We start from the raw sequence: 138,641 nt of genomic DNA on the forward strand, positions 1-138,641 counted from the left end.
AAGTACAGAGTCTCAGTGGCCTCCAAGTCCCTACTCCACACACTGTGTCACCACTGACCACCTGTTGAGGGGAATTGTGAGGAAGGAGTTCAGATTCTGCCATCCCCAGGAAGCCCAGGCCCAGGATGATGGAAAAGGAAGAGCTCTAATCTGATACCTGAAAGCCTTGGGCTCCAGCTAAGTCCTACCGTAAACTCACCCCGAGACCTCTGGAAAACCTGCTAACTCCTCACAAGTTCCTTCAGGTGGAAAGTGGGGGTGATGTCTCTCCCCCTTAAGTAATATGCAAGTATAGTGGGAGAAAGTGATGAAGGCATTGTGTCATTTAGGCTATTAAGTGTGCTGTGATTGGAATATATAGTATCTGCCAGAATTTATTCTCTGCTCATGAATTTTCGTTAAAAGGCTTGGTGTATGACTCAAGTGGCAGAGTGCCTGTCTAGCAAGGACAAGGTCCTGAGTTGACCACCACTCCCCCACCCATACCAAAGGAAAAGGAAAACTATAGACTAAAATAAATGTATTTTCAACAAGACACAGAATGCCCCAAATTACGATAGTATTTCCTAATCTTCCATGTAGCTAGATAGTAGCACACAAGTTCAGAGCAATTGAATGTTAGTGTCATGTCATGTGACATTCAATTGGCAGAAAATGTTCGCTGAAATGTAGAAGCAATGCCTGGAGTTTGAGCAACTGTCTTAAATAAAACCTGCATAAATGATACAGCAGCAAGGTAAAAGTAGATTAAAAAAATTAAAATTTTTTGAATCCACCCTGTCAGTCTTGCTCTTTCCATCTCAACCTTAACATGAAAAAGCAGCTATAGGGGCTGGGAATGTGGCTTAGTGGTAGAGTGCTTGCCTTGCATGCATGAAGCCCTGGGGTCCATTCCTCAGCACCACATAACAGAAAAGGCGGGAAGTGCTATGGCTCAAGTGGTAGAGCGTTAGCCTTGAGCAAAAAGGAAGCCAGGGACAGTGCTCAGGCCCTGAATCTAAGCCCCAGGCTGGCAAAAAAAGAAAAGAAAAAACAGCTACAACAAACAAACAAATTCTGCTTAAGGCACTTTTAACTTGGGTATTCCTATCAAACTTAATCCCAAAAGAAAGGAACAAGCTGGAGGTTGAGTGACATTACCCAGCATCCCCATCCCTAACACCCCTAATTGAACTGCTATGTACACTGCAAACTCCCCCGTGGAAATGCAGAAGAAATTTGAGTTGCACAGTGGTATCTGACCCCCAAAATCAATAGTGTCAGTACACAGCTAGACAGAGTGTGAACTGGTGGAGGGCTGGGAGAAGGAGGAATGCCACACACTGAGTGGGAAGTGAGTGGGATTGAGAGCCCAGACCTAGAAAGCTGCCATTGGAGATTATAATCAGAGCTCCATGTCCCCAAGCCACACTGGGAAAACAGCTAAAGGCCGCAACTATGACCCCCTGAGTTAACCCTCCGACTACTCTGCCGCCTGCTGGCCTGAATGATACAGACTTGTAGAGAGAAGGCAGAAAAAAATTGGTCTGGAGAGCAACTGAGAACTCTAAAGTTGAACTGTATGTTAACTGTTACTCCAAGACTTTCACTCATGTCTAACTGTGACACCTGTGTGTGAGCACTGTGGCTCAAGGCCAGGACCTTCTTCTAAGCTTCAACTATTCTGAGTTCCTGTGTTCCTATCAACCATCCCGGACCTCCTCCTCCTCCTCCTCCTGTCTGTTTATGTGTATGCATGATATCATTTTATGCTCTGAGCTTTGTGAATGCACTATGAACATGTGAAAATCATGAATAGCTCAAAGAGGAAAGTTTGAGATAAGGATCATATGTTGTAAAGTAATTTCTTCGATCAAATTAATCAATAGGTCCATGTCTTTGCATAGTTACCAATGTGTGTGTGTGTGTGTGTGTGAGAGAGAGAGAGAGAGAGAGAGACAGACAGACAGACAGACTCAGACACACAGAGAGAGGGGGAGAATGGGGGAAGGGAGAGAGAATACTTTGGCTCTCCTGTACAATATGGTTTTGTTAAGCATAATCAGCACACTGCACTTTAGAGCACCAGACTTCATCTTGTAACTGAAAGCCTGTGGACTCCACCAGTCTTGAGAAACCTGTTTACCCAGGTGTGTGGGAGCAAGGCTATGGCCACAGGAACAGCACATTGAGCCGCCTCCCTCCCCACCTGACCAGGAAGCCTAAAGAACTCACAGGCCAAAGAAAATACTCCTTCCTCCAGAGCAACATGTGGAAGCCCTGATAGAGCGGCCCCTCAGAACCCCAAGTCCAGCAGGTTAGAGTGAGGTACCAGGTCTCTCCTGGCCCCTCAGCCAGGACTCATCCACAGCCTTACCTGACTGTCAGAGCCGCTGCCAGGCCAGACCAGAGCTTCACCATGCCTCAGAGCTGCTGCCCAGGAGCCCGAGGCTGAGACAAAGGAACTTAAATGATTTTGTCCAGGTGGAACACACAGGTAGGAGCTGACCAGTTCTGACAAGGATTGGTTTTTAGTGACTGGAGCATGTAACTCCGCACTGGTCTTCCTGTCTTTTCTCTATCCCTTCTTTTCTGTCACTATCTTCCTGCATAATCCTCCTTTCTATGGGAATTAAGCATGCAGCCTGTGCAAACTGGAGTGTCCTTCTTTCCCCCAAGTATGATCTGCATGTAAGAGCCCCTAGATGCTTGGCAGTCTGGTAGTTGGGAAGAGGACACTATGAGGAAGACATCAGGTGCCTGTCCTGGCTCTTTAAATAGTGCATTTTCCCTTGCATGACCTGGCCGCCGCCGCCGCCGCCTCCTCCTCCTCCTCCTCCTCCTCCTCCTCCTCCTCCTCCTCCTTCTCCTCCTCCCCCTCCCCCTCCTCCCCCTTCTCCCTCTCCCCCTCCCCTCCCCCTCCCCCTCCTCCCCCCTAGTGGGAGAGCCTTCAACAAAGTGGGTGTGTGGCTTGTACTCTGGGGAGTGGTGACCCTGGAACTGTGCAATTCCATAGCCTGGAAGCCTGGCACCGATGGTGCTTAGCAAGTAGCTAAGGAGAAACTGTCTTGGGATTTGAACAGAGCTGAGCACAGACATGTGACAATTTAGCATCCCCAGGGACTGAGATCTGCAGGTTGAAGTAGGGTAGGGGTAGGGCAGGGAACAGGGGAAGGGCTGTGAGTGAGGGCTGGAGGGGCAGGAGAGGGTGGAGCTCACATTCAGGGGCCTCTTGTTCTCAGTCCAGCCATCTCCGAGCCCTGCTCAGGTCTCCTGTGCTCAGAAGGGAAGAAACCATGGAGTAAAGTGGCTTTAGAAAGAGCTTAGCCCAAACTCAAAACACAAACAAGGCACACACACGATAATGAATTTTTCTTACCCCAAAATGAGGAGATTCAAACCACTTCGCATGCTGTATCTGTGATGCAATCTAGCCAGTACTTCTGGCACACATTCATCAACACATTAGTCTCCTTGCTTCTTGTTGTTGTGCATGTGGAAGCTCCGGGTGGAAGCTCGGCTGGGAGTGGTTTTTCAGGAAGAACTTGACTTGTAGGTAGCCCAGGTGGAGGCCTGTGGGAGGCACACAGGATTATCCTTGGGCTGATGGGTGCTCGAAAGAGGCAGAGGAGCAGACAGGCAGCAGCATGAAAGAGGCTTCCCCCTTCTCGGGGGACAGGAAAGGCTGGCTCTTCCCGTGGCAGCTCCCACGGGTTTCTCAGCCTGGGGATGGCTCCTGTGCACCCTGGGCTCAGTACTGCATCCCTAATACATCGGCCACTTTGATACTTCCGCAGCTTCTGGAATTTGGTGTTTGCTGCCCGATTCTACTGCCCAAGGTCCAATCCCACTGGAAGTGGCCTGTGAAACAGGACCTGCAATGATCCCCACATTCTTCTCTCTGGACACAGTCCACATGCAGTCGATACACACACTCACAGGCACAGGCTTTGCCCAACTCCAGAATGTAGGCCAGCCACAGAGCAACAACTCCCAATCTCACCATCGCCAAAGCCCCAGTCAGCCACAGACTCACACCCTTCCCAGGGCTCAGGTTTCAGTCAGACCATGACCCACAATGAGTCCAACTGCATGGGACACAACCAAGCTCTCCATCTTTCCCTGCTGAGATCCATGGAGCTAAAACTCCACATGGGGGCAGACACTTGCAGCCCCACGCCCATCTCCTTTTTGTTCAGAAAACACAACCAAAACGTGCCTAAAGAAATATGTACAAAATCTTTCATCTTCCCCTTATAGCGTCTTAGGCGCTGAAAAAAAAAATAAGAGTTTTTAGTATTTCCTTTGCACATCTGTGCCGGGGTCCTTCGCCCCCAGTGCTCTCCTGGCCAGCAGGAGAGGCGGGAAGAGGGGCAGGAAGGGGAGGGGGTGTAGCTCACCTAGCTAGGGGCTATGAGTGGTGGCCTGAGCTGTCTGTCAAGGGTGGAGGGCAGAGGGACCTCCCTAAGGGGCAGCCTAGATCTATGTCTCAGCCCACAGGACCGCCTCTGGGTTCACCACCAGCCGCCATCTTGACTACACGTGGTCCCATGGCTGGGAGGCGGGGCCAGTTAGAACCGCCTTTCCGCTTCCGGACCCAGAAGGCAGGCAGGGCTAACAGCCAAGAGGCCCCAGGGCTGGGAAAACAGGCGGGCCAGCTGATTGCCTCTTAATGCTGCAAGGCATGCCCCACACATCTGCCCCTTGCTTTGTCATTTCCATGCTGTTTTCTATATTTCCCTGTACTTTTTAATTGTAGAAAAATATGATATAGAAGCCAACAGAATGAGATATATTTATTATGTTGTGCAACCGACCATTCATCCCCGTAACTTCCCAAACTGAAAATTCTGCATCCACTCAGCATAGAGCCCTAATTCCTCTTTCTCCAGGTTCTCCAAACCACCATTCTGCTTCTGTCTTGTCACTGTGACCTTGACCCCTCTAGGTACTTTATATGAGTTGAATTAGATGACATTTATCTTTTTGTGACAGTATTTAGAGCGAAGTCTTCAAAGTTCATCCATGGATAGTATATGTAAGAGTCTCTTTAAAGCTGAATAATAATTAGTTCCATGCATGCATTCCCTTTCAGCTCTCCATTCACCCACTAATAGACACTTCAGTAGCCTCCTCTTTTGACTATAATCAATAGTGCTGCTACAAACATGAATGTAAAAATATCTCAAGACCCTACCTTTAGTTCTTTAGACCAAAGTGAGACTTTTGGGGCACAGTAATTGGAATTTAAAAAAAAAATTTGAGACCCTGCATGCTGTGGTTTTTATTTTTTCATAATAGCTGCACCATTTCATAATCTCTATGCACAAGGGTTCTAATTTCTCCATATCATCACAACTTACTTCCTAAATTTTATAATGGACATCCTGAGCTTCTACACTGAAAACTGATCATGACCAAGTCATCTTTCCCTGGCAATTCTGGGTCCTTGGTGTGTATGGATGATTGGCTGCTATTCAAGAATGTCCTTGGCTGAGAACGGATCTGCTCTACGTTCCAGGTCTACTTGCCCCAAGGTGGCCATTGAAGCATCATCTTCTCATCTTCCCCTGGTTTGGATGACATTCCTTCACTGTCAACCCATCAGTGCTATCTTCCTGAACCTGTGTATCCTTGCCCACCCATTTCCTGTGGCTTATTGTCTCTTATTCATAGTGAGCTGAGACACAAATAACGAAGTATTGAGTAAAGCAAAAATGGAATAAATCCTGCAAAGGAAGGCAAGGGAAGGCAGGGCTCACTGAGGTGTCAGAGATGCGAGCTTTTGAAGATCTCCCTGGCTATTTCAAAGCCTCTTTGTTTCTTTCCTGATACTGTGGGGCTCTGGGTGGCTAAGTCAGATGGAAAGCTGACAGATATGTCTTAGATGAGCCTGGAAAGTGGCTGCTGTGTGCCTAAACCTGCTGGTTTGGGATTAGGAAAAATATGCATGGTTTGAACTGAGCCCCAGTCACCTGTGAGAAGGTGATTGGGGACCAGAGTGGGGAGTACAGGTGGAAGGATCCTGAGAGTCCCTATGGCCTTCCTGGTGAGGAGGGCGGGAAGGGTTGAAGAACTCAGCTCTTCTCTTTGACACATTCCAGTTCCCTTCTTTGGAATGGTAATGTTGTGGCTTTCTCAGTGGCCCAAGCTCAGATCTGTGTCTGGCCCCTCCTTGATTAACACAAATCCACCAGCCTCATCCCCCCCACTGCCCCTCCTCTACCCCCAGGTCCTCTCAGAAGGACCTTATGGCCCTGGTCCTTTCCATTTTCTTGATGTGGCTAACACAGGTTTTGGTCCCATTACTCCTTTCATTTATCAGATAAACTGTTGTTTACTTTCAAATGTATGTGAAAGACACCTTCCTCTACAAAACTACCTCTCTGTCTTTCTGATATCTAACCTTAATGAGTGCTAGATTCTGCTAAGCCCTGTCCCAGGTGGCCCTGCTCTGCTCCTTGGAATTACCTTTGGTCTCTCCAAGGCCTCACTGTCTTCTACTGTATTAAAGAGAAAGGAGCCCAGGGGAGGGGCTGAGGAGGGGGGAGGAGAACCATGACACCACACGGGGTTAGAAGTGGGATCATGTGAAGCTGCAGCTGCAGGCATTTACTCTTCCTGTCTCTTCCCCTCTCTTCCATCCACTGGGTGAAGGAAAATCTCAGGGATTAAGACACTTGGGTTCCAGTCTCAGATCCACCTATACTTTTCTGGGCCTCAGTTTCCCCTGCACACAGCAAGGGAGCCTGAGACCCTTGATTTCTGAAGTCTTCCCCACTCTGGGTTGCTAGAATTCTTCTCCATTCCTCCTCTGCTTTTCTGAGGATAAGACAGGTGTGTCTTCATGCACAAATGTGTGTGTTTGTGTGTATGTATGGAGGTAGGTATGTGTGTATATGTGTGCATCCGTGTGCATTGCCAGCAGTGAAAGAGAGGGAGTCATGAGGGGATAGGGTGCTGTTGTATTCAGAAAACAAAAGTGGCAGAGATCTTACATGCCAGCTTTCTCAAAGGCTAATGGCATTTGGGGCTGTTTAATCATTAAAGGAAAGCACCTCAAAGTCCAGCCTGCCAAGGGCCCACACAGATGAGAAAGGAGATGGCAGCAATGGATCCTGAAGTCCCAGATTATGGAGTCAGACCTGAGACAACCCTACGCTCGGCACTGGGCTCTGAAGCGAGTCTACACGCCTACGACATCGTGGTGGTGGCCATCTACTTTGTCTTTGTCATTGTTGTGGGGATTTGGGTAAGTGAGGCCTGATCCTGGGCCTTCCAGGGAGGCAGCAGCCAACTTTTGTCTTGAACTATCACATGGGTGAGGGCAGAAGAAGGAAGCAAACCACAGAACCACAGGGAAGAAGGGCAGACTGAGAGGCCCAGAGATGTTTGCCAGAGATTGGGCAATGAACCTTGACTCCCCTCTATCGGTGCCATTCTCTACATCTGCCACCTTGGACCTCAACCATCCAAAACTACCCCTGTGCCTCACTTTCAAGGCTACATCTTTACCTCAAGATCCGAACTTGGAGGATATTCCCCAGTCCTGTTAGTGTCTTGGCCTAGGAGCTATGGCTCATGTGTTAATCTAGGAAGGCCACCATGCAAGCTCCCAGAGCCCTCTGCTTCTCATTGCCTCAAGAGCAGTAGTGCTGTCAGTAGGTGACCAATTTCAAGGTCAGGAGGGTCTGAGCCCAGACATCTACCGCAGCAGTCAGAACCACATGGGCCTAGGATGCAGAAATCCCGTAGTTTTCTCCTATGGGCATCGAAGGTAAGGTTGACGCTGCAGAAAGTTGTGATCGCTCTGTGACAGAACACATACACACCTGGCACTGTGCCTGGCATGCAGGAGATAGGTAATAAACAGCTTCTGCCATCAGTATACCATCAGCAGAGGGTGTCATCTGAGAGGCAAGCACTTTGAGACTGTTGAGAGGCAGCCTGCGTCCCAGCCTGAACTGGTCACTTTCTGAGTTGTAGGGAGATCAGGCACTCTCTCTGGGCTCCAGTTCCCTTCTCTGTAAGAAGTGACATCTCCTGAGCAGGCAGGTGCTCAGCAGCTTCTAAGAGACAGCCAGTGTGAGGAGCCCTGGGGGAAAACCTTCCTCATCCTTGAAATAAGTTTGTGTTGTTTGTATGGCCTCCAAGAGGATCACAGACGACACAGGGAAGTCCAAGCAAAAACTCCACAGATGCTCGTCACCCCTTAGTGACTATGACTTTCCTTTTCTCCCCTTCTCCTTTAAGGATCTCTCCTATCCCAGACCCAATCAGAGACCTTTGCCTTCCAGTTATCAGCATACTGTAACCGCTTCCAGTTCATTTTCACTACTCAGCACCACTCACTCTTCTTCATTCCTCTGAGTTTGGGGCCATGGGCGGAGCTCAGTGCTGGGCTCTTACTCAGGACCAAGCAAAGCCCAGAGCTGTACAGTCAGAACAACCAACACTTCCACCATGGAAACCCAGTTAGGAGGAAGAGAGAGGCCAACCCAGGGAGCACCTGTCACTATGCCCTTAGATTGAGATTCTAAGCCAGCTCCTAAGAGCAGACATGGAGGCTGGGGTGTGTGTGTGTGTGTGTGTGTGTGTGTGTGTGTGTGTGTGTAAAGGGCACTAGTGTGTGTGTGTATGTATGTAAAGGGGACTGTAATTGCCATCTGAAATACCTAAATGATACTTTGCCATTTGTGAAGACTTTTAACATACTTTTTTTTTTAATTTTTCATTATCCTTTATCACACCACCTCTGGGAGATGGACATCAAGTCCATTTGTGAAGACTTTTGGCATACTTTATTCTTTTTATTTTTCATCATCCTTTATCACACCAACCCCGGGAGACAGGCATCAAGGCTCACAGAGTCAATGTGACTTCCCCAAAACACAACTTAAAAGAGGTGAAGCTGTCAGCACTTGAGGGGCAGCTCTGTTCTGTCAGTCCTCATCTTCTGAGTCCCCACATTGCCTGTTCTAATAGGCAAGGACTCTAGGGTCAAAAGCAAAGAGCTAGAGAGAACAACAAATTCTGACCTCTTGCTATTTCCTTTCTAGTCATCCATCCGCGCAAGCCGAGGGACTGTTGGTGGCTATTTCCTGGCAGGGAGGTCCATGAGCTGGTGGCCAGTGAGTTGACCTTTCTCTCATCTTCCAATGTGGGGACTCCCAGGCCCCCCTTCCCCCAACCCCTTCTTATTTTCTCTTGCTTTGGCTGAGGACAGCCTCCCAGTGGGTCCCCCAATGCTGGAGTCCTCTCCAGCCACAGTCACCCAGGAACCCCAGTGGCCTGGCTCACACTCAAGCCCCCCCTAGGCACCTCCCAGGGTGGGGCACCCCCATGCTAGGCACTGGACACACAGACATGGATCTGGAATTTCCTTGTCCTAGAGAAGCTCAGAGTTAACTGCAAGATAGGACAACATGGCCCAAGTTGAGCTGGGGAACTTCGGAGAGTTTGGAAGAAGCCCCCAAGATTCAGGTTGTGGCAGTAGGAGGCTAAGAAAGATTTCCTCAAAAAGCAACTTGGAAGCTTAGTGCTGGGGAGATGTGAGAAGTAAATCTCTGTGAACCCCAGTCTCTCCCATCATACCATCCTATCATCCTAGAATGGAATGAGGGAAGTGGGTTCTGCCCTGCCTGGAACAATAATAGTGACAGCATCATCCCAGCTGTAACTGAAGCTGGATATATACACACCAAACTCACATCCTCACACATACCCCACTTTCACATGTGCATTAATTATCACAACCACACACTCATATGCTCACATGCAATCCCTCACACTCACATGCTCACACTCATACAATTACACACTCACATTCACCCATGAACACTCACAATCACACACCCACTTGGTCACAGAGCATATGCATTCTCAGTTTTCACACACCTGTGCTCTCTCTTTCACACATCCATTCCCATGTTCAAGCTCTCTCACAATCCAGTACTATACAGGTCACATTCTCACATACACACAGCACATGCTTACACACTCACACTGCAAGCACCCACTCCTATTCACATATGGTGGCTCTGTTCAGCCACTATATCATAATCGTAGCTCTGGAAATAAGCCAAGGTGAAGAGAAAGAAGCTCAAGAGAAAGCAGACTCCTCTGGCCAGGTCGAGAATGCCCAGGAGTCAGGCTGAACAGCCCACCCCTCTCACAGAGGAAAGAACTCTGGGTCCTATTGAGGGTTTGAGGAAGCCTCAGGCAGGTAAGCAGGAAGAGGGTGCAGAAGGAGGAAACCTAGGTAAATGTCCTCAGGTTCCCAAGCATCCCAAACCCAGTACAGACACCTGTGGAGAAGCAAGGACGAGCTGCCTGCCCTCAGGTGGGCCAGGCTGTGTGCTGGGCTTCCTGCATCTAAAATCTGGGCCAATGTACGGCCAGGCTCAGAAGCAGCTCTGGCACAGGAAGCTCAGTGGAGCCGTGCTGGGGATGGATGTCTGGGTGTCCTCCAGTCCTGGGACTGTGCCCTGAAGGGAGTGTGTGACTGGGAAACTGAGGTTAAAGGAAGCAGCAGTCACTCCTGGCTCAAGAGAGCGCAGAGGGGTCCTTCTCCTGGACTTTTCCTCTGACCTTGCCCATCTTGTCTAGCTAAGAGCCAGGAGTCCCGGGCAGAGCTGGGAACACAGAGCCCTGGGTGGCTGGGTGGGTGGGCATATCACACTGCTCCAGGGAGAAGCAAGAGGCCCAAGCTCTCAGCTGTGGCAAGTGGTTCATCTAGCTCCCTTTGCACACCTGGGCCACCTGAGAGTGTGGGGGTGAGGGTGGGAGTGAGTGCCTTTAGGTGTATGTCTATGTTCAAGGTGTGTGTGTGCATGCATGTGAATGGGTGTGAATGCATGTATCAGCAGGTGCATGTAAGTGTGTGTGTGCATGTGACTATGAATGCATGCATACTGGGGTCGGGGTAGCACAAGGGCTGGGGTAATTTGGGAAGATTCCTGGCCCTTCCTCAGATACTGATGGAGATTAAATATATCCAGCATATGGAATTCCTCATACAATGGCCAATAAACATTAGCCTCTTGCTTCCTCCTCATTGCTTGTGGTCCTGATCTCCAAATTGATACAACCCTGGCCCCTGATCTACAACCTCCACTGTGCCTTGCAGATTGGAGCATCTCTGATGTCCAGCAATGTGGGCAGCGGCTTGTTCATCGGTCTGGCGGGGACAGGGGCTGCCGGAGGCCTGGCCGTGGGAGGCTTCGAGTGGAATGTAAGGGAACAGACCTGGCTGCCCTTGGATAAGGTGGATCTGAGTCGGGTCTCACCCTGGGGTGGAGAGAAACTTTAGCAATCCATGGGAGGCTGCACGGTGAATGGAGAACCAATTTAAGAGATGAGGTAAACAGGGCCTGGAAGAGCCAGGCTTGCCTGAAGTCAGCAAGCAGGACCCGGATCAGGCTCCAGGCCTCCTACCTCTCTGCTCAGGGCTCTCTCTTGCACAGTAGAAGATTCTTTCTCCAAGTTCCTTTACAACAATCGAGATATCTTATTCTCTCTGCTCTCCCAGGCATCCTGCCTGCTCTTGGCCCTAGGCTGGATCTTTGTTCCAGTGTACATCGCAGCTGGTGTGGTCACAATGCCACAGTACCTGAAGAAGCGATTTGGGGGCCAGCGGATCCAGGTGTATATGTCTGTCCTGTCTCTCATCCTTTACATCTTCACCAAGATATCGGTGCGTACCACACTCCAAGGAGGCTAGCTTCTCATAGGCTTAACACTGAGAGGAAGCTGACAGTCATAGATTGGGTAGAAGAAAGTGGGGGAGAAAGGAAGGAAGGAAGGAAGGGAGGGAGGGAGGGAGGGAGGGAGGGAGGGAGGGAGGGAGGGAGGGAGGAAGAAAGGGAAAGGGAAGGCAGGGAAGAGAATAGTAAAAGGGAAGGAGGAGGAAAGAAGAAAGGAAGGAAGAAAGATGAATGGAGGGAGAGAAGAAATAAAAGGAGAAGGATAGAAGAAAGGAGGGATGGATTTGTGTGCTTTCAATGCATGCAATGGGGCAGTCAAAAATTAATGACAAGTGTTTAAGAGAATGGCAGTCCTTAAGTAAATGACAGAATTTTTAGTCCTGGGGTTGTTCATTCCATTTATATTTTTATGGATTCTTTTTCAGCAACTGTTCCTTAATTGCTTAGAATGGTAGATTTCAGATTGGGGGAAGGTTTCACTTCTAAGTCCTCTAAGGCTTCTGTCACATTGGGTCAGCTGTGGGATTACCAAGTGGTGACTGAGCCTCTGCTGTGTCAGGAAGCAACCTGCTGAGTTCTTCCTCTCAACTCCCAAACACCCTCTTCTCCACCCCAGCTCTACCTTCACCTCCCTGGTCTTCCACTGTATTTCTCTCCATGCCTTCCTGGACAGCCTACAGGCACTGGTTTTCTTAGTTTCAAAATATTCTCAAGCACTTCTTTGCTTTAATGTATCAATGGCTCTTTAGTATCTGCAGGGTCAACCCCTGACTCCTCAGTAGGGCACTTCAGGCTCCTAGTCATTGGGTGATGAAGGCTGAGGGCACCTGGTTTATTGAGCAGGTAAGTGAGGCACCTACAGCAGCCATGCTGAGGACCTGGGGTGGCCTGGACGTTTGGGTCCTGGCTCTTTACAGACTGACATCTTCTCTGGAGCCCTCTTCATCCAAATGGCTTTGGGCTGGAACCTCTATCTCTCCACAGTAATCCTGCTGGTGGTGACAGCCATCTATACCATCACAGGTAAGACAGAAGAAGGTCACATTGGGATGGAGAGACAAAGAAGGGAAAAGAGAAATATTGACTGGAAGAAACACAGAGGGAAAGACAGAAGGGCAGAAGCAGAAAAAGGGACATAGAGACACAGATCCTGACAAAGTAGGGGAGACAGAGGCCAAGAAGGACTAAAAGAGAAAGGCACAAAAAGAGAAAAACACAAAGGAACAAACCCAAAGACACAGTGAGATAGAGAAGAGGGGATTGAAAAGGAGAAACATGGGAACAGAGCCAGGTAGAGGCAGGGATAGAGAGATGGTAAGAGGCACTACCAAAGGCCAGGCACATCAGGGAGGATGGCAGGGGAGAGATTAGGGAACTGTTGTTGGGATGAGACCCAGCCTTTCCTGCTTAAAGTATCTCATATAAGGCTGAAAACCTGGGGAAACAGCCCTGGACAGATTTTCTTATGGCTATGCTGGATTTGAAAGATGGGAGGCATTAGATAGGTCTGGGGAAAGGTACTGAAGATAACATTCCTGGTGGAGCCCACAGAACAGTTCAAAGAATGAGCATGAGATACGACCAGTAGCAAGCTTCAGCACCATGCCTCTGGGCAGATGCTGTAGGCACAGAAAGTTGCATCTAAGTAAACTGGATGGTATCAGCCTCGACTCCCCCAGAGTGGGCCAGAGTGGGAAAAAACAGTGCCACAGACCACTGCTAAGAAGGCTCTGTGTCTTCTTTGATCTCCCCAGAATGTCCAAATATAAGGTAGGCTGCTAGAAAAGACCCCTCGTTGATGCTGACTGGAGTGTCCTCTCCTTGAGTCCTCAGGGGGCCTCACTGCTGTGATCTACACAGACACTCTGCAGACAGTGATTATGGTGGGCGGAGCCCTAGTCCTCATGTTTCTGGGTAGGAAAGAGACCTAAGTATACCCCAGCCTCACCCCTAATTTCCTCTCTGATCTGTCTTCACCACCTCCACTGCATGCCTGGAACTTTCTAGAGCACAGTGCTATGTCTCTTCTCTGGACAGGGGTTCCTTAAAGCAGAGCTTTCTCTACATGGGTCTTAAGCTTAAGTCCCCATTTCCCTTCCTCATTCTCAGTCTTCCCATCAGTTCCCCCACAGAGCCCAGTGGGGTTCCCAGGCTTTTCTCTCATGGAGTCTTTCCCACAGGCTTTCAGGAAGTAGGCTGGTACCCAGGCTTGCAGCAGCGATACAACCAGGCCATCCCTAATGCCACAGTTCCCAACACCACTTGTCACCTCCCACGGCCTGATGCCTTCCACATGCTCCGGGACCCTGTGAATGGGGATATCCCTTGGCCTGGTCTCATTTTTGGCCTGACAGTGCTGGCCACTTGGTGTTGGTGTACAGACCAGGTAATGTTCCTAGCTAGGCTTGGCCTGGCACACCAGAAAGTAGAGTGGTTGTCAGGCTGGACTTGGTTTAAATTTACCGTGATCCAGTCTCAACTGAGTGGCAGCCTTCATCACTATGGTTTCAGGTTATTGTGCAGAGGTCTCTCTCTGCCAAGAATCTGTCACATGCGAAGGGAGGCTCAGTGCTGGGGGGCTACCTGAAGATCCTCCCCATGTTCTTCATCGTCATGCCTGGCATGATCAGCAGGGCTCTATACCCAGGTAAGTCTTACTCTTTGGGCACTGGGATGCAGGCCTTGTGTGGGATTTCCAGAGAAGGTGTTTATGGGTAAGATGGCTCAGTACAGGGATCAATAAGCCTTTGCCTTAAGATCACATATGAAGGGCTGGACACATGTCAGTGGAGATGGAAGGATTGCAGTTCCAGGTGAGACCAGACAAAATGATGAGAGGTCCCAAAATACTACTTGATCTGGTGCCATTTGTTATCCAAGATACTTGGGGGGGGGGTGGAAATAGGGAGGAGTACAGTTTGAGGTCAGAAAGGATAGCAAGACCTTCTTCCAGAAAACAATCTGGATGTGGTGGGCCATGTCTATAATCCCAGCTACTCAGGAGGTCTAGATCAGCCCAGGAAAATAGTCCCAAGACCCACCTGAAAAACAAACAAAAGCATAAAACAAAAAGGCTCAAGGTATGGCTCAAGTGGTAGGGTGCCTGCCTGGCGACCATAAGGCCCTGAGTTCAAAAACCCACTTCTACTGGAAGAAAGGAAGGAAGGAAGGGAGGGAGGGAGGGAGGGAGGGAGGAGGGAGGGAGGGAGGGAGGGAGGGAGGAAGTTATATAAGTAAGGCATTGTTGGCTGAACCTTTATGAAGTATTTAAGTAGAAAACAAATTGTATGTGAATACCCTTTTCAAATCCCTTTATCGCTTCTTTATATGGAAAAAGATAAAGGGTTTTTAAACCCCATCTGAGAATATTTATCTTTACCAAAATCCAAGTCCTAAAACCCCAAAGACTCCATCAAGCTTTGCAGTGTAGTACATAAGCAAGAACTTGCAAGAGCCCTTGCCCCTTGACCTTCTAAATTATGTCAAGTGTCTCCAGTGAACATTTTCCTAAGTGTCAGAAGGCAAATGCCAGCACAGGATCCCACAGCTCAGATTGCCTTCCCTTTTCCTGCAGACGAAGTGGGCTGTGTGGACCCTGATGTCTGTCAAAGAGTCTGTGGGACCCGAGTGGGATGTTCCAACATCGCCTACCCCAAGCTGATCATGGCTCTCATGCCTGTGGGTGAGTCTCTCCCTCCACTCTCCTGCCTGCCTCCTTCCATCCCCTGACTCAAAAGGGATTGCAGCGCAAAGAGAGGGGAAGTGGGAAGAGAAAGATGACCTCTGGACTAGTCCCCCCAACATACACACACACACACACACACACACACACACACACACACACAGAGTCACACTCCCACAAGCATTTGTAAAGCGCTGCTGCTGTGTCCTGGTGTTGGTGATGCAGAGATAAGAGTCAGGTCTCTGCTCCCAGGTTTGTGCATCCTCCAGAGACCTAGAAAGCAGTGGAAAGTCACCCACGTAGAAACACAGTGGGAACTAAGGGAGCCCCAAGTAGGCACAGCCTGAGGATTGTCAGGAAGAGAAGAAGCGGAGTTGAGTCCCAAGGAACGTAGAGCAAAAAGTAGAGCAAAAGGTCATGGAAAACACATTCTCAGGGAGAAGTCGTGTGTGCAGACACTCGGGGAGGGGAGATCATGCTGTGTGAGCTGAGAGGAGCCCAGGGCACACTCAGCAGCAAAGTAGAATATCTCCATGCTGGAAGCTAGCAATGGAGGGCAGTGGGCAAGTTCAAGCCAGAGTGATTGGTGATTAGATTTGTGCTTTGGGAGTTCAAGGGAGTTAAATGAGGAAGAGGCTTGAGGTGAGGACAAGGAGATACAACGGTAAGTGACATGAGTGACCTGACCAAGTCAGTAGCTTTAGAATTGAAAAGAAGGCATTGAAAGGTATTTGTGAGGTAGCACTGGAGGGATTCAATGACTGCATTTTGGGGACAAAAAAGATCACCTAGGCGCACACACTATGAGGAAACTGAGGCTCAGGGAGGATAGATGAATTATTTAAGTCCACAAGGTGAGGCAAAGGCAGAAGCAGGCCTAGCTTTATGAAACTTCCCCAATGCCTTCTTCATTCTATCCATATCCCACACTTCTGGCTCTGTATGCTGTGGCTGCATTCTTTATGGTCTGAGCAGGACCCTTAATAGCTGTTCACTCAGGCCTTGTGTCTCCCCAGGACTACGGGGCCTGATGATAGCCGTGATTATGGCAGCTCTCATGAGCTCCCTCACCTCCATCTTCAACAGCAGCAGCACCCTGTTTGCCATTGACATTTGGCATCGCTTCCGCAAGACAGCGACAGAGCAGGAGCTGATGGTGGTGGGCAGGTGTGTTGGCCTATCCTTCCATCCTCCAGGGTGTACCTTCCTTGTAGGGCCCTTACCTCTGCCTTGGGTTCCCTGGAGGCAATCAGCCTGGTCTGTGCTCCAGCCTGGAAGTCAGAGCACCAGGTCATTCTACAAATGACTTTCTGTATGACCCACACCTCCTCCTCAGCTCTAGACTACCCCTCCAGAATGATGGAGAGAAAAATCTCTTTCCTGCCTGTTTAACTTCCTCTCAGAATGGGTCATTGGAGATGACACAATAGGAAGTAAAAATGTGTAGGAAAATGTGAGTTTATAGCTTCTTATGATGGAGTTTTGGATCAGCTTGGGGAATGCCTCTAATCTAGTCCATCCATGCGCCATACCCTTGTGGTAGGGACACAGGTTGAGTCACATGCCCTTCCCACGGGATTTTCCCAGCACCTGAGAGAAAGCTGAAAACCTGATGAGTATTGCCTCAAGTGACCTGTGTAAAAGAATGTCTTCTCCAAATGATGCAGAGCCTTGAACACCAAGATGTAGATTTTAAACATCACTTTGCCATTATAAACTTATGCTTTTAAAGGCATAACGTGATAGACACCTTTCCTTGTTCTCCATAGGCCAGGGTTTATAGATTATATAAGATTAAGGGTTAAGGGGCCCTTTCTGAAATCTCTATTTCATAATTTAAGGCCACCCACTTACTTTAATTTCTGGCATGAAGGTCATATTCTCCCCCTGGTGGAAAGATATCTCATTTATTGCCATGCTGTATCCTCAGTGTTCCTTCCGCCTGAGTGCCTTCTGCACTCATGAAGTTCTATTGCCTGTGCACCTGTGTGTCTCTGGCACAGGAAGTGGTCATCACAGGATATGAGCAGGACAAGGGTGGGGAGACGACTCTCACTTGGGAAGCCCGAGAGAAGGAAAATGGCAGGAGAAAAAGAGAGGGGAGGACAAGTACTGATAGAACTTCCAAAGGAAGAGCCCCTTATTTCTGCACACCATCTGCCTGACGTTGCTGCCAATTATTTTAATCAATCAGTGGGATTGTGGTGGCCTCTGCTGGATACCTACATTATTACACCCAACACATCCAAGATGTGTTGTTTCGTCAATTCTGTACATTTAGAAACTCATACATCAAGAGTGCTTTGCAGAGTTAGTTTTGAGTGAGGATCAGTTGAAGGGGACTCAGGAGAAAAGGTGGAGACAAAGCTTAAACTTGGTGTCAGGGAAAGGCTAGAACCATTCTGTAGAAGGGAGCTGTCCTGCACAGGGCTGGGAGACAGAAGAGGAAAGGCATCCCAGGCAGAGTCCAGAGATCTTTCAGTGGCTAGATGATGAACAGAAGGTATGGGTTATCCCTTGAAAAGTAGGTAGGAAGCACAACCCTTCTCTCTCTTCCTGGCTTTTCTGCGTGGCCTTCATTCCATGCTGCACCAGACCCAGCAGAGTGAGCCTCACAGTGATCTGTGCCGTCCCCATAGGGTGTTCATCGTGGTCCTGGTTGTCATCAGCATCCTCTGGATCCCCATCATCCAGAGCTCCAACAGTGGACAGCTCTTCGACTACATCCAGTCTGTCACCAGCTACCTGGCCCCGCCCATCACCGCCCTCTTCCTGCTGGCCATCTTCTGTAAGAGGGTCACAGAGCCCGTGAGTACCTGGCTTCTGACTCTCCCCACACAGCAGGGGTAGGGGGTGCTGATCTATCAGTCACCTGGTCTGCAGGTCCTTGGACAAGCCTACAGCTTCTCTGGGCTTCCAGACTTTAACCACTAAATTCCTATCTAATGTCCTTCTTTTCTGAACAAAAGTTTATCAATCCCATTATGGCAGCAGTGGTTAAGAAGGTTCATGAAGGGGGCTGGGGATATAGCCTAGTGGCAAGAGTGCCTGCCTCGGATACACGAGGCCCTAGGTTCAATTCCCCAGCACCACATATACAGAAAACGGCCAGAAGCGGCGCTGTGGCTCAAGTGGCAGAGTGCTAGCCTTGAGCGGGAAGAAGCCAGGGACAGTGCTCAGGCCCTGAGTCCAAGGCCCAGGACTGGCCAAAAAAAAAAAAAAAAAAAAGAAGGTTCATGAAGGTCATCATCAAGAAGCAAGCTGAGAGGAGAGTTGATTAAATAAGTAATTTCATAAAGGACAATGGCTGTTGTTCAGAGTACAGAGCACACAGCTAAGGGAACCCAGGAAGGAAAGTAGGGAAGACTTCCTGGAGGAAGTGACATCTGATCTGAGATTTGAAGGGGAGAGTGTGCTGGATGGAAGGAATTGTATGTGGAAATTCTAGGCACTTTGAGGAACTCTAGGTTCTGTTCCACCTTTAACACTACAGTGTTCTCTATGTAAGCCAAGTCATACCATGGCAGTGGTGATGGTGATGTGTAAACTTACAAAAGTGCTAACTGTCCATCTTTTGTGTAACTGCATTGAAACCTAACAGATATATCTTGGAGGTTGCCAGAGGTACCAGAACCGGAACCAGGGTTACTCCCCAGGGTATCAGGCAGAGCCGGGCCTAAATTGGCTGGCTGTACGTTAAGGGGCATTGTAGACATGACTTCACACACACAATGTGAGAGCTCAAGGTCATACCAAAGGACATCATGGTGGTGTACTTCCTTGAGGGACCGCCTAAGAGAGGTGTCATTGCTTGCAGAGGTCTGATCTCACTGATAATCATGGCACACAACAGGACCCAGATGCATTCTGCATGTTACTACTTATTTCAGAGTCTTAAAGCCAGGCTCAGTGTCTCACTTTTAAAATATAATTGTCTGATCCACTTATGCTAGGAACAGGTAAAGGTTAGGGATAAATGGAACTATAACAAATGGAAGAAGAAAGTCTGTATTTTGATTTCTGACCTACCAGAGAAAGCTGGAAAGAAGATCCTAGCATGTCTTGCTTATTACAAAAGTGTATCTCATTCTATCTGGATGTTAAGTACCTAACTACTTGCATTTATCCAATTCTCATTTCATTGCATGTAAAAAAAACCAAAACACTCCAGCCATGTTGATGCATTGGAGCCAGAATTTCAATCCTAGTGAAGTTCTAAAGCCCACACTCTTTCAGCACACAACTCTGCCTTTTTTTTTTCTTTGTTTGTTTTTTGGCCAGTCCTGGGCCTTGGACTCAGGGCCTGAGCACTGTCCCTGGCTTCTTCCCGCTCAAGGCTAGCACTCTGCCACTTGAGCCACAGCGCCGCTTCCTGTATATGTGGTGCTGGGGAATTGAACCTAGGGCCTCGTGTATCCGAGGCAGGCACTCTTGCCACTAGGCTATATCCCCAGCCCCTCTGCCTTTCTTTTAAGTCAGACACAGACTCTACATTAATGAGAAGCACTCTGAGATAGACTTGCCAGAGAGTGTCATAAGCCAGTAGGAAGGAGATTTAGGGGCAGAGTCTCCTTTAGCTTCCTAGGACTTCCCCATTGTGTGTCTCACCCCTGCCTCTATGTACCCTCTTTTTACAGGGAGCTTTCTGGGGCCTCATGTTTGGTCTGGCAGCAGGAGTTCTGCGCATGATCCTGGAGTTCTCATACCCGGCCCCAGCCTGTGGGGAGGTGGACAAGAGGCCAGCTGTTCTGAAGGACTTCCATTACCTGTACTTTGCCCTCTTCCTCTGTGGGCTCACTGCCACGGTCATTGTCACCATCAGCCTCTGCACAACACCCATTCCTGAAGAAAAGGCAAGTGGTGCACTCATACCTGGAATTCCACCTCCGGGTTTTACCCCGCTGGGATCTCCTCTCTACTGATGCTACATAAATGACCTTGGCAGGGGGTGCTCATGGGGCCATGAATCCCCAAGTGCCAGGAAACTCAAGGGGGAGGCATGTGGCTTAGGTAGTAGAGTTCCTGTCTAGCAAGTCAGATTCTGAGTTCAAACACCAGTAGCACTCAAGAAAAAAGAAAAGGAACTCACTCAAATTCAAAAATTACTCTATGAGTTCCTATTGCCTGTCTGTGCTGGACTTAAAAAGATGAATGGTTCCTGCTAGTGACTGTCCACCGTGAGGACAGGTGTTAGCACAATCTTATTACACAAAGAGGAAATGCAGAGGACCAGGCCCAAGGGGGAGGCCCCAGGCACAGCAGGACAGGCAGTTTCTTTGTGGGGACCAGGTGTGGGCACAGCAAAAAAATCACTCTGAGTTGGACCTCAGAAGAGTAGAGACATTTTTTAATGATAAATGAGAAAAGAAAGAGTTGCCTAAATGAAGATCAAACCCACCTCTTTCAATCTTATTGAATTCCAGCTCCTTGAACACTGACTTAGGGATGCAGGTGTATTTTCTCTCATTCTGCCCCTCTCTCCCCACTTCACCCCACCCATGTCCCCTAACTCTCTCACTAGCACCTTCAGCCCTGGGAGGGCCACCACTACCTGTGAGCCTTCCTTCTCTCCCACACTTGGCTCCTTCAGTCACTTACTAGCATCCATAAAGACTCCTTCCTGAACTGAGGAGGTAGCTCAGTGGTGGAGCACTCGCCTGATATGCGTGAGGTCTTGAGTATGACTCTATTCATTAAGAAAAAGAAAAACGAGTTCCTTTCTACCCATTAGCTCAAGCACTAAGTATTTCTTGCTTCACTTTTCCAACAGCCTCCAGACTAGATCTGTTTAATCCACCCTGAGAAACCTGGGAAATCCAAGAATTATTTACTTCAGTCTGTAGTGATTCTCCTTGGCTTATGAGGAGCTTTGTCTTTGTTGTTGTTTTACTATCAGTTCCTCCGCCTAACTTTCAAAGATTCTCATGAGAAGGCAGCTACATCTCTATCCAGCCTCATTCTGTGAGTTTCCAGGTCTCTATTCCACCCTCTGGCACAGGCCTGGTGGAGATAGGACCTCAGGAAAAGGGTCCTAGTAGAAGAAAAGGGTAGACAGATAAGGACAAGATCTGGTGCCTGACTCCCAGCCCCGGCCTTGTTCCTTGCTGCGGCTCTGATGGCCTCCTGTGAGCAGGCCCCTCTTTCTATGTCAAAACATTCTCTAGAGACACTGACTCCAGCCAGCATTTCCTCTCCCTCCAGCTTGCTCGCCTGACCTGGTGGACACGGAAATGCCTCTCATCTGAGGTGGAGAAAGAGGCCTGTGTGACCGAGAGGGAGAGCATCACCACACTGGCAGAAAGGCCATCTAGAGTGAGCTCTGAAGCAGGAGGAGAGGTGAGGAGCTCCACTCAGGACCAGGAGCAGCATGGAGGTATGCTGAGGGCATGCCTGGGAGAGGGGTTCTCAGGGGAGCAATGGGGAAAGACACATGTGTTAGGCCTCCGAAGGTTTCATGTTGGGCTGGTGTTGGAAGAGGTGTCTCCAGAAACCCAATGAAAATCACCCTTCCTTCATTTCTACATGACTATTGAGCTCTTTGATATGACAGATGAGTAAAGCAGATGAGTGACAACCAAAGTACTGCCTTCAAGTGTAAGCTGGGCACTGGTGCTCATGCGTGTAATCCTTGCTATGAAGGAGGCTGAGATCCAAGGATCATAGTTCAAAGCCAGTGTGGCCAAAAAAGTCTATGCTACTCTTATCTCTAATTAACCAGGAAAAAAAAAAGCCAGAAGAGGAGGTGTGACTTAAGTGCTAGAGTATCAGACTAAAGCCAAAACTGAGAGTGCAAGGTCCTATTATAGGTGCACATGTGACACACTCACTCACAAACACACTTACAAATACATGTGCATATCTAACTAATAAAGCATAAGTAGGAAGTGCACTTCCTCATACTGAGCCCCAGCATTAGACAGAGTTGGAATCAGGCCATCAGACCCCATCAACAGCCTGTAAAAGATGGAGGGGCTAAGCCCAGCAGTCACTCTTTACCCTTCTGCTTCTCAAACCTATCCATGGGGAAATCTCATCACCTGGCAGGGGTGAATGAACCTATCACAAAGACCATCGCTTTTACTGAGTTCCCTTGGCCTGGGAACATCACAATTAGCAAAGAAACATGGGCCCTGAGTCCCCACTGCCGCTTCCTTTATTCTAAGAAGCTTAACAAATCGAGCTACAGTCACACAGAAGCATGGTTGTCCCTCTTGTGTCCACACACAGCTCAACGCAATGACAGTTCCTCTGCAGGTGTCCTTGCTGATGGTCATGTTCAGTGTGCACCTTGGAGGTTCTCAAGTGTGCTCACATAGGACATATATTAAACTTTAGGACCTAATGTGGCCCCTGTATACATCATGGAGCTGTAACTTCCTATCATGAGATTAAACACCAACATGCAGCTATTTGAGTGCCAGGATGACATTATGGGATTTCCCTATTGTTTCATCCAGACAGTGGTATCCATTTACAAATTGAAACCCAAAGTCAATTTCTCCTGCCCTTCTGAATTGGAAAAGTCAGTGAAATTCAAGTTCTATGTTTATTTCCTGTTTCAGTTGGAGAGGATTTGTGTTCCTAGATGGTTGTACTGGGTGCTTGGCATCAAGTCTGACAAAGCTCTACTGGGCCTCAAAACAATAAAAGAATTCTCTCCTAGCCCTGGGATGAGTGGCCTTCTATAACTTCCGTGGTCAAGAATTAAGAATATAGGCCAGAGAATCTCAGCCTTGTTTGCAGGACTTTCTACCACTCAGTTCTGCCTTTGCTGGGTCCTGTGTTGTTCTTGAAGCCTGAGAAGGCTACCACATTTTTCAGACTCCTTGCCTTTTCCCAAGGCCCTCACTGTCTACATCCACTGGCCTAGAGATTGTAAACTCCAGAATTCCATCAAGGTCTAAGGCACAGAGCTTCTTGCTCAAACGACATTAAGGCCCATGGATCACTATAGGAAGCTGTCTACAAAGCAGTTGTACGCCCCCATAAACTTCCACAGTCTCACACACATGCAGCCTCACTCCAGAAAGCACTGTCTCAAAGACCAAAGTTCCCTTCCCTACTCTTATCAGTTGTCCATCCATTCAGGTACATTTTGCAACTTTTTCAAGTTTAGCCCTTGCCGAAGACACTGGCATCTCAAAATTGTTTCTTCCTCTCAAAATGCAGGCAAGGATCACGTCCAAGCCTCTATAAAGCTGATGGCCTGGGATCATAAGCTCTGTGTAGGTGAGACAGTCACCAAGAAAGAGAGGATAAAGGAAAGAAGGATGCTGGAAAGTGTCTCCCTGAGGGAAAGGGAAGGAAGGAGGGACTGCAATGGCTGGACTCCAGAGCTGGACAGACTTATGCAGTTACAAAGACAAACCTGCTCCCTGCTGATCTTCATACCCAGGATAGAGCTACCCCTGGAGCAGTAGAGAGTAAATTGCTGCTTATAGGTGGCTGCTCACGAAAGAGGTAAAGAAAGCATCAGGTTAAGCGAGACTCCAAATGACAGAAATACCCACCCACCTCAGTCCTTTCCAAGAAAGACAGAGATGCTAGCCCTTCTGCAAAGGCTCCTTCCTGATGAAAGAAACACCAGGACCAGGGAAGAAGTAGCCCCCTTAAGGAGGGGGAAGGCAGATATAGGTCATACAGTAGAAATTTGAATGCTTAAAGTTTTAAAAAGTTAAAATAGAGCAAACCTGAAAGAAGTACATACATTCCAGATCTAATGTTTAGACGATAATGAGTTACTGAATTCTTCTTCATAACTATTTAGATGATGTGGGCCCTGCTAAGCATGCCTCTCCCTTTTCTTTTACTCTACCTTTCTTCCTCCCTTTCTCCCTTCCTCCCTACTTTCTTTTCCCTCTTCCCATCTTCCTTCCCTCTCTCCTTCCTTCTTTCCCTCCCTCCCTTTTCCCTTCCCTTCCTCCCTTTCTTCCTTCCTTCTCTTCTTTTCTTTTTGTGCCACATTTGGTACTTGAGCTCAGTAACATTCACTCTCACTTGGCTTTTTCCCCTCAAAGCTAGAGTGCTACCAGATGAGCCATGCCTATACTTCTGGCTTGTTCCTGGTTAATTGTAGCTAAGAGTCTCACTGACATTTCTGCTAGGGCTAGCTTCAAACTATGATCCTCAAATCTTGGCCTACTCAGTAGCTAGCATTACAAGCATGAACTACCAGTGCCCAGCTGGTCTCTCCTGTTTCTGAGCCATTTTTCCTCCTCCACAATGGGGAAGCCAAGTCGCATGGACACTAAAACTCCTGGACTCTCTGATGCTCTGGTGTACTAAACTCACCAGGTACCTACCGCATCCCTAAGCCAACCATTTGATAACAAAGCACTCCATCCCAGTGCAGTCTTGCTGGTCTCCATGAATGGATTTTCAAAGAAATATTTACTTTATTATTAATGTTCTATCTGCTAACTTTAAACACTGAAAACATTTAATTCCTAAATTATTACTTGAAACTTTGCTTTTGTAAAGTGTGCTCTTTTCATCCTTTGATTTGGGCCCTCTGCCCATCTCGAGGAGCCTTGTTTGGGCTCAGGCACCTTTGCTTTGTGGGACCAACTTATCCCCAGAGTGGCTCTCCTGGTCCAGCACTGGGTACTTCTTACAGTGCTGACCAACCTCCATTCTCCCTTGATGCTTAATACAAGTGTTAGAAACACAGAGCTGTGTCACAGAAGCACTTGAGGGAGGCAGCCCTGGTTGTTCAGAGGAGTCGCATGACCTGCATATGGCCTCACACTCAGCTGAAGCCCTAGCTGGCCCCGGAGTCCAGTTCCTGGCCTCCAGCACTGGGCCCTACACCATAGCAGAGGCAAACATCTGCCTGGTCAAACGCTTCCCCATTCCTGTGTGAGTGAAAGGTCTCTCTGTCTGTCCTCTTTCTGAACTTGTGCTCCAAATTGGGATAATTGCCATGTCCTCCACATTCACACATCATCCGTCTGAAGCAAGAAGCTTCTACTGTGTTGTGACTGTTTTGATTCTGTGACCACAGTCAGAACGCAGCCTGGAGTCCCCAATTGAGCACCCAGCCTGTGGTTTTTCTCAAAGCCCCCCATCACGTGTACCCCACCCCTTTTGTCAGCTACTCATCATCTTCCTCCATTTTGTCTCATCCCTTTTCCAATCTTTCCTCTCCCCCCAACCCCATGCTCCACTTCCCCTTCTGGCTTTATCCCCAGCCCCATGCAGGTTCTGGGGAAGGCAGCTCTGGGCCTGGCTCTGTGGGCTCTCTGAGACCTCACAGCAGACTCTGAGCTCAGCAGAGAAGGCCGAACTAGAGAAGAAACTGACTAGCATTGAGGAGAAGCCGCTCTGGAGAAGTGTCTGCAACATCAATGCCATCCTCTTGCTGGCCGTCAACATCTTTCTCTGGGGCTATTTTGCTTAACTTCATAGACCCGGCCCAGGCAGATGACAAACAACCCAAACCCCACCAGCCACCAAAACAGGCTCTCTTCCTCACCTTGCTGTCTAGCCTGGAGACTATGTAGGTCACAAATGCCAGAGCTCCTGAGGAGCATCTAACCCAACATACTTAACACGTGGAGAAATGGAGGGACAAAGAGGGCACTAGATTTGTCCAGCACTACACAGCAGTATTCACATTGTGGTTTTCAACATTCCTACCTCCAAAACACTATTTCCACAGTCTTGGTGAGTCTGCTCAAGAATCCACCCTGCCTCCATATTTTCAGATAAGTAATAAAATTTTGTGAAACTCCAATTGTATCTTTGCCCCCTCCCCACTTCCCTTGTCTTCTTTTCCCTTCCCATTCCCTTACACCTCTCTGTATGTATTCTCAACTCCAGAAATTTATCGCCAGTAATGACCTTATAGTTTCTTTGTTCTGTAGTCATGGCTGTTGAATCCAAGAGTTGAGTGATGGAATTTGTGATAGCAGATGGTATTTGGGGAAGGGAGCACTTGGACCTTGTGACTAATTAAATTCCACTTCTTCCTATTCTCCAACCCAACATATGCAAAATTTCCATGGGCCTCAAGCTTAGATTCCAGTTGGCGAGACAAGGCTTGTTGAAAGCAAGAGGAACAAAAATGTTCTTGTCTGTGCTTGTGGAAGGTCTTGCCTAGGAGCCATTGTGTGAAGGCCTTTGCTGCTTTCTCTTTGCCTGCCACAAATCCATGTGCCATAGAATGTGCATTGATGGGCTTAAGTGGCTGACTCCAGGAAGCTAAGTTGCCCCAAACTAGCCCAAGGCCTCATACTCCCCTGTAATATCATCTTGCTCCTACATGGCATGCTCCAAGGAGGCACAGCTACCAGCAACCATGACCGAAATGACTTTGTACCCAGTACTATCAAGTACCAATTTGATAATGCTGAATTAATAAATTCTCCCAAGCCCTGTGGACTTTGCACTGACTCCTCAAAAGGGATCTGAACCAATAGAGAAATATTTAGAACAAGATGGTAGCCTCAGTCTAGCGATAAAGACCCAGGTAAGGCTGGTCCCTCCTCCCTCCTGCTGCATGTGCTACTCCTGCTCTTCTCTGATCCTCATTAACCCTCATGGCCTTGGATTATCTTTGCTAACTATTCATTCATTGCGACTGCAGACAGAATATTCTAGTCCTCTGAGGCATAGACACAGCTCTGTCTCTGAATACTGCCTGTTGTTGCTGCTACCTCCAGATACTGGTTTCCATTGACCTTTGGGTCTCACCTGTGCCTCACCTCCATTGTTTACTTGACCCAGAATTCAGCTCCCCCGCTGACCAAACTAGTTGTACAACCATTTGTCAGCCACAAACTATAATGAAGGGTTGAAACCACAGACGCATGATCTAAAATTGAATACAGTCATTCTACTTCTAAGTGGTCCTCAGCAGCCTGCTATGAGGTTTCTTTATGGGTTTCTTCCTCTTTTTCCAGCCTGGTAGGGACTCTCCTCCTCCCCCACCACTGTGGATATTCTCTGTCTCTTCATTCCGCTACTTCTGGACCCCATACTCAGGTGACCTTCTTTACCATGCGGAGTCCCTGCTGGGTCCCCTGGCCTATCTCATCTGACCCAAAGCTTCATGAGCTATTTGCTGAGTAGAGTTGGACTGCAGAAAGGACAGCCTTCTTTGCCCTTTTTATCTGGTGCATTCCTACATATTCCTCACATCTCAGCTTTTATGTCCTAAGAGAGACCATAGCGTCTCAGGCATGTATCTCAGAGCAGATGAGTTTCCAACACCTAACATACCATCTTGTGGTCCCCTGACTACTTTCAAAGTCTGTGTCAGAGTATGAAAAGCTGGTTTTGTATCATTTCATTGACATGAATCTCATCTCCTAAATTGTGAGCTCCCCACAGAAGGTACCTGGTACATGGTGGGTGCTAAAATAATATGTGCTATATTATTAATAAGTAATGAGAAGAGAGGGTGGGAGAGAGGGGAGGAGGAATGGAGAGAAAAACAGCCAAAGCACAAACGTGGAACCTCCTGACATACTAGGGAAAAAGAAAAGAGTTGGTAATGTCTGAAGAGTGCACTTGGACAAAGCCACTCCCCATCTTTATGGCTTCTTTGTGTCAGTGAGCAAAGGTTTCTTTCCTTCATGTCAGATATACTTCTTGGCTATAGGGTTATAGGTATCAACTAGAGATTAGGTTCATTTCTCTCTCTCTCTCTCTCTCTCTCTCTCTCTCTCTCTCTGTCTTTGTCTCTTTCTCTCTCGGTCTCTATCTCTTCTCTCTGTCACACACACACACACACACACACACACACACACACACACACACAACACACACACACCCCCTACCTCATGGGTTTATGGTCAGGTATGTCATTGCTATAGTCCTGCACAGTGGAGGCCTAGTGTTTAAGAGGCTTTGGCTCAAGTACCAGGTTCTTTGCTGAACTTGGATCTTCATAATCATTTACCAGATAATCTCATCTTGTGTATGGTCCAATTAAGATTCTCTATAGATGAAGTTTTCTATCTGGACATGAGGATTCCCCAAAACAACTACAAGTATCTCCATGGATTTGGGTCCCCCTTTCCACTCCAAATAGAGTGGCTGTGCCACACAGTGGTTAAGAAGACTAAAAGACTAGCCTTTTGGAACAAAGTCGTGGCTCTGCCATTTGCTAACCTCATGAAATTGGGGGAAGTTGCTCAAAGGTCCTGCCCTAGTTTTCTCATCCACAAAATGGAGATAATAATTACAACTATTTCTTAGGGCTGTGGTGAGGATTGGATGATTTAATGCAAATAAAAAGTATGTTAAAAGGTGCCTGGCATGTAACTGAAGCACTTAATACACATTAATGATTATTCCTGCATTAGGAGCAGGTGAGAGGAAGATACAGGGAAGCATGACACTACAGAGTAATACCATTTTGGAGCAGATATAATGTGCTGTCAGAGCAAAGAGCTGTAGCAATGAATGCTACTAGGGGAATTAGGAAAGGGAATTTCTGGATTTGGACTTTGGAGGATAGGAGTTTTCTTGAAGAAATCAAGCAAGGTGTTGGACTAGTATATGCCAAAATATTAAGGAATAAAAATTGGCCACAGTTTTCCCCCAAAATAGGACGGTTCACTAATTTGCAAACTTCAACTCTATGTATTTAATTCCCTTTCAAGTCTTGTTTTCTTTTAGTCTCCTCTCTATTAAAACAGAGCCATGAGATTGGTGAGGGATAGGAAAGCATGGGCACTTGACCACTGGGGCAGAGGCCATTAGTGCCTTGCACTGCATCCACTAGGCACACACAGTTGATTTGCTTTGATTTCTTTTTTTTAAAATTAATTAAATTTTGTTGACAAGGTGTTGTGCAAAGGGTTATATAATAGGGCAGCTACATAATAGGGCAGTGAGTACATTTCTTGTGATATCTTACACTCTTGTTTTTCTTTCCCTTCCCTGGGTCGAGTAGGCATATATACAATACCCAGTGTACCAAAATCATATACAGTAGCCACATGGCATACGCCAAAGGAAATTCACCTAGAACTTTAAATATAACGTCAACAATAGAGTTTGCTTATCCTTGTCTTATATGATCATACATACATAGCTGTTGAGCTATTGTGATCCACTGAGAGGTCTATTTTAGACCTTTTCATGTTTAGTAGTTGTTTGGTTTTAGATACATAATGTAAGGTCGCTGACCCAAACCTGTGGAAATAGCATTTGACAAGAAATTTTGTTTCACAGACCTGGTCTCTACTGTTTCCCTCCCCCACCACTCTTAACAACCATATACCTTGATTTCCTCTTGAAAGCATTTGCGACACTACTGAGGGTTTTCTCTGGTTGTTGAGTGATGCTCAACTTCCAGAATAAAACAGGTTGTTAAGGGCTGGGAGGTCACACAGCTAGGTACTGTTCTGAAACAATGGTGAATGAGGTTGGTGGAGAAGCCTGGCTGGTTCCTTGTCCTCAGAAGGGATAATTCAGAGGCCTGAATCCAGCACCTTGCAGAGCCTTTGCTCATAGCTTTGTTTTATAGCAGTGGCTCATAAGAACATTCATTTGGAAGGAGATATAAGGACAGTGCTCGCTAAATGTCTAAGGAGGGAGTAAATTTAATTTACCCTATATTCTGACCCTTAATCCTCTAGTTCTTGTCACCAAAGTAAATAATAATGGGCAGGATCTGCATAGACTTTAGAGTTACAAAGAATTGCTGGCTAATTAGAGACAGAACCTTGGAGACTTTTCTACCCAGGCTGGCTTAGAACCTTCATCCTGCAGGTCTCAGCTTCCAGAGTCTGTACAATCACAGGCATGTGCAATGGCGCCCAGCCCTAATTTTGATACTACTTGTTTTGTGATGCTCCTCAGTCCTTCATTCTTTCATCCTCAATGACAGGGTGGATGTAAAGTTTTACTTCAAAGCAAGGCATCATATGCTTCTGGTTTGACTCCTCAGTGATTTGAAGGCAACAAGAGGGAAGGTGGGCTGGTGGCAGTTGATATGTAGCAGAAAGTGAGTCAGGTGTCAGCTTGAGTGGCAACAGCATCAACAGAAAAACATTGCAAAGTTGTTTTTCAGAGAATTGAAATGGATTTGCCATGAGCAATAAAAACATTAAACAGCAGCCTTGGCTTGCGAAAGGAAGGTGTTTAAAAACAAATAGTGCTCTTAAAAATACCACAAAGGAATGTTTTTTAAAGTGATTTGCAATTGAGCTTGGGCCACAAAAGCATTCAGTTTAACACAAGAGACCTACAGCTATGTCCCTGGGTGTGAGAGTTCCATCAGTCAGGAGCAGGCAGAAAGTGCTGGAAACCCAGTCAAAAGCAGTGCTGGCTTTCCATTAACCTCAGAGGAGTGTCATTGTACACTTCTGCCTGTAAGATGACTGTAATTTCTTTCTTTCTCCAGGGTGAAAAGTTGAGAACTTTAAAGGTTATATATAAATATAAATCCTAGAGACTTAAATTGAGGTAGTTACAGTTGACTTTCATATTTCAAAAATCAAATCTCAGCTTTAGCCCAGATTCACAAAGTAGAAATGTCAGACTTTTATTGTGGTCTTATATTAAATCTGCAACTTTCACTTAAAGAGAGAAAGATTCCCCCCCACACACTTTTATATCACACCTCCTGAATAGAATATAAAATCTGTGGGCCATCTCTCAGTCTGATTTGTATGTAAATTTCAGTTACAGATGTTCAAAATAGGAGGAGGCCCAGAAGTGGTTAGGGTAGCCCTCATTTCCTGCCAGCTCTGATCAGAACTTCTCTGAATAGACTCTCCCACAGGGCAGGTTCTAGCCCTGCCTCCATTACTTATCTCCTGGGATGGGGAGCTGATGACCTTCTGAGATAGAGCATCTATCACTGGACCACACTGGCAATTAGAAAGTTCTTTCTTTGTCAGCTAAACTAGACATCCCTGCACCTTCCAACTACTTGTACAAACCAAATGCTAGGAAAAGAACACAAGTGAATTATCTGCTTCAAAATTACACCCCCAGTATTTGTGACTTCTTTCTAGAGGAATATAATTCATGAAACTGGAAGCTTGTTCTAGACTAATAAAACTGACAATTTAAAAACTTGTATTTTACATAAAAGAGTACACCAGCCATCTTGTTTCGTTATCAACCTTATTGAGGGATGTGGAGTCATTTACAAAGGAAGAAACAAACTTAGAGAAATAAACAGCTGTTCTCAACTCCTGTCACTTAGCAGCTAGATGATCCTTGAACTCAGATTTCTGATATCACACTTGACACCACCACCACTAAGCTATTCGCTTACCCAGCATTCTTTTTTGATATTCCTTTTTAGGTTTATGGAATGAAGACCATTCCTACTTTCACCCCCCCCCCCAAAAAGAAACCATCACAAACAAAAAATGAAACAAAACGAAACCTACAGTCCAAACATTTCGGCCAAATAAGAAAGGCAGACAAAAAGTGATTACTACAAAGCACTGCATAAAAGGAAAGGAAAAAGCAAAATGCTTTAGGAAATCAGAAAGAGCAAACACCTGGGAGAATTGAGGAAGGTTACATAGGAGAGGATAGTTACCTTGGATTTTAACACTTAATTCAACTCTGCAAATAGAGATTTCTGTGTAGAATAAATTATATTCTATGTCAAAAAGTTGTAAACTAAGACAAGTGCACGAGTAGGATGCAACATCTGTGGTGGGGGGCAGAATGAAGTAGCAGGTGTAGCTGATGCATAACCAGCTTTGGTGTATAAAACAGGTGCTCAAAGAGAAAGTGGCAGTACTAAGGACCCTGAAAGCCACAATAAACTGGGTGCCATTATGTAGCAAGAAGAGGACAATGTGGAAGGAGGCTAGAGCAACAGCATCTGATTTGTCGTTTTATTAATGTCCTTCTTAATGTCATTCATGTAGAATAAATTATAGAATGAGAGATTGCAAAGAGATGTACATGTAGGAGTGATGTTGCAAAGGTGGTAAACACACATAGGAGAGTACCAACCAGCCATGGAAAGGAATGAAATTTTGTCAAATGTATTACATATATTAGACACAAGAGGACACATATCAATGTATGTAGTTATATGAGGTACCTAGAATGAGTAAATTCAGAGAAACAGAAAGTATAAGTTTCCAGAGAGTCAGGAGAGTGGAAAGTGGGAGGTATTGAGTTGGTAGAATCTATAGTAAGGCTGATGAGTGGGTTTAGGTATAGAGAGGAATGGTGGGTATACCTGCAGCTGGGAATAAGGAGAGGTACATGATTTTTATCATAAGCTCTTCCACACTGTTACCAAAAGAATACATTCATTTGTTTTTTAAATTAGTGCAATTATGGGGACACCTATTAATACATAACCTTCTACCTTAATGACTCCATTAAAAATAAACTTCATAAAAATGGAACATTAAGAACAGTTATAAAAAGTTAACTTCCTTTGAACAAGAGCCTGAATTAGGACAGTAGTAGTGAAGGAAGGGAGAGAACTAAATTTAAAAGGCCTTTGTGAAATAAAAATCTGTGGACATAGCAAATCCAGAGGAGCTGAGAGAATCAAGGAGTTCCCAGGCTTCAGACCTTGGAGAGTAGACACTTTCATGCATTACGATGCAGCAAAATAGAGACGGTCTTAAGAAAGAAAAAAAAACAGAAAGTGGTGAGGTCTGATTTGAGAACACTGATTTGGAGATAGCTTTGGGATATCCTGACTGTCACTGCCAAATTGCTATTTGGGTCTGCGCATTTGTAACATTGGACCTACAGTTTTGTGTTGCCAGTGGCTGTGGCTGTGTTGCTCAGTGCTGTAGTGTAAGTAATGTGGGAAATAGATACTTGACGCTTTATTTTATGAAGGGGAAAAGTGGGAGAGGAAGAGGATGAAACCTCCTTCCAGTCATGTTTCTGAGAATGGGTTTGGATCACATTATTATAACTGCATTTGATGGTGAAGCAGAGGCAATGAGCAGGAGGAAATGATGTGACACAGGTTCTTCAGGAAGTGACATGGTGCCTATAGCTGCTGGCAGTCCTGTGGGGAGGTGGCCTTTACCTGTCCATTTTGGCAGAGATGGCCTTGGCTCCTCTTTGGAAGGTGTTCAAAACCCTAGTGACTAGCTGGACATTGGTGGTTCATGCCTATAATCCTAGCTACTCAGGAGGCTGAGATCTGAGGATCACAGTTCAAAGTTCTCAGGAAAGTCCATGAGACTCTTATCTCCAATTAAGCACACACACACACACACACACACACACACACACACATTGGAAGTGGAGTTGTGGCTCAAGTGGTAGAGTACTAGCCTTGAGCACAAAAGATCAGGGCCAGGGCTGGGAATGTGGCTTAGTGGTAGAGTGCTTACCTAGCATGCATGAAGCCCTGGGTTTGCTTTCTCACTGCTACATAAACAGAAAAAGCCGAGGGTGGCATTGGGGTGGAAGTGGAGTTGTGGCTCAAGTGGTAGAGTGCTAGCCTTGAGCAAAAAGAAGCTCAGAGATAGCACCCAGGTCCCGAGTTCAAGCCCCAGGACTGGCAAAAACAAACAAACAAACAAAAAATATTCAGGGATAGTGCTAGGCCCTGAATTTAAGCCTCAGGATCAGCTGCTTTTTTTTAAATCTATTGATTAAAAGCCATTGACTATTTCAATCTCACATGAGACAACTAATGGACCATATTCGCATCAGCGCACCCTAGAGATTCCCAAGCCACCATCAGGCCTGAATTTCAACCGCTTCCTCAGCTCTGTCCTTCTGCCTTAACTTCCCTCCCACTGAACCCAAGGCAGTCTCTGAGCAGCACCCTGTACTCCAGATTCCAGTCTCCATCTGGGATGAGGTTGAAACAGCGAACCAAGCTTCTTCAACTTTGCCTGTTTGTAATACTTGCTATAATCCCAAACTATGCTTACTAGATCTTTAAAGACAGACTTGAAACCACAAACTTGTCCATTTTTTCCCCCACATATACTGGGGAATAGCTAATGGCTATTTTTGGTTTTACAAGATAGAGTGGAAACAGACTTCATTTAATCCAGTTGGACAAATAACAAAAAGACATTCATGTGTTCAGCAAATAACTCCATCCAACCTGCCCCAAAGACTCCCATCGCAGAAGCCATTAAGCCTTATGTGTTTTATTTTCTCTTTGCTGCAACCCTGAAGTGTTTGCTGACATTTGAAGTCTGGTAATAATCATTGTCCCCTAGCCATGTTTCTGAATCTTCAGCCAAATTCATGGCTATCCCATTTTCTGGGTCAGATGTTCTAATCAACTAACTTTCTCTAAATTGCCTTGCTCCTGGATATAAAAAGGGAAGAAATAAAAACAAGCATCTTCAAGTTCGAGGGTTACAAATCTAAGAAAAAAAAAAGAAATTCCTGGTGGAAGACCTGGATGGTTACAGAAGGAAGTATCTTGCTAAGGAAAAAAGTATGTATTTGTGGCTTTTATACAATTGTCTGAATCAAATGGACCAAGATCGGAGAAAACTGTTCACTCAAAATACATTAGGAGACTAATTCTTTTGTTTTTCTTTGGTTTGTTTTTGTCTTTGTAGGCATCCCACACAAAATTTGGAGGTTGGTAAATTAAGCAAAGGATACTTTGCATTCTACTTAATCTCAGAAACACACACAGCTTCGCAAAGGTAGAGATGCACCAGATTTTATAGATGTCAGTTCAAGTGAATAATTGCTTATAATTATAGTCATCTGATTATTGGTAGCTAATGTTCATTGGGCACCTACTTACTACATGCCAGCCACTGTGCTAAATATTTCTATGTTTTTTCAATCTTCCTAATCAATCTGAAGCTCAGTGTAAACCATGCCTTCTATTACAGTGCAGCATGAAAGCCCTGAGGTGAGGTGTTATTTTCCTTTTCAGGTAGGATAAAGGAGGCATGATTCACAGTTGTAGCATAATGCTGACAGCACTCAAATTGGGCTGACTTGACAAAGTCCAGGGCTTTTCCAACATGATATGGTTCCTCCTCATCTGCCATCAAATGTAAGAATTAATTGAAGGAGGTTAGATAACATCAACTTGGTAACTTGGCCCAAAGACTGCATTACACTATTATAGAAAGTGTGAAGAGGAATTACCAACCAGTGTGGGGTGGGTGAGAATCAAATTACAAAGGAGAATCATATGAGGAAAGGCCCTGGGTTCCAATTTTCCAGTACTGTGAAATAACTTTTTTTAAAAAAAAACTATAAAACAAAACTAAGGCATATTAGCATGCAGTAGGCATTCCTTAGAGATGAGGTTTTCACACACTCACCAGGCCTTCATCTGTACTGGCTGATACAGTAACTGGTGTTTATATTGTCAAGCCAGAGCTGTCAACACAAGCATGTATCAAAACATCACATTATGGACCTTGTGTATATACAATTTTCTTTTTCCAATTCTCTTTCAAAATATCTGAAATAAAATATATTCAGTATGTTTAAGGAGAGTAGGAAATAGGTGACAAGTAGGAGATATTCCAGTTAAATACAACAACAAATTAAAAAGTAACTCAGAACATATTCAAAATTCATCCATTTAGTTCATCTAGAGTAGGTTTTACTGTTTTAGGATTTTTATAATGTAGAGAAAGAAGCCTATTTTTTTTACTAACAATTTTCTTTCTACTCCATTACACATTAATAGCAATTCAGATTCAAGTCAACATCATTACTTTATAAAGTAGCCTGTCTCTGACTAGACCTAACTTGATTAAAAAAAAAAAATGAAACTTTTCTCAAAACAACTTGCATGGGGCGAATAATTCTGGAAAAAACATTTTCAGATGCTGAAAATTAAGAGACAACCTGATTTTTGTGTTTCTTTCTCCTAGTCAGAGTCTTTCCCACTTGGCTTAATAGTAAAGAATTACAATTTCTATAATGTGTATTGTTGCCAAATATCACCAATAGCACCTCAATTATAATTACATCTAGCAAATATCACCAGAGACATTTTTTCCTCAGAACTTGCAAACATTAGGAATGTAAGAAAGGCTATGTCCTTTATAATCATGTATAACCTAGCCAGCTTTAGTGTTAGTGTATCCAGGTAGCAATTCTACCTTCTGACAAGTTTTGTGAAAGAGAAGGAAATAAAGCAAACTTGCATTGCTTATGAGACGCTAATCTCTAAATGCCAGAAAAGGAAGCAAAATGAACAGCAGGGACATATGGCAGTGAGCTGACAGCAGAAAGAAACTTGCTCTGCACAAACAACAAGGAACATCTTGAAACGCTCAGGACATATGTGTTTGAGGAAAGAGACTGGAGTGTTTCATAATAAAATCAGGACAAAGTGAACTGTGAGTGCTGAATAAAGTTTTAATTAAAAATGGGTTTTTAGCCTTCAATGTGAATATACAATATGTTTCACAGATGGAATTTATATTTAAGCTTTATCCAAACCCAAAAAGAAAGTGAGGCAAAAAAAAAATCACAAAGCTTCTCAAAATGGCATTGAAGCTAAAATGTATGCCAACAAATGTATGGTACAAACAAACAAGAAAGGAAGAACCACCCTTCTGCGGTCCAGCGTTTTCTGTGCTACTGGATGAGTAGGTTGTGTGATCTACCTTAGGTGCAAACATGCTACTGCCTGTTTAAATGTAAACACACAAAACGAGGAAACAGCCTGACTATCCAATCATGGGAATAGCTAATTATCTTATGGTATGCCGATGTGATATTAAATATTAGCTAGCCAGTAAGAAACATATGCATGCATCATTTTAGAAAATTGAATGTGTAGAAATGAATATGAACTTTAAAATAGTGAGATGTGAAAATACTTTAAAAAATGAACTTCATAAAATTGTCTGGAATACCGCAGTAAAACATACAAAAATATTACCCAGTAATATTTCAGCCTTTTTACTCTCATCGAACCCCTTTCTGAGTCTACCAATTTTTATACAATCTTATTTTTGAAATAAATAATTTTCTTTGAAAGTTCAATTAAGGTTGAAATATTTGCCTGGAAAATCTGATACAAAATGATAATGGTTCTAAGTTTATAAAAATATTTTCTATTGATCTTTGATGTCTAAAAAGTGGTAGCCTTTGTCTTTATAGCTTTTTTTCTTCATGTATAGCTTCTTCAAGGCAAGAAGAAACTGTCTCTAAAGCAGTGAATAACTTTTCTTCAATAAAAATCACAGGCATCAAGAAGACTATGACGTGATGTGTTATGCTTTTTGGAAACACAGACCAGTGGCTAAACTTTCCCATTTTTCTCCTTAAAAAAAGACTACATAAACCAAATATAAAAATCTATCTGAAGTCCTTTCCAATGCATTTAAACAGCATGGGTTTAAGCTAGAAAAACTCTGGCAATGAGTTCAGTGTTTGAAAGTATCTTGCTGCCAGGAAATACGTTTATATTACCAAATATTTATGTTTGAAAGAGTTCAGCTGAGGTTTGAGTTTTCCTGTGAGTTCTTGAAGATGGATGAAAAGTCAACTGAGGAGCAGCATTTCTTGCAAGGTTTACTAAAGGTTCCATTTCGTGTAGAAGCCATGTTTATTTGTTGTCAAAACCTACTAATGTGTTCTCCGACATGAAAGTGAAGTCCCAGGCAAGAGATCAGCTTGCTTCCCCAGTGCATTTCATTGACCTTTGTTTGTATGTCATGCCAACACTTCTGTGTTATTCATTAAAAGTACTTTTCTCATTAGTTACCTATTCCATCCACCCCATCCTTTAGGCTGTTCATGGTCCATATACTCTGTTCTTTTTCAGCTAAATGACTGTAGTTTTCTCCCCATTCTTTGAGCTCATGCTATTCATTGGCTCCTCAGCAGATACAAACTCCTTTGTAATATCTCTCACTGTAAACTAAACATGAAGAAGTCCTGTGAGAACATTTAAGATGTTGGTGTTTCCTATGAAACTTACAGTACTCAATGCACAAATTCTCAATAAGTTCGTTGTATTTTCAATGCACACACAATGATGAAAAGTGGCTGGAAAATCAGACTACAGAATTCTTGCCATTTCCCTTAATATGACCGTTGACATATCAGGTACATCTGCTGATACGGAGAATGTGACATCACAAGAAAGATCTTGATGGTATTTAACACACATTTCAATCTCATTTCAGAATCCAGTTTTACCATATGCCTTTATATACGCCATAATGCTTCTGTTTCCCAGAATATGTGTCTTACCTCTCCTCTTCTTATAATACCATCCCTTAAGAACAAGATGAAGGGCTGGTATCTTCTGTGATATATTTCTTCACTTATTAAAGAAGTGGTAGCTTCATATTCACCCACCTAAATATTTCTTTTATGTGTTTACTAATTTATATCCAAATATTCTAACTTCATAAAAGACTTTCCTTCTTATTTTATGTTTGTCAAGTGCTAGTTATACTTATTCATAGTAGATACTCAATATTGCTTAATGAATGAGTAAGTAAATGACTGGCTTTGCTAACTGCTTAGATAAAGGAAAAGCCTAGGGTTTAAAGGATAGAATTGAATTATCTGATAGGTAAACATTTTGCATGGAAATCAAAGGCCAAACATTTCCCTCCTTGGGATTCAAGACATTTTGTTACTTTTCCTTTTCTTTCTTTTGTCTTTTTTTTTATGTGCCAATACTAGGGCTTAAACTCAGGGCCTGGGTGCTCTCCCTTAGCTTCTTGTCACACTACGACTTGAGCCATAGCTTTACTCTGGTTTTATGGTGGTTAAGTGGAGATAAGATTCTCATAGACTCTTTTGCCCTTGTTAACTTCAAACTGTGATTGTTAGTCTCCTGAATAGCTTTGATTATAGTTGTGAGCCACCTATACCTGGCTTCAATTTCTTTAATAAAATTTTTTTAAAGAATCAATTCAGAGACTGACTAGGGTTAAGGCATCTTAAAAGATGGAGGAATTAAAATCAGAAAAAGTCCCAAGATCTCCTTACTACATAGGTGCTAGGCTCATGGTTTTCAAGCCTGGGCAAGCATTACAATCACTTAGATTCTCAGATTTACTGCTTCCAGGTCTCCAGAGGTTGGGTTTTTTCACACTTCCTGAATGATTCTGACCAGCTGTGATCTGAAACCACTGACTTTGAACATAAATAACCCACACCTTCCCAGCTTTAAGCCCAGATGTTATATAGTCATTCACAATTTAGTACTGAGGTGAATATTAGTCATGTCTCAGTTATTACAGCTCTGGATCACATCCCGAGGAAAAGTGATTTCCAAATCATAATTTCCTATTATTTGTGATACCTATATGATCGGATGTTGTAAAGTCACATTTATTCTTCATGAGTAAAACTTCCTAGGAAAAATGCTAGTGTGTTACAAAATTATTATTTACCTCACTGTTCAACACAGTAGAGATGGATTTATAAATAGGTGAATTGGCCAGAGGAATAGAATGTGAGCAAATATTTGGAGCTACTCACAAGCATAAAAAATGTTCTGAGTAATAGAAAACAAGCCTTCTCCATTAAAGAAATGGATAAATCATAGAGAATTGTGTCACTTCTTCAAATCCAGTATTAAATTCAATACCTAAAGAAAATCAATTGTTGAAATCAATTGTTGTGTGAACAAAATAAGAACATTTGAATTTAACTCTTCAGTCTCTGATATTCTTGCCATTGGGCCTACACATAACCCAACCTTGAATTTTCTCACTTGTAGGAAATGTAAAATATAATCTCTGCCCCTACTTAATTCACAAATAGGTTATGGAAGAATGCAATGAAATATGTGAACCTGCCAGAAAACTGTTGACTATACAAAGTTCATGCTATTAAGTATTATAAAAGTTTAGCACAAGTACCCTCTCGAAGGCTTGTAATGTTAGATAAAAATTCACTGGTCAAATAAAATCTTCTGTTTCTCCCATGTCCCCAATAGCAACACTTGAAAATACTTCCCAACTCAGATGCCAGCATCTCTTCTTTCCTTTGGCAAGAAAAAAAAATCCCTGTGTTTTTTTCCAGTGGAACTGAAATGATTTTGACTGTTTTTGTTTGATTATCATCAACAACAACACTTCTCCAGATTATTCAGCATCTATGCCAAATCACATTTTGTATGCAGCACAGCTGTAGAACTGCACCCTGTGTGCGTAGTTGCGTGCCACAAAGGAGAGCCAGAGAGCAAGATGTGCTCTGCCCCTTTAGGGAAATGCTCACATCAAGTAGAGTGGCAAATTCCTTTTTAATGTAACTTCCTAATTTTAACAGCAGCAAGTATCAAAATAGAAGGGAGAAAGCCACACCAAGCCATTACTCTAAAACATTAAGTTTAGTAGCTTATCAGCTATATAAGAACAACAATAATTATCTTTCCCATAGCTCTTTCTATATGTTGAGCATTGTCGTTGTTGTTTTTAATAATTAGCCATCATCCACTAATCTTCAGACTAACCACATGCACATGGTATTGGTTAATAGCTTCATTTTGCAGATAAGCAAGTGGAGGTGCAAAGAATTAAGCAGTCTAAGGTCACATAACTAAGTGGTTCCATAAGGATTTGAATCACAGCATATGAGTATAGCCACTAGACTGCTTTTCTAGACAGTGGTCATTCATATGTAGTAAGACGTAATAGCTCAAATATAATACACATAGGTGTGTACACACACACATACTCTGACAGGCCACTTCACTAAAACTTCCTTTGTGTTGTAGAAATGTTGATCTAGAGATGATCTTGGATCACTTCAGCTTAACCAAGGTGACTAACTCTAACTTCTTTCTCCAACATTTTCCAAATGAGTGACAGTATTAGTTTTATAATATGTAATTGTGCTAAACAAAAAACAATGACAAAATGAACTTCCTAAAGATCAAACTGGTGTCAACAGAACATACTCTCCAATTTAGTTTGGCTTCTGTTGTAAAACTCTGTGCAGAACCAACCTCTCTACTAAAATACAGTGTACACAAGGTTAACAGAATGCCTTATAAACAGAAATCATGGTGAGACAGCTGTTGATGTTTGTGTAGATTTGGGGACATAACAATTAAAATTATTAATAGGAACATAAGAACTTATTTTTTAAAAGCATCTACTGTTTCTTAGATACAATATCAATCATTTTGCATCTTTTACCACAAATACTCATTATAGCAACCATCCTAGACAGATATTATTCCACTCTATAGTTAATGGAATGGCTCTTCAAGATCTCCTGGTATTATCATAGTACAGAATTAAGCTCCAATACATACTGTTATTAACACTGTATTATATGATCTACATAAATGAACTAGCAAATTTAAGGACCATACAAAAAAACCTGCTCACCTCTTAAATCATTTAAAAATATTTTTCTACATTTATTCATGTAGCTCATCATATCCATCTTCTCAAACTAAGCTCTTCCAAAATATCAGTTCTGCTAACTTGGAATTTTAATCATCACGAATCTCTACTGAGTATTACACTTTGTATTAGGGATTGCATGTTTATTGACTCAACATTCACAACCCTGTGAAAATATCTTCTACATTCCAGAAGACACGTTCGTAAAGGTTAACACACACAGAAGTGATTAATTCAGAGCAGGAAATCAAGGGTCTACTCAACTCTGGAAGCAACAGTATCATTACTAGGCAAGGATGGAACACTTTTCAGACTGTAGCTTCCATATCCCAAGTCATCTGTGAAGACAGGTTTTAAGTACGATGGTGCCTAATAATATATGTTAGAGACCATCCACATGTATTTTCCTCATTAAATTCTGAAACTTCTCTGTAAATTAAGGGAAATGATATATATGAAAGTCGTCTACAAATACAGCAAAATTTACTTGCCTTTTTAAAACAACTTTACTGAGATATAATTGAAATATAAAATCACATATATTTAACACATACAACTTGAAGTTCTTTTATATTGGTACACACTACATAAAATGATGTCAACCAAGCAAACTTATAATTGTCACTTCTTTTTTTTTGACAATGTGTTGTGAAAAGGGGTACAGTTACATAATAAGGCAGTGACTACATTTCTTGTGATATCTTACACCCTCATTTTTCTTTCCCTTCCCTAGATCAGGTAGGCATATATATATATCATCTAGTGTGCCCAAATCATATACAGTAACCATATAGGGTACGCCATAGGAAATTCATCTAGAACTTTAAAGATAATGTCAATAATAGAATCCTCCTGTGTCCTTCTCTTGGAGTAATTTTTGCTTGTCCTCACCTTATATGATCACGTGTACATAGCTGTTGAGCTATTGTGATCCACTGATAGGTTTATTCTAGACCTTTTCATGTTTAGTAGTTGTTTGGTTTTAGATAAATAATGTAGTGTCGCTGACCCATACATGTGGAAATACCATTTGAAAAGAAGTTTGTTGTTTTGCAGACCTGGTCTCTACGGTCCTCCTCCCTCCCTAACAGTCATATATCAAGGAGACCATGCCCCTTTGTTCTCTGTGTTCTAAGCTTGTCTCACTCAACATTATTTGTTCATGTTCTGACCATTTCCCTGTGAATATCAATATTTTATCATTTCTAATCGCTATGTAGCATTCCATTGTGTATAGGTACCACATTTTTTGGATTCATTCTTCTGTAGTGGGGCATCTGGGTTGTTCCCATATTTTGGCTATTGTGAATTGTGCAGCAATAAACATAGATATGCAAATGTCTTTATGATATCTTGAGACCTGTTGTTCAGGATAGATGCCTAAGAGTGGTATGGCTGGGTCATAGGGTATGTCTATATGCTAAACTTTTAGAGGAACTTCCATACTGTTCTCCAAAGTGGTTGTACTAATTTGCACTCCCACCAACAGTGGAGAAGGGTTCCTCTTTCCCCACACCCCCTCCAGCATTTTTTGTTGCCTGAGTTCAGAGTATAGGCCATTCTAACTGGGGTGAGATGGTATCTCAGGGTTTTTATTTGCATTTCCTTTACTGCCAGGGATGTTGAACATTTCCTCATATGTTTCTTTGCCATTTTTATCTCTTCTCCTGTGATTGGTTCACTGGGTTTGGAGGGGGTTAGTTTTTTGAGTTCTTTGTAGATGACGGATATGGGCCTTTGTTGCTGTGCTGGTGGAGATCCTTTCCCATATGGTTAGCTATCTTTCTAGTTTAGTGGCTATGTCTTTAGCTGTGCAGAAACTTTTTATTTTTGTAGTAGTCCCATTTGTCGAGTCTCTCCCCTATTTGTTGTGCCCCTGGGACTCTGTGGCACTTGTGCCTATAAGTTCTAGTGTCTCTCCTACTCTGTCCTTCAGTAGTTTCAAGGATTCAGGTCTGATGTTGAGGTCCTTAATCCATTTTGAGTTGATCTTGGTGCATGGTGTTAGGCAAGGGTCCACTTTGAGTTTTCTCCATGCGGCTGCCAAGTTTTCTCAGCACCAGTAGTTGAAGAGGCTATGTTTTTCCATTGTACATCTTTAGCTCCTTTGTCGAATATCAGCTGACTATAAGAATGCGGCTTTATTTCTGGGTCTTCTATTCTATTCCATTGGTCTTTAGGTCTGTTTTTATGCCAGTACCAGGCTGTTTTTGTTATGATGGCTCTATAGTAGAGCTTAAAGTCTGGTATTGATTCCTCCTGCACTGCTTCTTTGCCTAGATTTGCTTTAGCTATTCTAGGTCTTTTGCTGTTCCATACGAATTTATGGGTTGTTTTCTCTATTTCATGAAGAATGTAGCTGGGATCTTGATGGGGATTGCATTGAATTTGTATAACATTTTGGGCAATGTGGCCATTTTCACTATATTGATTCTGCCTACCCATGAGCATAGGAGGTCTTTCCATCGCCTGGTGTCCTTTGATTTTCCTTTTTAGGTTTTTATAGTTCTCATTAAATAGGTCATTCATGTCTTTAGTTAGGTTATCCCTAGGTAATTTATTCTTTTTTTAGCTATTGCAAATGATATTATTCCTGTAATTTCCTTTTCTGCTTGTACATTGCTGGTGTACAGAAAAGCTGCTGATTCTTGTGGGTTGATTTTGTATCCTGCTACTTTGCCAAAATGGTTTATTAGTTCTAGGAGGGGACTGAGTTCTTTGGGGTCCTTCAGATATAAGATCATGTCATCTGCGAATAGGGATAGTTTGATTTCTTCTTTACCAATGTGGATCCCTTTGATGTCCTCTTCCTGCCTTATTGCTGTGGCTAGGGATTCCAGCATTATGTTGAATAGAAGCAGGGAGAGTGGGCATCCTTGTCTTGTTCCTGAGTTTAGGGGAAATGGTTTTAGTTTCTCCCCATTTAATATGATATTAGCGATTGGTCTGTTGTATATGGCTTTTATTGTTTTAAAGAATGCTCCCTCTATTCCTGTTCTCTCCAGGGCTTTTAACATGTACGGGTGTTGTCTTTTGTCAAAGGCTTTGTCACTTCTACAGTGTTAACATTTGTGTTTCTTGAGATTTAAGATTTACCCTTTCATCAAATATAAAATACATTTCATTAACTATTAACATTAGATTTCTAGGTAGTTTTTTCATTTTGCAGAGGTGAAACTGCACCATTTGATTAATCCCATCCCATTTCCCTCTTTAGTCCCTGGCAATCATCACCCTAGTCTCTGTGAGTCTGACTACTGTGGATTCTCATGTGAGATCATGTAGCATTTTTCTATGTCTTGGTATGCTTTTAACATGTCCTCCAGCTCCATCAATGTGACCATGAATGTTATCACAAATACTGAATAGTATTTCATTGTACAGATATACCACATTTCCCTTATTCATTCACCTGTTGGCAGGCAGGTTATCTTTACTATTGTGAATATTGCTAAAATGAACATAGTTCACGTATCTTTATGTGATCTTGATTTCAAATTCTTTGGATATACATATCCCAAGGTAAGAAGATGGGAACACATGATTTTTTATTATTTTTTTGCCAGCCCCGGTGCTTGGACTCAGGGCCTGAGCACTGTCCCTGGCTTCTTTTTGCTGAAGGCAAGCACTCTACCTCTTGAGCCACAATGACACTTCCAGCTTTTTGTGTTTATGTGGTGCTGAGGAATCGAACCCAGGGCTTTGTGCATTCTGGGCTACCGCTAAGTCACAATCCCAATGCTTTTTAATTTTTAAAGAAACTTTCAAATAGATTTCTCTGCTGGCTAGAACATAGATTATTCTCACCAACAGTGTATAAAGGCTACTTTTTCTCATGCTGTTTCATCACCACCACCAACTTGGTGCTGCTTGTTATTCCAGTACTGGGCCTAGGTATTGTTCCTAATGTTTTTGTTTAATTGGAAATAAGATTCTCAAGAACTTTCCTGCACCAGCTGTCTTGAACCCTGATCTCGAGATCTAAGGTTCCTGAGTAACTAAGATTACAGTTATGAGCCACCAGTGCCTGGCTCATTATTTTTAATAGCCATTCTAAAATGTGTGAAGTGATTGTTTTTTGGTTTGCATTAAAATGCAAAAGATATTGAGCATCTTTTCATATCCTTATTTTCCACTTGATTTCTTTTGAGAAGTGTATATTCACATCCTTTGCCAGAGTTCCTTTTGTATTTAAGGTATTAACCATTATGGAAATAATTTGCAAATCTTTTCTCAATATGATTCCTAGTGGAGGAAGTGGGCATCTTGACTTGTTTTACATCTTAAAGGAAATGTTTTCAATATTTTCCTATTGAGGATGGTGCTATAGTTTGTGTCATTTCCCCATAAAATGTTATGTTCAAGATTGATTCTCATATTGAAATGGGGTGGGCCAAGCAGGTCTGATGTCATTTTAGGGGTGTGCCTTTGAAGTGCATTCTTTTTAGACACCATACTCATGAGCTAGATTGTTTTTTGGCCACTGCATGTTCTCCACCACAATATGGTGCCTCCGCAAAAATAATGATCCAGTCAATCATGGCTTGTAACCTCCAAAGCAGAGTCCAAATACATACTCTCACATATCTTGTGAAAGAGTAATGGAAGGCAGTCAGCACAGATGTTAGCTGGGAGGTTTTCATGCATGGCCTTCATTGTGTTGAAATAGATCCTGTGTATACTTTTAATGATGAAAGGTTAATGACACTTTTTTTTTTTTACAAATATTGAGATCATAATATGTATTTCATGAAATATTTGTATTTCATCCTTTAACTATGATGTATCCCATTGATTTTTGTATGTTAAACTATCATGGGATGAAGCTCAGGGATAAATATTATTTAGATGTGGTGTATAATCCTTTTAATGTGCTGTTGAAGTCACTTGCTAATACATTGTCCTAAGAATTTCTGCATTTTCCTTATCAGAGATTTGAATTGCTTTCATATAGTCTGAGTGTGGAATCAGGATGATGCTAGTTTTACAAAATGATGTTGAGAGTTGGTATTATTTATTCTTTAACGATTTGGTATCATTTACCCATGAAGCCATTGGGCCACAGTTTGGTTGGAAGGATGATGACAGTGAGTATTTCCTTGTCTACTCATCCATGCATGCTTGAGTGTGGTATGCACAGCCATGAGAGTTGGTCACAGGCATACAAGCTCGGTAGGACTAGGACTAGTGTTGGGGTCAGTGCCAGTTGCAGGCATCCATGTAGAGACTACACTGAAAACCAGTACCAGGGTGCTCACAGTGGAACCAGGAGGAGGCCAGGAAGCCTAGACCTGGGGTCCATGATGGTGTAACACAAGGCCATGGGGAGTCACAGCAGCCAGAGGAGTGCCTTTGAAGCCCTGTCCATTAACTGAATGAATAAACAAAAAGTGGTACAGTTGTATAATACTCCTAAAAAGGAATAATGTATTGAACCATAATGTGAGATAGATGAACCTTGACAATTTTATACTAAATGAAACAGGTCACATAATGTATAATTCCAATTATCTGGAATTCCAGAATAGGCACAGCCACTAAGTAGATAGGTATTTCCCAGAAACATTTATTTATTTGTGCAGTCCATGATTTGTTTTGGGGTGATGAAATACTCCATAGTGGTATGGTTGCGCCATGCTGTGAATATACTAAAAGCCAGTTAACTCTATATTTTTAAGGAGTTAATTATATCTCAATAAAAACAATGATGAGAACTATTTGTTCCTGATTTTTGTTTTCATTGAGTTTAATGTTTGAAGTCAGATTAAAGTCTTCTTGATCATCTACTTAATCAACTATTCAATTATAAAAATATTGAAATGTAAAAAAAGATCATTTTGAATTAATTCTTTCATTACTTTATATGTGAGGAAACCAAGTTCCAAGAAAAATCAATGACAAGGTTGTGTAACCAGTTAGACACGAATAAGACTTCCAGTACAACAGCATGTTTATTGCTTTGTTGAATTTAACAGTATTTCTCCTAAATTTTATGTTTTTAGAAAAGAAAATACATGAGAAGAAAAGCCTACCTATTTTCATGTTAAGACCAATATTATTACCAGGTTGGTGGGGAATATAGCATAAGAATGAGGTGATAAACAATTTTTCCATTCTGCTTCCATCTTAAAATTTTTACCCTTTCAAAACAATACAGCATAAAGACTCACAGTGATGGCAAAACAAAGACTAGACCTTCCATATGGAATGGAAGATAATCATTTATCCAAGATGCTACATATTTGTGAATTTGTCCCCATATTGCCAAATTTAATCCAGAGGAAAACGGATCTTCAGGATATCAGTTCCTCAAGTTTTATTTTTGCCAGTCCTGGGGCTTGAACTCAGGGCCTAGACACTGTCCCTGAGCTTCTTTTGCTCAAGGTTAGCACTCTACCACTTTTGCTGTTTATGTGGTGCTGAGGAATCAGACCCAGGGCTTCATGCATGCTAGGTAAGCCACATTCCCTGCCCAGTTCCTCAAGTTTTGAGTGCTACTATATAGCTCAAGGAGACATAGGAGCAATGGAGATTTTCTGTGGTAAGACATTTTCTTTGATAGTGTTCTTTTCACCTAACAGAAAATTCTAAATGCCAAGTAACTTTCATTTTTGTTTCTGTTTTTTTTTACCACAACAAAATATACTGCTGCCCCATGGTATGTCTAGTCAATGTTGACCTTCAAAAGCTTGTGGTATATAACGCATCATCACATACTTACACCAGAGGGTAACTCAGTGCTCATGGGGTCTGGCTTTTGTCAGTCAGTGCCTTTGGGGAACTAGAGCAACCAGGAGTGAAGGCTACAATAAGAAATACTGTTACATGGTCAATTTAGGCTAGAAAATTCTGGATTAGTGCAATAAATATTTAAGGAGCATTAGTGCCAGACTACTAAATACTAGTAAATACTAGCAAATGTCTATACCATGATTTAATTTTCCTTTTTTTCATTTTTGTTTTGGTGGGGTTGGGATCTAAATCTTAGAGTCATATGCTTGCCAGATAGGTGGTCTTAATGCTGAGCCATGCATCCAGCTCTATTTTTTGATGGCTGTTTTGGGGATGATATTTTGCTTCTTGCAAAGGCTTATGGTTAGGTTTCCTAATTTTCTGTTCAGAGGGGGTTTTCTTGAACTTTTCTGCCTAGCTGGCATGGACCACAATCCTCCCAGTCTCAACCTTCCAAGTAGCTAGAATTATAGACGTGAGTCTCTCCAGGGCCCAGTTTACAGAGATTTCTAATAGCTTCTTGCATTCGCTAGTCCTATGATTATGGGACCCTATGCCCTAATTTGCCAGACAATTCTAGCTTATAAACAATTGCTCCAACATTAATAGTATCCTTTTCCTTACTTATATGATTAATAAAAAAAAAAACAATTACAGCTAGCTGAGCACCAGCAGGCTCATGCCCATAATCATAGCCACTAAGGAGGCTGAGATGCAGACGATCTCAGTTTTAAGTCAGCCTGGGTAGAAAAGTCCAAAAGAATCCACCTCCCAAAATAACCAGCAAAATCCATGGCTGGAGGCATGGCTCAAGTGGTATGTCATCAGCTGAATGAGCAAGATGATTGAACATAAGGCCTTGAGTTCAAACTCTGATAACAAACAAAAATGATGTTTATATTCCTACAACAACCTTATAGCACTGTGATTCTGGTTCACAGAACTCCATTTGTTTTACATCATTCTCTTCATTTGATATCTGGGGAAGTAAGGACCACAAAACTAAAGAGACAAAACTAAAAGGAAACTAAAGCCTAGGACTCTAGCTCCTATCTTTGACGCCCTTTGTGATCTAACAAATATATATGTGTATATATATATATATTATATATTTTTTTTTCTTAACAAAATTAAGTCAACTAGAGTCACATTCCAATTTAAATGTGTAAGTGTAAGTAATGCTCTTTTTTTGTCTTTTGAAATGATTAATAACAGAATCAATGAGAGGATATTTTACAGTCAACTCTTCAAGCTTGTGCACAAAAGTTACCTATTTCCTATTCCTCCTTTCAGTAAATACATTAGAGTTCCTGATACTTTCCAACGGTCACTTGCTTCAAGGGTGTTTGCTGGGGTCAAGGATGAGTACCTAATTTTATTAACCAGCCAAAAGATTTCTGAGTGCCTCTTAAAAAGTACTCTGCTACATTACTTTATTCTCTGTGGTTGAAAAGGTCCTTTTAAAAAATGTTGGGTTATAATTATTCTTTAGGAGATAGTACTGGTGTTTTAACTCAGGACAATGTACTTTCAGGCAAGGTATAGTCCACCTGAGATAAATCTCCAGTCGTTTTTGCGTGTGTGTGTGTGTGTGTGTGTGTGTGTGTGTGTGTGTGTTTGGTAGATAAGTATTAGACTACATTTTTCCTTACTGGCCTTGAACTGTGTTTCTCCTCCCTCTACCTCCTAATCAGGTGGAATTATGAATCATGTTCTATGCCATGCTCTACTACTTGTTTTTGAGACTGTCTTTCATTAGCTTTGCCTGGGTGACCTCACACAATGATCCTGGCTCTGCCTCCCAAATAGGTGCAATTATAGGTGAGCACCACCAAATCCTGCCATGTCTTTTAAAGTGTGAGTGCTACTGGCTCAGGACCTAACTATGAAAATGTCAATAAAATTCTTCATTCTTTTTGAGTTCCTGCTCACTTACTAGCAAGGAAATGTATGGCCCCAGAAGAAAATCATCATAAAAATCATTTACTCATATTTTGGATCATATATAAGGCATTGTTTTTCCTGGCTAATCATTAGATACTTAGGATAACTCAGCAGTTCTTCCAGAGGAGGAAGAGCTAAGTGATTAGGTGAGTTTGAAAAAAAGAAACCTATTTTTATGGGCTAAAAGCATAAAAATGGCTTTTCTGGGAGAGAAAAGTGAATAAACAGGGTTCCAGCTTAGAAAATTCATTTCTATAGAGCATGCCCTTTTGCATATTGACTAGAATTGAGTTTGTATTAATTAAATCTTACCCTTACAAGATAATCAGTCAAGCAGATGAAAGGAAAATTACAAGGTGATAAAGGCAGAACATTTCTGGAGAGGATTTATTCCTCATCAGTAGCTGGCGGTGTCAGATGCAGGCTGTGGAGAATCCTTGCCAGAGACTGCAAGCTGGGATGCTCTGCCAGCTGTGACATCTAGACACAGCACCATCTTCTGTCATAGAAAGGCTTGCCTAAGGTAACTTACCACCTGAAGTAATGAATTTGATTCAAGTCTAACTACTTTATCAGTGAATCACCTGTTTTCAAAGAAAGGAGTACAGATATACTGATCACATGAAATTTTTCATTAAGAGGCTAACATGGACACTCATACAGTTTATGGTGGGAAGTTCTCTCAGAAGCTTTCTTGTGTATGAGAAACGGAGCTACAGGCCTTTTTGTATAAGTTCCTGTACATCTTGTCCATGCTGTTCTCAAACATGGGTCGGTGGGATTTTCCCTTGTAAGAGGCTGCCCTGTTGGACCAGTACTCGCCGTCTTCTAAATGGAGGTTGCCACGTGGCCGCTGAAACGAGCTGTGGGAAAGGGTAAGAAAGGATTAGAATACTGCTTTTTTTTTTTTTTTTTTTTTTGGCCAGTCCTGGGCCTTGGACTCAGGGCCTGAGCACTGTCCCTGGCTTCCTTTTGCTCAAGGCTAGCACTCTGCCACTTGAGCCACAGCGCCACTTCTGGCCATTTTCTGTATATGTGGTGCTGGGGAATCGAACCCAGGGCCTCATGTATACGAGGCAAGCACTCTTGCCACTAGGCCATATCCCCAGCCCCAGAATACTGCTTTTATATAGGGAGAGAGAGAGATGGTTGTTTAGAGGCATACGGTGGGATGGTGACTAAATGGCCTTTCAACATGACTGCCTTAGTAAAATTTTTGTGCTATGGAGCAGTCCACTGAGGGATGGAGATGGATGCTGCAGGTTGCCATCGACTCCCATTGTTCTGAGGTTTTCTAGCTGAATGTTTCTCAACTTGTTATAGGTCTTTTGTCAAAACCTACCGTTCTAGCTGGGTACTGGTGGCTCACACCTGTAATCTTAGATATGCAGAAGGCTGAGATTTGAGGATTGTGGTTCAAAGCCAGCCCAGGCAAAGAAAGTTAAAAAAAAAAAAAGCCAGAAGTGGAGCTATGGTTCAAGGGAGAGAGGATTTGCTGGGCCTCTCCACTCGGTCCTTTCAGGGTCCTCTGGACTCCCAATGTCTGTGGACCATCTGAAAACAGTTATAAAATGCCAAGACTTCAACTTCCCTTTGACTTCCACTGATGGAGGTCTCAAGGCTCTCAAATGGGTCATTTCTTTTGTTTGTTTGTTTTCAATTTTATTGTTAAGGTGATGTACAGAGGGGTTACTGTTACATAGTAAGGTAGTGAGTACTTTTCTTGTCAAACTTTGAATGAGTCTATCAGCTTTGAAAAAAATGAAAGTGATGCCTTTGCTTTGTTATCACAGTAATTAAGGATAAAACTAAATTAATGTACCAATTTTAGCACATTCTGTAGCTAATATGTTATATTAAAAAAAAACACAACTCTTTTAGAAAGAGGTGTTGAAGGACTGGCAATCCATCCTATTCATCCAAGTATGCACACAAAGAGAAGCAGCAAAGGTTATAAAGGGTTATAAGCTTTTCTGGTACTCTGTCTTTACTCTCTTATTATAGAGTCCTGAGGGATCCAAAGGCTTAGTCATTAACATTGCTTGGTGAACTGGAAAAAGAATCAATGGTGTGGTTTATAGCAAACTTTAACTTGAGAACAGTGCTTTTCAAAATGTGGTCCTCATCCTACCTCTATTATAATCATCCATGGCATTTCTTTAAATGAAGACTTTTAAGCTCTCAGAACCCATGGGAGTGGAGGTAGGATGTAGAAATCTAAATTTTAAAGAAGTAACCCAGGTAATGCCAAAAGTTTGAAAATCAGAGCGTTTCCAGTATAAACCCTATTTCTATTCCTCACTTCTCAGACAAGTCAGAATTAACTACTTGGTTAAATACTCAAAATCAGGATGGTAATTCATATTTCTATTCTAGTGAAAAGCTTAAAACATCTCTAGTAAGATGTGTGCTCTCTGAACTTTCCTCTTCGTCTTTGGATTGTTTCTCCTTCAAATACATCTGTAATGCATATAACTTTGGTTTTTGTTTTGTTTATCTGTTCTTTCTTTGCAGTGACTGACACCAAACCCAGGCTTCACACATGCTAGGCAAGTTAAGTACTCTATCAACTGGCATCACACTCCTGTTTATACCCTGCTTATGGGGTAAAAGGAGATGCCCCTAACATATTCGTAAATGAGACTCATCTCTTAAGTGAGCAGTAAAAAATGAACTGGAGGTGTGGATCAAGAGGCAGAGTGCCAGTGTTGAAACTTTGGAGAGAGAATATAATCCATTAGATACTGCTCAGGAATCTCAGGAAGGTAATAACAATCAGTGGTATAGCAGCAAGGTTTCAGGGAAACCTTGACTGTATATACTCATGAGTTGTTGTTTTAATTCTGCAGCCTATGGCCATTGACACAGAGCTTCAAAATGGAATTTGCTAATGTAGGCACGGAAAAATGTTACTGCACTAACATTCCTGAAATTTGAGGCTAGAACAGAATTTGCTCTTACATTAATTTTTTAAAAGTTACCCTTAATCTAAAATTATAAGTGCTATTTTTAGTTTAAAATAAATGTTTCATGTAAAATTTGATTAGCAGGGAAATAAAATAAATCAAATAGGATGAAAAAGATCATGGTTAACTGGCTATCTCTGCTTTCATTAAGAAGTTTCAGTAATCCAATTAATACACATTAACATATTAAAAATAATTATCAAAAAAACTTATTGGTTGATAAAGAAGCTCGTGATGTTTGTGTCGGTTATGGGGAAGGTCATTCAGCACAGCATTACCGCGTGCATACCTATACTCAGGGTCGCTGTCATAGGCAGGGTCTCTGTATAAAAGACCTCTTTTCAGTTCCAGCTCATCGTCTTTCTCCGGGTCTCGCTCATCCTGAAAAATTGAAAAGATACAAGCCATTAATATGTTTCCTCGTTGCTTTTGACATGATGCTTCTGCTTCTTTGGGAAATGTTCTTCTTCATTTTAGAAAATAGAACCAAATACTTATATTTCTTAGGAAATAAAAAGAAGGGTGAGAATTATTATCTCTTTGAACAAAACTACATAATTTCATTATAGACACTTCATCAACACATGAATGAAAATCATACCGTGTCAAGATGTATTAAATTATGTAGATCCAAACATGTACCTATAGCTACAAAGGCAATAACTCAAATTTGTTCATCACAAGGTAACATGCAATAGTAAGGTTGGAGGGACACAACTAAAGGCAAGTTGGTTGACATGAAGAGACATTGCACCCCTCTTTGATGGGCAGCCTGTTTCAACTTCTACTAGACATACACAAGGTTTAAGAAACAGGATTCTAAGAGAGCACTTTATAAGCTCTATTCAAGGAAGGAAAGCGGGAGGCAAATAGGAATAAAAGTTAATTTTTTAAAGGGTGGGAAAGTCTTCTACTTCTAAACAGGAAAGAGCCGTTTGCCTGTATATTTTCCCGTTAGTAAAAGCATTAGAAGGCTGCTTAGACAATATTAGTGGGGTCGACATTTCTAAGAGGTGATAACCTCAAAGAGGAGAGCTAACGGTCTACAGCTGGCTTTTTCCTGGGGGCATTTGTGGATAGTGAGCACAGAACAAATGTCAAGAAATCAGTGCTTTGTTCAACCACAGGTCCACTGCTGGGGGACAAAGAAAGCAGCAGGGTTCTGGCAGTCTCATGATGCTAGGCAGAAAAATTAATGATCTGAGAGGTCAGACTCCAGTGAAACATGATGGGTGCAAACTGAGATAATTGCTCCATCAAGATTCACATAGGATGTCTGTAACTGCAGAGAAGCAACAATGGCTAAGTGAGAGCTTCATGTATTCTTCTTGCCTGAGATGGTAAGAAATGTACACAGCAAGGTTAATCGCATGATGAACTAAAATAAAGAACTCAGTTGTGTTCCAAAGGTTTCACTTTCATCAAAGGTTTCACATATTTAAATTTACAAGAAAGCTGTAAATAGGAGGTATGGTGTGAGCTCTGGTGCACACAAACTTCCCTTTTTACCATCTTTTCTTAATGTTACCATCTTATACACATGATACATTAACATGGGTAACATTAACGTTATGTTAGTTCACAACTTTGATTTCTACTCTTTCCAATAATTTCCTTTTTATCTACTACAGGATGCTGAACAGAACATGTTGCATTTAGTCATCATTTCTCATAATCTCCTGTTATCTGTGGTAAATTCCTCAGTCCTTGTTACTTATAACCTTGAGGACTTTTAAATTTTAATATTTTATTAATGTATATTAACTGTACAAAGGGATTTCATTGCATACAATGTACTTTTATCAAATTCACACTGTATCACTTTTTCTTCTCCCATTCACTTCCCTACATGTTGCCTGCCTTTTTAATTGGTCTCATTCTATAAAGTACTTTGATTATAGCCAGCCATCTTCCTCTTCTTTTACTCTGGTTCACAGACCTCGTTTTTTTCTTTATTCTTTTAAGTCAACATTCTACATATTAAAGAGAACATAAAATGTTTCTCTTTCTGAGTCTGGCTTTAATGTGTCCTCCAGTTCCATTTGTTTTCCTGAGAACTATATGATTTCATGTAGCTAAATAACAGTCAGTTGTGTATATATTATACACCCTCTTTTCTTTATCCTTTCATTGTGATAGGAAGCTAGCCTAGTTACTGTGGATGCTGCTGCTATAAACACAGAATGGTGGTTATCTCTACTATATGTTGAGTTACATTCCTTTGAATTCCTTTTTGTCTTACAAATAGGCTATTTTGTTTGAGGTAAGATGATATCTTATTGCCATTTGATTCACATTTTTCTATGACAGGATGTTAAGCAATTTATTCATTGAGAACTGTCTGTTCATTTGTTCACTTATTGGTTGAATTTTTAAAAGTTTTTATTATAAAACTGATGTACATAGAGGTTACAGTTTCATACGTTAGGCATTGGATACATTTCTTGTACTGTTTGTTACCTTGTCCCTCATACCCCCCTCCCTCCCCCCGGAGGTGTTCAGTTCACTTACACCAAACAGTTTTGCAAGTATTGCTTTTGTAGTTGTTTCTCTTTTTTTACCCGGTGTCTCTCAAATTTGGTATTCCCTTTGAATTTCCTACTTCCAATACCCATAAACACTGTTTCCAATATACTCAGATAAGATTACAGTGATAGTGTAGGTACATTGGTTGAATTTTTTAATGGTTAAATTTTAGAGCTTCTCGTATACTCTGAATGCTCATCCTTTCCTAACTGAATTTCTACTAAATATTTTCAATCTTTCAATCACTTTATAAATTATACACTCACTCTTGATGAAATATTTGATATGCAAATGGTTCTTTGGAGTATTTTGTGGTTATATATGAATTTTAGGATTGATTTTACTTCTTTTAAAATGACATTAGAAATTTTATGTGGATTTCTTTGAATGTGTAGATTTTAGGTGGCATAAGATATTTTCACAATATTAATTCTGCAACACTGGCTTTGTGATCATAAATTTCACTAATTTTTGGTTCAATGATGAAGGAGAGTGTTACAGGGTAAAACCAGAAAGCTGTCAAAGTTGCCATGCATGCCCCTGTGGATTTTAATTTCTGTTGAGAAATCTGCTGATATTCTGATGGGTTTGTCTTTAAAGGTGACTTGACTTTTATGTCTTACAGCTTTCAATGCTCTTTCCCTTTTTTTTGATATCTAATGTTTTAACATGCCTTTGGAGTTATTGTCTGATCTTGTCTCTTTGGAATCCTAAAAGCCATGTACCTAAGAGATCTGAATGACCAGCTCTCTTAAGATTTAGGAAGTTTACTGCTATTACTTGATTGAATGTATTTTCTATGCTTTGGGTTTATATATTTCTTTTCCACCTTCTATGCCCATGATTGCAAGTTTGGTCTTTAATAAAGGCTCAGAAATTTTGCATGTTCAGATGTATGTCTTTATCTTCAATCTAAATGTTCTTATATAACCTCTCTTGGGGCTTGATAATCTCTTTTCAATTTGATAGTCTATTAGAGAGACTTACAGCCATATATGTAATATATATATCATATACAGATATATATTATACATACACACAGGTGGTACTTAAGATTTGAAGTCAGGGCCTTGCACTTGCTGTCTCAGTCTGAGCCATACCTCCAGCCCTGTTTCTCATAGCTCATTTTTAGGATATAATCTTGCTTCCTACCAAGAAGCAAGGGGGGAGGGCAGCTAGGATCACAAGTTTATGTTACTTTGTGACCTTTCAAATTTTAGATCTCCCATGTAGCTTAATATGACAGGTATGTGCTACTGTGCTTAGCTATGGATTGAGAAGGGGTCTGATCAACTTTTCTGTTCAGGCAGACTTTGAACCAAGCCTCTCTCATTCTCAAGCCTCTCTCAATCTCAACTCAAGTTTTTCAATTTGTTTTTGAAGTTTTCATTTACAGAATTTTAATTTGATGTTTTCAGAATGTCTATATTTTCATTTTCTACAATATCTTAATTTCATTCAATCAGAATATTTATTTTTATTGATCACCTTTATCTGAGATTTCACCTACTTCACTAGTGTTTGTTATTATGCATTTCTTGAGTTTGGGGAGAATAATGTTGCTTTGTTTACTGAACTTTTTTGTGTTTCTGCATCAATATTGTTATCAAGTTCTTATAAATTTTAAGTCCTTCAGTTAAATATTCTCAGTGCTTCAGCAGTACAGTGTTATGGCAGGGGTTGGGGTACTATTTCTTAACATTGGACTGAGGGTCTGGCTCAGGAGCCAAGCTTTCACTCATGGCTAGGACACTTCAGCTTGAATTCCAGCAGTGATCAGAATGAGGAAAATTACCTGGGGTCTCTTGTAACTGGAGGGGGGCTACATACTGCTCAGATCCTGCCTAGCACTTCACGGCTATGTGTGGGGAGGAGGCTATGGAGAGCATATAATTCAAGGGGTCTCAGGTCAGTTATCTTGGATTAACCTGCAGCCAATACACATAGCCAGAATGCAGGATCTAGAGGCTGAATACTATGCCAACCACTTGTTCAGCACTGTTTCTACTGCAACTCTCAGGCAGTTAGCTTCACTACTTATCATGGAGGGCAGACCTTTGACCACTGCACTCATGCTCCCCAGCACTTGAAATTCTCTGCAGGTCCCTGTCAGGCTTTCTCCCTTCTCCATAAACTCCAACTCAGACACTGTAACAGGATGATCCAAGACCTTCTGAGCCATGACTATTCCTTTTTTTCAAGCCCCCAGAGTAAGGGCCCTCTCTCAAGATACTGCTCTACTGTAGCTTTCTGAGATAAGGAAAAGGAAAGAATCTCTTTCTTGACCAAAGACAGCCTTTCATACCAGCCCAGCCATTAGCTCACTTTCACTGGGTATAAGGGTTTTGAGAACTAGAGGCTTATCCTAGAGTTAGAATTCTTAGTCTATCACCAGGGATCTCTGGCTTGTCTTATGATTTGATCTTTAGGCATCTTAGGTAATTTTCTTATCCTATTATAGAAAGCTTTCAAAAGAAAAGTTTAGATACTAACATATAAATGCCTTTGATGAGCCTGATGTGATTTCAAGACATCTTTTACCCGGTCATGGATCTCATCACAGTTTGGAGGTGAACACCAATCAGAATGGAATCTGTAGGCATTAACAAAACAAAACAAAAAAAAAAGAAATTTGTAGCAGAAGGAAACATTTTTCTCCAAATTTCAGAGACAGGATGTGAATTTTTTCTTAGCCTTGTATGATAACATTTATAAGATTAAAATAACATGTATCCTTCCTTCACCCAAGAATGATGGGAACATAGAAAGATATATAAAGTATTAATTCTCAGCTACACCATTAAGTCTTCACAGAAGTATCGGTAATATTACACACTTTTGGGTGATATATATTACATACATGATCATTGTAATCATTTCATCTCTAAGGATATAAGCATTCATTTTTTATCAGCATTCATTTTAGAACAATAATCTCGTGTATATGTAAAAGGAAATTCGAATGTATCTGTGCAACTACAATGGAAGAACAGTTGTTTATAATCCATGTAAACAAATCTTGGAAATCTGAGATCTACCTATGCAGCTCCAAGTGGAACTCTTTAATATTATTATAGAATCCACTAGTCTGTGCTGTGGTATAAGGAATGTTTATCTATCACTCATTAAATTGAGTTATAAAAATAAAAACTGAGCATGATGCAAAAATATATGAGCCCCTTTGTAATTAGGTAATGTTAATATTAACAGTTGTGAACTCTAATGTATTTCAGATCATAAAATATTAATATTTATACTTCAAAGAAATAGAATTCTGAAATATAATCAAAACCAGAATCATTTTATGATATGCTATTTTTTTAAAGACTCAGGGAAGCACCTTCACTAAAATAAAAATTCAGTTGCTTAAGGCTACTGATAAATGATTCTTTAAAAATTGTGCTTATAATAGACACAAGAGGGATGGGAATATGGCCTAGTGGTAGAGTGCTTGCCTCACATACATGAAGCCCGGGGTTCGATTCCCCAGCACCACATACAGAGAAGAAGCCAGAAGTGGCACTGTGGCTTAAGAGCTAGAGTGCTAGCCTTGAGCACAAAGAAGCCAGGGACAGTGCTCAAAAGCCCTGAGACTCAAACCCCAGGACCGGCCCCCCCCAAAAAATAGACATAAGAAGTTATCATTTTACTATGATATTAGAATTAATTTACTTAATTTCAATGAATATTTATGTAGATAAACTCATAGTTATGTGTTCGCCATATTGCTTCTAGGAAAAACTTACAATTTTCCTGGTATATAAAATCTATACTTATATCAGTTTAAGTTGCTTATTGATTCCAATAGGTTATATAAACACCCTGAAAATATACTACCAATTACCATGAAGAAAACAACAACAACAGACTACAGAACAACAACAGCAACAGAATGCCTTTTATTTAAAGGAGTGGTAATAAGGACTGAAAAACAAAATATTTGTTGTTGCTAGTAATGTATTAAAGATATATTTTAATACACTAAATCTGGATCATTTTTGAAAATACATACAGATGTGTTTTACTATAGTGAAAATAAAACAATGTCTTTATTATGTGTGCCTAGAGAAAATATCAATAAATCTTTAAATGATATATTTAAATGAGTTCCAAACTACATTGCCATTATGTTATTTTATTTTGAAAGCAACTAACCTTCCCTAAGTTATAGGCAATGTTTAATCATTAAAACATCGATTTTTTTCTAGCAAAAAACAATTGTATCAAGTGAGCATAAAAATATGGTACAGATATTTCTATGTTATGAGTTATTCCCAGCACTGAAATGTAAAGAGAATGGCAGACTTTAGCTAGATCATAGCTTCAACAACACTTCTCAGACTGAAAAAGGCAGGAGTCAAAACATGGAATGAATTTGTGAACATGTAGAGAAACTAAAATTGAGGCTAAAGCATAAAATTGAGGTGAACACCATAGTATTATTGTGATGAATTTAAAATATAAAAGATCTATAACAGGTAAAAAAAAAAAAAAAGTACCTTGATACGACAAAAGACCTGATCAACAAAACCACAGGAGCATATAATTCTTAAAATAGATAAAAGGAACGTCACATATGTAACTAAACATCTGACCAGGTTTCTTTTCTAGGGCTGAAGTTGGTTGGGGGGGAGGGGTACCAACCAGGCAGGGCCTAGGCATTGTCTCACAAGGCTAGCACTTACCACCTGAACCATAGCTCCACTTCCAGCTTTTTTGGTAGTTTCAGTAGAGTAGCAGTCTAACAAATTGTCCTGTTTGGGCTGGCTTCAAACTTCGATCCTCAGAATTCAGCCCTCTGAGTAGCTAGGATTATAGGCATGAGCCACCAGTGCCCAGCCAGTTTCTTTTGAACATTAAAGTGTGTGTGTGTGTGTGTGTGTGTGTGTGTGTGTGTGCATGTGTGTATCTAATAATTCAATAATCCTCTAAATTAAGGCTTAAAGTAATGAACTAGAAGGAATTTTAATCAAAATCCTATATCTAATTTTCTGGATGGCCAATATGACCCATATATATTGGAGGTAAATAGACAAAATCATCTCTGTTCATAAAAGGGCATCTTCAATATAGCAGCCAAACAACTCTTGTTCAAGTTACCAGTTTTGAGCTGTACTTTTGATGCATTCATTATTAATTATGTCCAGTAACACTAATATGCCATAGGATTTAATGGATACTCTAATTTTTCTACAATACAGATATACTTAATTTTCATCTTGTAAAAGTGGGGAGAATGAAAATTTCAGTTTCCCAATTCCTATGAACATTTTAAAATAATCTTTCCTATGTTACTATCTGTGACAGAGGCAAAGGATTTCCTGCTTTGCAATTATACCAAGTGTCTAGCTTGGGTTGCCAAAACACTTTTAGAGTGAGAGCTGGCATCCTTACATAATTAAGATTGCCTTGGATTGCCAGGAGAAGGCTGAATGAGACAACAGATACTATCCAACAGTGCACAGGGCACCGTGATGACTAACAGATAACAGAACCTAGGCTACTTTTATACTTAAGGCATGTCTATAATATTGAATATCTAAGAGTCTACTAAAATCAATTATTACATCCCTCAATTTTCATTTTTAGGAATCACATTAGCTAGATACTGAGATAGGGATTACTATCTATATAAGTGTGTATTCCAGATTTAAAAATTTAAATAAGCCTCCAAATGAAATTATACTTTTAGAAATAACTGCTGAACAGGCAGATGTTTTCTCTTTCTATTACTGATTATTCAAAGGATTAGTGTCAAAACAAGAGACTACCCATTCATTACCTTTCCCTGAGAGAAGATCGATTTAACATGGGGCTTTGGCAATGCTTCGGCATTGTTGAGGGCGCTGAGTGGACTAGTAAGGTCCTTGCTGAATGCTGGGGCTTCATACATGACCTGGAGCTCAAATAATCTTCACACCTTTCTAAAGAGTCATCGAATTCTCTTCCGTGGGGTGTCCTGATAACCTGTTTAAAAATATGCATAGATTTGTCTATATCTACACCAATCTACATAGATGTTTGTCTATCTATATGTGAATATACCTCTATGGATACACACAGTATGCATGTATACAAAAGGCATTTGAATATGAGTGAGGTGGCCTAAAGGTGGCTATACATAAAAAAGAACACATTCATAAAGCAAATGATAGCTTAGTTTAGCTTTACTTCATTTGTTCTGGGGATGGACAAATACAGAAAAAAGAATTCTTCCTCCCCTTGTAGTTGTTATATTCTAGTAAAATGTATACTCAGGCAAAGAGAGACAGACTTACATCATATACCTATCAAGATGGCCAAGCAAAATGAAAACACTGCTTTGTCAGCTATTCACTTGACAGTGGAGTCATATCCAGAATAGGTAAAGTTATAAAGAAGTTATCAATAAACCAATAAGCAGTCCAGTCAACAAGTGGACAAATGACTTAGAAATGCTTCCCAAAAGAAGTGTAAATGGACAATAAATATATGGAAAAAATGCTCATTTTGCAAACCAAAATCATTTTGAGCTTCTACCTCACCCAGTCAAGACTAGCAATAGAGGATGTGGAGGAAAAGGAATCCTCATACACTGTTGTTGGGAATGTAACTTCTACAGCCACTGAAGAAAAAATATTGGGTTCTTCAAAACACTAAAAATACAGCCACCCTATGATTCAGCTCTACCAATTTTGGAGATAAGTTTGAGGAAACTGAAAGTTGTAATATAAATATATTCTACATAACTATTTTTATTGTAGCACCTTCCACACAAAACAGTCAAGCAATATATGGATACACACAGAAAATATAGTGTATGTATAATACATGTATGAATGTATATATGTATATATATATAAAACATACACTAACTAACAATGTGTTAGGAAAAATTACCTGAGATTTTCAAATTTTTAATCAGAAATCCTCAGTCAGCTTGGTATTTCTGTCATTGCTTATAAACAAGAGAGCATACCTCAGACAAAGTCTGGGCAAACACCAACATCTAGTCAGATTTAGTAACATTATTATATCTTGTTCAAGGCTAGCATCCATTTAAATATTTGATACTGATCTTTCATTTTAAAATACTGAGATAAAAGTAAATCTAAACAATACTGTGAGTTGTTGCTAAAATTCCTCTCCCCCCTCTTTTCTCTCTCTTATGAAAACACTGAATAAGTAAGCCAAATGAATAATCAAATTCACAAAATACTTGTAGGAAGACATCCACTTCATAGCTGCCAAAATAATGACATTCCATGAGGTGACAGTTACTACTTTTGTATTTTTTTTTTACTAAATTTTATAATCCTTGTCTGACTGCATATCAGACATGTTCTTATGTTGTTGTCTGAAATCCAGGACGATTATAATTCTGTAATTCATTTGACAGACCTTATAATCCTTGGCACGGCAGCAGCCAACATGGGAATGATCTGAAAAAGATGCAAAATATAAATATGGCATAAAAAGGACAGAATTTGTTTTTCATCTTTGATATTTGTATCATTATTTCTGTAACTGTAACTCAGTAAATTTCAGAAATATGTGAAAATTCTTCAATATATTAAAAAATATCTGTATTAGCCAAATTAAAATCTATCAATTGTTCAGCTACTAGGTGATTTTTTTTTAATGCTATTTTCATTAGAGTAGTAGCCTTTAAAAAAAATAACACAACATGATTCCCTGAATCATGCAAGAAGTCAGCCAAAAGATAAATGTTGTTCACACAAGACTGGCTTCTCCACTTAATGTCACTCAATTTACTTTAAGTGCTTTTCAAAATTAAAAAAATTTTCAGTCCAATTCTCTTCTTCTCTACAAGTCCAGTATACAACATAGGTGCCAGTAGCAGAAGAAATAAAAGACATAGTTTAATTCTCAACAAAGGTAACTTTGAAGGCTGAGATATATAACACTTTATGTCTTCCGTCTTCCAGAAACCTCTTAAGAATTAGGTTACTTTGAAAAGGTTTATGATTTTCTTTCTTACAAATGATTACTTTGACTGGAGGTTTCCCAACATTTAATTATGAGGATCAACTAACATCTAAATGTGAGAGGTAAATGAGACAGCAGTCATGGCCTATGGCTGTGGAGTGCTCACCTAGTTTGATTAAGTTACACAGAGTTAAATAATAGTGATATAAAAGAACAGGCTAAAAGTCAGAATGGTCCAGATAATTAATGATATAAAGTGTCCTATTCCCTTAAAATTGAAAGCAACCAGAAAAACTTGGAGATATTATATATATATATATATATATATGGCAAACTAGAGTGTGGCATAATGATTGAGTACCAATTAAGGAAAGTGGGAGGAAGATGAGAGCCAGGTCAGATCTTATGTGAGATCTTGAACAACGTTCAGTCTTATGTTTCTTTATCCATAAAACTGTCTAAACTTCATGAGTGATTTACCAGTGCTTTCTTTTTTTTTTTTTTTTTTTTTTTTTGGCCAGTCCTGGGCCTTGGACTCAGGGCCTGAGCACTGTCCCTGGCTTCTTCCCGCTCAAGGCTAGCAGCACTCTGCCACTTGAGCCACAGCGCCACTTCTGGCCGTTTTCTGTGTGGTGCTGGGGAATCGAACCTAGGGCCTCGTGTATCTGAGGCAGGCACTCTTGCCACTAGGCTATATCCCCAGCCCTTCCAGTGCTTTCTAAGTGAAGCACAACAGTAGCTAGTAGAAAATATACATCTCATAAACGTTAGCTATCATGTGATTCTCTAATAATCTCATGAAGTACATACACTTTATGGGCTTTTGTGGCCCCTCCCCCAGATTTATATGCTGAAGCCCTCCTTTTGAGGATTAGATGAGTTGTGATATTGGGCCTTCAGGATGGGATCAGTGCCCTTATAAGAGGCGGCATCAGCTGGGCACCAGCAGCTCACACCTGTAATCCTAGCTACTCAGGAAGTTTAAATCTGAGAATCACAGTTTAAAGCTAGCCTGGGCATGATACTGTCCATGGTACTCATCTCCTATTCCTAGTTAACCACCAAAATGCCAGAAGTGGAGCTGTGGCTCAAGTGGTAGAGCAGTAGCCATGAGTAAAAAGACCTCAGGGACAGTACTCAGGCCCTGAATTCAAGCCCCAGTAAAGACAGACAGACAGATACACACACACACACACACACACACACACACACACACACACACACACCCTGCTTCTCTTAATCTCTTTCTCTCTCACACACACAAACAACCTGCTTCTCTCTCTCTCTCTCTCTCTCGCTCTTTCCCCATCTATCTTTTTCTTTCTCCCTTATTCCTGTACATGAAAAAAGAGGTCATGTGAGTACACAAGGGCATAACAGATACAAAGAAACCTCAGAATAAACCTACCCTGCTAACATCTTGATTTTGGATTTCTCATCTGCCCTATAACCTTAAAAAATAAATGTCTGTTGTTTAAGCCACAATGAAATTTTGTTATGGCAGTCTGCAAAGATGAACACAACAGATAGAACTGAATATTATTTCTGTTTTACTAACAAGCAGTGGATTTCAATTCTCTGGTTAGTCTGATGTTGGTTTGCCAATATAAACACAGTAGAGCTCCTTTACAGTAAAAGCATAAAAGTAAACTTAGTCTCAAAACTGACATCAGATTATACATTTGTTAGCCAACTGGATGTGATACATCATAACTGAAGGAACCAAATGCTAAGTAATGACTAGCAGTGTTAAAGAAATGACACAACTGAGTTGTGAAAACATTTCCTTAGCAGTCATCTCTGCAAAGGTATATTTTTGTACTTAAGAATCATGCACACTGACATGGGTCCCTAGTGCAATAGAACCTCACTCTCCTTCCTTCTTTCCAGAGTTGAACCTGACTACTGTAGGTGAGCTTGTAAGCTCAGATATAATTGATTTAAGGGACAAACACTGACTTTAAGATTTAAGTTTTCATTGCAAGCTCAGCACCTTTGTATAATTTACTTTTTATCAAAATAATTCTCATGCCATATTCTAACCATTAGAGCTAATGTGTTTCCTACGTGTCACTCTCCAGATAATTCTCAAGATCTCTGCCATGAAGGATTCCTTCCCTTCCCTTTTTCACAATCTCAAAGAAATGAATCCTGTTCTGGTGAGACTGCATGACTATATTTAGTCTGAAAAAATTCTCTGGTGCTGAATATGTGTGCCAACTTGAACCTCCAAAGACCATCAGCCCTACCACTCTAGGACTAAATGGATCAATGTTGATAAAAACATCGCAGAAGCTTAAAAACGATAGGCAAAATCATTCAGTAAGAAAATGTTCAAAAACAATTCCCATTAAAGTAAAATCACAAGTGAAAATGTGTGATGTTTGAGAACTTGCCCCATATGTATTTAAATAGGAAAATAAATAGAACTGTTCAGGACGATCCAGGACAAAAAAAATAATATTAATAGTCACAAGAATAGATGTACTAAATAAGAGAAACAAAAAGGGAAATGAATTACAGTGCACAGCAAGCAAATAAATGTACAAAGTTCTGTAGAACTCAAGATTAATGATTTGGCAAACAGAAATAGATGGCTTCAGGCAATAACCACTGATGTATAATGAAGGGGATTAAAGTATTCCACTGTCTCAGAGTTTCTATCCATAATTACAAAGAAAAGTATACCTCTATGCTGCAGAAATATGGGGGATACCATCTTAATAAATGAGTGTTTATGTTACCAGTAACAAAGCTATACCATGCACCTCCTAACTCCACGCACTGAGTATGCATCACTTCTGTTGTATTCTGGGGAAAAAATGAATAATCTAAATAGGAAAGATCAAACCAGCCAGACTGGGGGACTTTCTACAAATACCATGCAATCTTTATGATCATCACTCATTAAAGACAAACTCAGGAGCTGACCTGCATTACATAAAATGAAAGGCTGGGTTACAGCTCCGTGGTGGTGGTAGAGCTTGGCCGGCAAAAAGCCCTGGGGTTCCACCCTTAGTACCATTCCACCCAAGATACAAATAAGGTTTAAAAATGAAAGTGAAAGAGACATGACAGGTCAAAGCTGCCATGGGATTTCTTTTGCTACACTGCTGACAGTGTGTGATTTATGTTTATTAATTACTAAATAATGGTATATAATTGTTAATTTCCTACTTTTCATATTACACCACTGAACCTGTTCATCTCCTCAGGTCACCATAACAAAATACTGTAAATTGGATGACAAACAATGGGAATTTATGTCTTCAGGAGGCTGGAAGTTGAAAATTAGGGTCTGGTGAAAGCTGCCTTCTACCTAATTCCTCAGGTAGCAGGGAGAGAAGATAGCAACAAACACAAGAAAATACAGAGGGAGTGGGAGGGGTGAAGGAAGGTCGAAAGGGAGTGGGGGAGGGCAGAAGAGAGAATAAAGAGTTTTTTCTTACAAGGGCATTTAATCGCATCACAACACATCTAAATCTATTCACTAAAGGCCCCATTTCAACATATCACATTAAGGTGGGAGTTTCAACATGTATTTATGTGACACAATTCAGTCTGTAGTAATGTCTTTACAAATATATATATATATATATAAATATACACACATATATGTGAAAGTCATATGAGAATTCTTTGTAATACTACTTTGAGTCTGAAGGAAAAAATGAAAAGCTGAAAGTAAAAGAAGCAACTCATTGTTGACCTCTGGACCTCTTCACAGGTATCTGATTGCTTCAGTTCAAAGTTGCTGGGAAGAAGAAAAGTTCTGCTGGCAAATAGGTAACCATCAAGAAAAATCAGACATGTGAAGTGCTATAACAAGAAAAATCTCTTCCAAAGGAAAAAAAATATATATATATATTTTGAAGTTACTTCCATTGGCTTCTTCATAAAACCCATTCTTCCATAGCCATAAGTTTCTTCCAAGAGGGGAAACACTGTAACATCTGTTCTAATTTCACATAATCTGCTATTCTGCATATAAAAGACTTATGATCACAACTGGTAGTACTAAAAAAAACCACAACAAAATAAGCACAAACTATGTTCTCAGAAAAAAGTGTTTGATTTCCTCATTTAAATAAGTGATTATGTACTCTTTTAGAGGCAGCAGAGTCAGAGCTTGCTCCAAGTTATGATTCCATTTTCTTTCATTCTATCTCATTGTTCTTCCTCTATAAATTTCACAGTGCATAATAAATTAAAGGATGTTGGTGAATATTTGCTGAACTCACACTAGCCACTGTCTTCAGATACTAATATCAAAAATGCCCTTCATTATACAATGTTATTTAAAAGTCTTTTTTTAAAAAGAACCTAACTCTATAGTGAACTTAGGAAGAAACTCTACCATAGACACTGACTGGAGCCCTTGGAACATGTCTTTTTTTGAAATATAAGTAATAATTATTGTAATTTTATAGAAAGCTGATGTTTACTGATTATATGAAAGGCATTTTATGTGGTAATATTTAAATGCTGTCTTCATTAATTAATAAGCTATCAAAGTAGTCAAAGTAACTTTTTCAAGGATGCCATGTTTACAAAGAAGTGGTAGAGACAGGATTCAAATATATGTCTAAATATATGTCCAAAACCCTAAATCAAGCTCTTTCCACTAGTGTTTCCCAAAGTCTCTAAGTATGTGTTAAAGTGAGAACGCTGTTCCTTGGGCAAGTAAATTTAGAAAATATCTAGAACAAAATCAAGATTTCTTTTTAATAGAAGGTAGCACAGTCTTCAGTGTTAAAATTTACTATGAATCTCAAAGCACAGCATGGTTTGTAGCAGCATGGGAATTCTAATTTTTTTTTTCCCAGCCACCATGGTCCTGGGACTTAGGGCCTGGGTGCAGTCCCTGAAATTCTTTTGCTCAAGGCTAACTTGAGCTGCAGGGCTACTTCCAGCTTTTTCTGAGTTTATTATAGATTCTCACAGACTTTTCTGCCAGGGCTGGCTTTGAACCAACGTCAGCCTCCTGAGAGGCTAGGGGAAGTTATGTTTTTTTAAAGGAAGCACCTATATGAGTATCCTAAAGTTGTAAAAAGCTACACTTCACCATGTTGTTGAAGAATGCAGCAAAAATTCTGTTTTCATTTGATCAATGCCACATGAAGGCCCCGGCTGCAGTTGGAACAAACAAAATAGTAAAAGAAAGATATCTTTTAATTTACCATTGTGCATTCTGGCCCACCCATCTCTTTCACAGTCTCTGCCAGAAGATCCAAACACAGCATCAGCCCGGGGACTTGGAGGATCAACCTAGAGGAAGCAGAATTTTGGAAGCAAAGAGAGTTTAACTTTTCCCAGTCTCAGTCTCACAGCTCCAGGAAAACAACTAAGGTATATATACCATACAACAGGTTAAAGGGATTAGGCAAGAATCTTACTATATTTGTTTCCAAACAAAATTAAAACTGAAAAGAAAAATTTTAACTACATATATATGCTTACCTCAAAAAGAACAGATTTGCAGCTGAAATATTTGCTATACTACTGGCTAGCTTGTTTTCTATTAAAATTTTGTTTTATAGTAATCTACTTGCTGAATTGAAATTAACAAAATCTATGTGCTACGTTCTCCTTAGCATACACATTTTTATAATTCAAACATGGCTGTGTTCACATCCCAGCATGCTGGAGTGATTTTGTAGCTTATTAGGGGGCTTAACTGGAATATTAAAAAAAAAAACACCACTTCTATATAACTACTAAATGGGTAAAAGAGTTGAGTAGATATTTCTTCAAAGAAGATATACAAACATATATTTAACATTACTAATCACTAAGTAAATGTAAATAAGAACCATATTTAGATACTGCTCTATGTCCATTAATAAAAACAGGACTGGTTTAGAGCTCAGCCGTAGAACACTGGCCTAGCCTGAAGAACACCTCAGGCTCAATCTCTACTGCCACCAAAAAAAAGGATTATTTTTAAATTTTAATAAGATTTAGAATGGATGAGGATCTCCCTTTTCATCAAGAACACTTGGCTGTTTTTTAAATCCTACTTTGGCATTTTAATATTAAGGTCAATTAAAACCCAGTTCAACTTTTAGAGTTTCATGTTTTATGTCCAATATATAAGAAAGGATATGGGTTCTTAAGAGGATTTATAATGGAAGGTTGTTCTCTTCTAGACTTTAACTTTTAAGTTAAAAGTGGCTAACAGTTCAAGAAAGAAAAGTGTTCATATAAGTTAAAAGTTGAAAGCCATTTTGGGAAGGTATTTTTGTTGTTTCTGATGGGATTTTTTTGGAAAATATTTTAATGGCAGTTTAATGATCAGTCTCAAATGGAAATGTTTAAATGAGCACCTACGTGTCTAATCACAAACGGAGGCTTATCTGTTTCTTTTTTGAATTCATATGGTCCCAGATTTAAATGGGCCAGCCGCCTCCTCGTGTCTTCAGATAGCTCACACATGCGTCTTTTTGTGTAGGGAGATGGAGAGTGGGATTTTGAAGAGATTGTAGGCTGTTCGTAGCCTTTTGCATTTATGCAATACTTATTCCTCTCAGGTGACTTGGATTTTTTCTTTTGTGATCTTGATGTTCTGTTTTGCAGTCTGCCGTGTGATTTTTCAACTGGAGTCGAATGGTAAACAAATTTATCCTAAACATAAAAAATAAAAACTTAGGTAGAAAGCATTTTCAAGATATCCTTACAGGTAGAGAAAAAATAGAAAGCTATCAAAAGCCAACTATGTCAGTCCTTCCTGCCTGCTGATTCTGAGGGGAGGTCCAAGTTGTGTGCTCCTAGACAACTCCCTATATAGTAAGTAGTAGCAAATAAAGTTTAGAGTAGCAAACTTCCTTCTTAACTCTTTCAAGGACTTATAAAAATAAAAGTCCAATAAATTTAATCATATAGAAAAAATAAATTAATGTAAACATTGGTGATGTATATTGTAATTAAATTAATTACATGGTAAGTTACATAAGGAGTAGAATTGTAAGGTTCTCTACAAGCTATAAATTTTCAACTCAATGACAGACAACCATTTTCTATATATAGACCCATGAACTCATAGTTGTTTTTGTCCGCCCCCTGCCAACCAGTCCTGGGGTTTGAACACAGGGCTTGGATGTGTCCCTGAGCCCCTTTGTGATCAAGGCAAGGGCTCTACCACTTGAGCCACAATACTCCACTTCCAGCTTTTTCTGAGTAGTTTACTGGAGATAAAGAGTCTCAGACTTTTCTTCTAGGACTGGCTTCAAACCATGATCCTCAGATCTCAGCTTCCTGAGTAGCTAGGATTACAGGTGAGAGCAAGCCACTGGTACTCAGCTTGGACTCATATGTTTTTATAAAAGTGAAGATGCATAATAAGCTTTAACAAATGGTCTGGTTATCCATCAAAGGTTTTTGAAATGAAAAAACAAATGTGAGCCAAGTTTGGTGGGGTACATGCCTGAAGTCCCACCCAGTGGGGAGGCTGTGGCCAGAGGATCACAGAAGCCTGAGAGTTCAAGAGTAGCTTGAGCAACTTAGTATCCTATCTTAGTCAAAATGAGAAGGAAAACCAACTTAGGAGCTCTCATTTTGGGGTTAATAGTTCCTCCCCCAAGTATACTCTTCCCTATAAATATCTTACTAGTTGAATTATAAAGATTTCTTCATATATTAGTTATAAGCTTTTCAATTAGGAAAAAAAGAATTGAGGGGAAAAAAAGAGTTGAGAATGTCATTCAAAAAGAACAGTACAAGGCCTAATGTATGAAACTGTAACCTCTCTGTACATCACTTTGACAAGAAATAAGAAAAAAAATATTTTTAAAGACTAAATGTCTAACTTTTAATCCTTTAAAAAATGATCAATCCGGGCTGGGATGTAGTTCAGAGGCAAAGCGCTTGCCTAGCAAGTGCAGCGTCCTGGGTTCAATCTCCAGTACCAAAAATGAAAAGACCAAAAAAGGGGGGGGTCTTGGAATATGGCCTAGTGGCAAGAGTGCTTGCCTCATATACATGAAGCCCTACGTTCTATTCCTCAGCACCACATATATAGAAAAGGCCAGAATTGGCGCTGTGGCTCAAGTTGGCAGAGTGCTAGCCTTGAGCGGGAAGAAGCCAGGGACAGTGCTCAGGCCCTGAAATCAAGCCTCAGGATTGGCAAAAATAAAAAATTTTAAAAAAATCAATCCTACTTCCTTTACTAGCTCCTCAATTCACCCCCCCCCTATTTAATAAGAGAATCTAAGTAAATAAAAACCAAATATGAACTGAAGGGTAAAGATTCAAATATTTCTCAAGTCGAAAACATACAGGAATGAAGGCAGGTCTGGTGGCTCCCTGCAGCCCCGGTGGGTACCAAACTATTTCATCCATCTTTCTTTCTTTCTTCTGCCATGTTTGATGTGATCCTTCCTGGGCCTTGTCCGACTGTCCAATAGCCTCAGGACCTTCGAACCTTCTCTATAACTTCACCCACCTCTGTGACATCACTTGCTGCTGTCACAGAAGGCAGTGACTCACAGGAGGAGGAAATTTTTGCACTAGACACGATCTTTTAGGCTGACAAAATACTCAAGCAGTGAATTTTTCCAAGACCCTCAGCTTGAATTCTTTTTTATTTGTTTTGTTTTTGATGCCAGTCCTGGGGCATGGACTCAGGGCCTGAGCACTGTCCTTGATTTCTTTTGGCTCAAGGCTAAGCACTCTACCACTTGAGCCACAGCACCACTTCTGGCTTTTATCTATATATGTGGTGCTGAGAAATCGAACCCAGGGCTTCATGTATACGAGGCAAGCACTTTACCACTATGCCATAGTCTCAGCTCATTGAATTCTTGACTTCTGTATTTTAGAATTCACCACTCTCAGGCCCATTGTATTCGTAACTGTGAGGAAAATCTCTTACTTACCAAAATTTATTCTCAGTCTACTTTTATTCTCACAGAATTTATTTTGTTACCACCTCAGTCCTTGCATTTCTTTCCCCTGGCCCTTCATAGGTTTTTAGTATCCAGGCTGAAATAATCATTTCAGCAATGTTTAAAGTGCCTTCTTACATATCTATCACTGACTACCAATTCTATCTTCTTTATTAAAGGATTTTAGTGTTCTATACTACTATAAGAAGTTATAAACTACGTATGTGCCACAAATGGAAAGCTGTCTAACCCTACTCATGCCTAATGCTCTAGTTACATCTAATGAAACACAAAATAGAAGCACAATAGAAACAAAAATGACTGCCTAATTTCCCTTCCTCTAGCCACACACAGGATAGTTTCTCCTAGGAAGTCTAGGTTTCACTTCCTTTGACCAATAGGGATATGCTTCAAGGAGAGACTTTTGAAGTGGCTGGCTACTCTTATTCCTGAGAACCTATCTGCTATCATGTGAATGTTCCAGAATGATTAACCTTCTATGAGAGTCAAAGATCAAAGCTCTAAATGAGATAAAGATCATCAGAAATTACAGATCTTGTTCTAAAGAAAATGTCTGTCAAATGCCAGACATGTGGGTGAGGCCATCCTAGAGCACTCAGCTTTAGCCCTCAGTCCAGGGCAAAAGCATCACCAGTAAGTAAATCCAGTGTCACCATCTTAAGCAACTAAATTAGGGAAGATTATAACATAGAAAAACCTACATGAGACATCAGATTAATAACTTACTAGGATGGCATCAATGTTTTGATATTTAACAATAATTTCAGTTTGCAACAGACAAATAACTAGTCCCCCCAAAAATTATGCTTGTCACTCCATTAAATGGGTCATGAAATATTCTGAAACTAAAGTACAAGAAGAATAAGGATTTTATACATAATTTTATATTTTACTTTTCTCTAAATCAAGTTTTATTCTTATCTTTGAAAATGCTGCTTTATATATATGAAAGTTTTTAATTAAATTTTATTGACAAGGTGATGTACAGAGGGAGTACAGTTACATAGTAAGGTAGTGAGTACATTTCTTGTTATATTTGTTACACCTTCCCTCATTTTTCTTTCCCTTCCCTAGTTCAGGTAAGCATGTATATAATACCCAGTGTATCAAAATCATATACATTAACCATATAGGGTATGCCAAAGGAAATTCACCTAGTACATGAAATATAATGACAACAATAAAATCCTCCTGTTTCCTTCTCTTGGAGTTCATTTTGCTTAGCCTCATCTTAAATAATCATGTATACATAGCTGTTGAGCTACTGTGAGACTCTGATAGGTCTATCCTAGACTTTTTTTTATATGTTTAGTAATTGGTTTTAGATATATAATGTAATGCTGCTGACCCAAACATGTGGAGATACCATTTGAAAAGAAGTTTGTTATTTTGCAGACCTGGTCTTTACTGTCACAGCTCCACTTCTGGCTTTTTGGCAGTTAATTGGAGATAAGAATCTCATGGACTTACCTGCTTGGTCTGGCTTTGAACCATAATTATCAGATCTCAGCCTCCTAAGCAGCTAGGATTATAGGCATGTGCCACCAGCACCCATTCTTACCTTCTATTTTAGTTATTATATTTTATATCTGAAATTATTATTTTTTAGAAAATGAGCTTAGTTTTAAAACAGGCTCAATTGTTTTTAAGCTGAATATCCATGAATTCTCTGTTATACATGGAGTATATTACATAAAATCTCTAATCTTCACAACTTATAAGGAGCTCAGCTCTAGGTCTTCTTGTTTCTACCTTTTTTTTCTTTCTTTTGTTTTGTGTGCTGGTTATTGAACCTAGAGCCTCATGCATGCTAGACAAGTGCTCTATGACTAAGCTAGATCCCCAGGTATAAAGCATATTTTCTTTACTTTTTTTATTTTTGTGGTCAATTGTGGAGCTTGAACTCTGGGCCTGGGCACTGCCCTGAGTTCTTCAGGTAAAAGCTTGCACTCTACCACTTGAATCATAGTACCACTTCTGGTTTTCTGGTGGTTAATTGGAGATATTATTTCTGATGGACTTTCGTTCCCAGGCTGGCTTTGAATCCCAATCCTGAGATCTTAGTCTCCATAGTAGCTAGAATTACAGGTGTGAGCCACTGGCACCCGGCTAAAGCATATTTTCTTAAATACTGTTTGATAGCAAAACTATTCCCTCACATCCATATTTAATAAGGATCAAATGATGTATATGGAAACTTCAAGTTAGGAAATAAAAGCAACAGTCTGGCTGAAAGTTCCCGTGGAAAATATTAGTTCATAAATGTAATGAAGTGTAAGGGCTGGTGGCTTTATATTCAGAAGGGTTCTCCCACTGAGCTTAGACGTTTGGATGTACATACTTCTATGGGAACACTATACTTTAGATCTAAAGTATAAAAGAAAAAGATGTATCTATCCATCCATTAGACAGGCATATTCCAGTATGGGAAGAAAATGCATCTAGTCCAGACAGCATTTCTAACAGTTTATAAATGTGCATGGAGTACATCTTGAAAAGGATGACAGTGATTAAGATATATTGTACTCATAAACTGCTTTATTAAATGGCAACTCCTCTGTACAACGACTTACAGATAATGAAAAAAGAAAAGTCAGGAACTAAACCCAAGTTTAAAAAAAAAAAAAGCATGTTGTAACGGTCTCTGCATTTGGCAAATGTCTTGTCAGATTTCTTACAGCTGTTTTAAAAAGATAAATAACTAGACCTTGCTAAACAAAACAAGAATGTTCCTTCAATAATTCTATACATTTTACCTTTCTTAGCTTAAGTCACAGCAAATATCCTCAGTAAATTTAGTGGAAAAACTAATAATGTAGTAATTAATAAGTTATTGCTTACAGGATGGGTATGGGCTGTCTACATCACTGGCTCTTCATCACAGACAGGTCATTGTTACCTGATCTTGATGTACCTGCTTGTAAATGATGCCAGGCCATTATTAAATTACCTGCAGATAAGGTAACTTGTCTATCACAAGACCACCTTGGAAATGAGTAAGAAATAAGAAGAGAATAGATCCAGATAGCTTATTAAAGGTAATTTTCACAATCACAGAAGGTATTTTTAGGCTGAATGTTCAAACTTCCTTTAAGTGAATAGGACCAGTATAGTGACCAAACTAAGAGTCCCCTAAGGAATCAGATACACACAAGAAAACATTCATAACTAGCCTCCCAGACTAGGAATTTGTGTCACGGTTGCTAAAAGGCATCCTTTGAAACTTTCTGTGGTAACCTGTAACTTCTATAAGATGTATAGAAGTCTTAGATCATTTTCTATGACATTACTTGATCACAATATCTTTCTGGTATCCTGGTTCTTTGTATAAAAAAAATAAATTGGTATAAGCATATGATAAAAAAAATCATGGCACCCTCTATCATTTCATTCTCACATTTATTTAGAGGTAACCAAACTGGCAAATAATGTGGTTAGTGATTTTACCTAAAGACTGAACAAAAAGTAAAACGAGTTGCACCCAACACAAAAGAATAAAGCCGGCCAAACAGTCACAGACATGAACAAGTGAAATTATTAAATATTTTAAATAAATCATTTTAACCTGAGCGCGGCACTTCCTTGAACTTATCAGACATTCAGTAATAACTGACGTTGTAGAAAATTCCAGCTTTGGAGCAATTCCCTGGAATTTAAAAAGACAGGATTAGACATTTCCATTTTAAAAGAGGCAATTATTCGTGATGAGAACATGGCCTAAAGTAATCTTCTCTTAGCTTGAACTTTTTATTAGAGATAAAGTCAAAATTGTAAAAGCTAAATCTTAGCAGCAAGCAGTTTCATTGTTAATGATTACATCAACAGGAGGAACTATCTCCCAATCAAACTGAAGATTTTTATGCTATAGTACAATCCTCAATGGGTTTCAATTTTTTTAACTGTCAGAATTATTTATAGGACCCCCCCCCAAAAAAATAAGGTGTGTGTGTGTGTGTGTGTGTGTGTGTGTGTGTGTGTGTGTGTATGGGAACGGCTCAAGTTGTAGCTCCTGCCTATCAAGTACAATGTTCTGAGTTCAAAACCTATAATCATTAATTTTTTTAAAAGCAAGGAATATGTTAAGTACCTTGATGCAGTCATTTCACTAGATAGATGATAGATAATTAGATGGATATATACAGATAGACAGACAGATCATACTGCATTACTAAAAACATATGAAATATAGTCTCATAATCACAGCCTGTGCCTCCTGGGGATGCAGTTTTTTACACAGAAGAGAGATAAGTGTCTACCAATTCTTCCAGTACAGCCTGTAATGTAGTTCACATTTTCACATTCACATCTATGTATGTCAACCAACAGTCCATGCCCACAGCCTCTGTTCTCACACAACAGAAGTCAGATACGACCAACAACCCTACAAACCCAATCTGTGACTAAGTTTATAGTTTAAGATGTTGGACAGGTAAATCTGAATTGCATAAGAGCTGAAATATTGTTTTCTGCAAGTATATCTTTTATTAATATTCACTATGTCTATTTGTTAGACATCAATCAGGACAATGAACATATACTCCAAATCTAGCAGTTTAAAATAGTTAAAAGAGTGAGCATAGTGGCTCATTCCTGCAACTCCAGCTTCTTGGAAGGTGGAAGCAAGAAGACTGTGTATTAGAGCTAACAGAGGAGGTTTGAGGTGAGGACTTCTGGGCAAAGATTGCAACACCCTATCTGAAAAACAGCTAGAGCATAAAGGGTTGAGATGTGGCTTGCTTACTAAGTGTAAAGCTCTGAGTTCTGGCTTCTGGCTTAGAATTTTTCTCTAGATTTTAGTGGAGATGTAATTTGGCCTCTGAAGGCATGGCTGAGGCTTGCCAATCTTCTCAAGAAGGTTCATTCCCACTGCTGTTGGCTGGAGACCTCAAGTCCCTCTACCTTTCCCAAAAGACTGACTTATTCTTCACAAATATCTCTCCATAGGACTTTGGGATGTCTTTATGACATGGTGACAAGTTCCCCCAATGTGAGTGATCAAGGCAAAACATGAAAGAAGCTATAGTGATAAAGAATCAGGAGTCCTATACTGCTAAGTGATTCTGTTCTGTGGTACGTAAGCACAGTCCACACTCCATGACACAGGTTCTGGGCTGCCTTTCAAAGGGAGCAGAACTAAAGTATTTGTGTATTAGTTGAAAGCCCATAGTCTGCCTTCTGGCAACAAATGACTCAAATTCCCTTTCCATGCACAATATCCTCACCCTCACCCATCAAACAAAAGGAAGAAAAAAAATGGACAGATTGAATTCCACAATGTTAACATGTAAATCAAATCCTGGGGTGTGTGGGCCAGTACAGCTTCTACTTTTATCAGAAGACTTACAAACTAGTTACTTGAAAAACAAACAGTGTTCACATATGCAGCCAGCAAAGAAGAATCACAATGGGCATTCCTGTTTACCAGGGAGAAATGGAGATAGCCAGGAATCACGTGGTCTGTAAGAATTCTGAAATCCAGAGGAATGTTGGGCAAGCCTTAACTAAAGCTTGGTCCTATTGTGCTCAGAACTAGCCATGATTTTTGGCTTCCCAGTGTGGAGTCTTCTTCCATTCTCTAATCATAAATCCTCTGAATTATGATTCTATTCCAATGGGAGCTGTCCAGGGTTCTGAGCTTGGTTCCTATCAATAGACTATCTGGAGTCCAAAGGTCTTTTTATTTTGTGATGCCTCTCCATTTCAGACCAGACTATCTCCTACACATTTTTGGAGGCATGATGAGTTTTGTTGGGGTTCCCTACATTAAATCAAAGCCACAATCTTCTCTATAATGGGGCACACCTTTCTCAGTAACAGGCTTCTTCTGAGAGTCCTGAGAGAATGCTCTTGCATGGAAGCCAGCCCACATTTTCCAAGAACATGTTGAAGTTTTAATGAAGAATTTTACAGTTGTAGCTTCAGTGGCATCAGACCAAAGTTTATTCCAACTGGACTAGAATGTGGTTTTCTCAGAGGTTATTTCTTAATTTCAGCAATGTCTGCCAGCAAGAAAAACTGGGAATTATGTGAAATACTAAGGTCTGACTCTTTGTAACAGCTTTCCCTTCATCTCCCTGTTCTGTTCTATAAGCAGCACAAGGTTACAGACAAATTCTCTAGCACTGTCTGAAAGCCTCTATGAACACAGGGCCTATTTTATTGCTTCCACATTCTTGCGGGTGACTATGATGTTAAACTTCCTGCCATTACACAGCAAGGATCCTCTTTTTCAAGTTTTAACAAATATTCTAACAAAGTCTTTCCAGCTTCTGCTCTCTGCAAAGAGTTCTTCAGTGTCCTTACACAGAAAGCTGGTTTCTGCTGAAACAAGCGATGTAAGAGACACTGAATGCTTTCAACGACCTTGTCTCAAAAGTCCAATACTATTGCTCTACATTTGTCTGCCATGAGGTACAGTGACTTAACAGGAGCAGAACTAGTTTTGTTCTTGGAAGAGAGAAAGTATCAAAGAATTTCTGGACATGCAGGAAAGTGTCATTTAATGATGAAAGCAAAGAATATGTCTCAAGAAATGAGTTATTATATGATTCCATTGTAGTATAAACATCATATCTATAAGGATATGTCCAAAATGTGTCATTATGTGATTCCATCATAGTATAAACATATATATATATACATATATATAGTATATATACTATATATGTCCTCCAGTCTAGGAGGGCTATCATTATTCCTACCACCCCATCACCACTACCACCATGACCATGCACAGATTTATGATCTTCTTTATGTGTCAGGCACTGCGATAACTACACACAAGGTAACATTAATTACCCAAGAATCCTGTGATATATACAGTTACCATGCCTTTCCCAACATTACTCAGTAAGTTCATGATAATGCCAGGAATTGATCCCTGATATGCTTTGAACCCCTGATACAGTGGTACAGCCTAGGACTCACAGCTGAATACTCAGAATCACAAAGATCTGGAGCAGAAAATTTATATCTGCTGGGCCACAGAATATTTACTAGAATATTTCTCACTCATATGTAAATATAATTATTGATATGGCTGAATTTAATCTGCCATTTTTCTATTCAGTTTACAAATGTTCCTCATCTTTTGTATTGTTTGATTCTTTCTAGGAGCACATGTGTGTGCACATAGCTAAGGAGTCATCTAATGGACTAGTAAGAGTTCCACACATTCTGCTGTGTGTGGTATAGGGAGTACATTCAAAGCTATAGTCACTTTCCTTGGGCTTTCATTTTTTTGCTGGGATCTGACTGTCTCCCTTAAGCATGGGGTTTCCTAGGCAGCGAGAAAGGGGTGGAAAGCTTATCTTAATCCTTTCTGTGTCCTGCCTCCAGGATCTCCCATCAGCTTCCTGGCAGGTGTGCTGTTCACCCCAATTAGTACTGAAAGTGACCTAGCAAAGCTGTGGGGTTTCTTCATCTGCTTCCAGCTGAATACACCAGGCTTAGCTGCCAAAACCATACAATACACCCCATTGCCTAAGATTGAGATTCTAACCCCTCTGGTAGTGAAGCTGCTGGGTTTGTGCCCAGCAACAGGCAGATGAGGCTATACTTGTCAATGAGCAAGTCGGGTATATTGCCTGAGCAAGCATCCCAGGAAAGAAAGCCACAAATTCCTGCCAACTTCACCTTACACTCTAGCAATTTTTCAAGCATGAAAACCCCATTTGTCTGTTCCTACTTGATGGTCAATATTTAGTGCCCTGAAATTGTTTTTAGCATTTTTATTCAGTTTTATATTTGTTGAGTGTGCAGAAAATCTTTGTTGTACAATTACTAGAAGCTCTTACTTTAAAATATAAGTTTGGCCTTAATAATCCATTATTTTCCAAATATATGCAAAAATAATGCAAGTTAAATGGTGAAATAAAAATCCCTGCTCAAAGTCCATGCTTGAGTTTACATTGTATCTTGGTATAATATAGCATTTTCAGTGATCATACATTTAAAATCAGATTCAATTTTAATTTTGGGTTACCATATGGTTCTTGAAATATACTTTGAAGACATTTATAGTACCAAAGCTGGCTAATGGACTCCAAAAATATCTCAAAGGAGAAAACATTTCAGAGACTTGCTAGTCAACTTTTTTGTTCTTTTAGTGAGGTGAAGTTGCTATTTCTTTGAGCAGAAACTACCATAAATCTAGACCTGTAAGTGAAACTCTCATCTAGTACATTGGCTCCTGTTCCTTATTCACATTATTCTGAGACTTACAGATAGTTTAAAAAATGTTTGCCCAAATAAGTTCAAGCTAGTCAACTTTTGCTTTTCCTTTTTTGAAACAACATGGACTTCTCTCAGTTCTCTGGAGTGGAAGATTAAGTTTCATGGATAATGAGTTTATTATCATACAGAAGTTGAAAGAAGTAGCCAGAAAAGACAGAGAATAAGCCATCCCTTAACATAGTTCTTTTTTTTCTTTCTTTCTTTTTTTTTTTTTCTTTTTCTTGGCCAGTCCTTGGTGGAACTCAGGGCCTAAGCACTATCCCTGGCTTCTTTTTGCTCAAGGCTAGCACTCTGCCAACTTCAGCCACAGCGCCACTTCTGGCCTTTTCTATATATGTGATACTGAGGAATCAAACCTAGGGCTTCATGTATATGAGGCAAGCACTCTTGCCACTAGGCCATATTCCCAGCCCCTAACATAGTTCTTAATTTAGTTGTACGAATGTGTGAATGTGTGTGTGTGTGTGTGTGTGTTTATATGTTTGTTTGGTTTTCTTTACATTACAGGGGACTTACCTTGGAGCCTCTTACTTGCTAAGCAGGTACTCTATCACTTGAGTAACACCTCCAGTCTTGTTTTTAACTGGTTATATTTCAAGGTAGGTCTCAACTTTATGCCCACGCAGGCCTGGGTTGAAAATATACTACATGTGCTTCCCAGTATGGCTGGGTATGGCAGGTAGGGAAATCCAGCCACTGTGCTATTTCTGTAGATAGGATAACAGGCCCATGATGCCATGCTCTGCTGTTGAGTAAGATGGAGTCTCATGTACCTTATGATGAGGCTGGCCTTGAACCTCAATTTTCCCAATCTCCACCTCCCAAGAGGCTTGAGCCACTGTCCCTTGCTATATATGTCTATTCTATGAATGCTTTCCAGTTAATCTATCCTAAATCTACTAACCATCACACCAAACATTTTCATTTTACGTTATTATTAACAATATTAGATGGGCACCAGTGACTCTTTCCTGTAATCTTCAGGAGGCTGAGATCTGGGGTTGCAGTTTGAAGCCAGTCTAGGCTGGAAAGTCCCTGAGACTATAATCTCCAATTAACTATCAAAAATCCAGAAGAAGAGATGTGGTCCAAAGGTAAAGTGACAGCCTTGAGCAAAAAAGCTCAGAAATAGCACTCAGGTCCTGAGTGCTAGCCCTAGGGCTAGCACAAAGCAAAAAGCAAAGCAACAACAAAAAGACATCACTACTTAAACAACATTTTAAGACTCTTAGTATACCAGAGAGAATATCTAAGCTACAAAACTAGGTCATATGCTATAAAAACTGTTACAAAAAAATCTGTGATTGTGATTGTTCTAATTTACACATTGTGTAAATTACAAATTGTGATTGTTCTAATTTACACAGTATACCAATACAACAACATTTCCTTTATTTTATACATCTAATATCAAGGTTATTTAATTTTGTTGACCAATCTTATGGGTGTAAAATAAAATCAGATGATTGCTTTAAGCTGGATGTTCTAAACCTATTGAGACTATCATTCAAATGTTTGGTGGTCATTTCCTAGAAACAGAAAAGAAAGGGAAGTTGATGGGATAGAGGTGGAGAGGAGGAAAAAAAGAGATTTAACAAATATGAGACAATGCAACTATGAAAAAAGGAATAAGTATTGGAGTGTAATAGAGTGCAAACGTGTGTGGAGATGTAAGAATGAAATCCCACCTCACTGTATAACTGATACTAGCCAATAGAAAAAGACCAAAGGCAATGTAACACTTGATAATTTTGTACAATGAATCCATAGAAACTTAAGTACTTTTCATTACATTTCTGGATACTTAACACAATTACAATTAAGTTTTAAACCAAATTAAACTTGCACTGAGTTTTCAAATTTATGATGTTGAGGGCTATGTGGTGATTATGACAGTGACTCTGTAACAACAGCTGAGTGAAGACAGTACTTACTCTTAGGCCAGAAATCCTCCTCATGGTCACCTGGCGATTTGAATCATGGTGTCCAGATATTTGGTTTGGACCCGGGAACATGAAATCTCGTGTATTTTCATCATAGGTAGACAGTGTTTCACCCACTATAAGAAAGATATCCTATGATTCAAATTATAACAAAATATTCTATTTAGAAACAAAATCACAAGTATAATGTATATATATTGCCTGATGCCTTATTTGAATACCTGCTTCAGGAGCATGTTTATCTTCTATGAAAAGAAAATTAAAAAAATATGTGTGTGTATATATATACATATACATGTATATATATAGTGATAACACATTTTCATTTTCACATGTATGCTATATATCAGTCACTCTCTGCCTGTTCCCCGCATTTAGAGAATAAGGATACTCATGTAAACTCACTAAATACTATGTGTTCAAGGAAAACAAGTAATTTTTAAAATAAAGACATTTTTTGTAAAGATATAAACATTTACAAAACCAAATTCCCATCTAATTCCTGTTTCTATGATTTTTCTATCTCTCATTTTTGTCCTCTGTCAGTGTGATAGATATAAGATCATGTGTTAAAAATAATTGAAATATTTTCTAAAATTTGTGGCTAGCTGAATTATAAAGATATATTATTCACATGTTTAAATTGTTAGCATTTAATATAATACAAGTCTCTAACTGTCATATTAAATAAGAATTTGGCTAGGACAGATGTTTTTTCTATAATCATGAGAATGCATGTAGATGAAACCATCCTCTATATTTTAATGACCTATCTCCCTCCTACAGAAATTTGAGGTGTTTACCACATAAGTTCTATTGTCCTCTACTCCAAGTAATGGTAGCCTACAAAAATAGATCATTATCTGTCTTATATCATTTGAGAGAAATCTCAAAAACTAAAAATCATTTTATGGCTGTCACATGGCAACAGCTCATTTTCCATTTTCAACTACTATTGTTTATTCAGTGTGTTCAGAAGGATGTGTTAAAGTGTCATTTATGTCAATCATTTTGTATATCTTGTTTTGGTCTGCTGACATTTGACTAATAATGAACATTTTTAAATTCGTGCCTACAAATGGTCCTTGAAGTGATATCCCATGTCTGTTACCTTATCAACATGTAATACAGTACCTGGTGGAACTAGCTGTATCAACTCAAACACTGCTGTGTCATCTGAGAAAAGAAAGAAAAATTAATAATGAATAACGGCATTGCTTTAAAAGTCAAATCCCTGGGTATTGTCTACGTCCATAGTTGTACTTAAGTAGATTATATATTTCTATAAATATAAATTATGCCTATTTCCTACTCAGAATGAGGAGCACTACTAAGTATAATACAAATATATTATAAAACATAATATAATATATTGTACATTATTAATACATACATTATGTCATAAAATGTATATTAATATACTATGTTATAATTGATTATGTGTTATTAATATGTTATATTAATAATTGTTTTATTTATATTTTATAATATGTAAATATTTTCTAATATACCTAGCAATTTAAAATATTTTGTAATAACTGTATAAAAATAAGAAAAAATAAACAATGCTCTATTTTCTAAAAACCATGCAAAAATTGAAGTATTTTGGCCTTGGGAAGAGAAGGAAGGGATATCTGGATGTAAGTGTCAATAGACCGATGAACTGGCTGGGTTATAGTTGGGGTTCACTAATAATAAATCCTGAGAGTAAAGGAAAAATAAAACAATAGCCAATTGTGAACTAAAGCCCAAATTTGGATATTTCAAATTCTGTCTGAATTTAGGGAATTCAAAAATGCCAAAGTCTCCTAGCAATCTGCTAAAACAATCACAAACCCATCTGAAGGAAAAATGGCTTCACCCACATGACTTCAAGCTACTCCTAGGTTGGCTTTCAATCAAAACCAACGGAGTATACATGAAAATTGATAATTAGGAACAAAAATCACCTGAGAAATAACAAGAAACAACAGCAGCAACCGAAGAAATTTTTAATACTAACACTTGACAAGGACCTTACAAGAAAGGAAAATGGCCACCTATTTCGTGAACAGAAATTCCTCAACAAAGTATTTACAAATCAAATCTGTCAATATAGAAATTCTATTTAATGTTTAAAAACAAGCAGCATGCAGGGTGCCAGTGTCTCATGCCTATAATCGTAGCACTCAGGAGGCTGAGATAGATATGAGGATTGTGGTTTGAAACTAGTTTGGGAGTGGAAGTCCATGAAACTCCCATTTTCAACTAACTACCAAAAAGCTGGAAAAAAAGCTATGGCTCAAGTGGTAGAGCACTGCCTTTAAACAAAAAGCTTAAGTACAACGCTCAAGCCCTGAGTTCAAGCCCTGCTACTGGTACAAAAATGAAGCAGCAACAACAAAAAAAGCAAATCAAAACAAAAAAGCTTAATTTATCACAGGGAATAAAGTGAGAAAAGTGATTCACAACATTTAGCCATCAGTTATGCTTTTAAAAATTGATCTGGTGGCTGGGAATATGCCTAGTGGTAGAGTGCTTGCCTCGTGTACATGAATCCCTGGGTTTGATTCCTCAGCACCCCATATATAGGAAAAGCTGGAAGTGGTGCTGTGAGTGGTAGAGTGCCAGCCTTGAGGAAAAATAAGCCAGGAATAGTGCTCAGGCCCTGAGTCCCAAGCCCCAGCCTTGGCCAAAAAAAAAAAAAAAAGAAAAAAATTGATCTGGGAACAGAAGGAAATTTTTAAAGATTCTTAATCTGATAAGGGTTTACTACCAAAAAACTAGTGCACACCTAATACTAAGAGGTGAAAATTGAAAACCTTCCCTCTAAAGGGAGAAATGAAGCAGTCACTCCATTCACTAACATTACCATTCACTTCCACATTTGACTGCAGCTATAAATCAGTCTAACAAACTAATAAAAGGTATGACAACAAGAGAAAGTATAATTCTTGTCAGTTCCAGATCACATGATTATGTACAAGAAATGTCCAAAAGAATTTCAACATACATTTTAAAAATCAGTACATATAACAAGGTTACTGGGAACACGCTCAATATGCAGACAAAAGTATATTTATCTTACATACCAACAGAATTTTGAAATGACATTATAAGTCTGGTTTGCAAGTGTGTATATTCTGAAAGTATTATCATCCCATTTTCACGTTGTTCTGATAAACTCATCTTCTGCTTTGTCCATCAAATTTACTAAATATGTTCAACTTCATATCCAACTTAACCTGCTTACATTTTTTTCAGAATTCTTCTATATTTCTTACATTCTATATCCAACAAAATGTATATATATATATATATATATATGTTATCATTAAAATAATAAGGACCATCAGAGTAGAATAGTGAGACTGATAAGCTTGATTAATCCCTTTTAGTCCTGTGTCCTAGGGCTATGACCACCATTCATTCTTTTCAGCAGTTTTTTAACCTTATCATTACACTTTTTCATTAAAAATCTAACTAGCTTACCTGCCCTTTAATCTGAAGACTTGCCACAAGGATGAGCAACATCAACACCAGTGTTAATGACTTACTCTACAGTAAGTTACTGACATCCTAAAACCTAGTACACCCACAGAAAGATTCTAATTATAGATAGATATGTACATAGATTGCTTTTCTGTGAAAATTGTTGTTCCTTTAAACAATCTGTATTTTACTCATTTCTGTATTTTACTCATTTCTGAGTTCTCTATATTCCATCATGTAACTGTGTCTGCACAGGTGAAAAGTAATTTTTAAAATTTCAATATTTGTTCTTATCATAGACTAAAGCTTTTGCTTTAAAACCTTATCCTATCACCCCACAAATCACACAGCATATTCCATAGCTATACCATGATAATTCTCATACTATTATCAATAGGATAAGGATTCCTTTTCTGTTCTTCTTCAGAGCAGAATTCTGTTCTGAAGAACAGAAAAGGAATCGTGCTAAAATCATACTGAGGGCTGGGAATGTGGCCTAGTAGCAAGAGAGCTTGCCTCGTATACATGAGGCCCTGGGTTCAATTCCCCAGTACTACATATACAAAAAACGGCCAGAAGTGGCGCTGTGGCTCAAGTGGCAGAGTGCTAGCCTTGAGCAAAAGGAAGCCAGGGATAGTGCTCAGGCCCTGAGTCCAAGACCCAGGACTGGCAAAAAAAAAAAAAAACATACTGAAATAACAGCTCAGATTTTAAGAAAATTGGTCTATAACTTAAAATAATCATAATGCTTGATCATGGGTGGAAATATTGTCCTCTAGAAAATGCCTGAGATTTCATTAAGTCAAATTAAGTATAAGCAGCTAAGACAGCTCAAATGAAAGACTGAAGAAATCAAATGAATTAAACATAATTTTAGGATAAGGTCAATGTCTTAAGTTTTCCATACATATTACACTGTATTTTCCTGGTGCTTATTTTGCAACCTTGGTTACTGGAAAAACATGACTAAAAGGAGAAAGTGTTTTTGAAAGGATATGCATTACTACCATTAAATGATATCATCTGCTGTCAAGACCGAGCTTCTATGAGCTTCATACAAATCCTCAAAACATTTCTAGCCTTCATTTCACAGATAAGAAACATGGCCTAAAGGTTAATGTTATCCAAAAATGATAAGTTGCTGAGATAAGGTATAACTGTGTCCAAACCCCATGCTATTTTTCACTAGCAACTCTACTGGAACTAGCAAGCAGTGATTTACAAAATAAAGGGAAGATGAGGAAGTTTCCCTTTAGACAGTGCTAGGAGTGTGGGTATGGCAACAGTATTTCTATCATAGGTACATGGAATATCTGGTATACCAGAAGCAAGTAGCAACAAGGGACACTGTTGCATCATGAGCATGATTGTGAGGTGCATAAAGAGCACACGTAGACAGAATATGGACACCCCATCCTCTAAGACACAGAAGAAAGATAAGAAAGATGAACAACTGCTTGGTGATTTTTAGGACAAAGTGAACTAATGCTCACCACTAAGCCTTCAGCGAATCAGTGAGGTGTGAGGCGAAGTGTCCCTTCATTTCAGGAATGCAGGAGTTTAATTTAAACTAGGGGGCATCTGCTATTAGACAAATGAATGATGTATTCAGAGTAGCAATTATAGAAATGAGACAGAAAATGCTCCAAGATGTGAAAGGACTGAAAGGCATCACTGAAAAGCAATCATGGTGACAACAATTTTCAGGTCATGAGTTTGTCAGCAACTTAAAACTAAGCTAGTAGAACACAAGGAGGAAAGTTGTAGTACTAGAATGTGCACTTATTAAAAATCTCCTTCATGTCATCTCTCATGTAATATCTGATGTACAAATATACAAATAATATCTGATGTAAAATAATATCTGATGTAAAAATAAGACTTTCAAAGAAAGATGACTGCATTGTAGTATGTCCATGTAATGGAATACTAAAGAGCAATAAAAAGAATAAATAGATGCCTGAGAAACACAGCACAGAAGCTCCACAGACACTAGATTTCATTTTTCAAAAGGAAGGCATGGAAGTGAAAAAAAATATCTACCAGCACCAGTGACTCACTCCTAGCTAATCAGGAGGCTGAGATCTGAAGATTGTGGTTGAAAGCCAACCTGTGCAGAAAAGTTTATGAGACTTTTACCTTCAATTAGCCACCAAGAAAGCTGGAAGTAGAGTTGTGACTCAAGTGGTTTTGAGAAAAAATGCTAAGGGACAAGGTCCAGGCCCTGAGTTCAAGCTCAGATTTGAGGCATGGCTCAATGATACAGCATTTGCCTAGTAAATGTGAGGCTCTGAGTTCAAACCCCAGTGCTATAAGAAGGAAGAATTGGCAAAAGACAGTCAACTAAAGAAAAGAAAGTCTAGAAAGTATGATCAACATGATATTACCTCATTTATCTTTAAGAAAATGTCAGATACAACAATTACTTACCTATCATAATGACTAAAATTTTAAATTCTGGCAGTTGCAGGTGTAGGTTATGGGAAACAAGAACAACTATATAATAAAACTACATACTCATGGGGTGACATTGGAAAACTATTTCACATTATCTACTCATGTTATTTCTATTAAGGTACCTACAAACTCACACATCCTAAATGTGCCCAGCAAAATAATTCAGAATAGCAAAAGGTAGAAATCTAAAACACCACTGACGTCCAGAAAATAATGAAATAACTAAATTCAAACAAATTCCAACAATGCAATATCGTAAAACAAAAATATGAAAAAATTACAGTTCCAACATGAATGAGTTTCTTAAAAAAAAACAGAGCAAACAATTAGAACAAAAGAATGCACACAGATGATTCCACTTATTTAGTGTTCAAAAGAGACAAAGTAAACTACAGAACTGGTCATCTGGGCCAAAATTCTTTTGCAAAGAAGGGAGGAAGTAGATTGCAAGGCAGACCAAGGGAGGCTTTGTGGATCTAGCAGGATTAGAGGAATGAATGAAAAATAAGATACCACCTCATACCCATTAGGATAACCACTATTGAAAAATTTAAAAATAAAAACCAAAACTGGGGCTGGGGAATAGCCTAGTGGCAAGAGTGCCTGCCTTGGATACACGAGACCCTAGGTTCAATTCCCCAGCACCACATATACAGAAAACGGCCAGAAGCGGCGCTGTGGCTCAAGTGGCGGAGTGCTAGCCTTGAGCGGGAAGAAGCCAGGGACAGTGCTCAGGCCCGGAGTCCAAGGCCCAGGACTGGCCAAAAAAAAAACAAAACCAAAACAGATGGCTGGTGACCATCTGCCCTTATGCAGCGTATAGTGATGTCAAATGGCAAGCTACGATGCAAAACAGTATGCTGTATTTGATTTTGGCTAATTCCTAAGAAAAAGAAAAAAATGTTCGTGAGAGTACTAGGATTTGAACTAAGGATGGCTTAGACCATGATCTTCCTACCTCTGCTTCCTATATAGCTGAAACTACACAAATGCATTACCACAAAGCCTTAAAAATGACAAATAGAATTTCTATATGATCCCGCAATACTATTTCTAGGAATGTACATAAAGGAGCCAAAAGGAGGCACTCAGACATTTGAACACCCACATTCACAGCATCTTATCAGTAATAGGTAAAAAGCAGAAGCAACCTTATTAACCTTGACAGATGGATAGGCAATTTTCCATAAATATGTTATGGAATATTATTCATTCTTAAAAAAGAAGAAAGTTCTGACATGTGCTACAAATGAATTTTTCAGGACGTCTTTCACATTGTGCTCTGTGTAAGCATGTTGGGGACACCTGTGCCTTTAAGAGGGCACAGCTGGCTTTAGCCCATCCCCTCTCCTTCTGCTTTCAACAGGAAGAGAAGCCCCCAGGGTGAGCACGTGTCTAATGGCGGGGGCCCAGAACCCAGTCCTTGGGGGGCTGTGGTCTCCACCCATAGAGGAAGTTCCATGACATCACCTGAGGGACAGTCCATCAGGCCAATCATTAAGATCCAGTACCCCCTTTCCTCTGGGGGTATAAGTTGTTGGCCCCTCCTCTGAATAAACCAGAACGCTCCAGAGGCTTTCTCGGGGACTCCCATGTGCCGGTGTCTTCCTTGGCGGGGCGGGCATGGGGTCTCGCAACCACACGGGAACTGAGGCTACCTTGGGTCCCCGCTTCTGTGACTAATCCCTACTGGCCAGGGGGATGTGAGAGAGTGACAAAGGATCCCACACGGAAGAGGCAGACAAGCTCAGGACCCCCTCCCAAGTAGATGGGGGGGGGGGGGTAGAGCGAAGCCTGGCATAAACCAGTCAAAAAAGGTCAAATATCACATGGTCCTACAAACATGAGACACTTTATCAGAGTCTTAGAGACAGAAAGTAGAATTGTGGTTGTCAGGGGCATAGAGGAGGGGGAAATGAGGTTATTTTTTTAAGGGGTATAGAGTTACAGTTCCATCAGATGAAAAGTTATAGAAATGCATGACATCAATTACTGCACAGCATTATAAATGCATTTAATACCATTGAAGTGTACACTTAAAATGATTAAGATGGCAAATTTTATGCTACATATATTTTACCACAATGAAAATACTTCAGATAGAAAGCCTCCAATTATCTAAGGAAAGGCTTTATTGAGAACAAGTGCTGCTGGAAACTGAAGATTAGGTTAATGTAAACTTCATCTCAATTGTACAGTGCAATTAATCTCATCTTAACAGCTGCCCTTTATCTTATAACTAAGGATAATTATCTTCCATCCTATAGTAAATATTCTCACTTACATGTGTACTTTTAGTGAAAATTACAAACTAGAGGTGGACTACAATACTCCAGAAATACTAGTCAAATATAGTATACCAAATCAAAAACTTCAAAAGAAAGGGCCAGAGTATTGAGGACTGGGTTTTGGTGGTGGTGGTGGTGGTAGAGGTGGTCATGGGGCCTGAACTCTGAGTCTTTTGCTGAAGGCTAGTGCTAGACCACTTTAAACTCTACTTCTGGCTTTTTTGGTGGTTAATTGAATAAATGAATAGACTTTCCAGCTCAGCCTGGCTTCAAGCCATGATTCTCAGATCGCAGCCTTCTGAGTAGCTAGGATTACAAATTTGAGCCACTAGTGCCCAGGCTCAAACTATTGTTAACACTCTGTACCAGCAGGAAATACTGCTACAATAATTTCTCTAAATGTCTATTTACATACTTAAAACATAACTTGGCTAGAATGTATTTGTAGATTTAAAATATGAATCCTGAATCCTATAAGCTCTTTCCTTTTCTTTATTGTTAAAGTGAAGTACAGAAGGGTTACAGTTTTATATGTAAGGCAGTGAGACATTCATTGACTTCAAATCCTCATTTGAGAGTACTTTAAATATCCCAGGGATCAGGCAAGCATTAATTCATAAAAACTGAAAATCTGTGACTCTAATGAAACTGCCACTTTTCCCTATAGGTAAAGAGCCCAATGGAATGCCTACTAATCTACTGCAACATAAATAATGATTGTGTCTCCTCTTTATCTAAATGTTAAAGGGAATGGGTTCAGAACAGCTATCTATTTTAAAACCTAAAACACAAAGTATATTCCTAATCTAAGGATTATAACACTACAAACAGGTTCCTCTCAATAGAATAGCTCCAAGGGTCAAGAAAATCGTAATGAGAGGCAGTTATATGGTATGTTTAGATTTTATTTAACTCTTTAGAAGGCCTAGTATGCGCCCAGTACAGTTACACCCACTAGAGATACAGCTGTGAACATAAGAAGAAAAATATTTCTTAATGAGACGGCAATAAATAAAAAAATAAATAACATCGAGATAAAAAGGAAGTCAGGAAGACCTTTCATCTCTTGTTGCCCTGTGCAATATCCTTTTTATATCTTTTGTTTTGGCAGAAAAATTAACAACCTGTTAGTTTAAACTTGTAAAGAAACAAAGGGAAACACTGCATAGTCCTGAAGGTTCCACTCAGGATGGCAGTATCATCTCTTTGGGCCTCTGGTAAAGACAGCATAGCATGACATAATCATGTCGCACACAAGAATAGTGACTTCATGAGGCAGGAAGTGGATGAGAAAGAAGCCAGAAGTCCCACAATTCCTTTCAAGGCCATAGAGACTAGTGACCTAAGGACCCTAAAGGTTCCACTACCTCCTAGAAAATGTCACAATGGGGACCAAACCCCTAACACATGACATTCAACAAGTCAACTATAGGAATGACATTTTGCTCTCAAAACATTTATATATAGAAGATATGAGACACTAAACTAATGAGACACTGAGGTAGTGGCAAATAGAGAAGCTAGTTTATACATGTTAAACAGTTAAGCAGTGGCCTTTCTGAATAAAATGACAAATTTGTGCAGTGACTAGAAATAGTGGAAATCCAAGACACATGTTTGTCTAGATAAGCAGCTTTTCTAGCAGTAAACGTGTGGTAATTTGTGTGCATTTGCATGCCTGCATATGTGTATATGTGCATGTGCGTACATGTGGAAAAAGAATCTGTAAACCTTCAGTAAGAATAGCTGAAGAGAAAAAGGCTATGAATAGACTAATAGAAAAGTTTATGAAGTAGAAAATGTTCATTGCCTTCCTTATCCAAAAATGGTGCCCAGGGTATAGTCTAGGTATGTCTACTTTTATCCTGGTAAATTAAGGATTAAAACAACTTTTCAACAGAATGCCTTCTATATGAATTGCCCTGCTATAGCTTTAAATATCATTGACATTTAATCTTATTTCACTCATACTAACATGTATTTCCCTGAAGCCCTTAAGCCAAGTACCTGCAAGCAAATCCTTCCTCCTGCAATATTCCTTCTGAGCCTTCTAGTGGCCAAGGCTATATTTAAAGGGCCAAATGAAGCTTTACAGAATAATCAAGATTAAATTCAGTAACTACTGCGGGGTAATAAATTGCTACCCAGAATGTAACATGACACAAAACCTGATAAATAAAAGAAGGAAAAGAATAATCATTGCTGTAAGTGTAAATAACCATTTCCTGATGATTGATAAAATAAACCTCACTCAAAATTAAAGTCAGACGACAAAAGACTTGAATAGTATCAGCTTCCCTGACATAAATGATACAAATGTATGCCATATAACAATGTTTAAATTAACAACAAACTGGTCACATAAGATTATAATGAAGATGTGTTGGGGTCCATCTTCCCCCTAGATGGAAGGGGCCTGAGGCACCTCCCCCAGCTGGGGAATGCAGCCCTTCCATCCTCCCTACATTGGAATCTGGAGAAACCGGTCCGATAAGAGACCCCCGACCTAGCTGGCAGCCAGCCCCGCCCTGGAGGTCGAGTGACATAGCCCCTTGGAGGTCAAGTGACGTAGCCCCTTGGAGGTCAAGTGACCAGCCCCTTGGAGGTCACCTGACAGCTCGTGGCCTATGGGAATCCTGGCCAACCCCCTTCCCCTGATCATCTACCCTTGCCCCTCTCTCAATAAAGTTAGTTCGCTCTCAGAAGCTGACTCCGTGGTCTATGTCCGTTGCTTCCAGAGTAGGATAGCGGTCACATTGCCACGCGGGTCAAGCGCCCGCCAGGACGGAGACATCCCCACGTCTCACCCCGACAAACCTGCAGGCCGAGGGTCGGGGGAGAAGGCGATGCGAGGATAATAAGAGAGAAAGAAATGAGCACTTGAGCCGGAGCAGAGAGAGCAGTCCCCACAAAGATGAAAGATTCTAATCCCCTAGTACTTTGTGCAGGGCCTGGGCACTGTCCCCAAGCTTCTTTTGCTCAAGACTAGAGCTCTCTACCATTTGAACCACACAGCCTTACCTTTGGCTTTGAGTACTTTATTTGGGATGATTCTCATAGACTTTCTAGTCTTGGCTGGCTTTGAACTGCATTCCTCATATCTCAACCTCCTAAGTAGCTAGGATTATAGGTATGAGCCAACAGTGCTTGTCTCAATCCCCTAGTATTTTTACTGTGGATTTTCTATGTTAAGATATGATTAGCTAAACATATACTTATAATTGCGTTACATTTGCCTGCAGTATTCAGAACAATAATGTGTCATATGAGTTGGTAGCATAGGAGGCTATAAGACATATCCTACGGCCTAGGTATATGGTAGGCTGTACCATACAGGTTTGTGTAGGCATGCTTTATGATGTTCACATAATGTAAAGTCATTTATCTTGCATTCATCAGAATGTATTCCTATCATTAAGAGATAAGTGACTACAAATTGGCAAGAAATAACTCACTAATGTTAGAAAAGAACATTTTGTTTCATACATACATGGAACATTTTCAAACACAGGCTTTAAAATAGAACATAAATAATTACCAATAAATCTAAAAGAATTGGAATTCTATTAATTATGTTTTTATGCCACAAAAGTATTGAAACAGAATCAGCATTAGAAAGAAATCTAGGAAGCCCCCAAATATGTGGAAATAAAATAGTACAAAGGTGAAAGAAATTTAAAAAAAAAAAACAAAAAACCTGACACCTTGAAACTAATGCTAACAAGCTAGGTACCTGTGACTCAAGTCTGTAATCCTCGCTGCTCAAGAGGCTGAAATGTGGAAGACTGAGGTTCAAGGCCAGCATAGGCAGAAACTACCCAGTAAAAAAAAAAAAAAACTGAGCTGGCGGTATGCCTTAAGTGGTAGAATGCCAGCAGAGTAAGCAAAGCTGACCCTGAATTCAAACTCTGATATTGACAAACAAGGATGGAAGGGAGGGAGGGAGAGAAGAAAAAAAGAGAAAGAGAAATTAATAGAAACAAAACCCTTCAATGTTTATGAACTCCAGAAGAGAAAGACATAAAAAAGTAAGATAGTAATTTAAAACCTTCCCACTGAGAAAAGCCCAGGCTCAGATCACTTCATGGGTGAATTCTAGTAAATGTTTAAAGATAAAATAATACACATTTTATACAATTTCTTCTTAGAAATAGAAACTACTTTTCAAATCACACCATGAGACCAATAATGCCTAGATAACAAAGAAGGAATATGAAATTACAAAACTATAGACCACTGTTCTTGGTAAACAGACATAAAACCATTAGCAAAAAAATCCAAAAAAATATAAAAAGGATTATATACCATTACCCAGGAGTTAAAGGTTAACATTGAAACATATATTAGTATGCCAAACCATATCAGTAGAATAAAGGACTACATGATCATACTGACAAACCAATGTCTGGTGGAAAATATTTACAAAACATACAATATACTTCATACAGGACTTAGATTAAAAAGAAAAACCTGTATAACATGTTATGAACACAAATAACTCAATTCAAAAATGTGCAAAAGATGTGAATAAACATTTTACGAGAGCAGATATATAAATGGCTTAGTAAGCACTATGTTAAAAGAGAACGACATTATCAAAGCTGTTAGGGAAAAGCATTGTTGATTTGAATGTAAAGTGCTATTAATAACTTTAAAAACCATTCTGACAGCTTCTTAAAAATTTAAATATATAGTCAGCATACAATCCAGCATATATCCACACATTTATACCAACACTGTTCTGTTTATAAAAAAACAAAAACAAAAACAAAAACAAATAATCCAGCCGGGTGTCTGTGGCTCACACCTGTAATCCTAGCTGAGATTTGAGGGTCAGGGTTCAAAGCCAGTCAGGGCAGAAAAGTGCGTGAGACTCTTATCTCCAATTAACCACCAGAAAAACCTGAAGTGGCGCTATGGCTCAAGTGGTAGAGCACTACTAGCCTTGAGCCGAAGAGCTCAGGGACAGCACTCAGGCCCAGCACTCAAGCCCCACGACAGACAAAACAGAAACAAAATAAGGGGCTGAGAATATGGCCTAGTGGTAAAGTGCTCACCTCGTATACATGAAGCCCTGGGTTCGATTTCTCAGCACCACATATATAGAAAAAGCCAGAAGTTGTGCTGTGGCTCAAGAAGTAGAATGGTAGCCTTGAGCCAAAAGAAGCCAGGGACAGTGCTCAGGCCCTGAGGCCACACGCCAGGACTGGCAAAAAAAAAAAAAAAAAAGTAAAAACAATCCAAATAACTACTGAACAGTCAACAAAAGAAAAAAGTTCCATAAACAGTTCTTTGTGGTGGTTAACAAAAGAATGAATTGCTCACATGCTCACATATGGAATATATGAAGGATCCTCAGAAACATTACTTTAAATGAAAGAAGCCAGAGAGAAAATACTGCATATAACATGCAGCCTTTATATGAATTTCCTAGGAAATATGAATACGTCTACAGAAACAGACAAAAATTAGTGGACATAAGGACTAACTGCAGATAGTCACTTTAGGGTAGCAGGAATATTGTGACCTGGATAGTTATAATAGCTCAATATTGGACATGTTTTCTGAAAGTCATTTAACTAGTTACAATGGGTGAATGTTATGATGTGCAAATTCTACCTTACTAAAGCTATGAAATAAAGCCAGGGCCAAAGGGAGTGACATGCTTGTACTGCCTTTTCTATAGGTAACAGATTTCAGGAGAACCAAATCATAGATAATAAAATTTTCTTCTCTAGAATTCCAGCCAATAAAATTTAAAAATGACAGTATTATTAAAAAAAAATGTTGTGACCCTAATGAAAAGATGGCTCATGGTGGCTGCTAAAGCTAAAAAGGCTGACTGAAAATTTATAAAGCAGGAACTAGGCTGATTCCTGACACTAAATGATCAATCTTAGCAACACTAAAGAAAAGCACATTTTTATGCCACTTGACATAATACATTATGCACACAGGACCAACTGTCAAGGATACTTTCCAAACAATAGATGAAATAATCTTGAACTTAAGCAAACTTAAAAGTCTAATTATCATCTTCTATACTGTGATAAACAAAAGCTAAACACAACTTTAAGGAAGCAATCAGCTAAAACCTAAATACAGAACATTCTAAAGACAGTTTTATAACTAATATGCAGCATTAATAAACAAAATCAAACTGAGTGCTCGTGGCTCATACCTGTAATCCTAGCTCCCAACTCAGGAGGCTGAGATCTGAGGGTAGCAACTTGAGCAGGAAAAGTCTAGGAGACTTTTATCTCCAATTAACCTGCAAAAAGCTACAAGTAGAATTGTGGCTCAAGTGTAGAGTGCTATCCTTGAGCAAAGTATAATAGACTCCAAGGAGAGTGGAAATAGTATAATTCTTTAGAAAGACTAAGTCAAAGCCCAACAAAATAAATACCAGGAAATGGGTGCTGCAAAGAGTGGGGAGGAGGCAGGGGATGGAGAGAGAGGTAGAAGAATGAATGGGAAAAGGGAGTAGAATGAGGCAAGAATGCATTGTATATACCACAGGATTGAGGAAAATAAGGGAAGGAGCAGGTAGGTGAAGATGTTGAAGGGTTGACACCAATTAAGATGCATTGTATACATAAACTGCTTTGTTAAATGGTAAAAAAAAAAATCAATAGATAGCCTAAAAACTAAGAAAAGTGAGGGAAGGGATAGGGTGAAAGGGTGTGTGAGAATGTTGAAAGAGAAGACATTAGGAGGCACTGTATTCACAAACTGCTTTGTTCAATGGCAACTCCTTTGTGCAACTACTTAAAGATAATTTAAAAAATTTTAAGGGTAGGGACAGCACCTAAGCCCAAGGACAGGCACCAAGAAAAAACAAACAAACACCAAATCAGACAAAAAAGCATGAGACACTATTACAGGGAAACAACTAATGAGATAAATAGCCACTTATAATGCATGATTCAAATTGTTGTTGTGATTTGAAGAAACTAACTAAAAAGGCATTTGGGGAACAACTGGGGTAACCTGAATAATGACTAAACATTTTATTTTATAAAGGAACTTTTAATTTTGTGATACTAGAGTGGTGGTTAAATATTTCATTAGGCCTTTCTCTGTTAAAGGTATTTGCAATACAATGACATAAAGTTTGCTTTAAAATAGTTCAATAAGTTGTTTCAAAATCGGGCCTGACTATGTATCATGGGCGGCCCTTGGCCTCATGATTCTCCTGACTCAGCTGGCCTTGAGTTCCAGGATTTTAGGCGTGTATGCCACACCCAGCTTTCCAGAAATTTCTTTAAGTGAGACAGGTTGAACACAATATGAGACTACCAAAATGTCAATGATTATCGAAGCTAGTTGACAGGTACATGGACTTTACCAGTCCATTCTCTCTACTTTTAATCCTCTTTTAATATTAGAAAAGGTTGCCAGATGAAGATGGAAAGACAGGGGAAGTGAAGTAAATGAGGAGAGACCTTGAAGTTCATGAGAAAGGTTAGAAATAAAAACAGATGTGGAAACCACAAGTAATCACATATCATGAATATATGAAGCCCAGTCTTTGTAGAGTGTCATATAAAGACAAAACGGAAATGAAGTAAAAAACAACAGAGAAGTAAAACAACAGAATATCATCATTTAAAGATATGTCAAAGAAAAGAGAATATCACTAGTTTCATAGAGACCCAAGTGAAAAACTGGATCAAAGGAATTAAGAAACAAACACTAACTACTAAGCAGTCTGCTTGTAATTCTGAAATTTCTTATTAAATAGGAAATAACACGTTTTGTTTCTTTTAGTAGAAGAATTTCAAAAGAAAGTAAAATACTGTCTTTTTTTTCCTCTAAGATATCTGGTTTCTCAGATAATGAACAAGAGGCTCAGGATATATTAAAATTCATATACTCCTTAACATTCACACACAATAACCTAGCTAGTGTGCTACAGTGGGAAGTGCCTTATGAGGTACCAGCACTGCTACAACTAGTAAGATGTGGCATTTGCCCCAACGAATTCTCTGCAGACATTGCTAAACTGTAAGCCCCCATGAAGAAACACAAAGGTGGGCCTATTTCTCCCCTACGTGATTGGATGCTAGCATAGTACCTGGTTCCATGCTTATACACTGCTAGAGTCTCAACAGAGCAGGAAGGAGAGTACATTTCTTCACCACTGCTGTTACAAGTAGTTTTATCATTTGTATTTGATTTCTAGTACTTTAAAGACATTACTGTTATCCAAAGCCTTGGAAATCTGTCTAAGTAACTTATAAATAATGAAAGTAATACAAAAATGCAAAAAAAAAAACAACCCATAGGTATTTTAAGCTACCATTACTTGGATCTATTATTCAACCACTTGACTTAATAAAGATTTAGTTTTACTTTCAGGGCAAAGTCCCATCCACATGAATTTTTATCCTTAGAACACTCTACAGTATATTCCCAATAAAATTTGAAATAATACTTTATTTTCCATAGACCAAAACATTAAGATCAATACTTTTCATTATCTTTGCAGAATTTTTTTTTTTTTTTTTTTTTTGGCCAGTCCTGGGCCTTGGACTCAGGGCCTGAGCACTGTCCCTGGCTTCTTCCCACTCAAGGCTAGCACTCTGCCACTTGAGCCACAGCGCCGCTTCTGGCCGTTTTCTGTATATGTGGTGCTGGGGAATGGAACCTAGGGCCTCATGTATCCGAGGCAGGCACTTTTGCCACTAGGCTATATCCCCAGCCCTTCTTTGCAGAATTTTTAAAAAAGTTCTTTCTAGATATATTCTGACATTCAAGAGTATAAAAAAAGTTTTAGTTCAAGAATTTTGAAGCTCTAGTACATCCTTGTAAACTTTTATTCAACCAACTACTGAATAACATAGGGTTTATAAATTCTAAAATTTATTAGAATAAAGAATTAAAAAGTTGAAAACTTACACTCAAGCTGTGCAACCACATCTCCAGGGTCTACTGCTTCAGGAAACACCTGACATGGAGAAGGAAGGGGTATAAATGAGGAAGGAGAGAAAGGAAGATATAATGAGACTTTTCTTTTTAAACTTCACATTCCCAGAATATCATTCCCTTTCCAGCCAAACTCATTGTGTTAGCAAGAACTGCCCATTCCTGAGGGTCATGATGTCATAATTACAATTTTTAAAAATCTTTTTGTAAAGATGATGGACAGAGGGTTATAGTTACATAAGTCAGGTAACGAGTACATTTCTATTTGAACAGTGTCACCTTTTCCCAGTTTTTCCCCTCTTGACTTCCCTTTTTTCCAGGTTGTATAGTTCATTTCCAACATAGTGTCTAGTGAGTACCACTGCTGAATTGGTTCACCCTTTGTCCCATGCTCTGTGCTTCTCCTTTCCCTCCCCAAATCAGATAAACTTATATATAAGACAAAGGGTACAGAAATCAAAAACAGTGACGAGAAAAGAAAAGAAGAAAGAAAAAAGAACCACAAACAGTACAATAATAAAACCTCTTGTTTCCATGTCTTGTTCATTTTAATAAGCATCATTTTATATGATCATACATACATACCTATTGAGCCCTTCTGATCCTCTCCTAAGAATATCCTCCTTTTTTTCTCATTGTGTGAGAACAGCCACCCAATTAATAAGTGGGCTAAAGACTTAAAGAGACACTTCTCAGAAGAAGAAATAAGAATGGCCAATAGACATATGAAGAGATATTCTACATCTATGGCTGTAAAAGAAATGCAAATCAAAACAACTGAGATTCCACCTCACCCCAGTTAGAAAGGCCATTATGAAGAAAACTAAAAATAACAGATGCTGGTGGGAATGTGGCCAAAAGGGAACACTGCTATAAATTTTATACCCCATTCTGTCTCCCTCTCCACCTCATCTGTAGGAGCTCTTTCCTTTATTAGTTACCATGATCATATTGGCATTCTTGGTGTTCTCTAAGTCAGATTATTCCTAACAAATATAAAGGCTTTTATATTTGCTATCCCTCTACTTTTGATGCTTCCCTCCTAGGTACTTCAGATAATTGATAACCTCATTCAAGCTCAGTTTAAGTGTTACTGCTTTCTTCAAAATGTCTCTAATCCCCTTGATCTCCTTTTATTCCCTTTATACACCTATTACACTCTGAAAGGAGAAAATTTTGCCTTGTTTATCATGGGTCTTCAGCTGTACAGTGCTGTCCTATGATATAGAGAAGGTACTGGGTAATTATGAGTAGGAAATAGGAGGAAAGGAGGAAGTGAATTAATAATCACCCAAAGCAGCAATTTGGGGAGAAAACAAAGAAAAAAGTATGACAGAAACACAAACCTCAAGACAGGGCATACTCTTACTTGTCAATGTCTTCTTTTTTGTGTGTGAAAATTGTAATTCAGAATTCAAGGTAAATTGCTCTACATAAAGCCCACTAAGACAACTGATGGAAACAGCTGATTTACCAATAAAAAAAGCAACTGATTCAATGCATAATATAATGCATATTTATTTTGAAATTTCCTTATTTACAATTTTCCTTTTGGGTTATTCCAAAGCACATAGTCAGCAAATTTTTAACAATTTGTTTACATATCAATTTGTCCAATGAAAAGTTTGGCTTTTACTCAAAAACTGCAGTCACTTGGATTTTGTGTTTGTTTGCAAATACTTGGTCCAATATTTGAACTTACCTTTTCAAATACCATTCTGGCATTGAAGACCAGTGGGAAAGTGGCTGGGACACATTGTGTCTTTTTGTACTGGCCAAACACACAGATGCTAAGGTAGATGTCCTCCTTGTCTTTCAGCACCACTCCTGGACACGTTACCTGAAAGAAATCACATAAATGGATATTACTGCTTTGTAAAAATTCCCTGAACTGTCCTACCAAAATGACTTGTCAAATATTACATAAAAAGAGAAGTATGGCACTCCAAAAGAAACAGAGAGAGAGAGAGAGAGAGAGAGAGAGAGAGAGAGAGAGAGAGAGAGAGACAGAAAGAAAGAGATAGAGAGAAAGAAAGAAAGAAAGAAAGAAAGAAAGAAAGAAAGAAAGAAAGAAAGAGAGTTCTAGTGTTTATAGAATTAACTTTAAATGCCTTAATAATTTCCATTCCTCTACATCTACAGTCAGTTTACCATTGGTTAATCTGTGCCATATTTGAAACACTATGTACTGGCTCTTGAGACTGACATTAATCATTTTAAGCAGTCAGTCTTAGGCTCCAACTTTTTGTTGAATGCTGACATATTCAGCATCATTTAATCACAAAGGATTAACACTCAGCAGAAATAAAACATCATACTAGAGGACAAAAAATTGTAGATGAAAAGGACAAATATGACCTTCATCACCATAAATAGCAATTCATAGGTAATATATTCAAAAGCAACATGACAAAAATTCAAGCCTGGTAAATTGAAAGTTTCTGGTTTAATATAGTACTTTTAAATATTAAATAGTAATTAACTGTCCCTATTATGATTTGACAAAAAGCATAGGCAGAAAATGTGCACTTTCTATGTAATACATAGCCATTTCTTCAATACTTGCCATATTCCATTGTCAATTATCTATACCCTAATGGGATATTAATGTTGCCCAAAATTTGAGTCCAACATTGTAATATCAAAATATGTCTTGGAAGGGGTGATACTTTCAAAAAAGAAATGCACTTATTACCTGACCTATACAACTGTAACCCCTCTGTACAACACCTTTACAATAAAAATAAATATATAAATTAAATAAAATAATATCTCATTCCCTAACAACATATTGAAGTATATACGGAAGCTGAGCATAATGAAACATGCCTATAATTCCAGCACTCAGAAGGCTGAAGCAGGAGGATTTAAAAAGTCCAAAGCCAGTTTGTACTACATATAAGTTTGAGGCTAGCCTGGCCAATATTTTATACAATTCTCTTAAGGTGAGACTACTTTCCAGATTCAGTTCAATGAAGTAATAGTTGAATATAAAGCCCCTGAACAAAAAAATTCTATTTTCTTTATCATTCATATCCAAAGATAGGGGTTTTCATGATTAAAAAGGGTAGAGATTGTCTACATCTCCAGATATTTTATATATACAAACAATAGACCCTCCTCAAGAAATTTTAGGAACTCAACTAACTTAAGATCACAAAGTGAATGTATCATACTATTAATGAAGTTAAGATATTTGAAGTGCTTGGAGCATTGCTTGACTCACCAAGAGTACTCAATACCATTACTGCTAGAATAAATTACCTGCCATCTAGATTATCAGACTATTGCAATCAATATGTGACTAAGATTTTCTGCACCTTTTAACATAGCAGTTAAGATTATTGTTGACGCCATTTACATTTTGCCATATTTTCTACTTTTGCCCTAATATATTCACAATTGATAACAAACCTCAAAGTTTTCAGCCAATCCTAGTTCATCAGGTCCAGTTCCTAATACATGCCATTAAGAACAAAACTGTCATAGTCCCTCTAAATATACTGCTCCACAGGGTAGCTGCTATCCACTGAGACCAACAGCCATGGCTAGTCCAAATTCACGGAGGCTACAAATGTAAAATACATACTGGGTTTTGAAGATTTGGTACAAAATGTAGGTAAAATATCTCAAAAACTTGTTAATTACTTATTGAACGATAACATTTTTAATATATCGATTTCAGTAAAACATACCATCTAGAATTAATTTCATCTACTTCTTTTAACTTTTTTATATATACCTAGAAAACTTTAAGTTGTATCTTTGGCTCAAATTTGAGGCTGACATCATACTTCTATTGAACAAAGCTGCTCTATTTGTCATCACTAAAGACTGGGTCTTTTTCTAATCTGTAATATAAGCAAGACAAGACTCTTTTTCTCATCTACACTGTTAAAATTTCTTCTATTCTTAAAAAAGTAAAACTCAACAGCTTTACAGAAAGCAAGCAAGAAAGTAGAATTTAAAAATCAGAGAGGAAATAATAAGCAAGATAGTTAACTGAGGTCCTATTCTTGGTGACTTAAAAGGCTATAAACATGTTCAGAGCTGTCCTTATAGCTGAAAATAAGTTAGAATGCTGTGTTGGCTCCCACTGTTAGCTGATATTAAAGCTCTGGGTAAGTTGGAGGTAAAGGCTGAGTTAGCAACTGCCTATGAAGGTGTAGAAAGCACCCCCCCCCCCAAAAGTACACAGGAATATTCAGGAAAAGCTAACACTTACTGGTTCAGTTCACTTACTTTATTTTATTTACCTATTTGTGCCAATCCTGGGACCTGAACTCAGGGACTGGGTGCTGTCTCTGAGCTGTGATGCTCAAAGCTAGCACTTAACCACTTGAGCCACAGTTATACTTCTGGGTTTTTGATGGTTAGTCGAAGATAAGAGTCTCTCAGACTTTCCTGCCTGGGCTGGCTTTAGACCACAATCCTCAGATCTCAGCTGCTAGAACTGCTAAGATTACAGGCATGATCCACTGGCATTCAGCTTGGTTTGTGGCATTTAAGGAAATGTTAAGTCCAACGAGAAACATATAGAGACCCAAAGGCATTTGACAGGAGTTAAGCATTGTTAGAACACTGTTACATACTGTTAAAGCACTGCTGTTTTCAGTGTTTATTTTTTTTTAAGTTTTTATTATAAAACTGATGTACAGAGAGGTTACAGTTTCATACGTTAGGCATTGGATACATTTCTTGTACCGTTTGTTACCTTGTCCCTCATACCCCCCTCCCCCCTCCCCTTTTCCCCCCCTGTGGTGTTCAGTTCGCTTACACCATACAGTTTTGCAAGTATTGCTTTTGTTGTTGTTTCTCTTAATTTACCCTTTGTCTCTCAATTTTGATATTCCCTCTCAATTTCCTAATTCTAATACCAGTATACACGGTTTCCAATATACTCAGATAAGATTACAGAGATAGTGTAGATACAATCCAAGGAGGTGAAACAAGAACATCATCAACGGTATAAACCACAGATACACATGGGATGTTGAAAGTAGTTACAACTGTGATATAACAATCATTTCTATAAAATGGAGTTCATTTCACTTAGCATCATCTTATGTGATCATAAGGGTATTGCTATTGGGCTCTTGTGTTTTCAGTGTTTACTTTTCCATTAAGTGTGCTGAGATGTTGGGGGCTGAGAATTAATTCTCTAACTTTTAGTAGTGGGGGTCTTTCTCTGGGTTCCACCAATCCTTACTTGGGTGAAGAAGTGTCAGTCAGGTAAGAAGACTGCCCATATGCCAGCACCAGAAACATAACTATGGCTACAGAAAACAGTGCCCCAGCAAGCACTAGTCTTTTTTTTTTGCAGGGAGGGGGGGGCGGGGAGCAGGGGGGGGGTCATGGGGCTTGAACTCAGGGCCTGGGCACTGTCCCTGAGTTTATTTTACTCAACAATAGTACTCTACCATCTGAGCCGCACCACTTTCGGCTTTTTCTATTTGTATGGTACTGAGGAATTGAACCTAAGGCTTCATGCATGCTAGGCAAGTACTCTACCACTAAGCCACATTCCCAGCCCTGCACTAGACTTTTGCTACAACAAAGCTCAATGAACTTCTAAAGAAGAACCAAGACCCTGCAGCACCAGAAAAGAGCACTTGCTTCCTCTGGAAGACCTGTGTCTGTGCAAACACAGTCCTTCATAAGAGACTGTTATAACTTGGTGACACAGACTGTGCCATGACAGCTACCAACACATCCATTTGCATGAGGGGGCTGGCATGATTGGTGCAGACAACCTTGCCACGATCCCTTTTTTGGTTACATAATTAGGCTGTTCGGTTGCCGCTGCCTCTCGTCATCCACTGCCATTGCTTAGCTAAAATACCCGCCAAGTGCTTTGAATCACTAGTGGAGCTTTTTCTTGCTTACCCACGATTTCTACCAGGGCAAAGCAGAAGGACTCCAGTCAACTGATTTGTGACAAATATGACATGAAGATCATAAAGCTAACTGAGCAAAGACTGGTAGCCACACATGGCAAAGAATACATGTATGCAACTATTTCAAAAGTGATTAAACAGAAAAGAAATACCAGCACCAACAACAGACGATGACACACTTGAGATATGGGATGTCTGATTTTCAGAGTTCTACACTGTATTAAAGTATGTGCAAATGAAGAAAGGAAATCTTGTCAAAGACCTAGAGAAAATTATTTCATTATTGGCTATATCAATAAGGACTATAAATCATACTTTAAGCAAAGAACAAAACAGAAATTCTAGAATTCTAAAATTAAAAATTCACTGGAGACACTCAGAACAGATATGATCTGTCAAAGGATAAAAAGAACTCCAGCATGTGTCAATTATGATTATCCATTCTGAGACAAATAAAGGAATGAAAACAAAAATGAAGAGTTTCAAGACCTACAAGACATCAAGTAGAACAAAGTAAATATAATGGTAATCCCATACAGAGAAGAAAACGATCCAGAAAGAATTTCAAGAAATATGGGTGAGAGGGTGAGTTTGATTGGAATATATTGCACACAAGTGTAGAAATGTCACAATAAAACCTCTGTGGTAAAACTCATGTATGCTAATAAAATAATAATGATGATAATTAATAATAATAATAATAGATGAGTTGTATGAGGTGGCTCACACCTGTAATCCCAGTTTTATGGACAGCTGTAGATGAAAGTATCAGAGACTCAGATCAGCCCCAGACAAAAATATGGAAATTTACCTGAAGAATAACTAAGAAGGATGTAGGAGATGGTAGTTTTAAAACTTAAAAAAAAAGAAATATCTATTGAAAACAAAAGAAATAATAAGAAATAATGGAAGATTTAAAAATCCCAAATTATGCTCATTATACTCAAACCTCCAATAAAATAAAATACAAAACTATAAAAACAGACAATCTTGAAAGCAAAAAACACAGTCATCAAATAGAAGGAATCCTTAATAAGAATGACCACAAAGTCAGAAAGAAGCAAATAAAATAGAAGCAAACATTTTGTGTGCTATCAAACTTAAGTTGGTATTAATCCATGCTACATTCTTATAAATTAAGATGTAAGTTGCAAAACAGCTACTTACAAAACTCAAAAAAAGAAAAATAAATAAACAAATAGAACAATATGAAATAGAAAACACCAAAAAAGAAATGGAACAAGAAACAAACAAAAAGGCAAAATGGCAGATGTAAATCTACTTGTGGTTATATATTAAAACTAAATAGATTAAACATCCTAATCAAAAGTAGAGATAGCAAGAATGGCCTAAAAGCTATTGTCCAAGCTGGCTGCAAGTGGCCCACACCTATAATCCTTGCTATTCAGGAGGCTGAGACCTGAGACTTGCAGTTCAAAGCCAGTCAAGACAGGAATGTCCAATTCAACACCAAAAAGCCAGAAGTAAAGCTGTGGCCCAAGTGGTAAAGTAGTAGCCTTGAGCAAAAATCAATCTAAGGAACAAGGCCTGAATTCAAGCCCTAGGACAGGCCAAAAACAAACAAAGCAAACTATTGCCTCCGCTGAACATACTTGACAGCAAAAAATTACTGAGAAATTACTGGAAGTGATAAACATATTATTCAATAAGAGTCCACAGCCAAACCTTGGACAGAAGAGAGAAATGGGTTCAAAAATGAACACATATCCAATAATATGGAAGATTTCATTCATAAGCACAAAGCAAAACTAAAAGAGGCAAAATTAAATATGGAACAAAAACAAGAAGCTCATCATCAGAATAACCTAGGGGTGAAGTCATGACTGGACCTTTACGGAGAAATGTGGACACAAGCACCCAAAATCTACTGAAACATCTATCGGTAGCCATAATTTTTTTTAACATCATGTGACACCTTCATTCCAACTCTTAATTTTCCTCTTGTCTGAAGTCACCAAAGACTACTCTGAGGGGTTAGAAAATAATCCATTTTGGCTGCTACCAAGACTGAATCATATGCTGCCTTTGCCAATTTCAGAATCTGAACTTCTCTAAACATTATTTCTATTTCCTTTTATTCTGTATCTGTATAAAAGAAAGGGAAGGTAGATACAAAATATAATACTTACTGATTTTCACTTACAGAGATGCTTTCTAGCAATAAGGATCAAGCCATAGATAAACACTAAAGTACGGCTTTTTTTTTTTTTTTGACAGCACACTAAGCCATGATTTAAAGGAAATTAAAAGGCGTTAGACCCTACCTCAGCTTCAAGATCCCAGTGACCTTCCCTTGTCTCTGACCCTTGCAGGGCAGGTAGTTGTTTTCTACCAATTTTCCTTATCTGTCCAAATCCACCAAAGAAAGAACTATTACCTTTAGTACGTTCTCTCACTTCCCACATTGTAAATTCACATCACAGGAATAGAGACTTGAGTCTGTCAACACCTGAACAGACATTGTCATACACAGTCCTCTATTCTAGTTTAGAATCATCTGCAAAATGATCTTTTGTAGGACAAAAGAAATATTTTCCCCAAGCCATTGTATGTTATCTAATTCCACTGAGCTTCCCCCCAAAATCAGCAAGTGTCCCTGAGAATCCCTGTTCTCCTCCTATCAGTGCTCTCCCTGTAAATTTCTGAATTACTGCTAATGGGTAACTACATTCCTGTCATTTTCCCCATTTGTGCATTAACACATTTGTATCCCTCTAAAAAACAAATTATTATCCAACAATATACTGTCTGCAACAGACACTCTTTAAATACATAGACACAAATTCGTTGACAGTAAAAAACAAAAATGGGAAAATGTATAGTACAAAAGCTATAAACAAAAAAAGCTCAGGTGACTATATTTATATCAAAATAGACATTAAAACAAAGATTACTAAAGACAAATGCTATAATTATGTAACCATTAGAAACATATGTAAGACAATTAAAAACATATATATGTGTATATATATGTATATATATAAACAGAGCCCAAAATACATGAAGAAAAAACAGACAAGGATATTTCCAAATAAATGGCCAACATGCACATGGAAACATGTTCAACATCATTTGTTAGGAATACATGTATCAAAACCATAATGAAATATTTCTTCCCATTTATAAGGATGAGTATAATCAAAAAGGTAGGTAAAAATAAAAAATCTGGAATTCCCATACTTTACTGACAGAAATATAAAATGGTACAACCAACATAGATATTAAATAGTTATAAAAGCCAACAATGTACCCTAGATTATCAAGAAGCATATATCACTGAGTACTAGTGACTCATTCCTGTACTTCTAGCTACATATTATCTTGGTAGAAAAGTCTGCAAGACTCTATATCTAATTAACCAGCAAAAATCCAGACTGGAGGTATGATGCAAATGAAAGTAGAATGCCAGCTGAGCAAGCTAGGAGGTCTGAGTTCAAGCCTCATACCAAACATCAAAACAAAACAACAGCAATGTCTTCACAAAAATGTATACATAGACATAGCAGCATTATTCATAATATCCAAAGGATGGATAAAAATATTCATGAACTGGTGAATGAATAAAAATTGCCATAAAAATGAGTTAAACACTGATACATGCCACAACATGAATAATAAAACCATAAACTCATTGTGATGAGAGAAGTGAGAAATAATTCCACTTATAGAAATATACAGAATAGTCAAAAATCCTAAGACATAAAAATGACATTATATAACAGGCAGGAAGAATGTAACAAAGACCTGGGGAGAATCAGAACCAGAAAACTACAAAAGGTGTCTGTTCTGTGCCCAGGCCACTAGAATAACAAATGTGACAATTAGCCATTCCCTGAGAGTTAAGAATAAGGTGGAGAGAGGAGAATAAAGTCCCACTTCAGCTGATCAGAACTTTTCAGGAGTTAAAGAGTATGTGTGCAAGAAACTCCCATCCAAAAATAACCTTTGCTTCATTATCACAGTAAGATGCATGTCACTGGGTGGGGATTTAAGATGCTCATGAGAGGGGCAAAGTAGGAGGAAATAAGCTTTTGTGTATATCTGGCCCTCACCCTACATCTACATGTGACAACACCAGAGAGCAGTTCTGAAGAGTTATAAACCTAGACCACCCAATCCCAGGGCTACTCTGCTTTGGGAATTTTCTCTTAGCTACAACTTGGACTAACTACTCTCCCTATGGCGAAGTCTGCTGTACTTTTTCTCTGTAGTAAACTTTGCCTGCTTTGGCTCCAGAGTGTTATTTCTATCTTACATGAGACATCACATTGGGCAAAATCTTAGTGATCACTAGGAACTGGAAGGAGGAGGAAGTCATGACTATCAGTAGATTTCTTCACAGGTGATGAAAATGTTGAAGAATTAAATAAACTACTATAGCACAACTTGGAGATTACTAAGTTTATAGTACTGTACACTTCAAAGTGGTAGGTTTTAGCATGTGATTGCATCCCAATGTAAAAAGCAGATGAAAGATAAAATTATGGAAAGTATATACTTTACAATCATTAATCATAAGAAAGCTAGGGTGACTATCTTATTTTAATTTAACGTATATTTCAGAAAAATATTACCAAGGATGAAGGGCCACATTTCTGATTGATTAAAAATGATTGATAAGATGTAACAAAATTAAATGCATGAATATGTAATTATACAATGCCAAAGCAAATAAAGCAAAAAATTATATACCTAAATTTAAATACTTCTCTCTTAGTGAGGCAAGCACTCTACCATTAGGCCATATTCCCAGCCCAATACTTCTTTCTTAGTAATTGATAGAACAAGAAATCAAATAATTATGAAAAACATAACAGATGTAAAAAACAGCATTTAGTAATTTGACCTAATTAACATTTACAAAACAGCAACAGAATATACCTAATATTTTCCCCCAGGGCATATGCAAAAATGCACTTTAACTATAGTCACAACTAAAAAAAAATAAGCCAGCCAATGTCCCAACTAAAAGAAAATATCAAAAGAAATTGACTTCACACACACACACACACACACACACACACACACACACACACACACACACTTCTGCATGTAAATACTGGGGCCGGACTAATCAGAGATGTATTTGTACCTAGGCACAGAATCAATGTGATTTCAAAATTTCAGAATTTCAAACGTGGGATGAAGGTGTCACATATTAGCAACTCAAACAACACAAGCAGTGCTGGCACTTGTACCATGATTTAAAAAAAAACAAACTTTTAAGAGAGTTTTAAGTAAAATTAACAGCAACTTCTGAAATAGTCACTGTCTTAAAAATCTTTCAAAAACAAAGTCATTGTCATTTATTATTCTCTAATAAACATGCTTTTCATATATATACAGTAGCCCCCATATGTAATTTTACTTTTTGTGGTATCCATTATCATTGTCAACCACTGTTCAAAAATATTGAATGAAAAAATTCCAGAAATAAACAACTCATAAGCTTCTCATTACATGCCCTTCTAACAAACAACATGATGAAATACCAGAATGTTTCCCATCCAGCCCATGATGTGACTCACCCTTTGCCTAGAGTATCCATGCTGTGTACACTACCCACCCATTAGTCACCGAGAAGACTTCTTGATTATCAGATTGACTGTCAAGACATAGTGGTACTTGTTTCAAGTAATTCTTTTTTAACTTAATTTTGACACCAAAGTTCAAGAGTAGTGATGTTAGCAAGGAAAATATGCCAAAGCCATAAAAGTGCTTCCTTTAAGTGCAAGTGTTAGAGTTCTTGAATTAAGGAAAGGGAAAAAATTATATGATTGGGTTGCTAAACTCTCTGTTGAGAATGAACTTTCTACCTGTGAAACTGTGAAGGGAAAATAAATCTGTATTAATGTTGCCCTTATGCCCCAGACTGCAAAAGTTCCAGCTACAGTGCATGATAAAGGCTTAGTTACTATGAAAAAATCATCAATTTATATAGTATGTGGCCTCATCTTCAGTTTAAGGCATTTGTTCACTGGGGGTGGGGCGGGTGTCTTAGAAGATATATTCCACAGATAAGAGTGGGGCTATTGTATTCAATGAGAAATCAAGTACATTACTGAACGATACCAATGGGACTCCTAAAACAACATCAGAAACAAAGGTCACTCAAAGAATCTGTACAATGTTTCCTGCAGCACAGTATTCAGGCTTAAGAGCAACTGACATGGGGCCACTGGGAGATATGTACAACTCCCTGAAACATAGTAAAATTAACAAGTGGAAATTACTGGTATTTAAAAGTCCATCAAGAGGAAAACAAACTTAAACCACTATTACATAAGTAAACAGCATTATAGAGCAGTTTAAGAAATGAATTATGATCTCCAAAAATCAAAGCTGACAGGACATATACAAAATAATACCATTTGCATAAAATTTCTTAAGTGAACACACAACACACACGCACACATTGTAAAGGTACAAAAACCTGAACAAAGAAAAGGCACTACAGTTTTAAAACACTGGTTACCTAAACTCAAGGGAGTAAGAGAGGGAGAAAAACGGGGCAGAAAAATGTACAAAGAAGGGTTTTATATGTGTAACATTTTGTTTTTAAAATGCAAGTCTGAGGCACTTTATAATTAAGTTTTTTAAAGTATGGACTTCAGGGAAATTTACCAAGACTATAACAGATAAAGATCATGTAGACAAATAAGTAGATGAGCAGTGACTGAAAAGAATCTGTGTATCCCAATGCTACCAATTATTTGAGTTAGGTAAGATGAAGGGAATATAGAGAAGAAACACTGGGAATGCTACATAATTAACCCAATACCAACAGTATTACAGTATGGAAAATTAGCCAGTTGCATTGCTTGGGCATTTGGCTTACCTCTGGTTTCTTGTATTAGTGGTGATTTTTGTGCAATATGTTAATACCATCATGGCATGAAATACATAGCAAAAACATAGCAAGCATGAAAGTTTTGGGCATACCATGCATTTGATGTAGGTCAACAGTCACAGTCTATGTGAGAAAATATACTGCTGGGAAGAAATCATTTTCCCTAAGTCTTGTGAAAATTAAAATAATAAATAATAAAAAGGTCAAAGATGAAGCAGTCAACATGCCTCTTCCTATCAAAGATGTCTTAAACATTACATGTGTAGGTGTTGGGAAATATAATTCTGTGGATGCTCTTCAGAGGCAAGTTATTAGGCATATCATATCATTCCAGAAAAAGTACAATATTCTCACAAATATATACACTTTTGTAGCTTTGGGAGAACAACAGACAGACACACACACACACTATTACCTCTACTCCATAGTTTAAAGGAACAAACCACTGATAAAAAATATATATATACATATATGTATATGTATGTGTATGTATATATGTGTGTGCACGTATGTATATGTATGTATACACATATATGGCTAAAATGAGGATAGTGGGTTTAACAGGTGCTATCTTGTCTTCTTGGTGAAGATGAAGTCCCACCCCCAGGTGATGGGCATGTCTGAATTCCTACAGGCAGGGACTTGGACAATGGGTTACTGGACTTGCCAGTCCTATGCCGTGAACTTGAGAGACTTAAGCTCCCTGTGACCTTGCCACCTGACCATGACCCTAGTTAGGCCCTGACTAGCTTGGCCACCATTGCACACCATACCTCACGTGTCCTGACTCTTCAGATCACCATGGTGTCCCTCTTAGCCTCTCAACAGGAGTTGATCTGGTTCTTTGGTATTGTTTTCCTGCTTTTTCTTTGCTTTACTACCTGTGTGGCTCAGTTTTCATACAGTATTAAGTGCATTCAAGGCTGCAAAGCTTTCTGGGGACATGTGTCCACCTGCAGTCACTGATTTTCTAAGACTCCCAATTTGACCTTTCAAAATGTGGCTTCTTTGTATCTCGTAACTGAATTCTCCTATAACAGGATCTCAAAAACAAGATTAGCCAACAAAATTATATTGTATACCTCTAATATAGCAGAATGGTCGTTCCTTTTACACGGGGTTTGTAAGGGAACTCAAGGGAAATATATATGTGTGTATATATATATATGTGTGTGTGTGTATATATGTAGATATATATTTCAATCAAAGCCAAATTAATCAGGCTTCTTTAGCTTGCAAGATTACTAATCATCCTTTGTTCCTGCTATCAAAGACATTGAGAAGGCCATTTGCCAGTTAGAAAACTTAACATCTGTTACAGATTTGCTCCAAAACAGCTATGCAACCCTTGACAACGTTTTTCAGAACACTAAATTTCTGCAACTCAAGTGTTTAAGAAAAAAATAACAGGAATATTTCCTTCTGCATAATGTTCTTTAACTCTGATGAATAACAACACTCCACTATGCAATTATTCACTTTCTGTGGGCAACATAGTGAAATAAAATAGGTGTCTCTGGCTCCCCCAGAGACAATCCTTTATAACAGAGTACTTCCTCTCAGCAAGTAAGTTTCCAGGGGAGCAGTGCTCACCAGACTAAGCCAAGCCCCATTGGTTACGAGGGAGGAGCAGCAGCCAATAACAGTGTAGGAAAGCGGAACCGCGGAAGCCTTTCACTGAAGTCCTGCAAGGAGGGGTGTAGGAAGTTTTGGGTATTCTTTTAACAGACCAATCCTATTGTACAAAGCAGTCTGGAGAGAGCCCGGTTCGCATTACGAGTTTGGAGAATGAGGGGAACTTTTTGTGCATTGGATGGAAGGATGTGGAGGACCCCCCCCCCCCCGCCTTAAAGTCAGGGTGTGGAGAACAGGGCGCGTGGAGGGGATGGGGGGAGTGTGGGGGTGCTGAAATGGTTTCTAAGGAGCCAGGTTTCTCCGGGAAGGGGACTGCAGGATACTTGAGGCGGTGATGACACGTTTCAGTTGTGGGTGGGGACGGTATGCTGAGATGGGGCAGACAGGCCTCTCCCCTGGCCGGCCCGCTCGCACTTAGTGACGTGACGGAAACGCCACCACACTTCAGACAAGGGCGGGGGCCCCAGCACTCCCCAGCTGAGAGCCCGGCAATCGGAGTGGAGGGGTTTGAAGAGAACACCGCCGCTCCCCACTCTGCGGAAGGGCAGCCCAGAAGTGTTCGGTGAAAGGATCTCAGAGCAGCGAAACTGGAAGTTGGGGAGAGGCAGAGGGACCGGCGGGGAAGGGATGGGTGACCCGGAATGGAGCAGGCCCCGAGGTGACGGGGCGGGGGGGGTTGTGAGGGGTGGTCATGGCTGCTCAGAAGTCATTAGTCCAGACGGTGACTGACATCGGCGGGTGGTAGAGACCCCGCGTTTTCCCCGGAGAGGGGGAGGGTCCCCGAGTTAAGTCGTTCCGGGACGGGAGCCGCGACCGGTACTCACAGAGCGGATCTCCAGCGCCAGAGCGCATTGCAACGCCTTCACCTTCGGCATCTGCGCGGGGCTGGGGTGGCGGGGAGGGACCCCGGCCACAGGCCCGAGTGAGGCGGGGAGACTCGGGGAGGGGCGGGGATGGGGAGGAGACAAGGTGGCGGCGCTGGTGGCAGCTGTGGCCCCCAGGCCGGGGCCCGCGGTCCAGCCTGGGTCCCGCCCGAGTTGCAGCCGAGCGCGGGGCGCGGACTCGTTGTCATAGCAGCCAAGAGGGGAGGGGCCGGAAGCACGTGAGGGCGAGCGGCAGGGGCGGGGCTCGGCGGACGCTGGGCGGGGCTTGAGGACCCTAGGGGCGGGGCTTCGTCGTGGCGGCCAGGGGACGGGGCGGTCCTTCTGTGACGTCACCGGGCCTCCAAGCCCGGTGGAAGAGAGAATAGCCAGGCTGGGCTGGGAGTCAGGATGCGGGTCTTAGGAAGAATGAGCGCCAAGTTCCAAAGCAGTGACGCTGGTCCAGTCACTACGACCTCAGTATCCCCAACTGTGAAACAAACACGATTACTGCTTATTAGTCCTCCTGTGTGAGTTTTCGCAGTGCAGTTTACAGAGCCATCACGGAGACACTGAGGATTTGCCCCATGACAGAGGCAGAACCGAGACTGCAAGCCAGAAACTCTGACAACCAGTTATTGCCTTCCTGAGAAGAGGGCCTTGAACCATCCTCATGATCCTCTTTCTAGTCTCCTCCTCTGGAATTCTTCATTTCGCGTGTTTTCTTTTCCCTTGGAGATTGCCTGTCTGGCTCTGTGTGTGAATCTCAGTGCAGAGTGCTTACACTGAACTCAGTGAGTGGCCTGGCAGCAGACCATCTAAGAGATTGCCCAATCCAATCATGTGAAAGTCGTTTTATTAGGAAATAGGTTACGTGTACTGAAGTGTGTAAAACATGTCCATCTTAATAACAATGACATGAACATGGAACATATACAATAACAATCTGGGTGATTAGCACCCACCCAGTTAAGAAACTGCCTTAAAATTCTAATTATTGCCTTTTTTTCTTACCCTAGAAGTAATCACCACCATGACTAAAAAACAAAAAAACAAAACAAAACAAAAACACCAAGATGTCCTTTGCTTTCATGTATAAATTTCCAAGGTGGTGCAATGTTATTTAAATGGCATTAATACTGTATTTTTCCATAACTGGATTCTCTCAGCATTATATGGGATTCATCCAATGTTGATGCAATATAGATCAAGTGTGTTCTATTTTTGGACAACATTATAAAAAAGGACGTGCTGATTTATTTAACCTTTCTCTTGATATTCATCTGTACTGTTTCCATTTTCAGCTCTTATCAATAAATAGTAATGAACATTCTAGGGCATGCCTGTTAATTGCACATGTGCCAGAGTGGGAATGGACTGAGGCAAAGTTAGATCTTGTCATGGTACTTTAATCGGTAATGTTTACTATTCCATTTTCCAAAGTTGTACAGATTTGCATGACTGTTTACATTTCTCCACTCTTTCCAACATTGGCATTACTTGAATTTTTTATTTTTGTCATTTGACATATAGTCTAGATATCTCACTGTGATTTTTCATTTTGCATCTCTGATTATAATTTGTCGATTTCATTAGCCTATTTTTTATGAATTGGAAAGTATAACCATTTTTCTATTTCATTCTCTCATTTGTATATTCCAACCATAGTTTTTTGCCTATTGTGCAGGTGGCAAACATTCTTCCTTTTTATACTCTACCTTTTACATTTTACACTTTGAGTGATGGAAGAGAAATTGGTAAGTCATGTAGTGTGAGTACTTTCAGCTTTATATCAAGTGGCTGTCCAGGCAGTTACACTGGCAGTTACACTATATTCCCACTGCCCATGTTTAAGGGTCTCTGTGACCCCACATTTTCCCCAATAATAGCATTATCTAACTTTTCCCCACCAGGTAAAATATTAGCTATTGAGTTTCTCAGATTACTGATGATTCTGAACACATGATTTTATGTTTATCATTTCTACTGCATTATAAATTGTCAGCTGATGTCTTGCCTATTTTTCAGCCTTCCAGTTTGGGAAATTCTAGATATAAAAAAACAACAACAAAAAACCAGAAAGCATGAGAGCTTATAAAACAATCACTAGGAAGTCCCTCCCCACTGAAGCATGACTTAAAAGCCTTATCATCTTTTATCTATGAGGAAAAAAATGAACATTGTAATTATTTATACAGTTGAGGGGACAATGGAAGTCAGGTAATTTGGTCTAGATCTTTGCTCACTTGTAAACTCTTAGTATGGAATAATCACATCTTTGTTTTCTCTAGACCGAACAGAGAGTTTAGCATGCAAATGGTGCTCAGTTACTAATGTACTGAGTTGAGTGGACACTGTCCTTTCCAGGGTGCTCTGTATCTAAAGGCATCCTTCCTCTGACAGAAACATTCCTTGGAGAAAGTCCAGACTTTGAAATCAGATCCATTTGAGTCCAGTGCTATCTTTACCATTGTCCTGAAGCACAGTACTTCAACTCTTCAAACCTTACTTTTCCTGAATCGACATGGCTCACATCACAAGTTCAGGGGAAGGGGGGTGGGGAGGGACAAACTCAGCTCATGATAGTTGAGTGTAGGAAGCTCCATGGTAATAGGTTCATGTTCTTTTCATTTATATTCTCAGATAAGATGAAGATCTTTTGAAATCCCATCTGAACTGGATTGCTTAGATCCTACGTATCCTTTGGACCCTTTGAGTTGTTCTAAAGCAATATGTTATGGACAAAAACACCCACAGTTCAATCTGAGTCCTGATTACATAACATTTATTTCGTGTTGTGGATGGTTTGAAATCCCTTCTGCTATAAGCTTCAAATTTCACCTCATAGAAAAATTCAGCTACCATTTTCTTAGCCCTCGGCATAGAATTTGGGTTTTGCCTGGCTAAAAAGGGAACCCTACTTCATTGATGGTGAGAATGTAAACTGGTTCAGCCACTCTGGCAAGCAGTATGGAGATTACTCAGAAGGCTAAATATAGAACTCCCCTATGAACCAGCAGCCCCACTTTTGGGTATCTATCCAAAAGAACACAAACAAAATCACAGTAAAGCCACCAGCACAACAATGTTCATTGCAGCGCAATTTGTCATAGCAAGAATCTGGAACCAACCCAGATGCTCCTCAGTAGACGAATGGATCAGGAAAATGTGGTACATATACACAATGGAATTTTATGCCTCTATCAGAAAGAATGACATTGCCCCATTCATAAGGAAATGGAAGGACTTGGAAAAATTTATACTAAGTGAAGTGAGCCAGACCCAAAGAAACATAGACTCTATGGTCTCCCTTATTGGAAATATTAGTACAGGTTTAGGCAAGTCACAGCAGAGGATCACAAGAGCCCAATAGCTATACCCTTATGAACACATAAGATGATGCTAAGTGAAATGAACTCCATGTTATGGAAACAATTGTTATATCACCGTTGTAACTACTTTCAATGTCCCATGTGTATCTGTAGCTTCTATTATTGATGATGTTCTTGTATCACCTTCCTGTGGTTGTACCTACACTATCTCTGTAATCTTATCTGAGTATATTGGAAACCATGTATACTGGTATTAGAACTAGGAAATTGAAAGGGAATACCAAAATTGAGAGACACAGGGTGAAAAAAGAAAAACAACCACAAAAGCAATACTTGCAAAACTGCTTGGTGTAAGTGAACTGAACACCTCACGGGGGGAAAGGGAAAGGGGGAGATGGGAGGGGAGTATGAGGGACGAGGTAACAAACAGTACAAGTAATGTATCCAATGCCTAATGTATGAACCTGTAACCTCTCTGTACATCAGTTTGATAATAAAATTTTGAAAAGAAAAAAAAAGAATTTGCCTGGCTAGCAGCATGGTGAATGGTAGCACCATAGTTAATGATGTCAACAAAGATTTAGTGCAAGTAGCAGATAACATAGAAATAGCACTGCTCAGCATTCCCCTCCTTTTATCCTGTATGAAATTTTATAGTAAGTAAGTCCAATGAAAAATGTAGGCTCTTAATGTTTCCAAGAAATCCTACCTCATTTGATGAATACTTTGAGGGAATAAATTGGAGCATTTTTTCTTTTGATACAGTTTACTTTGTATTTATGAAGTACAAATGGTAACTCAGACTTTCCAGATGATCAGATGGAAGAATTCATTTTAAAAAATACAAAAAAGCCTCCATTGATGTTCAGTTATGTTCAGTCTCCATAAGGAAATTTATTTCCAGCAAAGTCAATGTTTTTGTAAGCAGTCAGACTACTAATAATAAGATTGTAATATTCATAGCAACTATTTAATGATATTATATATCAAGTATTGTATAAGATACTTGCTGAACATAATTGTGTATTATACACAGTTCTACAAGGTAAGTATTTCTATCCTTACTAAGCAAGGAAATCGGTTGGAGTAAATTGAGGATATTAATTTTATGTAGCAAAGCAGGAATTTAAACTTAAAACTATCTTTCTTCAAAGAAATCCCTGTTTTTGCTATAAAATTATAACTCATGTGTTATGAATTAGTTTAGTGCTGTCAATGACATAACATATCAATTAGTTGAGGATAAAAAATTTCAACAAATTGTGATGGCAGCAGTAGTTATATTATAATAATAGAATCGAATATATAATAAAATGTTATGTCACCTTGCATTTGAATAGCACTCTGTGCTGCTGCAGGCTTGTTCTTGTCATTCAAGCTGATGATTCTGTGTTTTTGAATATTTCTAAACCTGTGAATACTAGACTTACCACTAACAATAGTATGGAAGGTTTAAGAGAAAAAAAAAGACTTTTTTTTTTTTTTAACATTTCTGACATAGTTTGGAATTAAAAGATGAAACAGAAATCACCTGATAGATTTATCGTCTACAGAATTCATCCTATAAGAATTATATAAAACAATGTGAATTTTACCCCTTGGGAAAATGTGTTTGGTCTTATAATGTATTACAGAACTCTATGTAATAAAACATATCAAGAATGGCTAGTGCGGGGCTGGGGATATAGCCTAGTGGCAAGAGTGCCTGCCTCGGATACACGAGGCCCTAGGTTCGATTCCCCAGCACCACATATACAGAAAACGGCCAGAAGCGGCACTGTGGCTCAAGTGGCAGAGTGCTAGCCTTGAGCGGGAAGAAGCCAGGGACAGTGCTCAGGCCAAGGCCCAGGACTGGCCAAAAAAAAAAAAAAAAAAAGAATGGCTAGTGCACTTCTACAATTGTAGGACTGTGTATATTGTACAATTATGTTTTCAAAAATGTAATAAAACACGGGCTGGGGATATTGCCTAGTGGCTAGAGTGCTTTCCTTGTATACATGAAGACCTGGGTTCAATTCCACAGCACCACATATTTAGAAAACGGCCAGAAGTGGCGCTGTGGCTCAAGTGGCTGAGTGCTAGCCGTAAGCAAAAAGAAGCCAGGGACAGTGCTCAGGCCCTGAGTCCAAGACCCAGGACTGGCAAAAAAAAAAAAAAGAAAGAAAAAAGAAAAAAAAGTAATAAAACATTAGTTATCTCCTTAAGTAAGATATACTTGCTCAGTCAGTAACTGTCATTCCTCTGACTGAATTTTAAAAAATTAATAAGTCACTGAAGAACCACTTCCAAATTCTCATATGGCAGTCTTAAGGAAAATGGACATGTAAGAGCCCAGATTGCTTTTTGGAAATCACATGATGAGAGTAGAAGAACACACTATAAAATTCTGACCCCTAGATACTAACTGCTTGCTGGAATTGGGCATCATTGCCAACCTGATGGAGTGGCTCCTGAGACTCGACTCTACTTTCTCCATTACAGGAAGAAAAGAACTCAGGGAACTACATAGCAGTTCCCAAAGGGCTAATAACATTTCTTTGACTCATCCATTCTGGGGTTAGAGTTCAAGATGAGAAAAGGGTGTACTTCTGGTTTTGTATCTAGGTAATTTTGGGAGGAAGAAGGTTCTGATGTAGGTACCATTGATTTATTTTTAAGCTACAGAGCTTAAAGTATCTAGGACACTGAATATTTGTGATAAACAGAATACTGACCTCCTAAGCATCCCAATCCCTGAAAGCAATCAATTCTAACTTCTATGCATTCTTCAAGGAGTTTAGGATACAGATATACACAGACCTACAACCACATGATGATATCAGAAGACAGCCATCTGCAAAGGTAAGGAAAGAAGCCTCAGAAAATAACAAACCCCCAGTCTCTAGATCTTTGAGGAAACAAATTTCTGTTGTCTAAGCCACCTAGTCTTTTGCACATTGTTGCAGTCCTAGCAACCTTGTACAACTATTTAAGTAAAAATAAGCCAGGCACCAGTGACTCATGCCTGTTATCCTAGCTAGCTACTGAGGAGACTAAGATCTGATGATTGAGGTTAGAAGCCATCCCAGGCAGGAAAGTCTATGAGATTCCTTTTTTGGCCAGTCCTGGGGCTTTTAACTCAGGGCCTGAGCACTGTCCCTGGCTTTTTGCTCAAGGCTAGCACTCTACCACTTTAGCCATAGTGCCACTTCTGGCTTTTTCTGTATATGTGGTGCTGGGTTTTTTCTGTATATGTGGTGCTGAGGAATCAAACCCAGGGCTTCCTGTATGTGAGACAAGCACTCTACCACTAGGCCATATTCCCAGCCCCAAGTCTGTGAGACTCTTATCTCCAATTAGATACTCAAAGCCACCCCCAAAACTGGAAGTGGTGTTGTGACTCAAGTGATAGAGCTCTAGCTTTTAGCAATAAAACTCAGGGATAGCACCCAAGCCTTGAGACCAGTCTGAGGACTGGCATCAAATAATAAGCAAAACAGTAATAGCAATAGTAATAGTATTTTTTAAAAAACAAGTTTATCTCAACTCCACTATACATTTTAAGACTTAATATTACCATTGGGCTATACTTCTCTTGTTTCTAAGGAGACTTTAAAAAACATAATATGCATTAAATAAAGATCAAATACTCAAATGGATTGCTTTTAGTTGAGGATAGAATATTCAAGTAGCATTGGCTTAAAAAAAGAGAGAGATTCAGTTTTCCTCATGGAAGCAAGCCTGAAGGTATCAGGGGGGCCATAGTGCAGAAGCTCATCTAGTTTGAAAGTTCAAGTCCCTTCCATCTTTCCATTTACAATCCTTGCTGTCATTTTGAGGCTCATTTATTTGGAACTCATTTTTTCAGTTTTTGGTGTGAAGTTTTGTCGGTGATTAGGCTTAGACCAACTGTCTTCAGACTACTTGTCTACATTCACACCAGGAAAAAGGAAAGAAGGCAATCCCATAACCAGAAAGGCAAACATATTACTTTTTAAAGATACACACACAACACACACACACACACACACACACACACACACACACACACACACACACACACATTTCCAGAAACCTCCCAGCAGTTCTCTGTTTGCTAGTCCATACAGTATCCTGCAGGTATAGAAGGTCTAGGAGTGAAATGGAAAGATTACTCATGGCTGACTTAAACCAATGACTCTTGAAACTGATGATAATTACCCAAGAAGTAATTAAAGTTTTAATTATTAGGAAGTTTTAAGAATGTAGGCATCTGGGTTTCACATCAAACGGTTTCAATCTTAGGTATATACTTCTGTTTTTGAAAACTGCAGGTGATTTCATTGTGTAGCCAGGTTGAGAATCACTGGCCTGGTTTTGGCCACACTGAAAACAATTGGGACTGAAATGCTCACATAGCAAGTAAGGCAGGAAAAGCAGGTCCAGGGATTAGCATTCTGTGGCAGACACTACTAGAAATGACTTGCTCATAAAGCAGTGACCATCTATGTGGAATTGAATATAAAATTAACCTGTGTATATCTGTTTCTCTCTCCCTTGGACTCTTCTCTTCCTCCTCCCTCTTCTCTTTCCTATCTCTCTATCCATCTTCCTCTCCTCTCTTTCTGTCCCCACAATTTCATTTTTCCTCCCGTTCTTTTGTCTTCCCTCCCTCTTTAACACATACTCATAATAAGAATAACATCATTATAAGCAGGAATATAAGAGGCACGCTTTATAAAACCAAACCAGATTACTGCATAGTCTCTAGGTGAATGCCTCCAGTGACAGAAAATCCAGTGCCTTCTACAAGAGTCAACAAAGCACAGGCTTAGGGCACCCACCTACCCATAGCAGCCAGAGGATAAGGCATGGGTGCCATTGTATCAGCACAGTTTTGTAATTCACACAAGAATGTTATATAGGGTATTGGAATCCTGGCATTATGTGACTCCCTTTCCTACTATTGTATGGTGTGTAAGTGTTAGAAGTTCTTTTCTACAATGACACCAAACTTTCCTTGTCACTGGTTCTGCTCCATGGTTCACTTGCTGGCTTAGAGCTGCTCAAACCTAGAGGTTTCCTTCTCTCTAGTCCCTCCTGACACCTTTTATTCTCCAGGTTTCAGAGCCCTGGTTCTTTCAGACACCCAGCTTCCCTATGGTTAGATCTCCCCACCATTCTTTATTGGATATGATATTTGGTGGTCAGTGTTAGGTTTTTAAAGTAGGTAGCCGGTAAAGGAGAACGCCATGCAGTATTCAGGAAGGAGAGAAAAGTTTATTACCGAACTGCTGGCCTGTGGCCAAGATGATCCATGGCCAGAGAGAAGGGAGAGAGAGAGAGAGAGACCCCCACCCAGCCCTGCTTTATTTAGGGCAGGGGCAAGGGGTGTGGCCAGGTGGATTAGGAGGTGACCTCAGGGAAAGGGGAGGTAACTGCCTCCAGGTCTGCAGGTTACCCAGGTAACTGGGTGGAGACTTAATGAGGTGGGGGCATCTGCATGGAGCCCTCAGGGAGAGGACCTAACAGTCAGTAACCTTCTTCAAATGAAGCGACATAGCTCAAACATCAAAACAGGGAGATCCTGCCTGGAGATGGGGCAGTATTATTTCCCTTTTAAATGTTGGGATGGGGGGAAGTCTCTGCTCACAAAAGTCACTTTGCTGCATTGCCATGTAGTGACAGAAATTGGCACAAAAAAGCACCAGAGTTCAGTGCCATGGAAGACAACAGAAAAGTTCTAGAAATGGAGTGATGGCCGTCAGTGCCCTGTGCTGCTGTGAGTTTGGTAAGATTAAGTACTAAAAGTGCCTAATAGATTTGGAAATTGGTCAGTAGTGACCTCCAGCAGATGAATTTTACTTACTGGAGGAATATAAATGAATGACAAATAAGGCAGTAAAGATAGCAAATGGCAGCAAAAGAAAAGCAAGCAGGTAGATGGCTACTGCAAAAATCTGGCCCACAAGATGTTGGTCTAGGTGTGTGTGTGTGTGTGTGTGTGTGTGTGTGTGTGTGTGTAGCAGGTAAGATTATCAGGCTGAGCAAAAACAATCAGTAAAGAATCAGAGAAGGGCTGCAAGCAGGATTCAAGAAGATTGCTATTGGAAAGGTGATAACTGGATCAATACTCTGAAGAACCCAGGATAGTCTTGGGTCAAGAGCAAAGGTGGAGGGCTTGCTCTTGAACTGACAGACTAACACATTTTTCTTAGAGCCTGAGGGAAGAAAGAGCAATAAATAAACCTAGAAAAGGAGGAGGTTCCTTTGAAATGAAGACATGGAAAGGTTTGGGGAAAATTTCTTTTATACAATGAAGTAATTTCGGTGCTAATATATCTCGCCTCTGCCTCTCTTTTCCCCTTTATCAAATGTTTATTGGATCCATGCCAGCAGGCATGATGGAAATAGAAAATATTAAAATAATGCTTTTGTCCTTGAAAAGCTCTAGTGTGATAACTATGGCCTAGATCCTTGTCTCTTCTCTCCATCCCACCCACAGGACTCGGGCCAGCAGGACCAGGGGGCAGGGTAGGAGATAGAGCCCTTCTCCCTGCCCCTGAAATCCTGGCTCTCCACTATCTTTCTATGTGTCCTCTGTTTCATTTTGCTGAAGATGCACAATGAATATAGCTCATTGGAAAGATAAGGGAAAAGAAAAAAAGGAGTCAGGGATAGGCCATACGGGGGAAGAAATAGTTATTTGGAACCAGATGGCCTAATTCCTCTTTTAGAAAGAACAATGGTTGCTTGGGGAAAACAATTTTTATGATACCTCTGAGGGTATGAGAGACAAAAAAATAAAACACAGAAACAAAATCAGCATAGTCTGGTGCAATGAACGTGTGAGGAAGTGGAATGCATTAGGAAGTTTGAGTGTGGGGAAGAAGGGAGCCTGGGAATGTCTCCAGGGTGAGATGGGGGCACTTGAGCGAGTGCAAGGTACACAAAGATCCCCTGCCCTCTCCCCCAGCAACTGTATCTGAGTAGAAGCAACAACTGAGCTGGAGGTAGGAAGTGAAACAAAGGCCAGGTGCTTTGTGTAGGGGAGGGGTACTGAGTCATCACTAGTTTATGCATCAGGCTAGCTTGGTGACTTGTGACAATGACTTAGGTAGGGTTAGGTCTTGATTCTTCTTTTCCCAGTAGCTATTATTGTCCCTTAGAAGTTCCAGGTTTCGTGGAGCCTCAGCTTATTGATTTGGATAGCCTCCTTCAAAATTAAAAAGCATGGGGCTGGGGATATGGCCTAGTGGCAAGAGTGCTTGCCTCGTATACATGAGGCCCTAGGTTCGATTCCCCAGCACCACATATACAGAAAATGGCCAGAAGTGGCACTGTGGCTCAAGTGGCAGAGTACTAGCCTTGAGCAAGAAGAAGCCAGGGACAGTGCTCAGGCCCTGAGTCCAAGCCCCGGGACTGCCCCCCCCAAAAAAAATTAAAAAGCATGTCAGGCTTGCTAAGGGAAAAGTAAATGCAAAAGTAAATATGTATTCATAATGAGAAATAAGTTATAGGATAAAATTTTAAATCCTCAAACCTGGAAAATATTTGCTTTAGCTATCTCTATGTAGATATAACTATTTATATATAGATATAATGTTTCAAAGAGTTCTTTCTGTTTGTTGATTATCTCATGTCACAATGTTTTTATTTTGTTGGTCATGGAGCTTAAACTCAGGGCCTGGGTGCTGTCTCTTAGCTTTTTTTTCTCTAGGCTAGCATTCTACCACTTTAAGCCATAATGCAACTTCCCGTTTTCTGGTAGCTAATTGGATATAAAAGTTTCGTGGACTTTCCTGGGCTGCCTTTGAACCCTGATCCTCAGATCTCAGGCGTTAAGTCACTGGGACCTGGACTGTGACAACAATTTTTTACAAGATCTTTTCCTCCTCCTCCTTTTCTATCACCTGTTCCTCTTCTTCCTTCACCTCCTCTCCTCTCCTCTGTCTTCTTTTTCTTCACTGGGGTTTTTTTGGGGGGAGGGTGGGGACAAGGATTAGTATGTAGCTTAGGCTGGCATCATACCAGTGATCGTCTGCCTGAGCTTCATGAGTTCTGGAATTACAGGTGTGCACTGCTATACCTGACTGTCTGTTTCTTTTGAAAGAACAGAAATGTGATTCAATCTTGCTTCTAGCATTATGGTCAAAAATGAGTTATTTGATAGATTCAGAAAAGTTTACTTTATAGCTTGACAACTTTTTACTCTTCATGCCTTAAAATTTTGCAGACTGTTGCTTTATAAACCTCTGTCTGGTTTCTGAAGTAGACTGGGGGTTTGCTACAATGAAACGGAGTCCCCCCACAAGGGAGGGGATTCCTGGTTCCCCCAGCTACAAGATGACAAAAAGACGGATTTATTGGGGAAGTAAAAAGTGAACAAAAAGTGAACCAACCAGCCTTGGTCGCAGCCCAGACTTGGGAGCCGAAACTGCCGACCACGAGTGCAGGATCAGGGCCCAGACTCGGGAGCTGGAGCCACCCACACGTGTACAGCCCAGACTCGGGAGCTGGAACCGCGTGTCCGTGTGGCCTTCCAGCCTGGTAAGGCAAACATCACAGTCAAACTTGCCACACGCAGGTGACCAATGAAGATATAACACTTACAGAGCATGCTAGGCCGTACTCAAGTGGCCAATAGAGTTACAGTCTGTCTTAGTATCTATTTGAATCAACCTATCATTCTAGTTAGAATTGGCATGGATTTGGCGGGGCTGACATGATGCAGGTGGATATGGCTACTCATAGGAGGGCACAGGTTCCCTAGAAGCTCCCAGGCCTCAGGTGGTCAATCTACATAACTTATAATAAAGGGGAGCGTCCCTGGATAGGGTGGGGGAGAGCTTAGTGGAGATGGAGTTGGCTTCTGCTCTTATCTGAGCTGGAGTCAACCTGAAGTCCCTCCACAGTTAATGATGGCACTGGCCAGATCTGACCTCCTTATTACAGTTTCACTTATTGCAAGTTATAAGACCTCAAGGCATTGCACACTTTCATGTGTGGTAGGAATGCCACATCATCTCAGCTGACAGCACTCCTCTGCTGGCCTGTTTTCTGATGCCTTTGTTGTGAGGTTTCATACCCCTGGGTAACAACACTGAGAAAATCAGTACAGTGGGTTTAGCTCTACTTGTGTAAGCCATTCCTACATTGGGATGCCTGGCAATGCCTGATTTTTCATGGTGACAGTGAATCACACAAACCCCAAACTTCAGCTTCCCTGTAGCTAGATCCCAAAGGCTTGTGGCTACTTCGTTGCTACCATATAGGAAGACAAACAGGAAAGGGAGGGGGAAGAGTAGAAAAGAAATGGTCTTAGAAAAATTGCATTCCAATAGCTTCTTTTGTAGCTCGTAAAACATATTAACAGGTGAATATCTTATAGGGAAGAGGCCCCGAAACTTCTTGCATCTACAAGAAATGTGGTGGTCTGTCAGGTAGCAGTACTGTCACCTCATAGACAGTAGATGAATGTTAACTGAATTAATAGAGTGCGAGAAAAGTGGAAGGGAAGGAGTGGGCTGAACAAGAGTACTAATAATGCCTGTGAAGACTGGTGAGCTATCAAAGCAGAAGAGATGCAGAATCTAACTGATGCTATCTTGGCCACGTGGTAGATGATAGGGAATTGAGTTTAACAGGACCCATTTTGTCTTCATGGTGGAGGCAGGGAAGTCCCACCTCTGAGGGGATGGGTGTGTCTGAATTCCTAGAGGCAGGGGCCAGCACTTGGACAATAGGTTACTGGACCTGCCAGTCTTAGATCATGAACCTGATGTGACCCTATTTAGGCGTGGATCGGCTCAGGTGTGGGGGACGCCATGCCATGCGTCTCCTGTCTGCTCATGTCCTGTCTCCTGACTTTCCTCCAGTCAAGATGGCATCCAACTTCAGCTTTTCATTGATGCTGATCCAGTTTGTTGATATTGTTTTTCTGCTCTTTCTTTCTCTCCTACTCTCATGGCTCAATTTTCTGACCGAGCGGGTCTTTGTGACAATCTGATTTGACCTCTCAACACGTGGCTTCCCTGTTTGCTCGTCATATAACATAGACACCGTATGTGACCTCAGGCAGGGAATTTGCTCTGCTTGCCTCTGAGGCTGTGGACCCTCTGGAGAAGCTTCCCAGGTCCTCACTCCTCTTCACCCCTTGCTGTTCTAGACTCACAAAGGGCTGTATATTCTCATAGCTATGGTGGGAAGGCTGCCAGTCACCAGGCTCCCTGTGTGCCTCTTTGATTTGCAACATTGAAAGGGCATGAAGAGATGCATTCAAAGGCAAGCTTTCAAACCCACAGTTTCCCCTCGTGTGAGAGTTCCCACTGCAACATCTTCGTCAGTAGTCACTGCTGAGCCCAGCTGGGGGCATGGCAGCATTTGCCCTAGAAAATGTTTGATACTTTGCCAATAAGCCGTAAAGAGGAACATAAAGCCCCCATCTATTCAGCAGTCAGAGGGCAGCTTTGGAATGTGCTAGCCGAGGCAAAATGTGACCCTTGCTCTGTCAGATGGTCGTGTGCCAGCTCTGTGGATGAGGGAGAGTAGTGCTCAGAACTACAAGCACCCCTCAAGCCCCCACTCTGCAAAGCAGGGGTTAAAGAGCTTGACCTCAGATCACTCCTTTTCCTACCAGTTTTGAGAAGTAAGCATATGTATCCTTGGGACCCACTTACTCTCCTCCCTTTATATGGGGTTGTCTATCCACAGTACTATTTCCATAGCAAAAGAATAGCGGCCTGTACTTCCTGACTGTCACTCTCTACAGCTGTCTCTTCACTTGTACCTTTGTCCTTTGTTCCCCTCAGAATAAAGATCCACAAAGGGAGAGAGTCTCCAGCCAGTGAATCTGTCTCCCTCAGTCAGATTTCTCTTCAGATCTGCCACCTCCTGAAAACAGCTACTTAGAAAAGAATGCCTGTCTGATTTTTATGTCCATTCTTTGCCAAGTGTGGAACATACCCTCCAGGGTTAAGTTGGAAGATGAATGATTGGCACCATCAAGTACTGAGTGCAATTGCTCTCTGTCAATGTTCAAACCCACACAAATATGTAGACAAAGGGTCAGGGGCCTCCTCTGTTAGGATGAATCCCTTCAAACCCATGGATTCTGCTGGAGAGTACTTGCCTACAGACTGAAGTGGCATTAATCTGGAGCTCAGTCATGGGGTCCCAAAGTCCTCATCCACGTGGTTCCCAAGAAGGGCTGAAAGTGCTTGTACCAAAAAATTACTAGAAGCTTGACTACATAGTTCTTGTCCTGGTTTAGGATCCTTGGTGGCTAGGTATACTACTGAGGGGGAGATGGACCCAGGGAACACTAAGAAGGAGACCAACAGGAATATGTTATGAAGCAACTTTTCTCACAGAAAGATGGAGCTGAAAAACTGAGAACCAATGGAGTACTATCCTGCCCCATGGGGGAGATGGGGGCATCTGGGTGGGGGCATCATCCAACCCCATCCACCATTGGTTAAGTGTTCATTCTGGCGTATCTGGCCTTCCAGAAGGCCAAGGAAGCAGAGAATTGTCTGAGCTGGCTGTTGGAAGTCCCCCTAGTGGGCACAGATGTGGTGACTGTCATGTTATTGAAGGATAGGACACCATCACAGAGTGCTACAGCTGCCAGGGTGAATAAGCAAGACCCTCTCAGGAACCATAAAGGAAGCCCGAGTGAGAGAAAATATTTGTGTGGTCTTCTGAGTGTCATCCATCCAGAGAGGAACAACTGAGAATGCTGAGAACACAGGACCAGTCCTCCATCCATATGCCACGCTGGGCACTGATATGATAAAGCAGGAAACTCGAGTTCAGGACTCAAAGTTCAGAAGCTGCGGTTACAAGGAAAAGAACACAAGTATAAATCTGCATTGCTCTAGGCAAGTGGTTCTCCATAAGGACGATTTCACCTTTCAGAAGTGTGTGGATTGTTTTGAAATGGTGACCACAAGAACTAAGCAATATTCCTGGCACTTAGTAAGATTCATAAACACCAGGTTGTCCTGCACAGAGAACAATTAGCCAGCATCCTCAAGTCTCAAGGCTTAAGACTTATCCTCCCTTTTCCTTTTTTCTCCTTTAATTTTTTTTCTGGTGTCAGTTCTGGGCTTGAATTCAGAGCTTAGGCACTGCCCTTGAGCTTTTTTGCTTCAGACCAGCACTCTACCACTTGGGCCAAAGCTCCACTTATGGGTTTTGGGTTTGTTTTTTTTTTTTTGTAGTTTAATGGAGATAGAAGTATCATGGACTTTCCTTTCCTACTCTGGCTTCAAACCATGATCCTCAGATCTCAGCCATCTGAGTAGTTAGGATAAGGAGCATGAGCCACCAGCACTTGGACCCTTTTCCTGAAATGCTTGCCATATATCTGAATTCAGTCTTTTTTTTTTTTTGCATGGTTTTAACAGATATCAAAATGTTCACGTTTTCCTTTTAAATCAAGAGAAGGCTATATTTTGTTTCATTCAGAATTCTCTCTGGAGTTGTACAAGAGTTTAGAAAAGCATATCACAGAAAGTGGTAGTATTTAAATCACCAATCCAGCATTCTGTTGCTGAGTCCACTAACATTTGTATTCTCACATTCAAGAAATTATAGAAAGCTATAAAAGCATGTATTGTTTCATTAACTTTTTTAATTTTAATTTTTGAGATAGGATCTCACAATGTTTTCCAGGCTGGCCTTGAAGTCCCTGACTCAAGTAATCTTTTCCTCAGCTTCCCTAGTCCTTTAGCAGTAATGGTAGAGCACTGTGATGTGGAAATACCTATTATCTTCTTGGCATCTTAGGTTCTTTTTGTCCTTCGTATTACAGTTATAATATTATATGCAAAGATGTGTTTTAAAGGTGAGCATCCAGGCAAGCTACATGTTCTGTGAATGTCATTTAGAAAAAGAAGCACAGAAAATATTTCATATTGGGTGAGATCAGAAAAATACCAGTAAGAACCAGAATGGAAGTTCTAGACTCCCCCTGCTGGTGAGAAGCAGCTCCTGCCTCTGACAGCTTCCTGGGCCACCCTGAACTGACTGAAGTTCCCATTAAAATTACCAGTTTGTTGTTGTTTTTAAATATTAGAATACTATCAATAAATCTGATAACCCCCAGATTTCACCTGGCTAAGGTGTCAATGGAGCTGAAAACTACTTAGCCTGAGTGAAAGAAAAAGGTGAAAAAGAGCCTTCGAAAGGTGATTTAGGAATGAATAAAGGTGGAAGGCGAGGCTCCATCTTTTCATTCGGTTTCTGAAGGGCTGATGTCGGGGTGAAAGGAAGAGAGCAGAAAGTTAGGACCAGTAAGAGAGCATGTACTTGAATACTTCCAAAATAGTATGCCCCAAAGGCCCCATTTTCCAGTTAAATAATAAAGAGGCCCCTTCCTTCCCTATCTGTGAGCCATTTTCTCAAGTCCTCCCTCATTCCAGTCCTCGGGTAGGCTGAGACTCAGATTCCCAATCCCTGGTGCCTTTGGGGGCCTTTTCACCCCAAAGGAGAGGCCACAGAGCCCACAGGGTTCCAACTCCTGCTGTTGCGCTTGGCTGCCACGCGATGGCACTGTTGAGGACCGGAGAAGGGTGAACCCAAAACGCTGTCGCGGAGATGCCTGTAAGAACTGCCTGTGGGCGCTTGGAGGAAAGATGACCCTTGCCTAGATTTAGAGATCCGTCCCTTTGTTTCCAAGATTTTCCATTCTGAGTACTTCCCCTCTGGCACAGGTTCCGAGAACGCAGCCTTCTGGAAGACACAGAGCTCCCTCTCCCGGCACACGCCAGCGCCGTTGCCTGGTAGCCCCATCTGCCTCTGACTCTTTGCACTGCCCAGGTGCCTGTCCCTTCCCTCTCCCTACTGTTGGCCCAGGTGCATGGCCGCTTTTTCCCCTGAAATTCTCCAGGGTCTCATTCTCCTCTCTTCTCAGACCATGTCCCTCCTGCTGCTGCCATTTCCAGCTCATTCTTAACTCCTGTCCATTCTGAGCCATGGCTTCCTGTTTCAGGATTCAATTATGATCTTGCCTTACAGACATCTGCTGTAATTGTCTCTGGAAGCTGGACAGGTTTTCTTAGTATAGGGAATGATGTCTCAAGAGCTAGTGAGCCCCTTGTTCCTAAAAATTGAACTGATATACACTGAGTACTCCTCAGACAATCCCCACCCCCAAATAGGCTTATAAACAAGCCACCTTGCCCCATTACCAGGACATGGATCAAAAGGACAAGTCTCGCCTGTATTAATAGCCGCGTCCCCCCAAATGTGCCTACTATCACAGTTTGCCCCCTTTGGTTGAAACTAATGAGTCACGATTGGAGTAATGTTTTTCTGTGACTCCAAAACCATTTTGTTTAATGAGGTACTAAGTCTTTATAATTAGGCCCAGAAGGAAATGAGGACATGGCCCTTAAGAGCAATAATTATTTCAGTTATTTATGGTAATAAAAAATTGAAAACAGGAATTCTTCCTCAGAATGTGACTATTTATTCTTTTACATATTGCCTAACAGGCAATTACCCTATTAAAGCAGCATTTTTGTTGCTAAAGACATTAATTGAAATGTAAATTAAATGTAAATCAGCTAATTAAATTGATGTGTAATGAACTTGTCAGGCGGGCCTCTCTGATCAGATGCATTTCCCTAATAAACAAGCATTGCACTAGGCCCAACCTACAACTGGGACTGAGAGTTCCTGAGCTGATCCCCACCGGACATCTTCATGAAGAAAGGAGGGTTTCTCCTTCCCAGAACTTCAGGAGGAAAACACACTTTGGTCAGGTTTTAGAAGTATGGTTTCTGTGGAACACTTCTCCAGGTCTCGATTTCCTGAATTTCAGGTGCCACTGTGCAGATGCAAATGCTAAAAACATTGCATCTAAAACTGGGTTATGTAAATGGAACTTTGGGAGGTAGGATGTGCTTCTGGAAGGACACCTTCAGAGAAGCAACTCCATCATGCTTTGATTCTCTCAGCTGTTAGTAGTCTCTCTAGGTCACCTTCCTCAGTACAATCATGCTTTGATTCTCTCAGCTATTAGTATTCTCTCTAGGTCACCTTCCTCTGTACATTGATGGCCCCTGTGTGTGTGTGTGCCAGTACTGGGGCTCAAATGAAGGGCTTTGCCCCCTCAGGTAGCTTTTATTGCTCAAGGCTGATGCTCTACCATTTGAACCATGCCTCTAGTTCTGAGTTTTTGCTGGTTAATTGGAAAAAGAGTCTGGAAGATTTGTCTGCCTGCATTGTTGCTGTTATTCAAACCTGACACATAGAGCATTTCCAACATCCTTGGACCTGCACAATCCTTTCATCCACATGTCTTCTCTCCTTCAAGAGAACTACTGTCCTGCCTTTTATGAGATTGCTTTGTACATACATACATACATACATACATAGCACAAATTATTTGGCTTTCCAAATTTTGTAATTTTATATAAACGTAACCACATACTTTTTTTTTTCCAGTCCTGGGGCTTGAACTCAGGGCCTGAGCACTGTCCCTGGCTTCTTTTTGCTCAAGGCTAGCACTCTACCACTTGAGCCACAGAGCCACTTCTGGCTTTTTCTATATATGTGGTGCCGATGAATCGAAACCAGAGCTTCATTTATACGAGGTGAGCACTTTACCACTAGGCCATATTCTCAGCCCCCTTGCTGTTTTCAATCAGCAATATATTAAGATTTACCCATCTTATTGTGTGGGGGCAACATTATCAATGCTGACTAGCATTTGATGATGTGGAGATGTTACCAGAAATTTTATTTGGGGCCCTCAGCTCTTGCATTCTTTCAAGAGGTTTCAAGCAATAGGGGAAATGTTTGGAAGCACAAAATGTTATGAATAACAGCAACTTTATGAAGGGAAAGGAAACTATACCCCATAGAGGAGGTTGTCTCAGAGACAAGATCAGTTATTTCAGACACTTTGAATAAGTGATAACACATAGTATTTGTTTCGTTGCATGATGGCACCCATCTGTAATCCTAGCACTTGAGAGGTAGAAGCAGGAAGATTTCCAGCTGAAGCCTGTGTAGTGAGATCCTGTCTCAAAAAACAAAAATAAGTAAATAAACTTGCAGAAATACATGCAGTTTAGATAAACCCTTATGCAGGCTCAGAGCACAGTATCTTGCTGTAGGTAGTTGCCACACAGGCAAGGACCTGATTAACACATTCACATTTGCACCCCAGCAGTTTGGTAAACTTTAAAATGTTTTCCACAAGAGAGAACACAGAGGTGGTCTCAGTGTCTACACATGGTTCACTCCCTTGCCTTCACTCCACCTTTAGGTGAGAACTGAAGTCAGGTGGGGGAGGCTGACATAGTGACAACTTCCCATGGAAATCTCCCTGCATGAGCAGCAGCACACGAGGACGTTTTCAGGATCTGCATAGTTAACAAATATGTCAATTAGTATCTTTGTCATTTTTGCAGTAATGTAGTTTGTCATGAGTTTAGCATGAGGAACCCTTGAATTTGAAGCTTATGAAGCAATGGAGCCCTCTCCTTGGGGAATCCAGGTCTGAGACTTTCCATGCATAGAAATGAGCAATTGTGTGTTCAGCTCCCTCCTGCCAGAAAGGAAAAAAAGAAAGAAAGAATGAAAAGCTCCAAAGTTCAAGGACTGAGACTGTATTTCAATGAGCCATGCGTATATCGCATATTAGGTAATTAATCTAGAAAACTACTCATCTCATAAACTCAGGGAAGCGGCCTATTGTCTATTAATTACTTTTAATGAGCTATTTCTGGGAAATTGCTGAATATCTGATGTGATTCCTACTCACTTGATGGGAACGGTCAGCAATGCTGAACAGATGATGAGCCACAGATTATCCATGTGCTGACATCTCCAATCTGTCACCCCCTGCGCGGGTCTGGAGTCAGGTATGGCAAGTCAGATGCTCTCCATTGGATCCTGGAGCCTCTGAAGGATGAGAGGACTCACCCAGGGCACAGGGAGGCTCCATTTCTCTCCAAAGCTGCATCACTACAGGGTCCTGGGATAGGCATACCTTGTCTTCAAATCTCAGCTTTGAAGGTGACTGGCCATGGAACCATAACCACCCCTCCCAGGGCTCACCTGGTCCTCAACCCTGCAGGGACCTTTGCCAAATTCCTGACTGCTGGCACCTGCATTAGGTGGCCACCAGAGCCTGCCTTGAACTCTTTCTCATTACCTATACCCACCCCACAGCAGCCAGAAGTGATGGGAAAAGTAATACCCTTTAAAAACAACCTCAATCAAGACTGGGGTTGATGGAAACTATGGTGCCCCAAAGCCCTGTGTGGGACAATTCCAGTGCACTGGGCTCTTCCTGGGCTCCCAGAGCTCCCCTAGAGGGCTCAGCTCTGCTTATCCACAGCCAGCACTTGCTGAGTATTCAACATTTCTCAAGCTTCCTTCTCTCCTCACCTCATCTTTCTATTTTCCTACCAATGTTTCTTGAGATCTCTTCTTCAATAAACCCTTTGGAGTTAGGTCCCAATTCAAGATCCATCCATTTCTGAGGGAATTAAAAGTAAAACAGTGACCCTCACAAATCCTCTCACCCCCAGTTTCTTAGTGTATAGAAAGGGATTATAAGGATTCACTTCATAGGTTTGTACAGACATTTAAAGGAAATACTGCCTACAAAGGTTTTTACACAGTTCTGTTCATACTAGCATAATTCATAACAGCACAAAAAAGGTCCATTAGGAGTCACAAGCTCAAAAGCCAAATATTGTATGTGTTCATGCATTTGTGGAATTGAGACTGATGATGGTGGTGATGATAGGATGTAAATGTAAACACCTGCCCTATCCTGCTGCTGAAGGGTGAGGAGAACTGAAGATATAGAAGAACCTGACATAATGAAAAGGACCACTGTTTGTCAAAGCGGGTAGGAGAGAAGGGGGATTCGAGAATATAATAAGGGAGGATTGCACCTGTACAAAGCATACTATACACACCTATGGAATGATCACAATGAACTCTCCACTGTTCACAATAAAACCCCCTCATACTATTATTTTAGGCTACTTCAAAAAATAAAATACAATTGTAAAAAAAATAGATAAGATGATGCTAAGTGAAATGAACTCCACGTTACAGAAACAAGTGTTATATCATTGTTGTAATTATTTTCAACATGCCATGTGTATTCCCTTCCTGTGTTTCCACGCCTGCTATCACTGTATCTGATATTAGTACCCTGGATACTGTATATACATGTATTAGAACTAGGGAAGGGAAAGAGAATACCAAAATTGAGAGACAAAGGATAAAAAGACAAACAATTCCAAAAGCAATACTTACAAAACCATTTGGTATAAACCAACTGAACAACTCATGGGGGAGGGGAGAGGGAAACGGGGAAGCGGGGAAAATGAGGGAGGAGGTAACACGTTGAACAAGAAATGTGCTCACTGCCTTACATATGAAACTGTAATCCCTCTGTAATTTACTTTGACAATTAAGGGGGAAAAATAGGGGAATGGCTAAATATATTATGTTCCCATCCACACAGAAGGATATTTCATAATCAACAAAAGCTAAAGTGCTTCAAGAATATTTAGTAGCATAAAAAATACATGAAAATTTTGCAGTATACAACCAGCTCTGGAGCTAGTAAAGGTAAATGTCTAAAAGCATAAATACTAGATAGTAATTTTGTCAAAAAACATAAAATGCGTAAAAAGTTATTTATCTTTTGGCAGTAGTGAGTTATTTATGCTTTTCTCACTTTTTTACATTTCAAAGTTTTCCTAAAATCAAAATCATAATCAGAAAACAAGCTGTTGCGTACAGAAATCAGTTTTAACTTAAATAAAAGAAAATAAAGATATCCAAACACAACATACAGAGAAAACCTCAAAGACTTTCTTTTAGCTCTCCTTTTTCCTGGTCAATGGGACTGTTAGAACCACAGTGAGCTTTCATGCAATATTACAGTTGATGAAAAGTAGGGCAAAACTTTGCAAAAGCTTGACATGTTGAAATCTGAAGTCCTTTGGGTCCCAGCTTCTGGTGCCTGATTTTCTTGGGCCTTCCCCTTTTAATCTCACACAGTGTTTTTTTTTTAAATCATGCTACTCCAGCTGCTCTTCTGGGTGTCATTTGTAGTGTTAAACCTAAGCCTTGAGTACCAACTCAGGCATTTCATCAACAGTCTCAGCATTGATAGCCCCTTTGACCCCTCTTGCTTGATGCAGCTCTGGATTTGTTCCATATAGGGACGTCAAGTTGATTACCAGATAGATGAAACACCTTGTGTACCCAGCCGCCCCCAATCCTTACATGGCATTTTGAGCATTTATAAAAAATCTTCTGATAAAGGAGAAAGTTCATATATCCATCCACCCACCCCACACATAAACACATACATACATATATACATACATACACACAGCCATCTTTTCACTTAGCAAATGACACAAGGTACTTAACTGCAGGCACCATGGTCCATCCTTAGGTTGCAGCATTGATTCAAACTCCTTCCTTGCTGAACTTGCCAGCCACACAGTAACAAAGATAAGGTATTCATGTTCATTCCACCTGGATGCTCACGCAGACACTTGTGCTACTTCCCCACAATGCTTCAGCCCACCTGATTTCAGTGAGCATTTTCATGCTTCTAGCCAGCAACCCTCAGAGATCAACCTTGTGATAAAGCAACAGGGAAGTGTAACAAAAATTCACATGGAAGAGAGCAATCCTTAATTCCAAGGTGTGTTTTGTACACAATTGCTAAGAAAGTCCCTAGAGAGATGGAGGTCCCTTTTCCTTGAGTGGTAATTAGCTCATTAACACATGCTGTGCTGGCTTTCTCCTTGTTGTCACTCCTGCCTCTCTCTTACTTTGCTTCCTGGATCACTTATAATAAATAAATGGTTTTCCCTCATTGCCTTGTTCCAGTCTCTGCTTCTGCAAGGACAAAATTTACTGCCTTGAAAGGCATCATTAATGAAAGTATCAATACAACTGATGATATGATAAGAAGGAAGCAGCCAGTATTGAAGGTAGGCAAATGACCACCTACTGTTGCTAAAAGAGACCCTGTTCCTTCATGATTCATTCATAATGAGGGGCCAGGACATCCACATATGTGCCAAGGTGGGTTTTTTTTTTGTTCTTTTTGGTTTGATTTTTTTGATTGACTACCATAGAAATACTAAGCATTAG

At 40.2% G+C, this 138,641-nt stretch overlaps 2 protein-coding genes across 6 annotated transcripts; one reads left to right on the forward strand and one right to left on the reverse strand.

Moving 5' to 3' along the window:
• The first annotated feature begins 7,041 nt into the window (after positions 1 to 7,041).
• Positions 7,042 to 26,097, forward strand: Slc5a9 (solute carrier family 5 member 9). Of its 2 annotated transcripts, XM_048351269.1 has the most exons (15): positions 7,042 to 7,231; positions 9,039 to 9,110; positions 11,108 to 11,255; positions 11,291 to 11,340; positions 11,510 to 11,674; positions 12,602 to 12,707; positions 13,518 to 13,598; positions 13,865 to 14,070; positions 14,196 to 14,331; positions 15,259 to 15,366; positions 16,383 to 16,533; positions 18,006 to 18,174; positions 20,004 to 20,219; positions 21,568 to 21,739; positions 25,557 to 26,097. In XM_048351269.1, exons 1-15 carry the CDS (start codon positions 7,070 to 7,072, stop codon positions 25,763 to 25,765), a joined length of 2,151 nt encoding a protein of 716 aa, XP_048207226.1. In that variant the 5' UTR covers positions 7,042 to 7,069; the 3' UTR covers positions 25,766 to 26,097. The 2 variants fall into 2 exon arrangements, with proteins under 2 accessions (XP_048207226.1, XP_048207225.1); XM_048351268.1 differs by lacking the exon at positions 11,291 to 11,340 and having other exon boundaries at positions 7,043 to 7,231; positions 11,108 to 11,212.
• Positions 26,098 to 49,107: 23,010 nt separating this feature from the next.
• Positions 49,108 to 115,403, reverse strand: Spata6 (spermatogenesis associated 6). 4 transcript variants are annotated; one of them, XM_048351270.1, is made up of 14 exons: positions 115,156 to 115,403; positions 101,631 to 101,768; positions 99,902 to 99,950; positions 83,919 to 83,960; positions 82,776 to 82,900; positions 76,172 to 76,252; positions 70,034 to 70,327; positions 68,884 to 68,971; positions 63,155 to 63,195; positions 61,557 to 61,741; positions 58,268 to 58,367; positions 53,538 to 53,629; positions 49,356 to 51,145; positions 49,108 to 49,317 (listed from the first exon to the last, which is right to left on the reverse strand). In XM_048351270.1, exons 1-13 carry the CDS (start codon positions 115,204 to 115,206, stop codon positions 50,965 to 50,967), a joined length of 1,467 nt encoding a protein of 488 aa, XP_048207227.1. In that variant the 5' UTR covers positions 115,207 to 115,403; the 3' UTR covers positions 49,108 to 49,317; positions 49,356 to 50,964. The 4 variants fall into 4 exon arrangements, with proteins under 4 accessions (XP_048207227.1, XP_048207229.1, XP_048207228.1 ...); XM_048351272.1 differs by lacking the exon at positions 115,156 to 115,403 and having other exon boundaries at positions 82,776 to 82,916; positions 101,631 to 101,647; XM_048351271.1 differs by lacking the exons at positions 99,902 to 99,950; positions 115,156 to 115,403 and having other exon boundaries at positions 101,631 to 101,718.
• Between the last annotated feature and the right edge of the window lie 23,238 nt (positions 115,404 to 138,641).

This window comes from Perognathus longimembris, chromosome 7, assembly GCF_023159225.1.
Source record: "Perognathus longimembris pacificus isolate PPM17 chromosome 7, ASM2315922v1, whole genome shotgun sequence".
NCBI lineage: Eukaryota > Metazoa > Chordata > Mammalia > Rodentia > Heteromyidae > Perognathus > Perognathus longimembris.

Excerpts from the sequence above, each read along its gene's own strand:
- Spata6 (XM_048351270.1), bottom strand. The coding sequence starts at position 115,206 with ATGCCGAAGGTGAAGGCGTTGCAATGCGCTCTGGCGCTGGAGATCCGC. Across the intron at positions 53,630-58,267 it reads CTCATCAAAGGCATTTATAT|GATGAGCGAGACCCGGAGAA; the intron begins GTTAGTATCTAA and ends TCAATTTTTCAG. Across the intron at positions 51,146-53,537 it reads GACAGCGACCCTGAGTATAG|CTCGTTTCAGCGGCCACGTG; the intron begins GTATGCACGCGG and ends CCTTTCCCACAG.
- Slc5a9 (XM_048351269.1), top strand. The coding sequence starts at position 7,070 with ATGAGAAAGGAGATGGCAGCAATGGATCCTGAAGTCCCAGATTATGGA. Across the intron at positions 11,675-12,601 it reads ACATCTTCACCAAGATATCG|ACTGACATCTTCTCTGGAGC; the intron begins GTGCGTACCACA and ends GGCTCTTTACAG. Across the intron at positions 13,599-13,864 it reads CCTAGTCCTCATGTTTCTGG|GCTTTCAGGAAGTAGGCTGG; the intron begins GTAGGAAAGAGA and ends TCTTTCCCACAG.